Here is a 144,179-nt window from a genome sequence, read left to right as displayed (position 1 = left end):
GAGAGTAAAGCTGCAACAGACTGCGTTTGTGAGGTATGTGAAAAGCGAAAGCAGCGAGAGCGGAGGCTTTTCTGTTTACCTCAACAAGGAGCCTTTGAACTCCGGCAAGGCTTAATTGGCCTGGGAGCCAAGCCAGGGAGTTCGTGATTAATGGGCTGCCGAGATAATAAGTCTTTGAAGGCATAAAGACTTGGGCTCACGTAAAGACCTGAGATGGATCTTTTACAATCCTCAGAAGTAGCTCCGTGTCCACCGAAGCTAAATGGGCAGAATTATGAAACCTGGGCAAAATGGTGTGAGAGTTTGCTGCGTCAGTTTAGGGTGTGGCATACCGTGAGTGAGGCCCCCCCAGTTCCTCTGACAGAGAGATGGAAAGCCGATGATTCGAAGGCGATTGACGTAATAGTCTTATCCGTATCTCTTGAGGAAATTAAGACGCTGGCTGGCAACACCACTGCACGTGGAATGTGGTATGCTTTGATGAAAGCTCACAACTCAGTTGTCCCAGCCCAGAGTTTGACTGCATCGGAGGTCCAAGCTGTTTCCCAGAATGCGAGTGAATGCAGGGATGCTGAGGGCACCGGTTGCAAGCTGCAGGGGGAGCTGACCGTCACGTCATCCCAGGCAGCATTCCAGCCTCCAGAGGGAGCCAAGGAGTCGGCAGCTGAGAGCTCTGTTTCTCGTGAGAACCAAGGTCATCGCCTTTGCAGAGGCCGGAAAGGCAAAGGTAAACAGGCGTCTGCAGATGGCCAGGAGCGAAGGGAGGGTGAAGAGCCCGCGCCAGGGAAAAACAAAGCTATGTTAGCTGGCACAGCTTCACCAAAGGCTAAAGGCAAGTCTGCTGACCAGAAGCAGGGGGGCAAGCTGCAAAAGCCCACGCCAGTGGAAGACAAGGTTATGTCTGCTGGCACAGCTTCACCAAAGGCTAAAGGCACGTCTGCTGGCCAGGAGCAGCAGGGGGGCAAGCTGCAAAAGCCCAAGTCAGTGGAAAACAAGGGTTTGCTTGCTGTGAAGGCTGCTCCAACAGCCAAAGGCAGTTTTGTTGTTGATTCGGGCTGTACCCGCCACATCTCAAAGGATCGGCACCTCTTTATCTCCTTCAAGCCTCAGGAAGGTGAGATCCACCTGGCTGATGGAAGGACGTTGCAAATTGCAGGAGAAGGGACTGTGAAACTTGCAAGTTTGCATACAACCATCAGTAATGTTCTGTATGTTCCTGGAGCTGCAAGCAATTTATTGAGCGTCCCGCAGCTTACTGGACGTGGTTTTCAGATTTCCTTCAAGAGGAGCATCTGTGTCATCAGTAAAGGCAAAGAGGACTATTTGCATGCAAAGTTTATGGATGGTTTGTTCCATATAACTTATGAGGACACTGCTGTTGTATCTAATGCTGATTCTTGTTGTGTTGCACAAACTAACAAAGTTCTTCATGCAGGTTGCATTCATGAAGCGCATCGAAGGTTTGGTCACCTCTCTTGGAAGGCACTGGCCAAGATGCCAGAGGTGGTTGAGGGTTTGAACATCAAACCCTGTAAATATCACATGAAATGTGTATCTTGTGCTGAGAACAAGGTGAAGGTTGCTCCAAAAGGCAAAGAGTCTAGCAGGCAGGCTTCCAAGCCCTACCAGCTAGTGCACGCAGACCTGGTTGGGCCACTTACGCCCTCTTTAGGAGGAGCAAGGTTCTTCATGGTTCTAATTGATTCTTTTTCTAGGTACATTCATGTGTTTTTGCTCGAACAGAAATCGCAAGCGTTTCCGAAGTTTAAGGCATTCTGTGCTTGGTTGGAGAATGCTCACGGTAAACGTATTTCCTGTCTTTTTACCGATCGGGGCGGGGAATTCACTTCTCAGCAGTTTGAAGCTTTCCTGACTGAGAAGGGAATCCAGCATGACATGTCAACCCCCAGATCGCCATGGATGAATGGGCTTGCGGAGAGAGCAAATCAAACATTGCTGCAAGGAATGAAAACCTTGTTGCATGATGCCAATCTCCCTGATAAGTTTTGGGGGGAGGCTTTGGGGAATCTGGTTTACTCCGTTAATCGCAGATTGTCATCACCCATTGGTTGTACCCCCTATGAGAAGATGTTTGGCAAGAAACCCAACACCAAACACATGAGAATTTTTGGTTCTGACATGTGGGTACGCACCCCACAAACCAACAAGCTTGGGAAGCGTGGGGCACATGGTTTGTTCATGGGGTACGAAAAAGGTGCATACAGGGTATGGATGACTAACTCTAAATCCATAAAGTTCACAAGAAGTGTTGAGTACAATCCTAAGTGGGGGGAAAATGTGGGAATTTTCCAGAGTTACCCAGAGGAGGATGAAGGTGATGTCAAGCAAGCAGCTAAAACTGAGGAAGCTGCTGAGGATGATGATGATGGTGATGATGATGATGATGATGATGATGATGATCAGAGTTCGGACTCCAGTTCAGTGGGCGGTGCTGCTGCTGATGTCAGTGAGAGTGATGACACAGCAGACTACCAGAGCGCAAAGGCCTCAGTCAGACCATCTGATGCGTCTGACAATGAACTGGAAGAACCACTGTTCACCATTGGTCATTTTTCTCCTAAGAAAGAGGAGATGAGTCCAGAAGACTTGCGTCTAGTACGTAGGTCTGAAAGGGCGACCAAAGGCAGACCTCCTAAGAGATTTGCTGATGAGTTTGCTAAGACTGCAACTGCTGTTCTTAGTAGCTCAGAGAAGGTGTGGGAACCTTCAAGCTTCAAAGAGGTTCAGGAGTTAACCTCTAAAGATGCTGAGCCTTGGCTTAATGCCATGAAGGCTGAAGTTGATTCCTTGAACAGGAACCAAACTTGGGAACTGGTACCGATAGTCCCAGGTATGAGACTGGTTGGCAGCAAATGGGTCTTCAAGGCCAAGACAGACCAGAATGGCAAGGTTGTCAGACACAAAGCCAGATTGGTTGCCAGAGGTTTTTCACAGGTACCAGGACAGGATTACCACGAGACCTACTCTCCCACTGTCAAATATGAGAGCATTCGGCTGATGCTCAAGATCGCTGCGGAGGAGAAACTGCATGTTTCCCACCACGACATTAATACAGCTTTTTTGTACGGGATTTTGAACGAGGAGCTGTTCATGCTTCCACCTGACGGGATGCAGATACAGAAGGGAATGGTCTGTAAACTGCGGAAATCCTTATATGGTCTCAAGCAGAGTGCTAGGTGTTGGAACACAAAACTCACTGAAACGTTGCTTTCTCTAGGTTTTCACCAAGGCAAAGCTGATCCATGTGTGTTTGTCAAGGAGGAGGGGCAAAACAAACTGTATTGTTTATGTTTTGTTGATGATCTTCTGATGTTTTGGAAGAATCAGGCTTTCTATCAAAGCACCCTAGCTCAGCTGAAGGAGCACTTTGACATGAAGGATCTTGGTGAGGTATCCAACTATCTTTCTCTGCAGGTGGAGAAGGACCAAGCAGGTAATTTTCTGGTACACCAAACACAGAAAATTGCTGATGTATTAACCAGGTTGAATTTGGTTGATGCAAACCCAGCAGACACACCGATGGTGACAGGTTACCAGGTAGACAGTACTGCTGAAGCGTTTTCTGACACAACGCTATACAGATGCGTTCTAGGCAAGCTGAATTTCATTGCCAGATGTTCAAGACCTGACATATCTGTAAGCTGTAATCTGCTTAGCAGACATGCCAACAATCCTACGGTTCAGGATTGGAAAGCTCTGAAGCGCATAGCCCGCTATTTGAAAGGGACTATGCACTACAGGCTGAGGTTCACCAGTCAGAAGACTGGAGGTCTTGAAATCTTTGCAGATGCAAGTTTTGGAAGTGACACCACAGATGGTACAAGCACTTCTGGAGTATGCTACATGTACAACCACTGCCTGTTTGACTGGTTGTGCAAGAAGCAAACAACAGTGAGCCTAAGTTCCTGTGAAGCAGAACTCAATGCTCTGTCATTTTCACTCATGGATTGTGAATGGTTGATGCAACTGTTTAAGGACATCGGGGTTTCTGTGAAATGTCCTATACAAGTGTATCAAGACAATAGATCGTGTTTGGCTTTGCTGAACTCCGAGAGTTGCAAGCAAAGAACCAAGTACTTGCAGATTAAGCTACATCGTGCAAGAGAGTGTATTCAGAAAGGACTGATTCAGGTGTCCTACATGCCAGGAAATGAGATTCCTGCTGATCTGTTGTCTAAGGTTGTTAACAAAGAACAACTTAAGGTTTATGTACAAAGGTTGCAATTGAGTGAACCACAGGTACAACAGGTTACACGGAAAGGGGGAGGATGTTAGGATATTTCCGTTCCACCTTAAGAGAGAGCAGGCTTGTGAGTCACAGAGTCTGCGCATGTCCTAGTCACAGGATGTTTATGCTTGCTGTTTCCTTTCGATTTCAGTCGGTCAGAGACACTGACACAGAACGGTCATGTTTTCTCTTTGTTCTGTTCAACGCTAAATAAAATCTGTAAATTATGCTCTTCTTCGGTGCAAGCTTTCTGGCTGTGTTTTCTGCTGATAAAGAACAGTGTGCACAAGCCTGGAATGTGGCAATCTATTTCTGAGGCTTCGTGTCGCTAACTGCTGGATCTGCCTGGCTACGGGAGATCGATGGAAGTCCGGCAGCCGGCTTGGGGCCATGATGGACTATATCTCCCTGGCAGTTTCCCAACAGTAAGCCTGGTTGGAGCAGTCTGCGCATGTCCTTGGAAATTCAGACCAGATTTCCGCTGGGTACTTCTCCCGAACTCTTGAAAAATAACTTTCTAAAGTGCTTACACCAATACATTTGCTAAGGATCAAGCAGCAGACTGCAAGGTCATTGCAAAACATCGACTTGTACAGGCTGTCAGCTTGTCAGCCAGCAAGTTCCCTTCAGCCTGGATCTTTCAGGCTCCCCAATTCAGATGCCGCTCATTGATTAGAGCGCCTGCCTCAAGGGATTCGCCGTGTAAGCTTCCCTCTCCCTTGCGACTTCAGAAAATTGTATGTGCCTTATTAGGCAGCACATTACTTAGCAATCCTGCCACACATAGATTCATTATTATCCAAGAAGAATGTCTGCACAATGACTTCTTATCGCGTCCCAAAATGAATATGACTGAATCCCAGCCCGGGTGTCAATAAACCAGCATGCCAACAGGCGCCTGACAAAGGAGATCTGTTACAAAGCCTGCAGAACTGTGCAGATGTACACTTCAGGCATCTCTTCATGTGCAACGCAGTGGGGAAAGAAACTTTTAAGTGGCAGCCACGAAGGTAGTAAAGTAATTGCACAACTCCTTCCTCAATATGTAAATGTCTTCAAATACCTGCCAGTTTCGTGGCTGAATAACAATTAAACCAGACATCCCCGTGACATTGTCCCCATGATAATGTGTTTCTTGAGTTAGAACAGCCTTGCAAGGTAAGTAAACATTATTATCCAACCTGGACAGATCAGTTGGTTAGAGTGTGGTGCTGAGAATGCCAAGGCTGCAGGTTCGAGCCCCGTGTGGGATAGCTGAACATTCCTGCATTGCAGGGGGTTGGATTAGATGACTATGACTCTATGATTAGCTTGTGCTAGGCTGGTACCTTGCTGACAAAGGTCTGCATAGTTAAAGCTATGGTTTTCCCAGTAGTGGTGTATGGAAGTGAGAGCTGGACCATAAAGAAGGCTGATCCCAAAGAATTGATGCTTTTGAATTATGGTGCTGGAGGAGACTCTTGAGAGTCTGCAAGAAGATCAATCCTATCCATTCTGAAGGAAATCAGCCCTGAGTGCTCACTGGAAGGACAGATCCTGAAGCTGAGGCTCCAATACTTTGGCCACCTCATGAGAAGAGAAGACTCCCTGGAAAAGACCCTGATGTTGGGAAAGATGGAGGGCACAAGGAGAAGGGGATGACAGAGGACGAGATGGTTGGACAGTGTTCTTGAAGCTACCAGCATGAGTTTGACCAAACTGCGGGAGGCAGTGGAAGACAGGAGTGCCTGGCGTGCTCTGGTCCATGAGGTCACGAAGAGTCGGACATGACTAAATGACTAAACAGCAACAACAACAACAGGTTGGTAAAGGGGCAGCCCAGTGGGATGTTGGAACACTGGTCCTGAAAGCACTGCCCTGTGCAAAGCACAGTTCCCAGGATGGGGCCATAAGCAGAGACTGTTTAGCCATTAGCCAGAATGCTGTAGTTTTATCCTCTGTTGCAAATCCTGCATTGCGCAAGACAGTGGGGCTGCATGACCTCCAAGGCCCCTTATACAGTATGTAGCTGCTGAAGAAGAAAAAGAAGAAGAAGAGGAGGAGGAGGAGGAGTTTGGATTTGATATCCCGCTTTATCACTACCCAAAGGAGTCTCAAAGAGGCCAACATTCTCCTTTCCCTTCCTCCCCCACAACAAACACTCTGTGAGGTGAGTGGGGCTGAGAGACCTCAGAGAAGTGTGACTGGCCCAAGGTCACCCAGCAGCTGCATGTGGAGGAGCAGAGACACGAACCCAGTTCTCCAGATTACAAGTCTACTGCTCTTTACCACTACACCACACTGGCTCTCACGTGCTGGTAATGTGGGATCACACCTCTCACCATTTTTGTCCCTGGCATCCAGTTGTCTTGAGAGGCAATGGAGTGTGCCTCCGGGGGTGAAGTCAAACTGCTCCATTAGCAGCACAGAAGTGACCTCCTTTGGGCGCAAGTCTGGGCAGCGTGTATGGAGGTCTTGGGCTGCCCAAACGACAAGACAGCCCCCCACCCACCTTCAGCCCCGCTAACATGGCCCAAAGGAAAGCAGAGCAATTCTTTTGGCACCAGCGTGGCTATAGGAGTTACTAGAAGGAGGCGTAAAAGGTGGCATCCAGCAACCTTAGGGACTCCAGATTGGGGTAGGGTTTAGCCTTTTCTTCTGAAGATATCCCATAAGGCAGCAGAGGTTTAGGATCAGAGTTTTCCTTCTCCTACATGGGCTACCTTCCCAGGTTGACGAGCTCCATCACGTCCCTCTCCACTACAGCATGTGCAGAAGCTGCCTTCCTCACTGCTAGACCCACTAGGGGTCTCATCCACTCAATCCACCAGAGCCTGTCTTTATATGCAGGGGAAGTCCCTAACTCACTGAGGATTATTATTATTATTTTTTATAAAAAAAATTATTAAAGTTTCACAAGTTATTTTATAACATCCAATCAAAACAAAACAAAACAATACAATAAAAATAAACAACACAATAAAAACAAATAAAAAACAAGTATAATTTCGACCCTTATTTTCTTATGACTTACTTCCCCGACTTCCTCATACCTCCCCTTTCTGTATTCCAATTTCTCATTTATTATTCAGCAAATCCTTTCCTTATTTTTCACTTAATTTTTACCATTCTTTTCTTCTTGACTTATCCATTACCGCTATTAACCACATATGTTTATAATCCAGCGTCATTCTAACATTCATTAATTTTACAGTATTTCTTTAAATAGTCCTTAAATTTTTTCCAATCTTCTTCCGTTGTTTCTCTTCCCTGGTTTCGGATTCTGCCCGTCATTTCTGCCAATCCCATGTAGTCTATCACCTTCATCTGCCATTCTTCCAAGGTGGGTAGATCTTGTGTCTTCCAATACTTTGCGATAAGTATTCTTGCTGCTGTTGTGGCATACATAAAAAATGTTCTGTCCTTCTTTGTCACCCCTTGGCCGACAATACCCAAGAGAAAGGCCTCTGGTTTCTTCCTAACTCACTGAGGATTAGAGACCCATTGGCTACCCTCACCTCTCACCATTGCCCATTTGCTAACAGTTCTACAATGGTTTCTGTCTTGCAGTTTTTGGAAATAACTATAGAGCAGGAACGGAGAATTGGGTTTTTAAAAAGGGGAAACATATTAAGCTTTGTATTTTTCTCTATAAACCTTAATAAAGTTTATTTTATTTTCATTTTTTTAAAAAGAGAACTCTTGATTTTGTTGGACCCTAACCCCATGATTGGATTTGTAGTCCAGCAACATCTGGAGGAACGTGGGTGGCGCTGTGGGTTAAACCACAGAGCCTAGGACTTGATGATCAGAAGGTTGGCGGTTCAAATCCCCGCCACAGGGTGAGTTCCCGTTGCTTGGTCCCAGCTCCTGCCAACCTAGCAGTTCGAAAGCACTTCAAAGTGCAAGTAGATAAATACCTTCCAGCAGGAAGGTAAATGGCGTTTCCGTGCGCTGCTCTGTTTCGCCAGAAGCGGCTTAGTCATGCTGGCCACATGACCTGGAAGCTGTACGCTGGAAGCTCCCTTGGCCAATAAAGCGAGATGAGCGCCGCAACCCCAGAGTCGGTCACAACTGGACCTAATGGTCAGGGGTCTCTTTACCTTTTAACATCTGGAGGGACACAAATACCCCATCCCTGCTGTGGGTTTAAATTTTTTTTATGGAGTTCAAATTGTCAATTTCAAGATGCTTGCCAATTTAATCTTACTTCTTTTGTAATTTTGAAATTCAGACTCACCATAGACAGGTGTGTGTGTGTGTGTGTGTGTGTGTGTGTGTGTGTGTGTGTGTGTTGGGGAGGAGAATACTAGGATGCTGGCTGACAAGTCTTTTGTTAGACAGATTGCAGCTCAGTTGTCAAGGATGTTCCATTGATGTTTCATCAATGGAGTTAATGATTAGGAGAGGATCTCCTGCTAATTTGGGCTCTCTTTGTGTTTTTGAATGGCAGTGCACATCAGAGCTTGGAGAAGGCAGCAACCCTCCAGCCTGGCAGCAGAGGGTTTTTTTGGGTTTTTTGCTAAATATAATTGCAACTACAGATACAGTTTTGAAGGTGATGTCGGGGAAACCCCACTTGAGGTCTATTGCGCAGCTGAGTCACTTTATTTACCAGCAACAATGAGATACACCCAAGAATTCTCTAACAAGCGAAGTTTTGTTTTTTGCTCAAGCAGGAGAGGTTACAGCAAGAAATGAAGGAAAACCCATCAGAGACTGGAACCTCAATCTTTATTGACACACAGTTTATATAGGAAGACAAGTCTTATATGCAGACCTGCTGTTATAAGAAAAACTGCTCCCTTTCCCTTATGGGATATTCTGGAGCCCGTATAAAGTGGGTTCCCTATTGGTAGGAGGAATCAGAGGCCAGCCAGAGAATATTGAGAAGCAAAGTGGCTAGTAAGTCTGATCTTTTTTCAAGGAACTGTTGCAACCGGGTCCCCATTCACCAACTGCAGGAGGGAGGAGAACCCTGAACAATGGTGTGTAAGCCCTTATAAAGACTTTTGAAATTGCCCACCCTGTAGCCCAAGACCCCCCCCCCCAAAAAAATCATACATACATCACAGAAGGAGGCAGTCTACAGCATAGGAGGCGGTCTACAGCAGAAATCCTGCCTGCCAGGATACCTGATAACCGTCACTGGTTGCATTACCTGGGCAGTCTGGCCATTCTTTTGTGATGGTTAATACTTTAGTTTTTGAATCCAGGTCACAGGCTCACCCTATTCATACGCAAATACACCCTTATGACAGGATTTGCAAGCAAAATGACAAGGGGAAGGCTTTCCCCATTTGCCTCCCTGACTGCAGAGGAATAATTGAAATCATTGGGAAAGTCAAAATGGCTTCAGGATTGCTCTCCCATACTATTTCAGACACATGGTTCATATATTGAGATATGTGTGCATTTATGAATATTTATTCTGTATTTGAGACCTTAAGATTCTTATAACAGCAATATAAGTTAAAGACCTTTGCAGATGACTTAGCTACCAACAGTGTAGTGGAGGACAGAGGTGCCTGGCGTGTTCTGGTCCATGGGGTCACGAAGAGTCGGACACGACTAAACGACTAAACAACAACAACAACAACAGAAAAGCACTAGAAAGAACAGAACAATTCGGACAAGTAGCAGGTTTCAAATTAAATAAGAAAAAAAAGTTAGTGAAAAATATGAACCGAGATTTGATTGATACATTGCAGCATCAGAGTGGAATAGAGGTTGTTAAAAAAGTTAAATATCTAGGAATCTGGTTAACATAAAAAAATATACTATCCTTAATGAGTAGGATTTCAGTTGTTAAAATGAGTGTGCTACCGAAAATGTTGTTTTTATTTCAATCAATCCCAATAATTAACGGAGTTGGTATCTTTAGAGAGTGGCAAAAAGCAATTTCAAGATTTATCTGGCAAGGGAAGAAGCCAAGAACTAAATTTAAATTGTTAACAGATATAAAAGAAAGAGGAGGCTTCTCCCTACTAGATTTGAAATTGTATTATGAAGCATCATGCCTTTGTTAGTTAAGGGACTGGATATTGTTGGAGAATACTAATCTTTTAGACTTAAAAGGATTTGACAACAGATTCGGATGGCACGTATATCTATGGTATGGCAAAGTAAAAGTTCATAAAGGATTTGGAAACCATATCATAGAATAGAATCATAGAATCATAGAGTTGGAAGAGACCACAAGGGCCATCGAGTCCAACCCCCTGCCAAGCAGGAAACCTTTGAAAGTTATTGTATGAGGTGTGGGATAGACATAAAAATCTGTTAGAATGTAAGACACCATGGTGGCTCTCGCTGCTGTAAAAAAGTGTACCCCAAGGACCAGAGCACACCAGGCACTCCTGTCTTCCACTGCCTCCCGCAGTTTGGTCAAACTCCTGCTGGTAGCTTGGAGAACACTATCCAACCATCTCGTCCTCTGTCTTCCCCTTCTCCTTGTGCCCTCCATCTTTCCCAATACCAGTGTCTTTTCCAGGGAGTCTTCTCTTCTCATGAGGTGGCCAAAGTATTGGAGCCTCAGCTTCACGATCTGTCCTTCCAGTGAGCACTCAGGGCTGATTTCCTTAAGAATGGATAGGTCTGATCTTCTTGCAGTCCATGGGACTCTCAAAAGGCTCCTCCAGCACCATAATTCAAAAGCGTCAATTCTTTGGCGATCAGCCTTCTTGATGGTCCAGCTCTGCTCTTTTAAAGCCATTGGTCCAGTATATCTGAAGGAGCGTCTTCACCCCCATCATTCTACCTGGACACTGAGGTCTAGCACCAAGGGCCTTCTGGCGGTTCCCTCTCTGCGAGAAGCCAAGTTACAGGGAACCAGGCAGAGGGCCTTCTCGGTAGTGGCACCCACCCTGTGGAATGCCCTCCCACCAGATGTCAAAGAGAACAACAACTATCAAACTTTTAGAAGACATCTGAAGGCAGCTCTGTTTAGGAAAGCTTTTAATGTTTAATGCATTACAGTATTTTAATATTTTGTTGGAAGCCACCCAGAGTGGCTGGGGAAGCCCAGCCAGATGGGTGGGGTAGAAATAAATTATTATTATTATTATTATTATTATTATTATTATTATTATTATTATCATCCAAGTTGGTGGAACTTACTCCTCCAGGAGGCCATGATGTCCACCAACTTTGATGGCTTTTAAAGAGGACTAGACAAATTCATGGAGGAGTGGGCTTTCATAGAATCATAGGATTGTAGAGTTGGAAAGGGTACCCCAAGGGTCATCTAGTCCAGCCCCCCTGCAACGCAGGAATCTCAACTAAAGCATCCGTGACAGATGGCCATTTGACCCCTGCTTAAAAAACCTCCAGAAGTGAAATTACAGGGAACAAGGCAGAAGACCTTTCCAGTAGTTGCACCCACCCTTTGGAATGCTCTCCCAGCAGGTATCAAAGCATTAAACAACTATGTATGTAATTTTTCGTATGCATCTGAAAACAGCCCTGTTTCAGGAAGCTTTGTTTGTCCACCAACTTGGATGGCTTTTAAAGAGGACTAGACTGCCTCTCCTGGTATGTCCCACGGAGGATGTTACAGTCTTCAAACAAAAACATCTTGGAGGTCCCAGGCCACAGGGAGGTTAGACTGGCCTCAACCAGAGCCAGGGCTTTTTCGGCCGTGGCCCCGATCTGGGGGAATGCTCTGTCACAAGAGACTAGGGCCCTGTGGGACTTGACATCTTTCTGCAGGGCCTGCAAGACAGGGCTGTTCCACCAGGCCTTTGGCCAAGGCACAGCCTGACCCCCTCCTTTGGTAATCCTCATAGAACGCTAGCCCAATGGTTGCCAGTAATTTGATTCTGAATTGATTTTAGAATGAATTGATTTTTGAATGTATTTCAATTAATTGATTGTGATTTTATGTAAACTGTGTTACTTTTACTGTTGTTAGCCGCTCTGAGCCCTGCTTCAGCTGGGGAGGGCAGGATATAATTTTTTTTAAAAAAAATATTATTATTATTATTATTATTATTATTATTATTATTATTATTATTTGTTGTTGTTGTTTGCTCTGGTTTACCTGTATTTTTACTGGAAGCCACCAGGGCTGGGGTATATTACTATTACTACTACTACTACTACTACTACTACTACTACTACTACTAGATCCAGGACACCAATTATTAGGACTTGGGCATCATGCAGGCTAACCCCGCAAACTCACAACAATATCAAGCGGTTGATAAATGCTTTTCAATAAAAAATTAAATAAGGAACGCAGCCAAGATTTGAGCTGTGCTGTGCTCACTGAGGCAGGGGCTTTTGAAAGAATGGTTTGTACACGCCTGGCTTTTAGAGCTCAGCATGTCCACCCACAACCGTCCAATTGCTGCGTGGGATTTCCAGCACTCTGGTGCTTGCAAGAAAGACACTAATAGCATATTGCTTATAACTTTAATGTGAGGAAGGTGATTACTGAGCACTGCGAGCCGCTCTTCTAGACAGAGCTCATAGAAGCAGCCCATAATAAGATACGGCGGGAGAAATAACATCCCCCTCCCGCCCAACAGCCTAGTAATTCAGTAGCAACTGACCATGAAGAATAGACACTGTAGTTTTTGCCACTGGAGGGCACAATTTCTTTTATATTTAGGGTCAATCAAAACGTCAGGAAGTTGCTGTAAGATCTAGCTATTTATTTGCAAAAGCAAAACATTTTATAGTGCTTTTCAGCCCTAATAAGGGCCTCCGCCCTACATAAAGGTAAAAGTAAAGGACCCCTGACAGTTAAGTCCAGTCGCAGATGACTCTGGGGTTGCGGCACTCATCTCGCTTTACGGGCTGAGGGAGCCGGCGTTTGCCTGTAGACAGTTTTTCTGGGTCATGTGGCCAGCATGACTAAGCCGCTTCTGGCACAACGGAACACCGACACCAAAGCAGTGCACGGAAACGCCGTTTACCTTCCCGCCGGAGTGGTACCTATTTATCTACTTGCACTTTTGGCATGCTTTCGAACTGCTAGGTTGGCAGGAGCTGGGACAGAGCAACGGGACCTCACTCCGTCGCGGGGATTCGAACCCGCCAACCTTCTGATCGGCAAGCTCAAGAGGCTCAGTGGTTTAGGCCACAGCGCCACCCGCGTCCCTTCCCCTCTACATATACACAACTAAATTAATAAAATGAACCAGCAAATTAATTTTTAAAAATCAGCAGAGTTAAGAGGAAGATGAACTGGATAGTGTAGGATAAAACTTGCTTTGACACATGGAACCTCTGCACAAACCAATCAGCACAACTGCTCATTAAATAGCTAACCTCATCTAACCTCCTCGGAAAGCAAATTAGAATGAATGCTAATTAAATAGCCAACCTTATCTAATCTCCCTGCAGACAAATAAGCTCAATAAACAGGTTGTCTTGAAGCACCGTATATGTAACAATTTTAAAATGGAGTAAAGGAGGAGATCTACAGATCCATTGTGCGCATGTTTACGCAGAAATATGGCCTACTAAATTCAGCGGCACTTACTTCCAGGAAAGTATGCATGGAGTTGCACCCTTAGTTTAAATATCCAGTTTGGAGGGAAAGCTTTTTGGTTGGAAGTATTTAAAGTTGTTGGAAATGCTTTCAACTCAAAGTCATTTACCTCCCTCTGCTGGATGAGAGTCAAATCGCATCCAGCTCACAATCTGTTCCAAATTTGAGCCCCGTCTGCACTTACATTTAAAGCTGTATCATACCACTTTAAAGAGTCATAGCAGGCATAGGCAAACTCGGCCCTCCAGATGTTTTGGGAATACAACTCCCATCATCCCTAGCTAACAGGACCAGTGGTCAGGGATAATGGAAATTGTAGTCCTAAAACATCTGGAGGGCCAACTTAGCCTATGCCTGAGTCATAGCTTAGGGAAGAGGGACTGCTTGTTAAACCACACTGGGAACTGTATATCTGCTGAATAGGGGTCTCCTAACAATTATTAGGGGACGCAGGTGGCACTGTGGGTAAAAGCCTCAGCGCCTAGGGCTTGCCGATCGAAAGGTCGGCGGTTCGAATCCCCGCGGCGGGGTGCGCTCCCGTTGTTCGGTCCCAGCACCTGCCAACCTAGCAGTTCGAAAGCATCCCCGGGTGCAAGTAGATAAATAGGGACCGCTTACTGGCGGGAAGGTAAACGGCGTTTCCGTGTGCGGCTCTGGCTCGCCAGATGCAGCTTTGTCACGCTGGCCACGTGACCTGGAAGTGTCTCCGGACAGCGCTGGCCCCCGGCCTCTTGAGTGAGATGGGCACACAACCCTAGAGTCTGTCAAGACTGGCCCGTATGGGCAGGGGTACCTTTACCTTTACCTTTAACAATTATTAGCACTCTTAAACTGGAACAAACTGCAATTCCCATGATTCTTTGGGAAAAGCCATATAGTGATGGGACCACAGGTTTTAGAGCTGAACATAGCAGCCACTGCTTGCATTTAGGACATAGCTGTCAACCTTCCCTTTTTTGCGGGAAGTTCCCTTATTCCAGCGCCGTTTACCGCTGCTATCCCGGATTGTTAGATATCCTGTAGACTGTTCCTTGGAACAGGTGAGGCTGCTGATCCCTTATTTTCGAGGCTGCTGATCCCTTATTTTCAAATCTGAAAGTTGACAGCTATGATTTAGGGGTGTGTTTGTGTAAACACATTACAGTACCAGTCTTAAAAGATCAGCATTGGTTCCCAGTACATTTCCAAGCACAAGTTAAAGTGTTGGTGCTGACATTTAAAGCTCGAAATGGCCTCAACTCTGTATACCTGACGGAGCTTCTTCACCCAGATCGTCCAGCCCGGACACTGAGATCCAGCTCCAAAGGCCTTCTGGCAGTTCCCTCACTGTGAGAAGTAAGGTTACAGGGAACCAGGCAGAGGGCCTTCTCAGTGCTGGCACTCAACCTGAGGAATGTTGTCCCATCAGATGTTAAGGAGATAAATAACTATACAACTTTCCAAAGACATCTGAAGGTAGCCCTGTATTGAGAAGTTTTTAATGTTTGATGTTTTGTTGTGTTTTTGTTATGCTGAAAGTCACCCAGAGTGGCTAGAGAAACCCAGTCAGATAGGCTGGGTTCATGATAAGGAATGTATTATTATTATTATTATTATTATTATTATTATTATTGAATTCCTTTAAAGCATCCTATTGAAAGAAGAATTAGTGACCCAAGGTGTATATTTTTTATTTTAATAATGTTTTAATGTTTGCTTTTAATTGCATCTAACCACTTAGATAGAATAGATGGGGGGGGGGGGAGTTTGCTTTCTGTGCAAGGATCACGTGAGTCTGCATTTTACAACCCTATTTAGGCCATAAATAAGAAATCTGATCTAGCCCTGAGAACAGCACAGACAAATGGCCCTCCAGGATGTTATTCTAAGTCTATCATGAATTAGCTCTGGGGTGTTAATGAGAAATCCTTGAAGCTATCTGAGGCCCAGGAAGAGGAGATGGGAGAGGAATTTATGGTGCTCTCCCTTCTCCACTGAAGCCTTGGTTACCAGGGCAACGTGTGACATGCAAAACCTAAAATGGCCAAATGACTTCTGGTCACCACAAGGTGATTGCAGAGGTGAAGATAGTGATATGGACCCATGCGTGTTTTACTTCTCATGACTTGTAACCTTTCCTGACATATGTTTAAGAATGTTTCGATGTTTTATGACCCTTTGTTTGCTGTGTTTCAACTACCATATAAGCTTTTGTTCTGAAGCGCCTTTGGGCAGACCTTCTTAACTGGCACTTTGAGATGAGCATTCTCCTATTGCAGATATTCAAACTTGGCTGATATTCACAGTTTAGCTATGGTTTACCATGACGTGTGAATTGGCCCAAGTTGCTCTAGCACTGAGCTACAGCCCCTCTTCAAATCATTGCCCGAAACATGGGGTGCTATAATTATGATAAATGGGCTTCCTATGTTCAGATAGGAAGTTGACGTGAGCCAACAGTGTGACGCGGCAGCTAAAAAAGCCAATGCAATTCTGGGCTGCATCAATAGGAGTATAGCATCTAGATCAAGAGAAGTAATAGTGCTAGTGTATTCTGCTCTGGTCAGACCTCACCTGGAGTACTGTGTCCAGTTCTGGGCACCACAGTTCAAGAAGGACACTGACAAACTGGAACGTGTCCAGAGGAGGGGAACCAAAATGGTCAAAGGCCTGGAAACAATGCCTTATGAGGAACAGCTAAGGGAGCTGGGCATGTTTAGCCTGGAGAAGAGGAGGTTAAGGGGTGATATGATAGCCATGTTCAAATATATAAAAGGATGTCATATAGAGGAGGGAGAAAGGTTGTTTTCTGCTGCTCCAGAGAAGCGGACATGGAGCAATGGATCCAAACTCCAAGAAAGAAGATTCCACCTAAACATTAGGAAGAACTTCCTGACAGTGAGAGCTGTTCGACAGTGGAATTTGCTGCCAAGGAGTGTGGTGGAGTCTCCTTCTTTGGAGGTCTTTAAGCAGAGGCTTGACAACCATGTGTCAGGAGTGCTCTGATGGTGTTTCCTGCTTGGCAGGGGGTTGGACTCGATGGCCCTTGTGGTCTATTCCAACTCTATGATTCTATGATTCTACATCATGATTGATTGATTGATTGATTGCCCTTCACCATAATGTGCCATCAAGATAATGCTTGTCTACACTGACTGGAAGCAGCCCTCTGGGGTTTAAGGCAGGGGTATTTCCTAGCCCTACCTGGGATTTTAGTTGTGACCCTCGGCATACAAAAAGTGTGCTGTGCACCTCGACAGTGTTAAAATATCACACATGGGCCAGTGTGATCATCAAAGTAGGCACAGCAGAGCATCAGAGTCTTCTTGCTTACCAGTTGATGGTTACGAAACTCTTTGCCCACATAGTTCAATGTAAAGCGTTTAATGTCTCAAGACACCAGACAAGTTAAACACACTATAGACATAAACTTAAGAGATGTGGTGTATCCAAACTATTCTACTAAGTACAGTTCCCTAGTCTTAGAGGTTAAACTGTAGAGATCCAAATATGCAGAGAGATTAATCCAACTCAATATTATATACAATATCTGCAAGTTACAAGTAATGCAAGCTATGCAGCAATAAGTAAGCTGGCTAGATGCTGATGAATGCAGGCTTGGTTTTATATCCACCAATACATGTACACACTCTTGGTGGACGGCCAACTTCACCTTGAACAGGTCGTTTAATTCAGTGATAGCAAAGGATGGTTTGACAGACCAGACAAAGAACTGAGACTCTCGGAAGTGACGCAGAGTCTCTCCGCCCCACAGTAGGCAGAACGCACACTCTGAGCTGTTTAACCCTGTAAGCTCAGGTTCTCCTCACACACACATTGCTTGGAGAAAGGTAGGGTGGGTGAGCAATACCAGAACTGACAACCTACTGCAGCTGGTGTCCTAGCCTTAACAGAATCCAGATGTGGGGGATGGGCAACTCAAGACACAGATCAAGCAATTTTGCCTATATTCCCAAATTACACCAACCCCCCTGACCTATGGTCCTTACCCTCAGCATCATAACAACCCAAATGCTCCTTGAAAAGTTGCCTTTATTTTTGCAAAAGCCTTGGAATTCAATTAGAGTTGTACCTTGGATCCCAAACGCCTTGCATCTCAAACGTTTTGGCTCCCAAACGCTGCAAACCTGGAAGTGAGTGTTCCGGTTTGTGAACGTTCTTTGGAAGCCAAACGTCCAATGTGGTTTCCCCAGCTTCCTATTGGGTGCAGGAAGTTCCTACAGCCAATTGGAAGGCACGCCTTGGTTGTCAAACGTTTTCAGATGTCAAACGGTCTTCTGGAATGGATTCTGTTTGACAACCAAGGTATGACTGTATACCTTTCCAAGGAGCATTGTTGAGGATAGGAGGAAAGGACATGGGGCGGTGGCAGGAAGGAATCTACAAGTGTAGGATTGCTAAAATAAGCCGAGCCAGGACACCAGAGCCTTTAAACAATATCCTCTCCCATGACAGAAAATGAGGACCTAAGCCCTATAGTGGAATTCAATAAGCAAGGACTTTTGGTCCCTGTGCAGCCCCCTGTATTACCCCAGTATTACCAATGAAGCATCCCCATAAAGAGATAACCCCACCCCAATAGTATATTGTACAGGATTTAGGAGCCATTAATCAATTTGTAATACCCTGCCACCCAAATCTGCATACAACATTGTGCACTATTCCACCCAATACAAAAGTTTTCATGGTAATTGATTCATATTTCTCAATTCTGTTAATCCAGATAGTCAATATCTGATTACCTTTACCTGGGGTCCAGGACAATTAACATGGACAAAATTTTCCCCAACAATATGTAGAGTCCCCTGCAATATTTGCTTCAGTCTTGCATAAGGACCTGAAGGATGTACAGTGTTAGATTGGGAAAGGACTTTGTAGCCTTTGATGAAACAAAGAAGAGACATGGTAATGTAGCGTATTTTTCGCCCTATGGGACGTACTTTTTCCCCTCCAAAAATGAAGGGGAAATGTGTGTGCGTCCTATGGGGCGAATGCAGGCTTTCGCTGAAGCCTAGAGAGCGAGAGGCGTCGGTGCGCACCGACCCCTCTCGCTCTCCAGGCTTCAGGAAGCTATCCGCTGGGGAGCACGCCCCGTGCTTCAGGCAGATGTCCGCAAACCTTGTGCGCCCAGCGGGAGGTCCCGCCGGGCGCGCAAGGCTTGCGGGCGGCAGCCTGTTCTGGGGGCTGGGGTCGGGGGAAACTCGGGCTTCCCCCGCCCCAGCCCTGCACCGGGGGGGGGGGGGGGATAAAAATTTTCCTTTATCCCCCCCCCCAAACATCTACAGCGTCCTATGGGCCGGTGCGTCCTATAGGGTGAAAAATACGGTATATAAAACCTGAACTGGATCCAAAGCAGTTATTTAAAGAGGGGCAAGGAAGAATATTGATCATTCGGATAATAACATAAGGAGAAAAAAGATTGCTAATAGGCGTATACACACCAAATGAGGGGGGGGGGAACTGACTTTTATAAGAGACTTGAAGAAATTATATTTGAATGAATGAAAAGGTAATATTGATGGGAGATGTGAATGGTGTAGCTTCCCTGGAATGGGATAGGACAGGGGTCTGCAACCTTTAAGACAAAAAGAGCCACTTGGACCCGTTTCCGAAAAAACAACAACAACTGGGAGCCGCAAAACCATTGCAACATTTAAAACAAATATATCTCAGGAGCCGCGATCTGACAGCGGGTGGGAAGGTGACGTCGGGACGGTGCGTGACTAATGCACGCACCGCCTGCATGCGACATCACAGCCAGTACAGCGCCCGCCACAGTGAGGAGTGTCGGGGCGCACAATGCGCCTCCTCCCCTCGCTAGTATCCGCCCCGGAGCCGCGGCAAAGATGTAAAAGAGCCACATGCGGCTCCGGAGCCGCGGGTTGCAGACCCCTGGGATAGGACTATAAGAAAAAGTGATACAAAAGTAGGGAAGCTACCCAAGGCCTTTTTTCAGATGACAGACAATTTAAGTCTAATTGATAACAGGAGAGAAAAACACCCCACTGGAAAGACAATTCACATTTTATTCGAATGTGAATAACTCTGCAAGCAAAACTGACTCTGTATAGCTTTCTAGAGATTTATATATTAAGGTAAAGAAGATAGAAATTCTACCCCAGACATTATCAGATCACAACTCTATCATTGTGGATGTAAGAACAGGGCAAAATTTCCCAACGAGATGGAGATTAAATGAGAATTTATTAAATGATCAAGAAATATGAGAAAAGGAGGGGGATATTAAAGAATTATTTTCAAATTAATTTAAATCCGGAGACAAATTTAAAGGTAGCATGGGATGCGAGTAAGGCAGCTATGCTTGGGGGGAGGGCGGTATTCAGCAAAGCGCATAAAAAAAAGAGTTGAAAGGGCAATAAATTTTAAAAGAAAGAAAAAGAATCAATAAATTCCCCTTGAAAGGGGATAGCGAAACAGGATGTTAAAATATTGCAAACACAGTTTTCAATTATAATAAATCAAGAAATAGAGTGGAAAATTAAATATTTAAAACAGAAACAATTCAAACAGGCTAACAAACCAGGGAAATTATTAAGGTAACATATAAAGACAAGACAAGACAAGTAAAACCCTGTATAAATGAAATTAATAAAGGAAGTAGAGTTGTGGAAAACCCTAAAGAAGTAAGAGGTCAATTTGTGAGTTTCTATACAGCAGGCACATCCAACTTCCAAGCGACTGCGATCTACTCCCAGTATAAAAAAAACAGGCAGTGATCTACCCATTTTGGGGGGGGGGGGGATCGACCTGTGATCGACCAGTGGCACCCCGTGATCAACTGGTAGATCGTGATCGACCTGTTGGACATTCCTGCTATACAGAATTATATCAAGCTAAATGGAAAAATATAGATGAAATGCAAAAATATCTAGAGGATAGTGGATTATCTAAAATACCAAAAGATAAAATGTTAACCCTGACTGGACCAGTGACAATGATTGAATTACAGCAAGCAATCTCACAGGCAAAACTTGCGAAGGCTCCTGAACCTGACGGACTCTCAGCGATATATTATAATAAGATGCAAGATTACTAAATACAACCATTAAAGGTCATTATGAATATGACTTTAAGCACAGGCGAGCTGCCAGAATCTTGGAAGAATGCTTATATAACTTTGATTCCTAAACAAGATAGAGATCCTGAGCTGATAAAAAATTATCACTCTCTATCTGTTGAATAATAATTATAAGCTTTTTGCAGATATATTAGCAAATAGGCTGAAAATGGTATTAAAAGAGGTCATCCATTATGGCCGGATTTTTTCCAAGAAGACAAATTAAGGACAATATTAGAAATATAATTGATATATTAGAATTTTTACAAGTGAGTAATGAAAAACAAGCAGCTTTAATGATTTCAGATGCAGAGAAAGCATTTGATAACGTCTCCTGGGATTTTATGTTTAACGTTTTAGAATATATGAGTTGTGGAGACACTTTTATAAAAGGAGTTAGGGCAATATATACTGATTGTTTACTATCAATTTGTAAATCAATATATACTATGCCCTGACTGAGAATTACAAAATAACTAAAGGAATGAGACAAGGCTGCCCGTTGTCACCCTTGTTGTTTATATTAGTTTTAGAAAAATTGGCGCAAAGAATAAGATGTAACCAAGAAATTAAGGCTATAAGAGTGGAACAGAGACAATACAAATTAAAAGCATTTGCAGACAACCTGGTGAACTTCAGTTGAGCTTTGCACCAACCGTAGAGCAACCTCTGCTATAGTTTAGCCAGGCACTAACTGGGTGCCTGATATTTACTAGGTTGCTCCTAGTGGAACATATTGGGAATGTCATGGCTTAAAATTAGCCGCTGTTTCTTTAATACAAAAGGAACTGAGTCAGTGTTAGAAGATCTGCGATATCTCCTCTCCTCGGGAGAAACTGGCCACTCTCCAGGCACCTGGCATGATCTCCTGGTGACCTCCCTGTCTGCATTCCCGGCAGATGCAGGCAAGGTCTCGATCGGCGATCCTCCTCAAACGTGAGAAGAACACACCACTCTTCCCTGCCCTCCCCCAGGGAGGGGAAAGAGATAGACAGAAATGTATTTACATGCCTTTATTTCTGTCTTTGCAGCATTACAGAGAAACACGTCCTCTCTCATCAGACTCCATCAAGAGAGATTAAACTCCACCTCCTGTACTTCCTGTACAGGTCACTCTGAGCTATTTCCGGTGCTTTGCACTGAAATAAGACTCTCCCTCTGTTCCCACGGAACAGTTCCAACATTCCCATTATGTTTTGCTTTCAAGCCACCTGCTGCTCGCGGTTGCATTGCATCCATATCGTAACAGTCAGCATGAGTGAACGGCCTACAATGAATCGGCAAAGCCTGCATAACTCATGCAATCTTTCACCTACATATGCCTGTATATATAGAGTGGTCATTAATTGTGTGTGGTGTGGGTTGGTCAGATGGTGGAAAGCTGGTTGTGTTTGATATGTATAAAGCTGTCGGTCGTGGTTGGAGAAGACTTTTTTTACGAATAAAAGCAGCATTCGGCAAAGTACTCTTCCTCAAGGACTCTTTGTGCCGACTAGGGTCTGGGGACCAGGCAAAGGAGGTCAGAACCTTTTTCCTTTCCAAACACTGACAGGGAATGTGGTACTTATTCATGGTCCTGGTTGCCCCTGGGGTTGTGGAGTTGCTTCTACATGGGATTCCCTTGGGTAGCATATAGAAAATGGCGGACCTGGAAGGAGAGGTGGCATGCTCACAGCTGCAGGGATTATTGCTTGCACATAACCCTGCTGGTTGGCATAGTAGCCACAATGGAAAAAGTCAATAAATTTGCTGAAGTAATGCAAGAGGCATTGAATGCAACTGGTAGAGGCTTGGATATATTCAATGCTGCTCAGGGTAGGGTTTGTGCCTTCGTAAAGCAAGAGTCTTGCATATACATACTTTGTATTTTTGACGTTAACAGGAAAGTCCCAACCACAAAGCCTGCTACAGGATACAGAACCAGCTTTTTTCTAAGAATCAACAGCTTCTAGATAAGTAAGTCAGGTAGCTAACTGGGTGATGCTGTTTGCTACTAAGAACTACTGTAAATTAGCAGAAGCCAAGTCATCATGGCTGAACTCAAGTGGGTCTGTGGCCTAGGTCCAGGTCACACAAAGAGAACTGATGTGCACATGTGCCTTATTTTGATTTGTTACTTAGCTACAGAGATGTATAAAAGCTGTGGGGACCTTTGCTCGGGGCAGTGCCCTCCCTGCTTGTTCTGTGGGTGCTGTCCTACTGCGCAGTAGTAGATCAACTAGGGTGCCCACTGGGCACTTTATATTTCTTGGTCTTGTCTTTTATTCAGTATCCCTACCTGGGAAACGAACTGCTTGAATTGATTCTCATAACAGAATGGAAGAAGAAGAAGAAGAGGAGTTTGGATTTGATATCCCGCCTTTCACTCCCTTTAAGGAGTCTCAAAGCGGCTAACATTCTCCTTTCCCTTCCTCCCCCACAACAAACACTCTGTGAGGTGAGTGGGGCTGAGAGACTTCAAAGAAGTGTGACTAGCCCAAGGTCACCCAGCAGCTGCATGTGGAGGAGCGGAGACACGAACCTGGTTCACCAGATTACGAGACTACCGCTCTAAACCACTACACCACACTGGCTCTCTCACTGGAAGAGAGTTCCCAAGGGTACCGTAGTTCCCACTGCACTAAAGGCCCAGTTCTATGAGTTGAGCATATCATGAGACAATATTTTTAGTATTTTAGGCATCAGGCAAAAACGTTCCTCTTCAACCAGGCCTTTGGCCGATTGACATCATATATCCTTTTAAACATTTACAGATAGGTAGCCGTGTTGGTCTGCCATAGTCAAAACAAAAAAAAATTCCTTCCAGTAGCACCTTAAAGACCAACTAAGTTAGTTCTTGGTATGAGCTTTCGTGTGCATGCACACTTCTTCAGATACACTTCTGTTTCACTGTATCTGAAGAAGTATGCATGCACACGAAAGCTCATACCAAGAACTAACTTAGTTGGTCTTTAAGGTGCTACTGGAAGGAATTTTTTTTCCTTTTAAACATGTTTGTGGAAGGAGGCGGGGTGGGGTAGGGTTATTGTTCTGTTTTTGTTTGTGTTTTTGTGTTTTTATCTTGCATTTTTATGCTGTGAACCACCCTGAGAACTTTGGGCAGTATAAAAATATAATAAACTATATATATATATATATATATATATATCTCCTGGTCCCAAACTGCACAGGGCTGTGCACACCAGCTCCAGCAACTTGAATTTTCCTAATTCGCAGCCAGTTATAATTTAGTGTTAGTGCACTATGCAAGAAATTTTAATAATGCTTACTGTACATTGAAATGGGAGATATGTCTGTACTGTATACTGTAAAGCATGGTTGGAAATTTCCATGGAGTTGGAATAAAGCCTACTTGGTCAATCATTAATGGAACTGAGCTGGGGCTATACCTCTGTAGGCTTAGTCACAAGATAATCAGCTCCTTGGTCACATGACAGGAATTATATTTCAGGTGTATGCATATGTCAATTTGCAGGCATCTATGTTTGGTGCAGTGCTCTTTTTGTTCTATACTACTGAAGAGAATGGATGTGTTTATCTCCAGCTACATGGCCTGAGGCTAAAGAAGTTGCAAAGGGAAAGAGATGGAGCTCTGCTTTTCACTAAAAATGCTAGTTATTTCTTGTTTTTGTTGGGACCCGTGTAAGAAATATGCAACTAAATGAATGCAACTTTGCTTTTTTAAAGTTGTTTGAAGTTAAGTGCTGCAAGTAAAGCTTTTGGGCCATATTTTTGAACTAGATAATTTTTATTTCAAGAGTTTTGTTCATCTAGTGAGTTGCACCTGTGTAAAATTAATAACCTCAAGAACAAAGACCAGGAAGCCTCTCTCCGGGGTCTTCCTCATGCTCTGAAAGATGTTTAGAGGACAGGCTTTGCCTGGAATATAAATATTTTAAAATCACAGAACTGCAGGCCAGGAGGGAACCCCATGGGTCATGCAGTACAATGCTCCAATACAGTGGATGCTCAGGTTGCGAACGTGATACGTGTGGGATGCAAATTTGCAACCCGCAGTGTCCGCAAGCCACAGCAGCACATCTGCGTGGGTTGCAATTCGGCGCTTCTGTGCATGTGCAAAGCGTGATTTAGCGCTTCTGCGCATGTGCAACCACCGAAACCCGGAAGTAACCCGTTCCGGTACTTCCGGGTTTTGGCGGTCCACAACCCAAAAAAATGCAACCTGAAGCGGCTGTAACCCAAGGTATTGAAGGAGGTGAGGACAGGTGACCCCACCTAGGCCCGAAGTCACCCCCCCACTCAATAATCACACCAGGCCTCAAAACTGTCCAAAATTCCTTTTCTGTCTTCTAAAAATCTACAGCTACAGCTTTTCTGTGGATTCTCACAAGATGCTGGTACATAGGCAAAATGTTATTCTTTTATCAGTACGAGAAGGCTTCAAAAGACTAATGAGTAAACTCTGTTCAAAGCAAGCCTGAGAACTGACTTTTATCTCATTTGGTTGTAACACATCTTGAACAAATCTTGGAACGCAAGGCTTCTCTACCCCCTTTCCTAGGAAGAGTCCCAAGACAGGAGCTTTCTGTTCATGCTCAGAGAAACGCAGGACTCCTGAGGGAGGAGAAAGGGGAGGGAATATATGCTCTGTGCAAATGACTGTGAACCCGTGCTTGTTTTGTGAGTTATCACACTTGCTCCTTCTACCAGTTCATGGATGGTAGAAATAAAGCTTTTTCTCCGAAACTATTCCTTGAGTGTCTGTTGACTCCCATCTCCCTTTCCCGGGCGCAATATTTTTCCCACCCGAGGGCAAAGCCTCATAAGGCTACAGTATGACTGAACTATTATTATTTTTCAGTGGCATGTGACACAGAATCCAGATGAACACCATTTTCATTCATTTTGCCTTTTGAGATGTCCTGGTTTCAGAACATGGTACAAAATCCAGAGCTGCAGCTACGGGGGGAGGGGGGGCTAGCCAGTTTGTGGGTTTTTTGCACCATTGAAGCTCGCAGCCTGTGTGTGTACGCAAATATGTGTGTTTTAAGTGCCAAACTGGCTCGGGTGAAATAAAGCCTAATTTCACCCCTGCAAAATAAAGAGGACATAATAAATTGTACACCCATCCCACCCTCCAAAAAACCCATGAACGGAGATCTGGAAATTGAAATTTTCTTAGGTCACAAGGTCCTGTGTGAGTGTCTGGAGGCGGTTGGAGGATGGATGGCGGCTAACAGATTGAGGTTGAATCCTGACAAGACAGAAGTACTGTTTTTGGGGGACAGGAGGAGGGCAGGTGTGGAGGATTCCCTGGTCCTGAATGGGGTAACAGTGCCCCTGAAGGACCAGGTGCACAGCCTGGGAGTCATTTTGGACTCACAGCTGTCCATGGAGGCACAGGTCAAATCTGTATCCAGGGCAGCTGTTTACCAGCTCCATCTGGTACGTAGGCTGAGACCCTATCTGCCTGCAGACTGTCTCGCCAGAGTGGTGCATGCTCTGGTTATCTCCCGCTTGGACTACTGCAATGCGCTCTACGTGGGGCTACCTTTGAAGGTGACCCGGAAACTACAATTAATCCAGAATGCGGCAGCTAGACTGGTGACTGGGGGCGGCCGCCGAGACCATATAACACCGGTCTTGAAAGACCTACATTGGCTCCCAGTACGTTTCCGAGCACAATTCAAAGTGTTGGTGCTGAAGAAGAAGAAGAAGAAGAGTTTGAATTTGATATCCCGCTTTATCACTACCCGAAGGAGTCTCTGACCTTTAAAGCCCTAAACGGCCTCGGTCTAGTATATCTGAAGGAGCGTCTCCTCCCCCATCATTCTGCCCGGATACTGAGGTCCAGTTCCGAGAGCCTTCTGGCGGTTCCCTCACTGCAAGAAGTGAGGTTACAGGGAACCAGGCAGAGGGCCTTCTCGGTAGTGGCACCCGCCCTGTGGAACGCCTTCCCATCAGATGTCAAAGAGAAAAACAACTACCAGACTTTTAGAAGGCATCTGAAGGAAGCCCTGTTTAGGGAAGCTGTTAATGTTTGATGCATTACTGTATTTTAATATTTTGTTGGAAGCCGCCCAGAGTGGCTGGGGAAGTCCAGCCAGATGTGCGGGGTATAAATATATATATTATTATTATTATTATTATTATTATTATTATTATTATTATTATTATTATTATTATTAAAAAGACCTTTCCTCCCAACGCAAACCCCAACAATTAAAGGCCCGAGTTTAATCAGGCCGTAAATCGCTTCCGAGTTGAAACAAATAGCAACATGTGTGAGCTGAGCACATCACGAGGATCGATTTCCCGTCTTTTAGGCAGCCAGACAAAAAACGTTCCTCTTCAACCAGGCCTTGGGCTGATTTGACATCCTTTTAAACGTGTTCGTGGGAGGAGGGGGGTGTCATTGCTTTGTTACTGTTGGGGTTTCGTGTTTTTATCTTGTATTTTAATGTATATTTTATACACCCTGGTCCAGATAAAGACATAGCAACCAGGCGCCACCACGGGGCGAGCGTTACAATGGCCTGGTCCCAGAGGCCATTTTATCCACCGCCTTCCCCCCCTCAGGCAGCAGGAGGCGGGCGGGCTCGGCGCTCATAGGCCGCAGGACCCTCGCTGGGCGGGGACGGGCGTTTGGCGCGCTGCTTCGCCGGCCGGAGGGACGAGCGAGCGAGAGCCGAGAGAAAAGGGGCGTCCCTTTCGCGTCGCCGCGCTCCTCTCTTGCTCCTCCTCCTCCGGCGGCGCCGCCGCCATGTCCCGCCAAAGCTCCCTCCTCAGCTTCTTCCCCATGTCGGAGGCCAAGCGCGACGGCGACGGCGGCTGCAGCCCCCACAGCGATGCCGAGCCCGAGGGCGGGCGCATGCTGTCGCCCAGAGGGTCGGGCATCCGAGGGAGGACCAGGGCGCCCCCCACGGACTGGTAAGCCCCCGCGCTGAGGAAACGAAAAGGCGGCGGCGGTTGGCGGGCCAAGAGCGTGGAGCGCGCAGGCGCCGTCTCCATGAGGCGGCGGCGGCGGCGGGCCTCTCTCTCTCGCATACTAGGCCCGAAAGCGGCGGCTTCTCAGGCCGGGTAGACCCTGAGGGAGAAAGAGAGAGAGAGAGAGAAAGGGATGGCGCGCGCGATAGCGGAGGGTGGGTTGGCGAGGCGCGCAGGTGAGGTGGAGGGACGGGCCTCAGGTGAGGCGGGGAGAGGCAGCGCGGGAAAAGGGCAGGTTCGCGGGGAGGCCCCTCTTCAGGAGGCCGCGCGGGCTCCTGGGGCATCTCCGCGTGGCGGGAGGCGCCCCGCTCTTCCGAGCAGAAGCGGCAGGCTGCGCCGTGATGCTGGAAGGGTAGCTGGTGGCATCTGGCATCCTCCTCCTCCGCCTCTCAGATCTTTCCGAATCGGTGGCCCTCCAGATGGAGGAGAAAGCTCCCCGAAACTGCTTAAAGCTCCCCGATTTTGCAGCTTGGTATAAATGGGTTGGTGGCCTTTTGTGTTCTCTCTCTCTCCCCCCCCCCCCCAATTTGTGTTTCCTTCCCCTTTTCATATAGCAGCACACGGTATAGCCCAGTGCTTTGGCACACTTCAAGGAATGCCGGGTTGGGAATCTGCCCTGTGCCACGGTTTCACGGAATCGTAAATCACTGAATCCAGAACGGAAGGAACCGTGGAGGGCAGCTGTTGAATAAGGTCGTAGAGCTGGCAGGGACCCCTGAGGATTATCTAGTCCAGGCACCCCCAACCTTCGGCCCTCCAGATGTTTTGGACTACATTTCCCATCATCCCTGACCACTGGTCCTGTTAGCTAGGGATCCTGGGAGTTGTAGGCCAAAACATCTGGAGGGCCACAGGTTGAGGACGCCTGATAACCCCCTGCAATGAAGGAACCTCAACATGTGATCCCCTGTGCACACTGGATCCTGCTTCGCTTTACAAATGGACTAGGGAGTTTTGTTGCTGCATCATTCCCAAGTTAATGTGAAGGAGTGCTGAAAAATATCTATACTTAAGCATACATTAAGTTTGGGCTATACAAGAGGAGTTTAAAGATTCCTGGTTGGCTAGATTTACCACTTGCTGCAACGGGTTGTGACTGAGATAGAATGTACAACAAAACTGTCCACTTATACCACATTGCAGTCCTTTGTTGGGTTGAAATAAACGACAGACGAATGGCAAGTGTCATATGGGAGGCATCTCCCGAGCATGTCTCGGGGAGTCCCTTTTATTGAATATTACAGCATTGCCACATATGTGCTTGTTGCTAATTGGTTAACACAAATACAATGCAAGGGTTGCATATAAACATTAATCATCAATAGATTAAAGGTTGGGAAAGGGAGCACAGAATTGGACAGATATGAAAACCTCCCCATTAAACCACCACTAATGATTGACACAACAAAACCCAAAAGAGCACAACCACCACACTCCGTAGATGTGGCCAACCATGCATCAAGAACAAGTCAGGGTATGATGTTTCATGAACTCAATGTGAATAAACATTCTAGGGTGGGTGAGGAAGGAATGCTTCAGCTTAGAGCGATTTGCCAGAGTCATGTGCAGAAGCAAAACTTCCCATCAGTCCTTCACTGATTTTTCATGAAGGTAATTCTTGCATACACTTTTTAACAGTAAAGACCGAACTTCACTCAAAGCCCATATCTATTTGGCCTTCTTTTGGTGTCCGCAAACCCCTTTTAAAAATTCTCTATCGCTAGTGAGTGTTAAAATAAGAAAGTGTAGCTGGTTGTGTCTCAGGAAAAGGCCTCACTTGCAGACATGACTTTCTGCTTTCCACATAACGTGAAGACATCACTTAAATTGCTTGGTGGCGGTAGGGTGTGTGTGTGTTTTGTGGCATCTTACCAAGTAAAATGGAATGAATGTGCATAGGATCTAGGTGCAGGATCATTGTCTGAATGGATGAATGAATGCATGCTTGCTTGAGGGCAAGTGCCCTTGAATTCAGTGCAGTTTGTTTTTTCAGGCCCAGCTGCATAGATAAGCATGCAGAACTGCAATTTATGTATGTTTTGTTGTTGTTTAGTCGTGTCCGACTCTTCGTGACCCCATGGACCAGAGCACGCCAGGCACTCCTGTCTTCCACTGCCTCCCGCAGTTTGGTCAAACCCATGTTGGTAGCTTCGAGAACTCTGTCCAACCATCTGATCCTCTGTCATCCCCTTCTCCTTGTGCCCTCAATTTTTCCCAACATCAGGGTCGTTTCCAGGGAGTCTTCCCTTCTCATGAGGTGGCCAAAGTACTGGAGCCTCAGCTTCAGGATCTGTCCTTCCAGTAAGCACTCAGGGCTGATTTCCTTCAGAATGGATAGGTTTGATCTTCTTGCAGTCCATGGGACTTTCTCCTCCAGCAGCATAATTCGAAAGCATCAATTCTTCGGCAATCAGCCTTCTTTATGGTCCAGCTCTCACTTCCATACATCACTACTGGGAAAACCATAGCTTTAACTATACCGACCTTTGTCGGCAAGGTGATGTCTCTGCTTTTTCAGATGCTGTCTAGGTTTGTCATTGCTTTTCTCACAAGAAGCAGGTGTCTTTTAATTTCGTGACTGCTGTATGTTTGCTCAAATGTAAATTCTGTCTAAGAACATAAGAGACACCTACTGAATCAGGGTGATGGCCAATCTAATCCAGTATCCTGTTCTTACAGTGCCTGATCAGATGCCTGTGGGAAGCCTTCAAGGTGGGCACGAGGAAAAAAACCCATGAGCCCTTGGTCCAGTTGATGGCATACCCTGCAACATTTCTCCAGTGAAAATAGGGATGTCCTATTTAATAAAAGTAACAATAATACCATTATTTATACACCATACATCTGACTGGGTTGCCCCAGCCACTCTGGGCAGCTTCCAACATATATTAAAAACATATTAAAATATTAAACCTTAAAAAAGTTCCCTATACAGAGCTGCCTTCAGATGTCTTCTAAAGGTTGGCTTGGCTCCGGGGGTCACATAACTCCATACCCTCCAACATTTCGCTGATGAAAATAGGGCTATCCTAAGGAAAGGCAAGACATTCTGGGATCAAATCAGAAACCGGGATGGCTTCTGTAAATCCAGGACTGTCCCTGGAAAATAGGGACACTTGGAGGGGGCAAGCTGACTTTAAAAGAAATGAAACTAAAAGTTCCCCAAACCCTTCTCTCTGCCCTGCATAATAGGGTAGGGTACCTGAGCAAAGGATCATGACTGCTGCTTGTCATCTTGGCGGCATGATTCTCACATTACAATTTGGTGTAATGTGTGAACTGTTTCCAACAAGTTAGAAATACAAAAGGGAAGGTGCTTCAATCTCCTAGTGACACTGGTAATCAAAACTAGCACCGTGCTATGAAAATCACAGGCCTATAATAAACTGCACCAGCAATGTATTATGAAAACCATGGGCCCTAGAGCAGGACTCAAGTCTATTTCAGGCACGTCCAACTCCCAAGACACTGCGATCTACTCCCAGTATAAAAAAACGAACAGTGATCTACCCAGAGTTGTTGACTTTTTTTTTTTTTTTTTTGGAATGATGGACCAGAGTTGTTGAGTGATTGACTGGCTGGACATGCCTGGTCTGTTTGATAATCCAGACCTGGTTAAAGCATCCTGAGGGCAGAACAGGCCCTGCCTGACATTCTTCCTGTTAACCTGTGGCGAAGACTACCTTTTACGTACCAGGCTGCTGCTTCAGTGGTTAAAGGCGCTTTAGATTCCTATGGAATCAGTTGCCACATGCAGGCATGAGGGTCTGTACTCCCCCTCTGTATTAGCTGACAGAGTATTTATTGATGATTTTTAACATCAAGGAGAGTGAGGTATTTGCTCAGTGTAAGATATTAGCGGTGAAGCTGCAGGTTCAGGATAGCATGGTGAGCTAGCATGGTGAAGTGCTAGTGGATCTTTCTGTATACTTGTATTTTTACAAGGTTTACTTCTAAGGCCAGGAAAAGAAACCTGTATTACAGTAGATTAGTTCATGATGTAGCAGCATCTATTAAGGGTTAAAATAGCTAATGTGTTAATGCTTGTCTTGTGCTATGAGACATTAAACTTTCTATTCTAAACGGAACTGAGCGGGCAAGGAGTTTTCTTAATGGGAAGTCTGGAAAAGGCTCACTACTGTGAAGCAGGAAAACTGAATGTTCTGCTGGAAGATTACTGGAGCTCTGCATACTCTGCTGACCACAATGGCCGAAATGGGTCATATCAACAGATAGTGAGCCCAAATCTGAACAGGTTATGGGCCAACTGACTTCTACAAGTCTCACATCGGCAACTTTTTCTTTTTTCTCACTCAGCAAGTACTATTTTTAAAAAAATAGATTTTATTGATACATCAGAACAACAACAACAAAACAGAAAAAACAAAAACAATATGCAGCAATAAAAAGAAATTAAAAATTAGATAACGGCAATAAATTTACAACCAACGAAACTTAAACATTCACACCACATAAATATATATAACATAAAGTTTTGACTTCAAGTTGAACCTATTTTTAATGCATCCAAGTACACGTAGTCTCAACTATTCTGGAGACTGCGTAAAGGCTGTGGCCAGATTGGGATTTAGGTTTGGGGCTGCCTGGCAGTCAAAAGGCAACATCACAAGCTTGCAAAAAATAAAATAATTGAAACAGGAGGCTACCGTCTTAGCTCTTCCCTGCTCCTTCCTTCAGTTTTTTACTTTGCCTTGCAGAAAGCAATCGTTTCTTCCTGAGACTCTTGGTGTTCTCCTTTCAGATTTCTTTGTCTCTTCTACCTCTAGTTGAATTTCTCTCTGTGTTTAGCCTCATCATTAGTTCTCTTCCTTCCCGGCTCTGGTGTTTTTCCACTCATTTTTCGAAGTCTCTTCAGTTGTTGGCTGCCTTCCTTATCTACAGCCTCTTTAGAGACTGCATTGTCCTTGACTCTGCTGATTTCAGCCATAGTAGCCTCCAGATTTCCCCTCCCCCTCCGACTTCTTCCTCAGTGAAGCTAAAGCCTTTCAAAACCAGTCTAGGGGTGGGTGGGTGGGTGTTAGAGAGCTGCCCTGCATTTTTTGTTAGTGATTAACGACCTGCTATAATTCAGAGAGCTGCATTGTCTACACTTAAGTAGAAAGGCACAGGAGAAATCTACACCCGCCTGCAGTGAGTTGCAGCAGCAAAATCACAGCCTGTAAAGACAATAGAAAATTTTACAGCAAACTCTGCTTCTATTCAAGATTTAGTTCCAGTCCTCTGAGGGGCAGCACTTGTCACTTTCAACTGATATGGTAGATCTTCCCAGCTTTCCAGACTCTTGCCCGGTTGCTATTCAGAACATCTCAGAGCCAGATTTTTTAATGGGAGGGTGGACCCCCCTTCTTCTTGCATTCTTCTAACTATGGAGGATGGTTCAATGGAAGGTCAGCAGGGGGCTCTGCTTTGGCTAAGTAAGGAAGCGCAGAGAGGAGGAAAATGGAATCTCTCCCTGGTGAAGCAGATGGCAAGATCTTCCTCAGCTGAGCTCAAGAGGAATTTCTGCATCCCTTTGAAACCTCTCAGAGCAAACATATTCATGCAGCTCACCCTAGCATGAATGAAATGTTTTGACCTCATTACTCAACAGCAGAATCAGTCTCTGTTTCAGAATACAGCATTAATCCTGAATTTCGTCCATATACTGCACCTCCTAAAGGAAGCTCTACTAGTAGATCTGGCTGAGGAAGTAATTTGGCCCTCAGCTACCTCTCAATCGCCAAATGTTCTTCATCAACGGTATCTGCTTCCCCTGCTTCTCCCTCCATCTCCAGGAGGTAATCTAGAGCAGTGTTCCCCAACCTTGGGTCTCCAGCTGTTTTCGGACTACAATTCCCATCATCCTTGACCACTGGTCTTGCTAGCGAGGGATGATGGGAGTTGTAGTCCAAAAACAGCTGGAGACCCAAGGTTGGGGAACACTGATCTAGAGCACAAGCTTCATGCAGGGGTTCTCAGTCTTTACCCAGGCACTCTGTTTCTTCTGAAGACCTTGACGCAGCCTTAAGTGCTAGCGATCAGAGCCTCTGCCACAGCCCAGTCATTTGCAAAAGTGGCCCTTGCATGGGCAGTACTCCTCAAGACCTGAACCGGTCTCACATGTCCTTGTCAAAGATTTTCAACGCACCGGGAGGCTGATGTGCTGTCTTGCAACAACTTGGCCTCTGAACCTTTTGTAGGGGGTAAGCTCTTTGGCGAAGAGGCTTTAAAGGACAACCTAGTTGAGTCTATTGACAAGAAAAAAGAGATGACAAATCTTTCGCCACACTTATCGAAGCTCAAGGTCCTTCAGAGGCAGGGATTTTCAATCCTCCCAGCCTCCTGGAACAGGCAGTGCGATGGGTTGAAAGAAAATCAACAGTCCTATTCCTGCAGCACTCAACAGAACAAACCACATCTCTCTCGGCATTGTTGCTATTCCAGTGGGAGGAAAGCTGCCGCGATACACCCATAGTTGGCAGCAGACCATATCCGACAGATGGGTGCTGGACACTATCCGCAAATACTTACCGCCGTCAGTCTCATCAGACCCCTCCAAGAAAAAAGTCTGTTATACTTACCATTTTTCCAATAGTTACTCCATATTTTTTCTACCAGAGAGTCTCCGTGAATTTTTAAGGGCAGCCTTTCCCATTGAAAGCCATCTCCCATGCGATACTTGTATTGAATCTCTCTTTTTGGCTTGTTATTTAAAAACTGAAGAAGGAGCAGGGAGGAGCTAAGATGGCAGCTTCTTGTTTCAATTCTTTATTATTTTTCAAACTTGCAATGTTGCTTATTAACCACCAGGTGGCACCAAACCTAAATCCCAATCTGGCAGCAGCTTTCATGGGATCTAGAAATGCCTTCCATAGTAGGTATGACAGACTTTTCTCTTACATTTCCTTAGACCACCTGGCAGGCCTCCCTCAGGAGCCGTGGGGTGGCAGTGAGAGAAGCGAGGCTTTGCTTCCCCACCCAATCATGTAGAGGGGGTCCACCTTCTTTAGACCAGTTTGGGAGACAGCTTGCCGCCACAGTGTTGACAGAAATGGGAGAGGCAGGAAGGAGAACAGGAGGAGGAAAATGTGGCAGCAGCTGGAGTGTTCCTGCTGCCGCCTTGTGGGGCGAGATGGTTGTGGAGTTGTGCTAACACTGCGGTGCAGAACCCGCAGGAGCTGTTTAAGAAACAGAACGAGTAGCTCTGCATTTGCAGTACAGTGGAACCTCAGTTTTCGAACATAATCCATTTCGGAAGACAGTTCGACTTCCGACACTGATTTAGGTTCAAGACTCTGTTTATTAAGGCAAAGCTATTGTGTTGGGGGAAACTCCCTCATCCTCTTCCTCCCAATCAGTAGGACTTCTGCTTACATCCAGAGCCAACAAGCTTTACAGGGGGGAAAACACGGGCAAAACTTCAGACATACAGTATCATGCATCATTCTTTTACCATCCATTCCATCTTCATATCTTTTAAGATCATACCAGCTGTGCTGCGAACTGGATCTTGTAATACCTATCCTAACAGTGTTAGGATTCGTAGTCTTATTATTCTTTATCCTCTTTTATAATTCCAAGCTATGTTTCTTAATTGTCCCAGGTTTGGGGAACAGGCCTTGACAGTCAGCGAAAAACATAATGCTTTATATTTGGAGGTGGGGATTCTACTTTTAAAAATTAAATGAAAACTTGAGTATCCTTGGGTAAAGTATGAGCTAAATTCTAAGAGAATTGTGTCTGTAACCAATGTAGTCTTTTGACTTCATAGATTATCAGTAAAAGATCTGTTATAAAGGCTATCCTTTTCTTCTTTCTTTCTTTCTTTCTTTTTGGTCTTGCAGTGACTGTGAATTTTCACCCGGTGATCTGGTTTGGGCCAAACTCGAAGGTTACCCTTGGTGGCCATGCCTTGTGTACAAGCATCCAACAGAAGGATCACTTTTCAGAGGCAGAGGAAGATCCTCTCGCATCCATGTACAGTTCTTTGACGACGACCCATCAAGGGGTTGGGTTAGCATTAGATATATCCGACCATATACAGGTAAGAGTTGATAACTGAATGTAATAGGTGATAACAGAATATACTATATATAAATAAATGGGGGGGGGGGTGAAATTAAATGCAGGTCACATAGATATTATAAGCAATGCTGCATCCCTCTGTAAATTGACCACATACTGAGAGGCTTGGAAGCACTGTTCGGCTAAGATGCCCTTTCACCTTCATTTGAGTAGGATGCAGCTCTTCACTTTGACTTGACTTGGCAGTACAAGGGATTAAGGCTGTTCTATTTCACCTAACACACACCTGTCCTGTTATTGTAGGCAACTTGCAGCCCTATGCCACTCTTGGCAAAAGCCCCACCCGTATTGAGTGAGCAGCATTCGTTGCAGAGGGAACTATAGAGTGCCAAAGATGGTTCTTTATTCAGCCCCAACATTTGATATGCTATTTTGCATCAAAATAATCATGGTGGGATTCTGACTGTGCGAGTTACATCAATTTTTCCCCTTCCCGCTGCCCCCTGTATTCTAACAGCAGATTAGTAGTAGTTTATGTGGACTGATTTAAAAAGTCATGCAATTTAACATACATAGTAATTGAAGTAGTGGCAGTTCTAAATAATAGTTCTGAAGAGATATGGGATTAAATGCAGAATCTTTAATTTAGGATTGTTACTGTAAGGTTTCTGCATGTTAGATAATCAAAAACTAGGAGAGACCATGAGCGTGTTTTTGCCAAAATCTATTCTCTGACTGATTCCTTTTTATATTACAGGTTCTTCTGGGAGAGATACCAGTAGGGGAGGCATGTTCTACAGTTCAAGACCTGAAATTAGAAGAGCAATGGAATTGGCAGATGCTGCTTTGAAAAAAGAGAAGAGTGAGCGACTTGAGCTGGCAGTGTGTGACAAACCTTCAGAAAGCGAGGAAGAAGACGATGAGGAGATGGAGGTCACTCTTTATAATTCTTGTTTCCAGAAGCAATTAGAAAAACGGGAAGAGAGGGTGCTTATGATTTGTAGGACAGTTCTGTATATGTAGATAGTTGCCTTTCTCTTTATTGTTTTGGACCTGTAACAAGTATGTGTCTGAACTCACATGCATGTCCACACTCACATGTATCTGTACACACACTAACTAGAGGTTTGGGATCTTTTGGTAGAATTATAACATGTCCATTTTTGAATATGTGTTTGCCTCTGTTCCTGCCTAAATAAAACTCCAAACACCCAATACTTTTTGTTCTGGGCTGGCGATCATTACTACTACTACTACTACTACTACTATTGTTAGTAGTAGTAGTAATCTGTGCTATACTCATAGATCTCAGGGTGGTTCACAGCATAACAATCTCTTAATTGCCAGACGGGCGGCCCAGTAATTTTTAGAGGCAAACAAATAGCTTTACATTCAGATTCTTGAGGAACACATTAAAAAAACAAAGCTTGGTTTATCATATGACAGAATACATAAATGCTGTTTCAGACAGTAAAATTACAGTTCAGGCAGGTAGCAAATCCTACCATACACACACACCTTGATCTAAAGAGTGTAAGAATCCCTGCCTATTCTCAAAAGCCTGCAGAAGTGAGCGTGACCATTATGCTAGCAAGACTCACACTAATAGTAAGTTAAGAAATGGAGGAGGTGGGGAGAATACCTGCACAGAATGAAGATCCTTGGAGCTAGGAGAGCCACTGCCTACAGATTTTGGGGTTCCTTTATACCCTTTTCTTTGTGGAGAAAGGGAGGGGACTTTTCAGCTGGACAATTCCTATTGTTTCAGTTGCCTTTCATTGAGAGTTCCTACCCATTTCTCACTTCCCCCATGTTGCAGATTAAGAGTTTGAAAGACTCATCTTAGTGGGCTGTGACTGAACTAGTTATCTTGGTGCGTTCTCTGTGTTTAAGTTATAATAACATTATAGTAATTGTCTCCATCCAGGGCGTCAGTAGGCTGTACTTGGGAAATTTGCATGTGTTAACCTTCATGCAAAGTGTGAGGAGTTCAGGATGTTGTCTGAATGCCTTTCAGGGCATGCTTTTGATAAGGCTGGTACCTGGGTCAAGCAAGGCTCAATGTGGGAAATCTCGTGTTAAATTTTAAGTTATGTCACCCTTCTTACTGATGCTATAATGTACAGTAATAAACCACAGAATAAGTTCAGAATGACACACATCTATTCACAGCAGCACTTTCTTCTGTGGTTATGAGCCAACTTTCCCGGGGTAGAGCATGGTACTCTGTAAGGAAAGCTTGGAGGAGAACACACCCCATCCTTTATGCTTGTCACTTAATTCAAGGCTATGCAAGTGCATGTTTAATTTGCTGAAATGGATGACTTTCAGGTCGCCTCAGAGCAGAACATAAATTGGGAGTTGCCTGTAGGGGCTTTCCTTCACAATTGAAAAAGAAACCTCTTGGTTGCCCTCCTCTTTCAGGATCTTTAGAACTGATACCTGACTGCTGAAGAACTGTGTGTAGGCTTGAACAAAACGGAAGTATTGGAGACAACTTATTCCAGCATTTGATGCAATTGAGCCTATCTACTGCTCTGCCATAGAACTCCTAATTGCATACCCATTGTTGCGCTAGTCCAAGAGGAGAGGTTGAAACCTCTCACTCACCTATCACAAATCCGATGAGCAGAGGGAGATCACATCCCCATTGTTCACTGGTCATGATGGAGAAGTTGAAATCTCATATCTGCATGATAACGTGGCCCGACAACCTCACCTGCTGCTTAATTTAAAACAACAACGAGAAGAAGACAGCAGCCAAATTGTTGGGTCCCCCATCAGAAAGCTTGCCTTGTCAAAGTTGTAGCATTAGCCTGTCTTTAAAGCATCCGATTTTTTATACCACTTCTTTTTTGTCTTTGGCAGGTGAGTGATGAGGGTGATGATTTTGGCACATCTGAGGAAGTGAAACGTAGAAAAAGGCAAATTGCAAGAAAGCAACATGCTGAGAAATCCAAAAAGAGAAAGATCATGGATTCCGACAGTGAACGCGAGTATTCAGACATGGAGTTTAAACCTGATGAAGCTAGCAGTGATGAAAATAGCGTTGGAGTTGGTGACAGTGATGCTTCTGAATCGGAGGCTGACCCAGGAAAGAAAGTAAAGCGTCCCATTAAAGTCTCCCCTAAACCAGTGCTGGAAAAGATATCTAAACCTCCCCAGAATAATGTGTCTGTAACGCCCAGCAGAGAAACAAATCTTTCTGCTGAGATAAAGTATAAGTTATCATCTTTTGCAGCTCCTGAATGCTTTGATTTTCAGCCAAGCATTAACGGAGGAGGAGCAGGAGCAGGAGGAGGAGCAGGAGCAGATGGCAATCCGACCTCATGGGAACATGATAAAATTGACTGGCTCCAGGATGGTAAAAGGAAAGATGCTCGTAGGAGACGGCAAAATGATCCAGATTATGACCCAAATACTCTGTTTGTGCCAGAGGACTACCTTAGAAACTGCACTCCGTTAATGCGGAAGTGGTGGGAGATGAAGAGCCAGAATTTTGATAGCGTGCTTTTCTATAAAGTTGGGAAATTCTATGAGCTCTTCCACATGGATGCTGTTATTGGTGTTAACAAGATGGGCCTGTCGTTCATGAAAGGCACTTTTGCTCACTCTGGTTTCCCAGAGATAGCATTTGACAGATACTGCACTATATTAGTCCAGAAAGGTTACAAAGTGGTTCGTGTTGAGCAGATTGAGACTCCTGAGATGATGGAAGCACGCTGTAGAGCCTTGGCCCACCCGACCAAATACGACAGAGTTGTGCGCCGAGAAATATGCAGGGTTATTTCCAAGGGGACACAGACCTATGGTATTCTAGATAGTGACGATTTGGACAGCCACAACAAATACCTCCTCTGCGTGAAAGAAAAAGTTGACGATTCTGCTGGCCTTCAGCGTACCTATGGAGTATGCTTTGTTGACACGACAGTGGGGAAGTTCTACCTGGGTCAGTTCTCGGATGACCGCCATTGCTCAAGGTTTAGAACTCTCTTGGCTCATCATATTCCTGTGCAGATACTTTTTGAGCGAGGGAACCCCTCTGCAGAAACACAGAAGATATTCAAAGGCTTACTCCCCTCTACTGCGCAAGAAGGTTTGGTTGCTGGGTCTCAGTTCTGGGATGCATCCAAAACACTAAAAACATTGATTGAAAAAGGCTACTTCGGGGACAAAGAAAATCCAAGCAGTGAGCCCATCCTGCCGCCAGTAATCAAAGCTATGACTGCGGAAACTGACTCCCTGGGACTTACCCCTGGGGAAAACGCTGAGCTTGCGCTCTCGGCTCTTGGCTGCTGTGTCTTCTACCTTAAAAAATGCATTATTGACGAGGAACTCTTATCAATGGGGAAATTTGAAGAATACATTCCTGTGGATGTTGATATTGCAAAAGAACAAAACTCAAGCAGCCTGTTTGCGAAAACAAGCCAGAGGATGGTGTTGGATGGGGTCACCCTGACAAACCTAGAAATTCTGCAGAATGCAACCACTGGGTCAGAAGAAGGCACATTGCTGGAAAATATTGACACTTGTTGTACGCCCTTTGGAAGGAGACTCCTGAAACAGTGGCTCTGTGCACCGTTGTGTAATCCTTCCACCATCAATAACCGCCTGGATGCCGTTGAAGACCTCCTAGCTGAAGCTGCCAAAATGTCAGAAATCCGTGACCTTTTAAGGAAACTCCCAGACCTTGAAAGGCTTTTAAGCAAAATTCACAGTATTGGGTCATCCCTTAAGAACCAGGACCACCCTGGCAACAGGGCTATTTTATATGAGGAGGCCAGATACAGCAAGAAAAAAATTGTAGACTTTTTGTCCGCCCTGGAAGGTTTTAAAATAATTATGGAAATTATCTCAATTTTGGAAGATATTGCTGATGGTTTTACATCCAAAACACTAAGGCAGATAGCGATGGTCAAATCTAAGAATCCAGAAGGCCGCTTCCCAGACATTAAAGCAGAGCTTGAAAGGTGGGATGCAGCTTTCGATCATAACGTTGCACGAAAGACTGGTGTGGTTAACCCAAAAACTGGGTTTGACGCTCAATATGATAAAGCGCTAGAGGATATAAGCAGCATTGAGGAAGGCCTGCGTCAGTATTTGGAAAAGCAGCGCAAACGGCTTGGCATTAAAGCTGTGATGTATTGGGGAGCAGGCAAGAACCGCTACCAGATGGAGATTGCGGAGGGTTCGGTGCCTGCGAACCTGCCTGACGATTATGTGTTGAAATCTACCAGAAAGGGCTTTAAGCGCTACTGGACTAAAGACCTGGAGAAAATGCTGAACGAGATCATCAACGCTGAAGAACGGAGGGATACGGCACAGAAAGACTGTATGAAGAGGTTATTCTACAACTTTGATAAAAGCAGTGAAGACTGGCACACGGCAGTGGAATGCATCGCAGTTCTAGGTACGAAGACTTCTACCATAGTATATTCAAGTTGAAAGTGTACTATTAATTCGTTAGCATCTGGGCAGCTTGAAAGAGCTGGGGTTCTGTAATACGGAATATTGCCAGCTAATCCCTTGCAAAGAAACCAGTGTGGAGTGCCACTGTGTATATTAGGACTATTAGCCGGGGGTGGGGGCTAAATGTTAGTATACAGAAAAGGATTGTTTCCCTGCTTCTTGCGCAAGGAGTGACTCTTAGCAAAGGCAGTTGATAGCTCCGTGCAGTGATGAGCAAAGTGATGCATAATCTTGTAACCTGTGTGATTATTATTACAGTTGCAACAGCCGTCGCTGCACTTGCTCGGGGAGAAACTCTATGCACCTCATATCTCTTCAGACTGATGAGAAGGGTGTGTGTCCTGTCCTGGCATCCAATGAAATGTGTGCATGTCTAAGGAGGCATTTTCAGTAAAGGAGAGACTGAGCCAGGGCAGACAGGAACTGAGCAGGAAAAGCAAACAGCCTCTTGTGCATTTTGGGGGGGGAATATATACTGAGAGCTTCAGTGAGTGCCATAGGAGGAGATGCTAGTTGGGTACGCTGGTACCTGTGGGTGCCACACTGGCGTCCTCTGTCGTATCTTATGAGGTGGGCTGTGTCCCACAAAAGATGATGTGGTATAGTTTTTCAGAGCAAGCCTGCTTTAAGCAAGAGTACTCGCAATCTAAATCTATAGGTAAGGAGTCAGCCTGAGTTCTAGAGAAGCTGAGAGCTCAGCAAAGAGATATATTCAAAACTGAAAGTACCATATTTTTCCTTGTACAAGATGACCCCTACTTTTTTTGAACCCCAAATTAAGAAAACAAAACCCTAAAATAGATGGGTGGCAATGGAAGCCAAGCCAAGAAAGGTGGCGGTTTCAGGAGGAGGGGGGAAGGAAAGGGTGCTCTTACTCCAGTGGTCGTGCTGGTGGGGCTTCAGGATGCAAGCCAGTCACCAGCGTGCAGCCTGCAGTGGGAGGAAAGGGACAACAGCAGGAGGGACTGCCACAATCCTGGAAAAAACCTTGTCTTAAACATGGAAAAATAGGGTATTCCCAGGCTTTCTGTTTAAGATTGCCATCACCTTCTGCTCTTTTTTGTATAGTTTCAGTCTAATCTAATTAATGGAAACTATCCCTCAAATATTTTAAAATTAAACAAATTTCAGACTTCCATATTATTTATACTTTCCTAATAATTGCGCGTTAATTGAAATTTCTGTGTTGAATGTTAGCAGTACGTAGTGCATAAAAGCTTCTTGTTTGGTGGAGAAGATAGTGAAAGTTTTGTGACTGAAGTACTTTGAAGTAACTGATACAGTGGTACCTCGGGTTACAGACGCTTCAGGTTACAGAAATAGTACCTCGGGTTAAGAACTTTGCTTCAGGATGAGAACAGAAATCGCGCAGCGGCGGTGCAGCAGCAGCGGGAGGGTCCATTAGCTAAAGTGGTGCTTGAGGTTAAGAACAGTTTCAGGTTAAGAACGGACCTCCGGAACAAATTAAGTACATAACCAGAGGTACCACTGTACTTTAGTCACCTGTGATATAGCCCAGTGCTCTGAAGAAGGAATACAGGAAACGGGAAAACTGACTGGGATTTCCTCTTCCCCCACCCCAATAGATGTCCTAATGTGCTTTGCACACTATAGCCAGGGATGTGATGGACCCTTGTGCCGACCTGTAATTGTGCTTCCGGAGAGCAACACGCTGCCCTTTGTGGAGCTGAAGCATTCCCGCCACCCCTGCATTACAAAAACCTCTTCGGACGATGACTTCATCCCTAACGATATCCTCATAGGTGTACAGGATGAAAAGGCAAATCCGGAGAGCAGGACTTGCTGTGTTCTAGTGACTGGTCCAAACATGGGAGGAAAGTCCACACTCCTGAGACAGGTGATCATAGAAGAAGACACTTGGAAGCATGGTTTATCTGTGTAATTCCCCTCTTTTTTCCTTATCTTTACAGGCTAACTACCCCATTGGGATTGGTTAAGGGGTTTCTTCCCCCAATCGGTGCATGTTCTTTTCTGTCATTTGCAACATGCAGGCTAGGTATAGGGCGGTTTACAAATATAAATATCTATCTATCTATCTATCTATCTATAAAGTTCCCATTGCAATCTGGATTGTGTGAGAAGACTGGAGAGGGGCTGAAAGTTGGGTCAGGTAGGAAGTTGGGCTAGCTGGACTTTGGGACTCAGACATGTACTGTATAAATACATTGACATGTATAAATACATATGAATTCCTGTAGGAAAATAACATGCGCAGGACAAATCGTCCAAATGCTTTTAGCAAAGTAGCATTCATTTAAAACGAGGCTAAACCCAATGTTAGTAACGTTCCTGCTTACCTAGATCCTACTATTGAAATAATTAGGCAATTGTACTTTGTTCAGTTTTCTTTCATCACCTGTTTGATGTGGAAGTGGATAGTATGTAGAACAGCAGGATTCTGTTGGGGAGGGGGGAAAGAGGTGCACTTTCCATACGTTCAGTGTTTTTAATACCCTAGATTGCCCAGTCACAAGAGCTGTTGGCTGGAAGGCTACTCCTTGCCTAAATGTTTGCTCTTACAGAATGAGGATCGGATCATAACGGAGCATTGTGAGAGCACAAGTAGGAAGCGTTTGTAACCAAGATGGCAAAACAGCACAAATGCTTCCTGTCTTTCCTCTCTAAAACCAAGGGAACCAGTCGAACATACAGTGGTACCTCAGAAGTCGAACGGAATCCTTTCCGGGAGTCGGTTCGACTTCCAAATCGTTCGGAAACCAAAGCTTGGCTTCCGACTGGAGGCTGCGGAAGCTCCGTCGGACGTTTGGGTTCCAAAGAACGTTTGCAAACCGGAACACTCACTTCCGGGATTGCGGTGTTTGGGAGCCAAAACGTATGAGTACCAAGGCGCTTGGGATCCAAGGTACAATTGTATTTCCAAAATTTAGTTTTTCCAGAATTCCATTATCTGTTCAACTGATTTCCATTTCCACAGCAGCATTGGGGTGCTTAAGTATGTTTAAATCCCTGCTGACTGATATCCATTAGGGCTCTGTCAAGCGGTGTAGAAACTCTAAAATAAGATGGAATAATTCAGTATTAAACATCGGGTTGGTGTGGCATGCTCTTTTGCCAACTCTTATTTGTGGGAATAGATGGGGGTTTGAAGGTGTCAATTTGTACTGGGCAGTCCAAAGGCAGACAACTTCATTTTGGTGGAAATAGCATTGGAGGAGGTAATGAACTGAAGCATATCTTCCTTAGCAGCAGGACAAGCACGTGAAGCAAGTTCTCTAATGCCTGTTGGTTTCATTGCTTTGCAGACTGGCCTCGTGGTGATCATGGCCCAGTTGGGATGCTTTGTACCTGCCGAGTCTTGCAGGCTTACTCCTGTCGACAGAATATTCACCAGACTAGGGGCTTCAGATAGAATTATGTCAGGTGAGTTCTGTCAGTTTTGGGGTTTCCGAGAAAAAATTGCTAAAGCAAAACAGGCGACACGGAACTTTTTGTAAAGGAGAAGGGTGTGCCCACCTCAAAATACGTGTACAGTGGTACCTCGGGTTACAGATGCTTCAGGTTACAGACTCCACTAACCCAGAAATTGTACCTCGGGTTAAGAAATTTGCTTCAGGATGAGAACAGAAATTGCGTGGCGGCAGCGGGAGGCCCCATTAGCTAAAGTGGTACCTCAGGTTAAGAACAGTTTCAGGTTAAGAACGGACCTCCAGAACGAATTAAGTTCTTAACCTGAGGTACCACTGTATATGAAAATGGTTATATGGTGACAAGCGCTAGAAATACCAAGGGAGGGTGGGAATGGTCTGGCCTCTAGACTCTCCTCTCTCCTGCCTATCCATACTTACTTAAGACAGATGTACCCTGAGGAAGTGAGGAAGTCCAGACCAAGGAGCCCATGACCACCAGTTCTTGAAGGGACCATCAGTAGCCTAAGAAACCTGGCAGCTCTGACCCCTCCCTCCCCTGTAGCCCCTTAAGACCCACGTGCCCTGAGGGAAAGCAGCAGAGAAGAAGCCCGGGACGGGGGGTTGTGCCAGCAGGTCCTGAAGCTGGCCTGCGAAAGAATCACTTGGTTCCTACCCAAAACACTAGTTCTGGGTTAAGGCAGCAGGGGCATCAGTGAGGGACATGCCAAAGGTTCCTTAACTGGGGTGGGAAAGGAACTGCTCCATGAAGGAACATTTGAAGGGCTCAACTACCAAAAGCAGCTTCCACTGAGGCAAAAGCATCGTTTTCATATTGCTGAATGAACTGGGCGGAGCTCAAGTGGGCCACTTCACAGACTTCCTCTCAGAGTTGAAGTTAGGTTTTTAAGGCTGCAATCCTGTGCAGTTATTTAGGAGTAAACCCAGATTAAATTCTTATTTTGCTATGGCTGTATGCTAATGCAATAAAGGTTTGATTTGATTTGATTTGAAATTCAGTGGGGCTTGCTCCTGAGTAGACATTGCACAAGATGGTGCAATGGCTTGAAAGCTTAGTTTAGATATGGGAACCCCAGGTTCAAGTCTCCACCCTGTTGAAAGCTCCCCGAGTCATCTTGGGCCTGGTCTGAAGGCATGAGTCCACCACCTCACTGGAAGTTAAGCAGACCTGGTCAGTATCTGAAACGGATCCTTCCTGGGAATCACATGCATGGCATCTCGGTTTCACGACGAAAAGGTGGGGTATAAATGCAAGAATATACAAATTGACAGACTGTGATGCCGCACGTTTAGCTGCTGCCAAAATGCATGTAGTTCTTCCTGCCTCTGCTCTCATCACCACTCCTGCTCCACACTTCCGTGGAGGCCCCTTGCGTGATTTAGAAACCTGCAGTGACCAGGATGTTTTTTCCCTCCACCAGGGGAAAGTACATTCTTTGTTGAGCTGAGTGAGACTTCCAGCATACTACGACATGCAACAGAGCACTCTCTCGTTCTTATGGATGAACTAGGTATGTAACAACTTTTGCAATATCAGTCTCTTTTTTAAAAGACTTGTTTTTTGCCCACTTACAGGTATGTCAAGTTAACAGCCCGATTGGCAGGCTACAGCTGCCTGTACTCAGTCTGTGGCACTGCACTGTGTTGCAGAGCAAGAGCTTGGTTGCGTGACCTTGTATGTACCAGTGCCGTTTAAAGCAAGCCCTCAGCAACTATTGCCTGCAGCTATCGTGCCAGCACAGCTCCTGCCTGGGCTATAGACAGTGGCGTAGCGTGGGTTGTCAGCACCCGGGGCAAGGCAAGTAATTTGCACCCCCTAACCCGTGGATTTGCGCCCCCTAACCCTAACCTCCAGATGTTGCGCCCGGTGCGGCTGCCCCCCCCCCCCCCGCTACGCCACTGGCTATAGATGCTAGGTGTGCTAACAGGGCATATGAAACTGCCAAGAGCCCAATTTAAACAAGGCACTGGATGCTGGCAACACCATATGGGAAGTTCTTGCCCACACGAATCTTGTTTTTAATTGGACCCAAGATTCTTTTCGTTCTGGTTTCCAAGGCAGCTGAATGTGCCTGGGTTGGTCACAGTGGCTTTGCTTAAGCAAACTAAAGTGCACAAATACAGACATCCTGCTTCCACCCCAGGATCTTGACAATCCCATTTAGCATCATGCGAGAGATGCTCAAACCAGTCTGCCCGATAATCTCATTTGATGTGTGGATGGCTGGGAACAGTGTGTGTTGTGCCACCCTTCATTTCGAATCGAAAGGATCTTTTTCAGTAGCAGGCAAAGACCATTTTATTCAAGGCCTTCTAGTTTGCTTGAGATTCTCTGGCTGTCATAGTGGTTTTACAGTGGTACCTCACAAGACGGAAAACTCGCAAGACGAAAGGGTTTTTGGTTTTTTGAGTTGCTTCGCAAGACGAATTTCCCTATGGGCTTGCTTCGCAAGACGGAAACGTCTTGCAAGTTTGTTTCCTTTTTCTTAAAACCGCTAATACAGTTGCGACTTGACTTCAAGGAGCAACTCATAGCACGCAGTGTGGTAGCCTTTTTTGAGGTTTTTGAAGACTTTGGTGATTTTTGAAGCTTTTCCAAAACTTTTCCAAAACGGTGCTTCGCAAGACGAAAAAAATCGTGGAATGAATTAATTTCGTCTTGCGAGGCACCACTGTATTTTGAAGAAACTTGCCTAGTTGTTGTTTTTTACCCATGCTACTCATGTGCACTAGAAAGGGTATTATTTGAATGTTGCCACTTCCTCCCATACACTATCTTAAGCCATCTGTGATTGCAGCTGATGAGAGTCTTAACATACTTTTACAAATTTTCCTGGCCCTTCAATTTTTTTTTAACCAGATCAAAAGTTTTGGAGAACTCAAAAGCTTGCTTTTGTAACAATCTGATTTGCCTAAGAAGGATACCGTCCTGATACAGATTTTGGAATGAATATTTTTATTAGACTAAGTCATTGCTTGCTAAACAAAGTATCTCACAGCAAGCTCGTTTGAATTTCCCGAACAACTTTGCCCAATTCTAGTTCAGAATGTTGAGCCATGGCTGCAGTTTATATACATATAATGGAATGATCACACAAGAAACCTCCCATTATGGGAGAGGTCCTGATTATTCAAGTTTTGGAAGTTCTGTTCTTTTTATGAAAGGGGTCTTGTTTAGGGTCTCACCTGCATGTGATGGTGAAGACAGGATGGCTGAGCTACTTAGTCATCCTGCTTTAAAAGTGGTTCAAATTCTCAGTATGCTGTTGGTTGTTTCTTAGTTGTTTGGAGTTTTTTGGGAAAGAAGGGGAAAGATCCAGCCTAGTGCAAGGTTCAAAATGTATTTCAGCCGCTCTGGCAATGCCATGGAGTTTTAAACTCAGCTTTCTTTACTTTCCAGAAAAATAAATTATTATTATTATTAGAGATAAATAATTACCTGATATTCAGAAGACATCTTAAGGCAGCCCTGTTCAGGGAAGTTTTTAATATGTAACGCTGTACTGTTTTTAACACTGATTAGGAGCCGCCCAGAGTGGCTGGGGAAACTCAGCCAGATGGGCGGGGTATAAATAATAAATTATTATTATTATTATTATTATTATTATTATTATTATTATTATTATTATTATTATTATTCCAGGTCGAGGTACAGCTACCTTTGATGGAACTGCTATTGCTAGTGCAGTTGTCAAAGAACTTTCAGAGAACATCAAATGCCGCACCATGTTTTCAACACATTACCATTCTTTAGTAGAGGATTATTCTCACACCCCTTCTGTGCGGTTGGGACACATGGTATGTAACACTTCCTTTCCCTTCAAAAGTGGTCTCGCCTGCAGAGGGCTTACGGGCTGGGACTCCCTTTCTTCAACACAGCCATTCAGCTAATGAAATGAACCCCACTGTTCCATTACTTAGTGGTCAGTGGAAACTTGCTGGTAATCAAAGTAGACCATTAAAGGCCTAGATGAGCTGGTAGGATTTGAACCAAGGGCCATTGATCCACTTTTCTTTCTGCTGTTTTTTTCTTTTCAGGCATGTATGGTGGAAAATGAGACTGACGACCCTAGCCAAGAAACAATTACATTTCTCTACAAATTCATCAAAGGTGCTTGCCCTAAAAGCTATGGCTTTAATGCAGCAAGGCTTGCTAACATTCCCGAAGAAGTTATTCAGAAAGCTCAAGAAAAGGCAAAAGAGTTTGAGGCAACCACCCTCTCACTACGATTGTTCAGGTAAGATTTTTCACCATGTGCTTTCCTTGCAGGGCGGGGCAATGCTAGTGTCCTTAAACCTTGCTTGCTTGCTGCAGGAGATGGTTTAAACTACAGTGGTGCATCGCAAGACGAAAAGAATCCGTTCCGCGAGTCTCTTCGTCTTGCGGTTTTTTCGTCTTGTGAAGCAAGCCCATTAGCGCTATTAGCGGGCTTAGCGGATCAGCTGATAAGCTGCTTAGCGGCTTGGGAAAAGGGGGGGGGGGACCCTGCAGGAACTGACATTTTCGTCTTGCGAAGCAAGCCCATAGGAAATACGTTTAGCGAAGCACCTCCAAAACGGAAAACCCTTTCGTCTAGCGGGTTTTCCGTCTTGCGAGGCATTCGTCTTGCGGGGCACCACTGTAGCTTGCTGTGATTGCACAGCACTGTTATACATTGTATTGAGCCTAGCCGGAAGTGTAAGCAGCGTCTGAACAATACATTAAGCTTGGTATTATTGTAAAAAGTCTTTCCCCTAGTTTTAAACATGCATATGTTGATTGTGTGTTTTCCCAGGAAACAGTGCCAGATAGCTGAAGGAGCTCCACTAGCCAGAGATGAGCTTGACAAGCTAGCCGTGCTTCCTGTGTGAGACAACCTGTAATAAGTTTCTACAGCAGTTTTTGAAGGCATTATGCAAACAACAGTGATCTAATAAACTTTATTTTTTAAAAATGACCATTTTCCATTGTATTTCCTAGGAAATTAAACCCTTTTAATTCTTAGCTACCCCTCTACATAATGGTTATTGAATACTCCACAATATATTAAGTCTAGATGTTATGGTACATGCATACACTTTCAGGCTGTTGATTACCCACTGTCACCAATACACATAAATGGAAAAAAAAGCTATGAAACTGTATAGGGCTGTCTATATACTTTTGTCTCATCTTCATTAGAGGAGGAAATTGCAATTTTCAGCAGTTCATAAGAGTTAATGTCCAAGACTGTTCAATAAAACTGTGAACAGAGTAAATACAGGGTTGTTTTGAGGAGATGTTCTTACAACAGTGTACTTTAAAACATAGTAAAACCTCTTAACTGCAAACTGTCGCCTGCATACTTTGTTTTAATAGTGCATTATCTCCCAGGAAGCCTCATTAAAACATTGTTTCTCAAAGTGATGTGAAGACCATGGGGGGGCGGGGGAGGGGAAAAGGAGGGATATTCTAACTGCAAAGGATACCAGAAAAATTGCTGGATATAATTTAAGATTAGTGTTCTCTTTCATAGAAAGAACGTACATACTGGGACATGAGTACAGTTACAGCAAGTCTAGATGTGCTAACAAAACAGGACACATTCAAGTACAATAAGATTTGCTTGAAATTAAAAACTACATGAGATTAAAGCATTAAAATCATCTCAATCTGAATAAATGTTTTTTTAAAAAAATCAAAATAAATGCAGAAGTGCTAGCTCACATTTTTTTACCATATTACAAAAAGCAATTGGTACCCATGTCCATAAAGGCAGCAACAAAGACTGCTGCTAGTCTACAGAATAGTACTACTGCAAATGGGACTGTGTTTCAATGCTACTTGTAGAAACACCAGCCTTTTGGAAGTTGGTATCTGTACAATGATGCAGCTTATTTTCTTCACATCTGTCCCTTAGTCTTTGTTTTACACAGTAATGCTGAAACGCCCAGTTCTGTTATCCTGAGTCAACATATTGCCACTTTCTTTTTGGTAGGTTGAGCTCCATAGTGTCACCACTTTTACACATCCTTTTTTAAGTCTCCCTCTGCAGAAATGGGCAAGTATAACTTCCTCAAAAAACAAAATTAACAGTTACGATAGAATGGCAGGACTTTTTTCTTCCTTTCTGTCTCAAAAGTAATTCAGTTGTGCTGCAGCGTATTAGATTCTATAGGAGGAGCAGAGTCATATAGTGTATCTGTATCATGGGTCGGTTCTCCGGCTAATGTACATGGATTGGAGAGTGTTCCAGCACCACAGTCGCAGAAAAACCTGGAAGAGAGAAGTCTTTGAAATACCGGCAGGGGGAAAAGTGGCACTACGTTTTCAATCGAGGGTTAGTCAACATACCTATCATGCCTAATAAATTCCACATCGTGTCCTTGATGGCACTTCTTAATACAGTTTACGCATATGGCGTTGCGGTCTGTGGTGTTGCAAGTGTGACATCTAAAATGCAATGTTAACAATTTAAAACGGATCCATTTTTTTTAAACATGCAAACAACATTAAGCTGTGGGGAAAGTAGATCCCATACTTGCTTACCTATAGAAATCATGCATGGGGTAGCTGGTGTAACTTGATATTTTATATAAACATTGGCCTCTACTGACAGCTTTTTCTATGGCATCTTGATTGTTCATTATTTTGTTATCTGCAACAAAACAGTGATCAGATTTAACAGTTTACTGCGGCATAGTGAGCCATTCTATAGTGCATGAGCCATAGCTTGACTCTGAAAACCTCCGATTCAACAGCTGGATTTGATCTGAAATAAGATCCCTTTAGGATTTAAGCTTACGCACGATGAAGAGTTTTGCAGTACAGTCATACCGTACCTCAGAAGTCAAACGGAATCCCATTCGGGAAGTCCATTTGACTTCCAAAACGTTTGAAAACCAAATCACGGCTTCTGATTGGCCGCAGGAAGCTCCTGTGGCCAATCAGAAGCTGCGGAAGCCCCGTCGGATGTTCGGGTTCCAAAAGAACGTTTGCAAACTGGAACAATCACTTCTGGGTTTGGGAGCCAAAACATCCGAGTTCCAGGGTGTTCGGGATCCAGGGCACAACTGTACAAGTTTTAACACACTACTTACTCTTCACCAATATTGCTGCACCTGCTGTTCACACAAAACAAATACTAAGAAAATACATTGCCACTGCTAGGAAGTGTGTATGTCAGACACATTAATAGTTTTGCACGGAAGAGGTTTGTTTAAATTGAGCTACCAAAACGATCACAAATGGCTAATTTAGAAGCTGTCAAAGCAAGTTTCTAAACGTGAGGGTGCTTTTGGGGTTTCATTTTCACTGAGTATCCCTTATAAAGAGTTTCAGTAACTTACAAATTACAAATGAGCATAATTCAACATACCTTTCATTGTCACATTGACTCCAGAGGCTAGAAATAAACCTCCAAACCGGTTATTGAAAATCTGATTGCCTTCTAAAGTTGCAGTTGCATGATTTGTTATTTCAATACCTTAAATTAGAGGGGGAAAGGTTAGTTTAGCGGAAAATGAGATTTTACGTATTTAACTGTTGCAACTATTTTGACTCTTCTGGTACTATCCAAAGAGAAATAGTATAGTAGTTAATTAGCAGAAATTGCACTCTTAAAGTATTAAAATGCTATTTGCCTCAGTTACTTGCTACTTGAATGATGATAAAAGAATAATTCATAACAGCGCTTTGGAGTTTTCATCTAGAGCTGGCTGCATACTATTCAGCTAGATGGGAAAACCACCACCTAGGAACATCTCAGTCTTAGATGAAGCTTCAGTTTATTGGCCCTCAAGTCAATTACCACAGACCCTGTATGACCCCACACTCTGAAGTTTCATGCAGATATTTAATAGCATGGGGAACAGAATCAGTTCCCATACTGGAGAATTGGGGCCGAACACTCTCCTTTGAGGACCACATTCTGGAACTGGCTGTCCAAGTAGAATCAGAACCACTGCAATATGGTGCCCCCAATCTGCAACTCAGCCGGTTATTCCAGGAGGATTATAAAATCTGATGGTACTGAAAGATGCAAAGATCATTGCATTCTCTGTCTCTCCCAACATAAGTCATCATACAGGGTGGCGACCAAGGCAGTTTCTGAGCCAAAGGCAGGTCTGAATCTTGATTGAACTGGACTTAGAAAAATGAGTCTCCTTCAAAAGTACCTGGATCTGGTTGACAACCACCCTCTCAAGGAGACATCTGCCGCTGGCCTAAAACGTAAGTCAGGTTTCTTTAAGAATGGTCTTACCGCCACCTCTCAAAGCATGAATTATTAGCCTGGCCCTACCCACTGTCTCTTCCTTGCGTGATTTTATAGGCTAACAGTAGCTGCACAAACTGACAAAGCACCCTGTACATGTTCTCGGGCCAAAGCAACTGAAACCTACCCAACAACAGCAGACAAGAAAAGTGTTCCTTACACCTCTGTAGCACTTGCCCCAAAGGGGGAGTCCAGATCCAAGAAATTTTATGCTCATAACATCTCGCTAGAGCCTGTAAGTATAGGCCCATAGCTATTTGGAACAACTCCACTGAATGACAAACAGAGGAAGCAATGGAGGTGAAGTACGCTTTCTTCACTCAGATCTGGCAATGTTCCCATGTTTGACATTATTATTATTGTTATGCCACAGAGGGCTGTGCAAAGTGATGACCAGAAATGGGTCAAACAATAATTAATGAGAGTGCTTTGTAGAATAACACCTTGGGCAGATACTACAGTCCTATGAGAAATTACAGGCTGCCTTGAAGTCAATCCTTCCTAAAAATTCTGCTTTTCTATGGCCCTTAAAGGTAAAGGGACCCCTGACCATTAGGTCCAGTCGTGACCGACTCTGGGGTTGCAGCGCTCATCTCGCTTTATAGGCCGATGGAGCCGGTATTTGTCCGCAGACAGCTTCCGGGTCATGTGGCCAGCATGACTAAGCCGCTTCTGGCGAAACCAGAGCAGCACACGGAAACGCCGTTTACCTTCCCGCCGGAGCGGTACCTATTTATCTACTTGCACTTTGACATGCTTTTGAACTGCTAGGTTGGCAGGACCAGGGACCGAGCAATGGGAGCTCACCCAGTCGCGGGGATTCGAACCGCCAACCTTCTGATCGGCAAGTCCTAGGCTCCGTGGTTTAACCCACAGCACCACCCGCGTCCCTTCACCACTGGTAAAAAATAAATTATAATGCACAGTGAAAAAATGAAATGTAACTAACAAGGCCTATGCATTATTTACAAATGCTTGACATCACCTATGGTTTAAGGTGGGGGGGAGGAAGAAATACGCTAATGTATGAGAAGTTATAACTTTTAAAGAAAAACAGACACAAAACTTTACATTTTTATGAAAGTTTTGAAATATTAAGGGGGTTTCAAAATGATTTAAATAAAGTCTAAATCTCCAACAGTGAAAGAAAAGAGTTGCCTGTTAAATTACTAATTCATCAATTCACTTCTGGCAAAATGTGGCCTCTCTTCCTCCTATCCAAAATGTTGGCTATTTAAAACATGAGTGGCCTGGCTAACCAGTAGTTTTTAAGGGAGAAAAAAGAAAACCACCACTGATATTTTGGAATATCAGAATATTTGCAAATGACTGAAACACTCCTAGATCTGATGTCTTAACACTATTCTGAGATAAAGACAATATAAATTAAGTACAAACCAGCAGCAAATCCATCAAATATTCTATTTTTTCTTAACACAGGATGACTATTTGTGCTGATAAGGACCCCAGCTTGTGCATTCCTAAAGATATCATTCTCTTCAAGGAGACCTAAGACAGAACAAAAATAATCAGTTTGAAATTTGTTTTGTTTACAAGCACAGAAAATAAATAAATACTGAGTACAGTAATTGTTCGAGGTGATGGTAGATATATTGCTTTTTAACACGTGGAATATAGACATATTCAAATATTAACATAAATGTTTTCTGCAGAAAGTGGGAATTAGCTGAACTCCAACAGCTATTTGAATTACAAAAATGTAGCTTGGTTATATGAACAGGAAGAAAGGGTTTTACATATTCTTTCTTCAACCACAATTTGGAACTCTCAGAAAAGACCACAGTTTAGCTAGTGAAATTTTGATCCTGCAATGCAGACATATTCTTGGTGGCTAAATAGAGAATTACAGCTCTATTTTTATATTAAATATAAATATGACTAAACAACTTCCCAAAGGATCAAAATATGGTCACTGTGACAGTTGATTAAAGAGAACAGAGACTTCATTTTATTTTTAAAAGGCATCACTCTGGCTAAAAGTAAACATGATAAAAGTGAGTGGACTAGTACCTCTGCCCCCATTAAATATACAGATGCCTCCATCTCTTCCATCATGGATTTTGTTTCTTCTTAATGTGGGATTGCTGTCTGTCTTAATCCAAACTCCAGCCATTGCGTTATCAAAAATTTCATTGTCTTCTATAAAGCCGAGCCCTTTCAAACATAAAATAAAACATCAAGATTTTGCATTAGGGTGAAACAGGCTCATATTTTAAATTGTAAGAATGAAGTAGAGGAGAAGCTTACCAGAATTATAAACAAGAATCCCACCATTCTGGCCTCCCCAAATTTTGTTGCGCCTAATTTTGGGGTTGCTTCCAGTTCTGTACATAAGCAAACAAAGAGGTTACTCAGAAATAGCTTATTATTTTGTACAAGTGACATGAACTACATTTGATGATTTAAAAAGCATTATCAGCATTGTACAATCAAGAAAGATTTAAGTACCTGCATGATAAGCCTAGAGTACGCCAGGCACTCATACATTTCTTCCTATACCTGCCCCTCTCACCATGTATAGAAAACAATCCCTGAGACCACGAGATCCCTGTTTAGCTGAATGAAGAATCTCTCCTATGCTATGAACCAAATCCAGACTCACAAAGTAATGTTCTAGCAGATAAAGGTTCTGAAAGTATGTACATGGCTGCACCACATGTTCTCTTCTTTTTATTTTATTTTTTAAATACTGAAGGGGGAGCTTAAATTCTTAATTAAGCTGCAATTCTTTTGGCTAGCATTCCCACACCCTTATAATATTACCCACTCCTTTTCAATATTACTGGAAATAATTGTGAACACTCTCATCCCCACCCTTTTAGTCTCAGCCCTCGTGTACCTATCATCTGAAAACATCTAGTAGTATAAAGAACAATGGATATAATGGGGCTTATATGTCTACAATTAATTTTTTATGGCACCTCTCGTGTTCTAAAGTGACTCTATACCACACCCTGAAAAGCTGAGAAACTGAAGAGTATTTTTAGCTATGAAAAAAAATCTTTCAAGTATGCTCTATCATGAAAGTTAAGAAACTGCTTGTGTGCACGGAAGGACTTTGCCATTCTTTTTCATCAGCCTGCAATTCTTCACTGTGTTTAAAAGGGAAGGGAAAATATAATTCATATGGCACACTTGGTGAACTAAGTGTGTTTTAATTTTTTGATGAAAACCAAGAACTCTGTAAAATGAACTCCTATTTTGCAGATAGAAAAATGAAGATAAAAGACAGGGACTTACTCTGAGGCCATCCAATAAAGCTTTGACAAATGTTAGATCAGAACAGGGGTTGCTAACCTCCTTGGCTTGGGGTTACACTCACTCGTGGCCAGCTCTCTAGGTGTGACCACCCAACATTCATTCTCTCTTATATGCCCACAGAGGTAGCTTACCGTATTTTTCGCCCTATAGGACGCACTTTTCCCCCTCCAAAAATGAAGGGGAAATGTGTGTGCATCCTATGGGGCGAATACAGGCTTTCGCTGAAGCCTGGTGAGCGAGAGGGGTCGGTGCGCACCGACCCCTCTCACTCTCCAGGCTTCAGGAAGCTCTGTGCAACCCTCGGGAGCCTGGCGCGAAGCCACGCCAGGCTCCGGAGGGTTGCGCAGAGCTGCCTGCGCTCCCGGGCTTCCCGCAGCTCTGCGCAATCCTCGGGAGCCCGGCACCAAGCCACGCCAGGCTCCCAAAGGTTGCGCAGAGCTACCTGCATTCCGAAGCCTCGGGCGCGCTGAAGAGCGCGCCCAGGCTTCGCGCAGCTCTCCGCAAGCCTGGGGAGACCGGCGCAGCTCCCTAGGCTTGCGGATAGCAGGCTGTTCTCGGGGCTGGGGTCGGGGGAAGCTCGGGCTTCCCCCACGCCAGCCCCATGCCTGGGGGGGAAATAATTTTCCCCCCTTTATTTCTTCCCCCAAAAAACTAGGTGCGTCCTATAGGACGGTGCGTCCTATGGGGCGAAAAATACGCTAATTATCACACCATCCCTTCTCATCAAATGATTATTCTGATGACCAGGAACAGGGTGATTTGTATCCTCGCCAGGGCACTGGACTCTCTCCACTCCAGTGCTGGCATCTTAGGAGTTCAGAGGAAATTGCTTTTCCACTCCTGGAACAGAATCTGTCTCCCAGGCCAAATACAAAACTAGTCATTGAAAGACATGGGTCTGACGCTTCCAACAATTTCAAGCCCAAGATAAGAGCTGCTACCACATAATAATCTTGCCAGTGGACAGGAAAGGAAAACAGCCAAATCTAAAGTAACATATGTAGTGCAATTGTTAAGATGGTGAGAAAAGTTGACAATTCACTGACTTTAGACAACTGCTTTATATATGAAAAACATTTTGAAGCAAAACAAATGAAGATATACTTTACCTGATTTGAACCCCTGAGTACATATGGTTATAGATATCATTGTCCTCCAGCACTCCATGTCCATTGTCATAGAAATAAACACCAACCTGGAGCATTAAAGAGACATTGGGAAATGGTAAATTAATTTTTTTATCATGGCAATTTAAAGCCATGATTTAAACTGGGAAGAAAAGAGGTTGATTAAATCAAGTATCTCACTAATACTACTTCATGTATTTCCTGGACAATAGTGTAAATTTGACTACTAGTAAAACAGATAAAATAGTTTTATTTACACTTTTATTTTTATAACCAGGCCTCACTCTGTATTGTTACTCTGTATACATTTTGCATGCTTTCCCTTTTTTTAACCTGTAGAGAGATTGTACTTAAAATATTCCTATACAGGGTCTTTCATAATTATGACCAGCATCCCATACATGAGACTTGGTAAAGTTAAATATGGGAATATAGGAACCATCGCACTGGGATTTTTCTTTTCTTTTCTTGTTCCCAGCGTTGCTCCTTTCTGCTTATTGAGCAAACAAGAACCGTTTATTTTCATCAGGTAAAAATGAAATGCCTGTGTTTGGGAGGCATAGTGTAAATATTCATATCTGAGAAATGATCAAACTGGTTTTTCAATTAGAAAGAAAATCCTCATTCAACATGAATCTAATACAGACACCAATTCAGTTTAGATTGTGAATAACTGCAGAGCTAACATGCTTACATCCACATTACTTAACAGTGGCTTAAGAGAATACTGGGTTGTATTGTTATATCTATTCATATACTGCTGAATGCCAAAATGGTTTCTAAACCGTTTACAAAACAAAAATAACCTACTGCACAACACTGTTAAAATACAGAATTGAAAATACACCACATTTAAAATACACAAACAATGCCATTAAACAAAATAAATGTCCATGATTGAAATATGCAATGAAACAACCCCAAACAGCTGCATCTTCCGGAGCCAGAATGCCAACACAGATGGGGCCAGCCACATTTCAGCAGAGTGTGCACTCCATAACACTGCGGCCACCTGTGAAATAGCCCCCTCTGCGTCACCACAAGCCAATCACCAGGGTGCGTCAAGAATAGGAGGATTCCACACCTGTTGAATTTAATGTCCTTTCTGGGCAATGGAGGGGAAGCCAGCCTTTCTGGGTGACCTGGTTCAGAGTCTTTAAAGGTTTTATATCTAAGTAACAAGAGCTTAAAACTTGCTCAGTGGCTAATAGGCAGACAGGGCAAAGTCCCTTAGCACTGGCATGGTATGTACCTGGTAAGCAGTCCCACTCACCAGGTGGGCTGCAGCATCCTGCATCAGCTGCAGCCTCCACACCAGTTGTAAGAGAAGCTCCACACAGGGCATGACAGGAGTATAAATGTTAGGCTACCAGTTCATGAGTCACAGAGGCCAAGCTATCTATGTCTAGGAAAGGGCACAGTTGACATAGGTGTTCTTCACAATGGAGGCTGATGCAGAAGGTTCCAAGAGGCCTTCTAAACAGTGTGCCTGTTCTTTCAGAGGGAGTGCAAATATATCTAGAGCAGGTTAAGCCCCAATACTTGGACCTGGGAATCACTCACTCACAGTGTCTTTGTCTAATATCCAATTAAGTAAAACTCAAGACAAAAGTCCACCAAAACGAATGGACTTGACTAACTCAAGAACATTTATTTCAATGAGTCTGCTCTAAGTAGGACTTAAGTGGATGCAACCAATAGTATTTTCACTTTTTAAGAAACCATGCAATTTGGAATGCAAAAAATCCAAATGTTATTTCTTTAAATTTCACATTAAAAAAAAAAAAAAATCCAGCCATCTGGTAAAGAGTTTGAAATCAGTATTACTGCCAACCACATAGTAAGGTGGGACGTACCTGTTTACCACTATGTATTCTATTTCTTCTCAGCACTGGCGTGCTTCCTGTTGTCACCCAGACTCCAGCCAAGGTATTACTGTAAACTTCGTTTTCTTCAATCACACCTTGGCCTTTTTCATGCTGAAAGCAAAACAAAAACTGGTAAACAAAAGCAGGACCTGCAAAAAAAAGGTTTATTTTTAAATGTTCCTACCTCCTTTGTCAGCTGCAGCCCTGTTCCTTCAACTCTCTTTGTAGCCAGCTAATTTTTCTTTTCCAACTGTAACTCACCATCCGGTGGTTACTGAGCATGCTTAGTCCTCACTGAGGTGTTTGGGGATCACCCCTTAATTTTTTTAAAAGGTTTTTTTTTTTTTTTAACTTTTGCAATCCTCAAAGGTGGTTTGCATGCTAAGCATGCAGATATTTACCACTAGTTCCTTAACGACATGTTTTTGCCTACAATCTCGGCAGCACTCTGCATCTTAGTTAACTATTAGAAAGAGTGAATCTGCTTCAATGCTTTAATTTATCAAGATCACAGTTAGCCAATGTTGGGAAATATGAATGTAAGAACCACCCTGCTGGATCAGACCGAAAGCCCATCTGGTCCAGGATCCTGTTCTCACAGAAGCCAGCACTAGATGCTAGGTGAAGCCTGCAAGCAGGTCCCAAGTGCAACACTCTCTCCTCATCAGCACCTCCCAGCAACTGATATAGAGGCATATTGCCTCTGACAGTGGAGGTAGAATATAGCCTTACCCTCCATAAATTTTTAAAACCCTCTTTTAAATGCTTTCATATATAGCATAAGAAAGAAAAGTGTAATATCAACAATCTAACTTATGCAGGTTGACAATCAGGCCCTAACCTCAATTTGTGGCCTAATCATGACTTCTTTATTTTGGTGAGACTTAAAGTGTCCCAGTAACACAAGACAAGTTTTCAAATGTTTAGGGGTTAAAGATGCCAAACTGCCAACACTTTCAAGCAAACATTTTTTTTAAAAAACCCTACCAGATTAATATGTTTAACAAGCTTTCCCTTCCAGGTTCTTTCCCCAACCACATGTTTACATTCCACATTTTGAATGCCTGAAAAGGGCTCCAGCGAAAATATTTCTGAGTTCACATCAAAACCACACAGAGATGCTCACCACATAAATACCGCCATGTTGGCCATCATGAATCTTGTTGTGTCGAACAATGGGACAACTGTTAGTCCGAATCTGTATCCCCGCTAATGCATTTCCTGTTAAAAGAGGTTAAGAATGAATAAAAATGTGGCACAAGGACACAAGGAGTATCAAATGCAGCAAAGCAAATATTCATTTTTTTACCATATATGTCATTTCCTTCAATAAGGCCTCTTCCATCACCAAATATGTAGACTCCACCTTGATTCCCATTGAAAATTGCATTACCCCTAAGGTGCAAACGCCAGAGAAAACAGAAGTTGTCAAGCACCACATAATCTAAATGTACATACGCTGTACAGTATACACAGAACTGTGACTTCTAAATGGAAGACTAATTCATTTTTATTACACATAACACTGTTCTTCACTCTAACAGCTTAGAATGGTTTCTATGACGTTCCCAGGTAGTCCCCATCTAGAAAGCTTACGGGGCTGGACTTGCATGATAGCTTAGAAATCAGATGATCCTCAAATATCAGTGGCAACACACACTACAATGCCATCCATGTTTCCTTTGATGAGCCTCTGATATTTCCTCCGAATGCAGGACTTGCATTTGGTGCCTTCTAAATTTGATTCCAAATGCAGGACCTGCTGAATAGGGTCAGAACTCTCAAGTGGAGCCAATCCCTAGCAAAAAATAAGACTTGAATTCTTCTTTTGGCTGAAATCTTTGGTAGCCACAGCTTGAATTCAAGCTGGGGCTACAGAAGAAGAATCCAGAGCGCACTTAAAGAGTGCACTACTGATTCTTCAATTGAAGTTGAATTACCTGATGTCATATGATACCAGGTGACTGACAGGTGGTGACGCTACCCATTTGTCAAAAATGGACCACAGAGGGTGGGCCAGTCCCCACTTCTGTCCAAGGGCTTGAGAATCTAGGCCAAAATAAAGACAGGTACCTTATTGTTGGGTCACTGTTTGAAGTAATCCATACACCTGCAAAATTGTTTGCATAGATCTTATTTTCTATAAATTGTCCTCTTCCTTTTTCATGAACATAGATTCCTCCAGTTTGACCATGGTGGATTTCACAACGAACTACCGTAGGGTTGGCATAAGCTTTCACTTCAAAACCTGCTATTCTATTTCTATGTATGTTGCAGCTTTCAAAATAACCCTGAAAACAAGGAAGAAAATGGGGAGTGGTAAGGAAATATAATTGGTTGGGTGTCTTTCCTCCCGCTCCCAGCTACCTGACATTATAATAAAGATGGTACTGCGCAAAAATACATTTAGACTGTTCTATTATTTCTTTAAAACTGCAAGTGCTCATCTTGGCTTACAGAGTAATTTTTAAGAGTCAGGACTACATGCTCCATCTGAACAACTGTAAAAGCACTTCAAGTATTGCACTAGAAAACAGGCCTATTTCTTCGGTTGCAGAGTTGGACATAATACTAGCACATTGTTTAAGTGTAACATAACCACAAACTATGATTTAGCACAGACTTTTCCAACCTCATGTCCCCAGTTGTTGTTTTTTGTAGTACCCACCATGCCTGACCGTTGGCCATGTCAGCTGCGAACAGTGTGAGTTATATGGCTCACATGCTACCCTGTCTGTAACAACTATGGGATAAGAAGGTTTTAGACTGAAGTTGTGTGCTTTTCAAACCCTACACTGTGGTTAATCTTCCCTATAGTTACCGTATTTTTCGCTCTAAGACGCACCAGACCACAAGATGCACCTAGTTTTTGGAGGAGGAAAACAAGAAAAAAAATATTCTGAATCTCAGAAGCCAGTACAGCAAGAGGGATCGCTGCGCAGTGAAAGCAGCAATCCCTCTTGCTGTTCTGGCTTCTGGGATAGCTGCGCAGCCTGCATTCACTCCATAAGACGCACACACATTTCCCCTTACTTTTTAGGAGGGAAAAAGTGAGTCTTACAGAGCAAAAAATACGGTAATAAAAGCAAGCCAGTTTAATGAGCTGTGGCTTTAGATTGCCTTATTTCTACTAGCCATAGATTAACCAGAGAATCATAGAATTGTAGTTGGAAGGAGGATCACCTGAAGATCCTCTAGTCCAACCCCCTGCAATGCAGGAATATGCAGCTGCCCCATATGAGGACCAAACCTGCAGCCTTGGTGTTATCAGAATCACGCTCTAACCAGCTGAGCTATCCAGGTGTCTCTGGTCTTAGACCACACAGCAATAGGAGGTTAATCTAAAATGGAAGTGAAAGCTTTTGAATTATTGTGGTTGGTTTGAAGCAGGAGGGGGCGTTAAGACTCACCAAGGCTCATCCTCATAATCCGAAACTATGGCTGAGTGTTAAATCTGAACCAACCTAGAGTCTTGTAGAATTGTCAATGCCAAGGCCACATTCTCACATTAAAGTTCAATGTTACAAAGTCAACACCTGGTGATTTTGCCACATTGATGCCTCATGGCAAACATCTTCTTTCATATGGGGCAATTGCCATTGTGCACAGATCCGAGGCGGAGCTTTCTAAAACCTGTTTGTACAGGAAAGTGGCTGCTGAGTAACGACAATGCTGTAGTGACACATAAGAAGTCTTTTTGGCTCTGGTGGCAAAAAAAAAAAAAGCTGTAAATTGTAAGGGGAATTCAGAGGACTAAATTGAAACTCAGTTAGTGTAGCCATGGTGGTTCCTCTGTTATCGCCTCTGTGTTATATTTTATACTGTTTGTGATTGTATGGATTTGTCATGGCCTTTGGCTAGTAAAATAAACTTTAACAAAACTAAAAAAAAAATAATATGTCAAGTATATCCTGTAAATGTAAATCAGCCCTAACAAGTACTAACGCAAACACTGGAAAACAATAATTTCAGAACAAAGCAGCGGGTGAAGGGCAAGCTGAAAATAAAACATCAAGAATCTCTGCGTAATTGGAATTCTGTTCCCAGTTTTTGAAATATGTTGTGGAAAGGAGCTGAATGTAATGCACCAACCAAAGATTGAGGGAGGTCTCCAAAGAAAAATGATCTTGTGATTATCATTGTTGAAGATGTATGAAGAGACAAGTGATGGATAGAAAACACTTTTCCATATCAATCCTACACCTAACCTCCAAATCCAATTATAAAACCTAGCCTGTGGGGCGGGAATGTCAGAATTTCAGTGGCCTGCTTTTGAGGAGGTATTGTCCTTCTGCTTTAATACTTTAATTTTTTGGTACCTATTGTGCCAAGCGGCTGACATACTTGAAGCAGCTGAAACACCCATTCTAAACCCTGGTTTAAAAAGGAACGGTAGCCAGCACTTGTGAAGATGTAGCACTTCGCCAAAGATTATGCTAATAAGGCAATGGAGGCAGTCATTCACATGGGTGAGGGAACCTGCTGCACATTCCCAGCCTTCTAACCAGGCATTACTTCTGCTCTGGGTCTCAATACTCTCCAATGTACATTATTTACTTGAGGGCCATGCAAAAGAGAAACCATCAACACTGGAAACAGGTGGACAAAAACAATTTGCTTTAACACTCACAAAAACTCACTTTCCCCACAGAAATATGCACACCCCACCCACCCCATAAGCTCCCCTCAAAAGGAAAAGTATACATTACCATGCCGTGGTCAAATGTGAAAACACCAACATCGCGCCCATGGTGAATATGATTCCTTCTAATAATAGGGTTTCCGTGGTTTTTGACCCAAATCCCAGCTAATGCATTATTGGAGATCTCATTGTCCTCATATATTCCCTAAAATATCAGAAAATAGTGTAAATTGAAGATGGATCAGGCAATTTTATTTTTGCAAGGTGGAAAAAAATGGGAGGGGGGATGGGAAAGGGTGTTCACCTGTGCGTGATCTGTAATGTAGAGACCAACATTTTCACAATCACTGATGTTGCAATGCTTGATAGTGGGACAAGCTCCTTGACCACTAACACAGACTGCAGAACCAACTGAAGAGGAAACAACGTTTACATTTTAAAATTGGAATTAGATTTGCCTTCATAAGAGACCTACAACTTGCATCATCCACTAAAAATAATAAAAGAAAATGAAGTAACTTGGAAATACTGAATGAACTTGGCTAGCTAGCTTCTTGCCAATTATCTTGGCTTAACCTTTCAGGATAAACTAGACAGTAGGGGCATGAAATGGTTTCAGATGAATCCTGAGCCAAAGCAGAGGGCTTAGGATGGGTTGTGTGGCCAGTGCGTGCCCTTGCCCCAAGCCAGCTAATTCATTACCTCGCTTGCTCACAGATACACCATGTGAGCAGACCCACAGAGAAACAGGGAGTTGGGAGGGGGCTGAGTTTGCACCATCCTGATCCTTGCCTGGTTTGCTCTTCAAGTTAGCGAGAGTGTGTGTGTGTGTGTGTGTGTGTGTGTGTGTGAGAGAGAGAGAGAGCGAGAGAGAGAGCATTACAACAGCTGTTTGACCTGTGTATCATCTAGCTGCAGGTATGAGTGTCTGTGCAGATGCAGGTGTGGTCTAGGGACTGTGGAGTTCTTCCTTAATGGAAGAACAGGGGGAGAGGCAGGGGGAGGAGAGTAGCTAGGAGATTTAATGTCTACTTCTGATGGTGTGGGACATGTGTAGTACTGGGTCTTAGTTTACTATTCTGTGGTCCAATCCCCTAGCTGCATATTGGGTGAATGGTGGTGGGTTAATGATTCTGGGAGGGCAGGTAGAAGGGAGTGGTCGAGATGCCTCCCAATTCCAGCAGTGAAGGGCAGGAGAAGCCACGGCTGGATTGCTGATCACCATCCGGGACAGATGCCTAGTTGTTTGGTCTCCAGCCCTTGTGCATCTTGTACACCTGTTACTTCATGACAGTTTTAACAGAGAAATTACTAACCTGTACAAGTACTTCGAATAATACAATGGTCTATTATTGGGCTGCAGTTGACTGTAATCTCTAAGCAGTGGTGGGCATTGTGATGTTGTGCAGATTTATCATCAGGGTTAAACTGAAAGTAAATACAATAACACTCGTTACAAGCCATCCATTTCTTTCAACTCAAGTAATTTCAACTTAAGTGCTTGCTCCCATGTTTCTTACCCGGATTGTCATATAACCAACGTAAGCATCCTCAGATCCCTCCATGAAGACAAAGGTTGAATCTCTTGTGTTTTCTATAATGACCTTATCTGCCACTTTCCCAGGTGCTGGCGGGGGAAACAATAATAAAGCTGAAGGTTGAAAATGCACAGCATATTTCCAATACAACCTACAATTACGTTCTTCCAGCAATAAGCTTTATACTTCCATTGTGACTCAGGATAACAGCTCTGGCTCTTTAAGTACAGACAGTCAGTCTCAGATTCATTCAGTAGGTTCATTTTACAAGAAATAGAAGGATCTTTCTGTTAAGTTTTATCGAAGTCCAATTCTCAACAGACCAACTCCCAGGTTTTAGATGGAAACATTTCTTCAGTTAAAAGCTAATAGAATTAATAAAGTGTCAACTGTGATTTCTAGAATAATCATTATGTATTTGCTGAAGAATCTGCTTTAATGTTATACTTTAAATTAGACTCATAGAATTATGGAGTGGGAAGGGACCTTGGTGAGAGCACCAAATCCTGACCGCTAAACCAGGGGCCGGCTGCTTAAGGCCCATGGGCCACAAGCAGCCCACGGGGGTGGTTTAACTGGCCCACAAATCGAGCCACCCACTTGGCGAGTCCCCGCGTGCTGCAGTAAACTGGAATAGCACGGCGCAGGGACTTGCTTCCGCAGTGCCGGAAATTGCATCTGCGCATGCGCAGATGCCAGAAATCGTGGGAACGCGCGCTTACAATCCAGCCCTCAGAGGGATCTCCGCTGGAGTGAACCGGTCCAGGCGAGGTAAACCATGCCGACCCCTGCACTAGACCATCAGGGATGTGCAGAGAAGGGACCTTGGTGGTCATCTAGTCCAATCCCTGCTCAATGCAGAATACTACTAAAGCATCCCTCACAGACAACAGATCCCTGTTTCTATTTTTAACTATGAAGCTAAAACATTAGCTTTATTGAATAAATTGCAAGACATTTAATGGCTCTTTATTTCTCCAAAACCTTTTTACACACTTCTTCACTACTTTTTTTAAAGGCAGTTTACAACAAATGAACACCAACATTTACTAGTATCCAAATTAGTATAAACCAATATACAGTCGTACCGAGGTTGCTGAACGCCTCGGAACTCGTACATTTTGTCTCCCAAATGATCAAAAACCAGAAGTGAGTGTTCCTGATTTCAAATGATTTTCGGATGCCGAATGTTTGGCGTGGCTTCCGATTGGCTGCAGTCAAATGGACTTCCGGAATGCATTCTGTTCTAGAACCAAGGTACGACTGTATTGAGTTGGTTGAAGAAGTCAGGTGTTTTTTCAAGAACACGTGTGCTATTCTTAAGAAGCCAGCAGGGGGAGCAGAAAGCCACAATCCAACATTCTCATTTTGATGGCGGAAGTGCAAGTTTGCAACTTAAGTATCAGTCAGAATGAAAGGACCTACAAGCTAGATTCAGTATAGAAAATATTTATTTCACGCAGCTTTAGAATTTCTCCTCTTAATACTTGTAAGCAAAGTGGTAATAGTCAATCCAAACAAGATGTAAATACTGTTGATTGCCCCAGATGAATGGTATCCAATTTGTTTTGGAGGGGGCTGAAATTCCCCCAAGGGATCAGATTCGTAGACCAATTGTGCTCTTGCAGCCAGTATTGTTGCTGAAAGGGTATGTGGTCTCAAAGCACCTCGCAACATCTTAGGCTGACCTACCAACTGCATCTCGTAACAACTTGCCTGGCTTACTATGACTGCACTGCTTCTGAACATGGTCCAGAAAGTTCAGATTATCAGACACAGAGCAGCAAAGCTGGTCAATATGCTCATCTTACACAACTACTTCATCGTTTGCACTGGCTTCCAGTTCATTTCTGGGCCAAATACAAAGTTATGGGGTTACCTCTGCTCACAAATACCCTGCATAGACCCTAAGAAAGAACATCTTCAGAGGCCCTTGTTGAAGTGTCCCTGCTGATCAAGACAAGGCACATGGCTAGCAAAGAGAACTTTTCAGTGGAAGCTCACCCGACACCTAACAGTGTAGTCTTTTTGGTGTGCGGTGAAGACATTTTTATTTCGCTAGGCACCGTTTGAATGATTTTAGACCTTGAGCCCTACTAGCTTTATTCTGACATTGTTTTAATCAGCGATCGATTTTCTATTCATGTTACGATTATTTTTATTTTATGCATAGCTGTCAACTTTTCCCTTTTCTTGCAAGGAATCCTATTCGGAATAAGGGAATTTCCCTTTAAAAAAGGGGAACGTTGACAGCTATGTTTTATGGTTTAAAAATATTGTGCACACTTTCTAGAAAAATGCTGCAAATAAATAAAGCAGAACAAGCAAACTACTTTAAATAGCTGGTTAAAAGGGAATAGGCAAACACACCACACAGACACCAACTAATAGGAAAAAAGAAATCAAATACCATAGTTCTCTCTCAAGGAAGGAGCTCTTTAACTGACAAGCTGAGAGAGAAGTGAGCAAAGATACCTGCCATTCTCCACCTACCCCTTATTTCTGGGCAGCATGGTTGGGCTCCAGATTTGTGGAAAATCCCAGCCTTGCTGCCACAGTAGTTGGTTCCTGTACGCCTGCTGTCATCTAACTGAAAGAGTATTTTCTTTTGATTAACATTGTTTGTCTGCAAGTAATCGCTCTAGTAATTATATATCTTTCTACAGCATTAGACACACACCTTATGTATCATCACCACAGACAGAAGAACAAACACATTCATTAGCTGTAGATTGGCATTCATTCTGTTTGGGCGATTGTTCTGTAGTTTGTGACCTTTACCTAAGCAGAAACAAGTCAGCTGCACGATTCAGGGCTGAGAGCGAGTTTCCGCCATGATCTTTGGGGCTAAACAAGTTGGGGCTAACCTGCTGGGAGCCAGAAGGGCCCTGACTGGCTCCATAAAGGACTGTTGCTGCTGCTGCTTGATAGAGAGGGCTCCTTTTTAAAATGTTTTATTTTTTATGTCCTTTTAAATTGAATCCCCCCCCCCCAATTTGGTTGTGTACCTTTTGATGTGTTTTATTTATTGTTTATGACTTTTGTTATGTTGGTGATTACGTAAATCTTGTCATCTTGTAAGCCGCCTTGAGCATTGTTCTAACTATGGAAAGGCAGCATACAAATAAAATGATGATGATGAAGAAGAACTACAGCATGACATAAAGGAAGTCCCATAAGTTGATACGCAAAGTGATAGGCTGTATAATAATAATAATAATAATAATAATAATAATAATAATAATAATAATTTATTATTTAAACCCTGCCCATCTGGCTGGGTTTCCCCAGCCACTCTGGGGGGCTTCCAAGAAAATATTAAAATACCATAGTCTATTAAACATTAAAAGCCTCCCTAAACAGGGCTGCCTTCAGATGTCTTCTAAAAGTCTGGTAGTTGTTTTTCTCTTCGACATCTGGTGGGAGGGCATTCCACAGGGCGGATGCCACTACCGAGAAGGCCCTCTGCCTGGTTCCCTGTAACTTGCCTTCTCACAGCGAGGGAACCACCAGAAGGCCCTCGGCACTGGACCTCAAGTGTCCTGGCAGAATGATGGGGGTGGAGACGCTCCTTCAGGTATACTGGGCCAAGGCCGTTTAGGGCTTTAAAGGTCAGCACCAACACTTTGAATTGTGCTCGGAAACGTACTGGGAGCCAATGTAGGTCTTTCAAGACCGGTGTTATGTGGTCTCGGTGGCCGCTCCCAGTCCACAAGTCTAGGTGCCGCATTCTGGATTAGTTGTAGTTTCCAGGTCACCTTCAAAGGTAGCCCCACATAGAGCACATTGCAGTAGTCCAAGCGGGAGATAACTAGAGCATGCATCACTCTGGCGAGACAGTCTGCAGGCAGATAGGGTCTCAGCCTGCGTACCAGATGGAGCTGATACAGATGCCCTGGGCATAGAATTTACCTGTGCCTCCATGGACAGCTTTGAATCCAAAATGACTCCTGGGCTGCGCACCTGGTCCTTCAGGGCCACAGTTATCCCATTCAGGACCAGGGAGATCTAATACAGATCTTGGGAGATTATATCTTTTTATTCGGGCAGTAGGTAATTTGAAGATGCTCTTCCCCTCCCTCCAAAAAATCCAATAAAAAGTGCTCTGTGAAACAATGGAGTACAATGGAGTCACATCATCCATGCTTCCTTTTTTCCCCCTGCTATCCAGAAACATTCAAGAGAGAACAGAACTTTATCTACTGATACTGGGATGCCTTTCAAATTAAATACCTGCACCAATCATGGTGATTGGAGATTCAATGTATATCCACTCGTCCGTGTATATGCCAGAATGAACAAAGATAAGTCCATCAAAGTGAGCTTCTTGAACCCCACCTAATGCATCTTCAATTGTGTCATAATACTAGAAGAAAACAAGAAGTAGTTGTAAGACAAATAGCCACAGGAAAGGCATGTCAATATTCACTTGAAGTGATTCAGAAAAACTTACCAACATGTTTTCTCTTCCTTTATATCTTGCTGGGTTACTGTAGAAATGTTCAGCAAATCCTGGCTTTACATGAGCTCCTTTATACTGAAAATGGAGGGGGAAAGCATTTTGAGGTAAGCCTACAATGAAGCACGACCTATGGGTTACATTTTAAAAGAGAGACAGACAGCACACACAAGTGTAGCATTGCAAAGCTCCTCAAAAGAGTTCAGAGCACTGATATTAACCATGCTCAGTAGGTGGATCTGGAGTCCAAGATCTGTCGCTTGCTTCAGGTACAACTGAAAAAGCTGTACTTTTGCCAACAGAAGGGAAACTGAATCTTATTGAGGACTTTGCCTTCCAATCAAAACTGTAACCCTGAGCTAAGTTATTTTCCTCAGTTTCTACACCTCATTCCAGAAGATGACAAACGTCCAAGAACTACATTGCTAAAAAGCAGGATGGGGCATACACAACACAGCAAAAATGTAGATCCACCATGTTTTGTAGATTACAAGATTGCAGCAATCTTGGCACATCCTCATTTTCCTTCAGATACTTTGTTGTACTTGATTCAACACTCATCTCCTCATTCAGTGATTTAAATGACTTCTGTCCCTGAAATTATGCTTTCTGGTCTTGATTGTAATTATAGACAAACTTAGTTACAGTCTGTATTCTGTCTCACCTTCCCACAATGACTCTGGACAGTGGTGACAGTGTTCTACACTAAGTCTGAATCACTCATGGTACTAAGTCAGACTTCACAACAAGTCAACCTTTTGCTTGTTTCATCCACAGTACAGTTGCACCACGAGTGCCCCAGAAACTTTTGACCAGCATGCAATTCATTTACATAAAACCATAGTTTGTTTTTAAACTATGTTTACTATGACATGAGAATCAGGCCAATGCCTCGTTCATGAAGAGAAATCTTGCTAAAGACAGTTGCACTGCTGAAGCATGAGGAGTCTTATGGCAGAAGAAAAAAAAAGTGGAAGAACAAGGGAAGATGAATTTGTATGGGAGAATTAAGGTCAGATTAGAATGAGGAAGTATAGTTGGCACCGAGAGCTGGGGAACCTTAAATGTAAATCATTTGAGGTGCTGATTTTTAAGCTGAGACTGAACTGAGATCTCAGTGAAGACACTCTAACTGAAGTGGGAAAAGATTCCGAAAAAAAGGAGAAGTCCAAATGCTCACCAGGCCATAAGGAGGAAAAGGGGGAATTACCACATATCTCCCCCCCACCCCCTTCAGCATTTGAAACATTCTAAAACAACATGAAATACAATGAGGAAGCTTTTAAAAAGGCATTCATACCAGTTGCTGAAAGCTTTCCTTCCAGGGATTTGGGTGTTCGTACTCTTCTGGATTTATCTGATAAAATTTACCAGGTTCAGGGTGCATCATTGGACGTGTATATTCAAATACTTCCATGTAGAGTCGTTTCCTAAACAAATACACCCAGAATACAGAAGTGTGAATTGACTTTAACAGAACAAAGGTATAAACCGGATGGATCAAAAATTACGTTAAAAAAATTGGAAACTTGAAAGTGGCACTTCCAGCAATGTTCAAGCTGTCTATTTCCCATTGAACACAGCAGACAAGCAAAGAGAGTTGCCTATTTTAAACAAGTTTGGGAATTATCACTTAAGATAAAAACATAGTAATTAAGAGTAACAATGTTTCCAGATGTGCACTGTTATTTGGGTAAGTGTCTAGGTGTGAGCAAAGTTTTAAACATGCACTTAACAGCTAGAAGGATTTTGCTGAACAACGTCAAATTTAGCACCATTTCTCACTCTTTGCGACTTTTTAACAGGAATAACAACATCCTTATATAAAAACGAACGATGTGCTCCATCTGGCATTCTTAAATGTATCCAGAGATACTTGACCAAGCCATGTACTAGGGATGGGGCATCAGTGGCCCTCCAGATATAGTTTGACTCCAACTCCCATCAGCTTCAGCCAACATGGTCCATGGCTAAGGAAGATGGGAGCTGTAGTCCAGCAACATCTGGAGTGCCATAAGTTCCCCATCGCTACCATATATTAAGCACACATATAATGGTCTATGAAGGAGTGCGTTCTGCAAGAATAAATGCCTAGGCATGCTCCTTAGCTGCTATTTGGAAACTACCCGACTCCCACAATCAAGGTCTGAACAGCAGCCCCAACCGCACACCTTGGCATTCTATCCCACATGTGGCCTGGCTTGCTATGTGCTGGAATTCCTTAAGCTTGTAAGACTGGTGCCTTTCTTACCATTTTAGGTACAAGGTGAAATCTGTCTTATTACCCCAGGCTTTTAGAGGCCTCTGATCTACGTTTTAATCTGCTCACCATTTTTGTGTTTTGTTTTAATGGCCCCTGGTTTGTCAATTTTATCTTTATCCTGCCTGTTGCTGTTTTTATTATGCTGCTTTATTCAATTCTTAGTTACCTTGAACCATTCATAAATTGGAGGGTGTAAATCCTAAGACAAGTGTTTCTTTGATGAGATAAGCAGGCTTTGACTGTTGGGTGGGAGGTGTCCCATTTTTAGACTTTTCTATTCATCAACACGTCTCCATCAGTAAAGTCCAAATGCTAAAGAGATTGATGTATTTTAAATTTACTTGAACAAGCATGCCTGATTCTAGAGCTTTTAGAGGGAAGAAGTTGGCAAGGAGTTGCATGGTAGCGGTAAGAAACGTAAAGCATTTTATATGGCTGGTATTATTTACAAGGCTTGGAGCATAATTGGGGGTACTGAAAAACCTGAGCCAAGCAAAACAAACAAGCAAAAATCCACTTTGTGAATGGGAACATATGGCAAACAACAACTGCATATTTTTAAGTATATTTCAACAATTATGCAGGCACAAATCAATTGTGCCACCTGCAAGCAAGAGAAGACTTGCCTCCATTATGGGCCAAGTGAATTTCACCTGCTATTCTTCAACGGGTGAAGGGCAAGACCAAGGCTGATCAAGGGCAGGGGGCAGGGAATATCACCTTTATAATCCTGGCACCAGAGGGACACCACACTATTTCTGTTCCTGATGCCAGGCTTGAACTGTAACTTTTATTACATCTTTTGTAAGATGCTTTGAGAGCCTCTTCAGACTTTAATGTAGGATGTAAAGTATTCTAAATAAACAATTTTTTTTGTAAGATGGCAGATTGCAAGAAGAACCCTATATAACCAGAATGCAAACAGGAGGCACGAGCTACAGAAAAATAATAGTGCAACTTCAGGTGAGCGCAATAGAAATGTAATTCAAGTACCTGCTTTCATTCAAAATAATTAGAAAACATATTCATGAATTCAATTTTTCTATTGTGTATGGCATATATAACATACTTCAGGATAATCAAAAATACCTTTTCACTTACCACAAAATTGGATCATTAGCCAGCTCACTGAAGCGCTTACATACACAAGCTGCTCTACAAAGATCTTGCTCCAGCAAGTATGAGAAGATTTTCAGAACCACTTCATCGGGCAACTTCTCTTGAAGATATTGTTCTGCAGGTGCTGCTATTAAATATAAAACATGAATAACATGACTGATGTTCACAACCTGTCTGGGGGATTTCCACCAAAATAGATCATGGACTTTCTGTCTCTCAAAAATCAAGTGAATTACCTGAAACAGATTTACTTAGGCAGAGGTTTGACAAAAATCAATGTTATTCAAGTTTTCCATTTAAATACAGTGGTGCCTCGCAAGATGAAATTAATTTGTTCTGCAAGTTTTTCCCTCTTGCGAGGCATTTGTCTTGCGAGGCACCACTGTATACACATTTCATTTTCTAAAGAAAGTTAGATTTGCAAGCTTTAATCAGCAATAAAAGTCTAACAGCACATTTCTATCCTCTCATTACTGCAACTGGATAAAGATGTGCCAGAACATATCACTGCTATAGTAAGATTAACACTTGTATGGAGATATACTGCAGAATGCTATACTAACATATACAGGCAATGAATGATAAGCGTCTGACACATGACCGCTACATCACGTATCACAACGACCTGTAAGTGGCTGGCAAAGGGGGCAGAACAGGGCAGAACGGGGTGGAGCGGGCTTGTGTGCACTCAGCCAACGCATGTGGGGATCAGAAACATAACTCCCATGCAAACTGGTCATTGCCTGTACCTATGTCAGTGGAACACTGCTGCCGCAAGAGGCAAAAATAAGAAGCAGGATGAACGTGAAAATTTAAGAAGAGTCTGCTGGATCAGGTCAGTGGTCCAGCATCCTGTTCTCACAGTGGTCAATCATATGGCTATGGCTATGGGAAACCTGCCTAGTAGGACTCTCCCCTCCTGCAGTTTCCAGCAAATGGTATCAGTGGCTAGGAGCCACTGATAGCCCTTTCCTCCACAAATGTTGAATCCTCTTTTAAAGCCATCCTAGTTAGCTGCCATCAATGTTTCCTGTGTTAAGTGAATTCCACAGTTTAACTATGGGCTGTGCGGAAAAGTTTTTTGTTTGTCCTAAACCCTCCAATACTCAGCTTCATTGGATGCCCCTGTTTGGCATCTGTCCATCTTGGGAAGCAATGGGAGAGTGTACCTTTGGGGGTGACGTTCACACTTTATTTTAAGGATGGCTTCATTTCCTGACTTTGGATTAACATTTCCCCAGTAAAAAAACAAAACTGATTTAACTTTATGTACGCTGTACTGAGTCCAATTACAGATGCAAATTAGAATTCACGTTAGCTTTTCTACCCCTCAGTTCACTCCCTCTCAACATCTGCAAACAGGTCAAGAGACTGGGCTAGAAAGCAATGAGGATATGCTGTGATGTCTAGGCTGATATTTAGTGAGCCAAGATGAATGTAAAAAACTTAGCATGGGTCAAATCTGACCATTTTGCCTATTCAATTTTAAATATGTATGTGCAAAAGATTCAGAAACTACAAAGATGCAGAATGGAAGTGAAAGGGCAGTAGTGTGTATTTTGGCCTTACAATCTAGCTCAGGTTTCCTCAAACGTGGCCCTCCAGATGTTTTTGGCCTACAACTCCCATGATCCCTAGCTAGTGGTCAGGGATTATGGGAATTGTAGTCTCAAAACATCTGGATGGCCAAGTTTGAGGAAGCCTGCTCTAGTTACTCCCTGAAGTCTAGGATGAAGTCTCTCAACTGTGATCTCTCCCTCTTTTTTAAAAAAAGAATACATGTTAGCCTTCACAGTGGGATGTTTCCTGTCTCCATAGCAACTGAAGGTAGACAGGTTCTACAGCTTGAAGGATAGACTAAAGAACTATTCCTTATGAAGAACGTCACTTTTTTCTAACTACATATATTTACACGTAAACTCAAGGAAACGGAGTTTAAAAGAACTTATATAGATACAAGTAGGACCTATTGTTCCTATTATTTAATGAAAAGAATATGCTTTGCAGGAGGATTGCAAATTCTAATCATCACCATCCTAGTTAGCAATATGCTTTCAGGGAGTTCTTGGCATGGCTGTCAGGAATACACAATATTATGTACTTCTGAGGGTGGGAAAGAAAATCACAAATATGGCAAGAATTTGGTTATTCATAGAAGTACTCATTACAGGAGTGTGATTGAGATATAACTTTTAATAATTTACCTCCACTGTAGAATTCCACTTAATTTTTCAAATGCCATTTATTTTAGCTGAACACTAACTAATTCACACGTGTAGGAAAAGAATATCACTGTGTCCCTCTGCTATACTTGCAGCAGCAACCATCAGATCAGTGTTAGAAACTGAGATATGAAAGCTAGAAGCTAAATGGCACCTTAGACCCACCCCCCTAATATTCTTAAGAGAGTCTCTTCTCCAGTCTTCAGAGAGTGGCTGGAAGTGGGGAAACAGAAAAAGATCCTCCTTTCCTTCCACTCTGCAGACAAGCCCTGGATTCTCCCCATACACCTTCCCTTCATATAAATATATCTTTTTGGCACCACAATTAACATGTATTACAGGCCTAGACAACTGATGGCAGAGACACCTTGAGTGTCCAGTTCACAAACAAATTTTGGAGTGGGATCATTGAAGGCCACTGAAGCCTTCAGTGACCCCAATCCAAAATTTGTTTCGCTTTTAAGCATCACTGTGAGAGTCTGAGGTAGTTAACACTTTAACAAGCACTACTTAAACCATCGTAACTAACTGGCTAGTATATTTCAAATTAAAAGCACATCATACATTAAACAAGACAACTAAAACCTAAATAAAACATGTAGAGCTTAAAAGAATACAAAGAAAGTTTTCAGGTCCCCAATCCATGCAGAAACCCCATTGAACTCGGTTGGGATTTAATTCCAAGTAACAGGCAGATCCAGATCAGGGTTGAAAGCAACCATTTTTTCCTAAATGAAGCCCAAATAGCTTCTTTTGTGCTTATATATTGCATTATAGTTTGAATTTCTTAACATTGTAAAGCACAGTGCATTACAGTTGCTAAACAGACAGAAAAATCATTAAGTGGTCCACCAAGATGTGCAGCGGTTTTCAAATAGACTCTGGGTGGGAAGCTCTCCTTCCATATCCCACATTTGTGAAATTCCACCAAAGGTTTAAACTCTCCTTACCCAGCCCCTTATTGGAGCCTCCCCTTCTGCACTGAAGATGAGAGAGAAACGCAAAAACAAACAGGCTATCACACTGCATGCTCTCTCTCTCTGCAAGCAGTCACCGGATTTCTCCTCTTTTTCTTCTCCTCTCCTCTCCTCTCCATTGCAGTGTCCCTGACATTTTCAGAATTTGCTCCAGGAGCAGACAAGCCCATTCCTCCAGCAGTTTCAAGGAGGACTGACAGAGATGGGAGGGAGTGTTTCACAACTCACTTGAGGAAAGAGCCAGGCAAGGCAGTGTGAACTTTGCTCTCTGTCCGTTTTCAGTGGATGAGATGATGGTGGGAACGGGATGGAGGGAAAAGATAGCTGTATTCCTAGCCTAAGGGCAGCCAATCTGAGGGAAACGCTGCCTTTCTGCAAGGCCAGCTGAGAGGCAGCACCTAATAGCTTGCCGGATGCTGCAGCGATCTCTTGGAACTCTAGTGGGAAGGAATTTCTCCTCCCACACCCTCAGTGCCAGTTTTAATCTTAAATCTTAGGCGCAGTACTGCACTCAGAAACTGCTAGCACTAACGAAATTTCCTGTCACAAAACGTGCCTAGAACAAAGGGAGTTTCAAACGTTGCTTTAGATGTTCTGCAAGACTTATCCTTTCCCCAGGCTTTCTCTGACCAGCAAGGCCAGGTCCTGTTTTATATGCCAGAATCCCCCGAATCCCTGTTTTATTTGTTTTTATATGCCTTTATGCTGCTGTTTTATTGGATTTAGGTTGTGTTTTATTTTAAAAAAAAACATATATATTGTACACAGCTTACAGATTTTTAAATATTAAGCTGTTTATAAATGCTTTCAAATAAATAAAGATTATTACCACCTCAGATTGCAGAGGGAGTATCATGTTTGGTCACTCTGCTACATAAATCAACTCACTCACTACAAGTCAAAAGTAAGTATGTCAAGGCAGTGGCCGGACTAAAACATTTCACCTCAACACACTCGTTTTCCATGTGTAAGGATTTTCCTCACAAAGGAGTTCCCTGACAACCTGCAGTGTCAAACAGCACAGTTCACATTTATTTTAGTGTGACAGCCGCCTGAACTCAGGCCTCTTTCCTAACCCTGAGTTACATACTGAGTCAAGCTATGTAGTTTCACTTCCAAAACTAAGGCCAGCTGTGGGCAGATGGACATGGCTCGGGGAAAAACTGTCTTGCAGGTCAAATCAGGACCCCTGCCAGATCAAATAAGGCTACTGAGCCTGATATCCTATAGTTTATAAAGGTTTGCTGTTACACTCTCTGTTAGAGACAACTAAAGCAATTAAATATCATCAAACCTCTTAGCATAATCCAAAAGGTTTCTGATCATCCAAACAGGGACAAAGTTATTTGTGAAGGTGCAGTTGAATACAGTAACTGATCAAAGGACCATAGGTAAAATCACACATGCCAGCAACACTTGCAGAGGGACACCATGTAAAATAATGACTGAATGTCTGAGCAAAGATAGAAGAGCCGGAAAGCTCAGTCAGATGGGTGGGGTATAAATAATAAAATAATTAATTATTATCATCATCATCATCATCACCATCATCATTGTCTTTAAGGAACAAAATATAATGGTCATAACACAAATCTTGTATATTTCATTCATTCATTCATTCATTCATTCATTCATTCATTGCTTTTATAGTCCACCTTGAGCGCCTCAGAGAGAAATACAGCTCATATTGGAAGGGGTAATCTCTGAGTCACACAGTACAGGCTGTGGAAGGTTTTACAAGTCACCAGCCCCTTGAACCTTGTCCACCTACCCAGAAGTGTGCAGGCAGGAAAAGTAGCTACACAAAGACACCACTTTTAATGGTGTGTAGAAATGGGACTACCATTTTCCTATCTAGTTCAAAGTCATTGTTAGGTTTCTCCTGCCTACAGCTGGTGCCTCCCCTGATCTAGCCCCAGGTGTCAATTAAAAACCCCTCTCCTCTTCTGCAAGGTGAAATGGAAATAAGCCTGTACATACATCCGTACACCCACTGCCTACTCAAGTAGCACAACAACATGATGTATTCTTCATGGAAACCATTTCTGAGAAAAATCTTTTTGAGACCATAAAAATTCACTTAAACAAACAAAAAAAGACATTACCTGACAAATCCTGTGATTTTCCAGATACTCTAGCACGTTTTGCTCGATGACCAAAGTTCTCTGTAGCTGAAGTAGAGGCACCCTGAAAAGTTTTAGAAAAGTAAAATTAGATTACACAAAGTTCTTCTAATGCATATTGCACATGGTCAATCCTTACTCCTATCCGCTTGTGCTAACCCCACATAAAGAATCCTCCACGGCCACCACTGGCCTTCTCCCCATGAACTGTATTGTGCCTGTTGTGCTAGGCAATTACTTCAGAAGGGAAAGCATGATTATTAATTTTTAAATACCTCCATACTGCTCTTTGTAGGGCAAGCTGTTCTTTTAGGTAAAAGAGTTTTTCTGCGAAGTTGGTATGGACTATTTTGTGCACCAGGACCAGATTCTTCTGCAACCATATCTGCAGGTACATCATCATCTATCAAGAAACAAAAAAAGAAAAAACTGTTACAAGATTGCAACTGACACACACACAATTTCATTCAAGTCACATCAAGCCAAAAAGGCACAGTGAAAACTTTATATACATCTTGGTGAAATGTGCTATATAATTACATTGCTATATATTATTTTGTTGTCAGGATCATTTTTAATTTTCCCAAATTCTTATGTAAGTATGCTTTACACATTAACTGTGAAATGGTTCTCATAAATACAATGAAGATCATTTAGTAAAAAAAAGCAATCTCCAGAATTTATAAGTACTACATACTAGACTTGCCTTTTCCATCAAACTCAAGGTAATTGTGCAACATAAAAACACAAACCTTCCCCCCATGCTGTCTTTAAAATACTGACAGCAATATTTTGCAGCAAGTGCAGCAAAAGTCAAGAATAGCGACAAGATAGAGCCACTCTAATATATTGTACACAGTATGTGTTGCCAACATGGCACCTGCAGCTGCCATGGCACCCATGAGGACTGCCCCTGGTGTCAGTGAATTCTCTAAGCTCCCACCGTCTCATTTTCCCATTCTCTGTGAAGATAGTTACCGTTCCCCCCTTGAAAAGAACATACAGTGGTGCCTCGCAAGACGAAATTAATCCGTTCCGCGAGTCTCTTCGTCTTGCGGTTTTTCCGTCTTGCGAAGCACGGCTATTAACGGCTTAGCGGCTATTAGCGGCTTAGCGGCTTTAAGAAAAAGGAAACAAACTCGCAAGAACTCGCAAGACGTTTCGTCTTGCGAAGCAAGCCCATAGGGAAATTCGTCTTGCGGAACGACTCAAAAAACGGAAAACCCTTTCGTCTAGCGAGTTTTTCGTCTTGCGAGGCACCACTGTAATACTGAAGGAGTAAGCTGGAGCACTGATACTCTCCTGCACTTCGTCCAGATCTATGTCATTTTCAGAATTCAGATCAGCAGCTAAAAAGAAAGAGCAACTAAGAAGGAAAAGGGGGGGTGATATGGAAGGAGGAAAACAGATTGGCTAAGAGGGAGAAATTAGGGTGGGACAGGATCAGTGAAATGGAGAGGGATAATGGACTGTGATAGAGAAGGGAGGTGCACACACAGTTGGATCCAGTTCCAAGTGGATTGTCTTGAAACTGAATCATTTATTCACAGAATCCCCACCCTATAAACCCCATCAAATCACAGTTCCCACCTAAGTCCACTGAACTGACCATAAAATCATGATCTGGTACATTCCACAGTTGCTATGGAACAAAAGCATGGATGAAGGAAGGATATTTATGGACCTTTCTAGTTTTTATCACCATAAAATTATGGGTAATCTTTGTGTCCATGATGTGTTCTGTGAATTGTCAGTGGTTTTGTTGTCATTCTGTGTAGAAATTATGAAAATCCATGAAGATGTGTGTGCCAGGACAACATTTTTGTATTACTGGCAAGGACTGAAATCTAGGGTTGTGGTTTTTTACTGTGCCATCCGCCACTGTAAATTTTAAATTGATGGGGTTTTTTGGGAACCCCATGTAAAGTAATGCTAATTCAAATAATCCATTTTAATTCTACTGGATCAGAACTTTACCTAGACTTCCTAGAAAAGTGAAGCATGCATGTGTGAGAGAGAGGGCTCTTTGTTGGATGGGTGGGAGAGAGATTGATGAGGCGGGGGGGGGGGAGCAAACAGAGGACAATGCCCACAGACCTCCCCCCCAAAAAAATTTCAAGTGTTCCTACGGGCCCAAAAAAGTTGCTGACCCCTCCACTACTGAGCTGGCAAGCATGCAGGAGAACAAATCTTTATTGCTCACATCCACATGTGCTACAAGTCCCTGGTGTCTTTCGACATTTGTGGGGAACATACTACAATTTACTGCTTCTTCCTTAAAATTAAATAAGATTAATTTAAAGATAATAGGCCTTCTAGCTATTTGCACGACATACCTTCTCCCAAGAAAAGAATGAAAATGCGGGAAACAATTAACTTTTCTTGACGGTGAGATAAAGGTATCTACAGTTAGTTGCTATACTAAAGATCAATAGCTCTAGAATAGGTACAAATCTCTGAAAAAAACAACATAGCATTTGACTTAAAATTAGCAAGCTTCCCAACTGAAATGCTTTATCTAACAATCTTTCTATATTGAATTTCAGTACCTATTCTTTCGAGTACAAGTTTCATATGTGTACTCTTTTCTTAAAATCATAAAAACTATGAATCTATTTGTGCAGCAAGCTAATCATAATAAAATTAATACCTAATGAAGCTTTAACAGTCATTTATGCATCTTAAATGACTGAACAATATATTACTTTTCAGTAGTTATACCTGTTCTTCATGGCCTATTAAATCATCTAGGTTATCAATTATCAAGCTCTACACCCTTGTTCAATCTCCCACATACATTTACTTAGCAGCAAATGCATGTGTGTCACTAAATGCATGGCAGAACAACAGCCAATCTCAATGCCCACGTAGTGATTTAATTTTCCAGACGTGTTATCTGCATTCATATTTTGCATTAGATATATTATGTAAATATAATGCATTTCATAAGTACATATAAGAACTCTAGTATATTATGACTAAGTCCTTTGAGAAGGGGCCTGAACATTACACTAATGTACAGAAGGTAACAGAAGACTCACAGTCCAGGCAAGCACACAATCAACATTTCCAGCACTCTCCACTCCAGGACTGGGATGTGTGTAGGTGGGAAAATATCTCTGCTATCCTGAACTCATGTTTATCTATTTCTCTTAACAAGAACCAGTGCTGAAAAGAGCCAAGCTTCTAATTCTGAACTTTGAAGCTCAAAATCATGGAGTTCATAAAATAGAAGGTTTAAGTAAACTATAAAAAGCTTCTTAATTGTATGTATTTTCAAGCATTCATCAAATTTATTGTATTTAGCAAAGACAACAGAGGAATCCAGGGCAAATGAGAAGCAAGGATTTGGTGGGCTTGTCACCGCACTGGAGGATAAATATGCTTGGCATAATCCCAGATAACCCATGAAGATGGTCTGAAATCTGCAACATTTGGAAATACTTTTCTACCATCAAGCCCTAAGAGCGGGTCTTCTTTAGCAGTAACAAGCTAAATGTAGTAGCAATGCTATCATCACTAAAATTACTACCTTTGAATCTTTGTGAATTGGCATTAAGAATATTATTTTAAAACACTGTTTATTTTTAAAATGAAGCATTTCACATCATTTGAAAGAGAATATATTTATTAAGAGGTCTGTCACTTTCCCTCATAATTGCCCAATTTCCCTGCTATTTTTAAAGTTCTTTCTCACAAGTTAGCCTGGGGGAGAAATAGGGCATTCACATATCTATGTATGCTATAATAAACTTCCATTACATCATCCAGAACTGGCCATTGTACAAAGCCAGAAAATACTTTGGTGGAATGGGAAGGGTGGAGCAAGAGAGGATTCTTCTCTGTTAAGTTTTTCCAGATTCAGCAGAGGCATAACATGAAACACAGGCTAGCCAGAGTTCGCATTTAAAATCTGCTGTAAACCAGAGAGGAAAGGATTTGGGAGAAGACAGGCACTATGTCTAGACTAGAGCTAGGGGACCAGCTGAACACAGGATTCCCAATCCTGCAGGGTTGCCTGTAACATGAAAAGCAGAGGCTGGAATACATTTGCAAGGATGTATCTCTCATTGCTATTTTCCCTTTGAAATCTCTCATTTGGCTCCTTTCACCTATTAGCTGCAGAGAAAGGGTTGCAGAAGAAAACCAAAAGGCAGGAGAAGCAGCTAATACTACCTCCACAGTTCCCTACAGAAAATGTTCTGCTACACTGGAAGTTACCAGGTGACGAGGAATCCCAAGTTGTCTGCCAAACGTATCCTTCTGCCTTCATATCCCTCGCCCAGAGTCAAATAATTTTGTGCTGATAAGCCTTTTGATTAACCAGGTGCCTTAATGATTATGTGTGTTTTTAAAAATTAGTATTTTCATATTATAGGCACACATGACCTAACAGATTTGTGATTTTTAACCCTGCAGATAGGACAAAGTTGCCAGGTTAGGAGCCTTCAACGGTGCTTCAACGGTGTATTGGATTCAGTTTTAAGAGTGTTTAAGTATGTTGGTTCAAATCTTTTTTTAAAAAAATGTATGTTCACTATCATTCATTTTCTTTTAAACAGAATTAAATATATATACACACACACACACACACACACACACACACACACATGCACACTTTGTGTTTAGAACAGTTATCATTACCTGGTTATCAGCACTCCTTATAAGCATGCATTGAGGGATGGGGGGATATCAGTCTTTATTATTTTCATTTGAATACCACAGAGGTCTTAGCATGTTATCTAATATGCATACTAATATTCGTCCAGTTACCATGCGATGACTAGCTATCTTTTACATGTCCTGTGTTACATGTGGGTTACATGTGGGTGTGCTGCGGGTTGTGTTCTGGGTTTGTGACTTTAAGCCATGACCCAGTGTTGCTGCTATTTTATATTGGAGGGGATGTCTTCTACGTAAGCAAGGCCCATAAGAAGGAATTGTCATTGTACACGATGGGCTGTAGATGATTAAGAATACGTATGAGTGGTTTTCGCTAGGAGCTATAGGCAACATCAAGTAATGTTCTATCACTGGAACTCTGGTCTGTTCCATAACAGATTGCTTCTGAGCACCAGTCTGTCTTTGATAACATGCTGCTACACTTACACTGGGTACATATTTTAGTGTAAGAAATGGCTTGTACAAACCCTTAAGTTGTAAGTATGTCTGAAGCATTTGAACAGATGTGGTTGTATGACTTGATCAAAGACTGGGGATGAGGAACCTGTTGCCTTCCAGATATTGTTTGACTACATTCCCATCATTCCTGCCCACTGGCCATCCAGGCTAGAACTGATGGGAGTTGGGAGCCCAATAACCTCTGAAGGACTGCAGGTTCCCTATTCCTGTTATACGACAATGGATTTTGTGGTGTGTTCTCTATGAGAGCTGGAAACATGCAAGCTATCTGCAGGTGGTGCTTACATATCCATTTTGCAGCTGCATAGTCATCTCAAGAAAATGAACCTGCAGCATGGCCTGGTCTAGGCTCAGACTGATGGTGTGGTGAAAGTTACTGAAGTCCTGGTGGTAGTTTTAAGGAACCTCCATCCATGCATCCAGAGGATATGGGTATCATAAATGTATCTCAGGTAGAAGAGATTTAAGGGACAGACCCAGCAGAGCAACTCAGAATTGCAGAGGATTGTTTCTAATCTTCAAATTGAAGTTTAGGATAATATTCTGGCCCAATCTTGTTTCACTCCCTCCATCTCCCTTAAGGACAGCAACTAGAAGACACCTTGCAATAAATTAAGAGTATGCCTGCTGGAATACAGAAGTTTTGGAAGCACTCGGTACATGAGGTTCTCTTTCAAAAGAAGAGAAACATATATTTGAAGAGGAGAAAACAAGGTTTCCATGTTGTAAAATTTACTAAGTGTTACCTATAGCAACATGTGATATAGTGAATCAAAATGGAAGAAGCAAGCAATGCAGTAGGCCCCTAGGCCTCCTGTCTAAGTTTTAATTTTAACTGATTTCTAAAAGGAAGCTTCTCAGCGGCATTCTTAGAATAGGACAGAAAGAGGACAAGGCAGCTAGAACTATGACTCTACTTTCCAGGGTGCCAAGCTAAGCTGCCTATTGTGAGTGTGAATATGGCTTGTTATTTTTAACAGATAAGCAGAAGAAGAAATAGGGGGCCACTGTTGTCTTACAAGGTTTTGTGGTGTTTTGTTTTGAAGGGGGGAATGTTGCCTAGGCTGGTTATGTTTTTTTGAGAAGAGGAAGGAATGCCCATGACAGTTTCTTTAAGTTCAAAATGTGCCTATAGGGCCAAAAATGTTAGTGACACCTGAACTGGATATATGAAATTGGCTTTTAGCAACTTAGACCACTGGTTATTTAGCACTACCCATCCCAACTGTCAGCAGCTCCCAAGGTACACCCCAGAGCTCAAAATAATTTTAAAAACCCTTCCCTTCTCTTTTATGCATTAAATATTTTTTCCTATTTTTCTTTAGAGGTTTGATGCCTTTAAAAGCTGCATGATAGGTATAGATGACTTCCAATTAATTTGCATGGGAATTCCCACTTATATATTTAACTGTTTTATTACATTTTGTACATCTCCTTGATGTGTGGAAGGCAATTAAATAATAATAATGTTATTAATATTATTATGCTCCTAAAGGCTTATAAGATCTCTGTTTCTTGCCTTGCAGTAGACACTGTGGACTTTGAAAGATTCAAGGATATGGTATCAAGCAGCGCAGAAATATACTTGATAGAGGAGGTAAAAGTATACACGTTTGCTAGAGTAGAAAGACCCAACTAACCCTATGAGTGGTATATCCACTCAAATTAATGAGAGGGTATCTGCCCATCTAAGGGATGCGGGCGGCGCTGTGGGTTAAACCACAGAGCCTAGGACTTGCCGATCAGAAGGTCAGTGGTTCGAATCCCCGCAACGGGGTGAGCTCCCGTTGCTTGGTCCCTGCTCCTGCCAACCTAGCAGTTCGAAAGCACGTCAAAGTGCAAGTAGATAAATAGGTACCGCTCTGGTGGGAAGGTAAACGGCGTTTCCATGCGCTGCTCTGGTTCGCCAGAAGCGGCTTAGTCATGCTGGCCACATGACCTGGAAGCTGTCTGTGGAGAAACGCCGGCTCCCTCGGCCAGTAAAGCGAGATGAGCGCCGCAACCCCAGAGTCGGTCACGACTGGAGCTAATGGTCAGGGGTCCCTTTACATTTACCTATCTGCCCATCATACAGCTTTTAAAGGCATCAAGGTTCTGTAAAGGTCAAAAGTGATAAAATGGAGGCAAAGAGGGACCAAAAAAAATATGTAGCATAGACATTTAAAAACAGATTTTGCATGCACAACGTTACAGAAATCAAGGATGGAATTTTTACTCAGATTTATGGTAATCAGCAAATAGAAGTCAATGCTATAGAATCAATAAGTGCTTTGATTCCCCACAACTTATCTCCCTCTTCCCCTGCCTGGCTTTATATTATTTTAAACAATATTTTATATTTAGAATGACTGTTAAATGTGCTGGTACAGGTAAAAAATATTTTAATTATTGTCTGAGGTGGAATGTGTATTGTATTATATAGTAATATGTAGACCATGAATATACTTATTATTAGCTCTGCTAACCTTATAGTTTAATTAGTCACAAAATTCAGCACTGATAAATAATAATAAAGTATAGGCTAATGAATGAACAGTCTTAAAGTTATGAGTATGTAGGTGCTAAAGTTGAAAATAATATTTTACCTTTGAAAGCCCGTTTTCAAAGCCTAGATCTAACACTCCAGCCTTAAGGTCATTTAAACCCTAATGCTATACATATTTCTTCAGATATTAAGTCCTACAAGACAACAGGGTTTATTTCTAGGCACAAAGTTGCTGCCATACCTGGACATAAGTAAGTATCATGAAAATAAATAATAAATTTATTATTATCAATTTACGATGGGGTGGAAGGTTCGCAGGCTGGCAAGGACTTGCTCACAAATTTATTGACTACAGTAGTGCCCCGCAAGACGAATGCCTCGCAAGACGGAAAACCCGCTAGACGAAAGGGTTTTCCGTTTTGGAGGTGCTTTGCAAAACGAATTTCCTATGGGCTTGCTTTGCAAGACGAAAATGTCTTGCGAGTTCCTGCAGGGTTCCCCCCCCCTTTTCCCAAGCCACTAAGCCGCTTATCAGCTGATCCGCTAAGCCGCTTATCAGCTGATCCGCTAAGCCCGCTAAGCCGCTAATAGTGCTAATCCGCTAAGCCGCTAATGGGCTTGCTTCGCAAGACGAAAAAACCGCAAGACGAAGAGACTCGCGGAACGGATTCTTTTCGTCTTGCGAGGTGCCACTGTACTGCACAAATTATTACAGCTAGGAAGTGGAAGGGGCAAGGTGAATGTAAAATGGAAGAATGGTACAAAGAGGTGTGGGATATAGCTGTTAATGATAAATTAACACGTGCAATTAAGGTAGGACAGGGAATATGCAGGAGAAATGCTTTTGAGGAGATACAGAAGTATTTGTAGAATTTGTACTGTTAAAAAATGGAAAGGGGTCAAACCATTGCAAGAGGTGTTGAAATTTTGGGATTTTTTTTCAAAAAATTATTTATTATTACTAGTTTTTAAAATAAAAATTGGAAGAAAAAGCTTTTAGTAGTAAGATACCAAGCCAGCTCTTTTGTTGCCAAGAACACAGAGTAAGACCAGAACTGCTGCAAAGCAGTGCTCCAGAATCAAAATCTGTGCTCAATGGCATCAAAAGTTGCTGAGAGGTCAAGGAGAATTAACAGGGATGCATCTCTCCTGTCTCTCTCCTGACAAAGGTAATCATACACAGCAGCCAAAGCAGTTTCTGTGCCAAAACCAGTCCTAAGCCACAACTGAAATGGATCTAAAGAAATCAGTTTCCTCCAAGAGCACCTGGATCTGGTACTTTAAGGATGTCATCTGAACTGATGCGTTATCCCAGTACCAAAAAAATGCTTAGTGTACAGGTGTTTTTATTCCACTGAATCCTGTTTTAGAACTAGGCTTTCTGAGTTCAGAAATGAACAATTAACATTCTATGATCAATTCAAGAGCGAAAGAAAACCATAAGAGAATTACAGCCACTCTCACATTGGATTATTATTTATGAGATACCAATAACAAGCAGATAATAGAAACCACAATACAGTAAATACTTCTTTACATTTTATCCCATGCATAACCCAGCTTTCCTATTTCTGTTTTCCTATATCTGCTGTACATCAGGAGTACAAACTATCTGGGATGAGTATCAACCACCCTAGGCAACTACCCTAGCATGTGAAAAGCTCACAAGCAAGGTATGAGTTTACCTTAATCTACTATCAGAGGTCTACTGCCCCATTCCATTTTCAGCTACCTCTCCCCTCTCCCCGCAAGTTCTTCATTAAGCAGTCCTTCCAATCATGAACTTTGATATGAATCACATAGATATATTTAATATTAAATAAAAATGGCTGCAGAAAAACTCATTTCATTTACCATTGCGAACCTTTGTGTCTCTTTGACTGTGGTTTCATGCTCCTAGCTGCAGTGGCTTCCCAACTCTAGCCCAGAGCTTTCCAAACTTTTCATGTTGGTGACATGCTTTTTAGACATGCATCATTTCATGACACAATAATTTTTACTAGCAAACCAAAGGTTAAATTAACCCCTTCCAGGAGGAGGGTGGGGAGCATTCATGTGACACACTTACACACTGCAGCTGACACAGTAGCATGTCGCGACACAGTTTGAAAAGCTCTGCTCTAGCCCCTTCTCCTTCAACTATACCCTGCAAGGATTATCACTGATATTCATCTTCAGCACATGCAGTCAAGCACAGAACATACAACGATCACTTGAGACTCATTTATATCCTGAGAGGACTTCCAGTTTTTATATCTGGATCATATTTTCAAAAGATAAAACTCATTGTTTAGGAAATGCCTTTGAGGATCAGCAACACCAGGGATATCCTTGCAGAGAATGCAGCTACAAATTAAAAGAAGGCAGTTTCAGAATCCCAAATTTGGAATTATATTACTATGCCTACCTACTGTCAAGTACTAAATATTGGAAGCCCACTACTGGCCCCAATTTTCCAGTGTGGGCAACCCTAGAATATATGTACATAGCATATTCGGTTGGTTGGACCATAATAGGATCGAAGTATTTGAAATCTCAGGTGACTCTGGAAACAATTAAATCATTTAGAAGAACATGGAATATATTGGCTAATAAAAACAAATTTGATCCATTTTCACATACTAAACTTGCTCTGTGGGGAAACCCCATACTAAGAATTGCAAAAAAAGATGATGATATGGAAAAATGAGATAGAAACAGGTGTAGTGACATTAAAACAACTGATAGATGGGGAAGATGAATTTTATACTTTTGCTGTTTTAAGACAAAAATACCATCTATCAGATGCAGCCCAATGGCAATAACTTCAATTACAGCATCTCCTAAGAAGTGAGTTTGGGCCATCAGCCCTTTCAGCTTGCAAGATAACCGAGATATTTGAGCAATTGGACAACTCATTCAAAAATAAAAAGCCAGCAATTATTTTTTATAGATATCTATTAACAATACACAAGTTCAATATGCAGACGGTAAGAGATGATTGGAATAAAGAATTGGAACATTCAATATTCCCTAGACAGTGGGAAAATGTATTAGCTTCAATAGCTAAGGTGTCACTAGATTTAAAATTAAGACTAATACAACAGAAAATAATATTTAGAGTTTACTGGACTCATTTATGGTTGAATAAGAAAGGATCAGCTAAGATAGTTCAGTGTTGGAGATGTGGCAAGGACAATGCCCCTCTGAAACATATGTTTGTACAGTGTTCTTTACTTAACAAGTTTTGGGAGAAAGTGTTCGACAGTGTAACTATGACTCTGCAGAAAAGTTAAATCTTTCAGCGGAGAATATTTTATTGAACTTTAAACCTGCAGTATGGAAATTATCAACGGGATAACAGAAATGGATTTTCCAGGCCCTAATGGTGGCCAAGAGATTGATATTGAGCAACCGGAAAAATAAAGATACGATACTCTTCAATCAATGGACTGATATGACAACAATCACAATTTAGGAACAGACTGCTTACAGACATAGATTCTGCATGGATAAAAATGTTAACACTTGGAATGAGTTTATGCAAAATGTAGCAGGATATTAAAATTTACATAAGCACTAGGACAATAACACCATACCAATTTATACAAGACTGTATGGGAATATTGTATATTGCTCTCTTTTTTTGCATATTTTCGCTTTTCTATGTATCTTTGTTGCTGTTGTTTTTCTCCCTCTCATTTTTCCTTCTTTTTTCCTGTATTACTTTATTTCTTTTATCTAAAATCACCTTAATAAAATATTATTATTATTTTTTAAGTATCTCATCTGTTGCCCACTTACTCCCCAACTCTTTCCTTCTGGCAGCTTCAGGCAATTCAGAAACAGAAAAATGCTACTGCACTCATGCCCAGGTTGTGGTTTTCCCAGAGGCATCTGGTTAGTGCCTGTGAAAACAGAATACTGAACTACATGAATCTCTGGTTTGCTCCAGCAGAGCTCTTCCTATGTTCTTAATGGCAATTAACTGTTCTTAGCTGCTGACCACTTGTGGTTTAGGCATCACTGGCTCCCCCATACAGTGGTGCCCCGCAAGACGAACGCCTCGCAAGACGGAAAACCCGCTAGACGAAAGGGTTTTCCGTTTTGGAGGTGCTTCGCAAAACGAATTTCCCTATGGGCTTCCTTCGCAAGACGAAAGCCCATAGGGAAATCTCCGGGACAGCGGGGAAGCGCAGTGCGTCTTCCCCACTGTCCTCGGACCTCCTCCGAAGGCTGGCGGCGGGCGGAGAGACCTCCTCCCGCCGCCAGCCTTCGTTTCTCCGCTATCCCGGACGGCTTTTGAAGGCAGGCGGGGGGGAGCAAAGACTTTCGCCCCCCGCCCGCCTTCAGAAGAGGTCCCTGCCTGCCTTCCCGGGAGAGCGGAGAAACGCAGCGTGTTTCTCCGCTGTCCCGGACGGCTTTTGAAGGCAGGCGGGGGGGAGCATAGACATAGGCTTCGCTCCCGCCCGCCAGCATTTTAAGATTGCCCCGGACAGCGGAGAAGTCCCCCGCTGTCCCAGGGTTTTTTTAAAATGCTGGGGGTGGGAAGAAAAGCCCTTGGTCCGTCCCCCCCCCAGCCTTCAGAAGAGGTCCTATGGGAAACCGTGCTTCGCAAGACGGAAAAATCGCAAGACGACAAAACTTGCGGAACGAATTAATTTCGTCTTGCGAGGCACCACTGTATTATGTTTCTGGCCCTTTCATTCAGAGAAAGAAAATTGAGATTCTGAGCAAGGCTGCCCTCAGATTTAGTTTTGTAATGTTGACAAGTTTTGTGGCTAATGCGGGTTAGAAAAACCAAACAATGATAGTGGCCAACCGCATCTAGACTTTCCAAGCAATGTTCATAAAAGGGGCCCTAGTGCTACCTCTCTAATTTAGGGTGAACAGGCTTCAGGCTTGTGGGGTCAACTTTGGTTTTTACTAGAACCCCGATACCCAACACCCAGAGTAAAAGAAATACAGTTAGAATTAAAGAATTCTGAACAAAGTAATTTGTTCAAAGTACCAGAACTGAACTGAGCACACCGTCCTTCCACACAAAATCCACTCCTTTTCCTTCCTAGGCTTCATTAGTTTTGGCTGGTAAATCTTGCACTGTGGCGGTGGCAGGGGGGTTCTACTGCTATTATTAAACAATGGAGAGCAAAAAAACCTACACTGATCTACTGGAAGTCACACTAGAGCAGGGGTGTGATGAAGGTATATCAGCATCAATGAGTGGATTTGCTGCTTTGCTACCACAGTATGCTTTGCTACACGGTTCTGGACAAATTATTTGTAATGGTTTTTTTTTTTGAAAATATAGTTCTAAATACAACGTTATCCAGTTTCGAAATTTGTTCTTTCATTGCCTCAGTATCAAGCTGTGTTCGGCTGATTTTTATCTAGAACAAATGATGAAGTAAAAACTGAGAAAGAAAAGTTAAAGGCATGCTACTGCATTTTTGTTTATTTTGTCCTGGCTCACTTTAGATGGTACACGCAACACCAAGCTTAGCTCAGGGTCCCCTTCATTTCAACATGTGAGACAGGTGCCTACTCTACCACCCTTAAGGCCAGCCTTGATTCTGAGTGTATGAACAAATCTCTTAGCAGCACAAATATACCGTATTTTTCGCACGATTGGACGCACCGGACCATAGGACGCACCTAGTTTTTTGGGGGGGAAATAAAGGAAAAAAATTTTCCCTTTATTTCCCCCCCAAAAGCAGGTCAGGGAAACCGAACCAGGTCGAGGAACAGCGGGATAGTGGCGCTGCGCATCCCTGCTGTCCCCCGAGCTTGTGGGGCTGGCCGATGTCTGTCCGGCGGGCGGGGCGCTCTGCTTCAGGGCGCCCCACCCGCCAGGCAGCAGGCTGCTATCCGCAGCGTGGGGAGCCCTGTGGGGAACTCCTGCAAGGCTCCCCACTCTGCGGATGTCTGCCTGGCGCGAGGGGCGCTCTGCTTCAGGGCGCCCCACCCGCCAGGCAGCAGGCTGCTATCCGCAGCGTGGGGAGCTTTGTGGGGAACTCCTGCAAGGCTCCCCACTCTGCGGATGTATGCCTGGCGCGAGGGGCGCTCTGCTTCAGGGCGCCCCACCCGCCAGGCAGCAGGCTGCTATCCGCAGCGTGGGGAGCCCTGTGGGGAATTCCTGCAAGGCTCCCCACGCTGTGGATTTGTTCCCAAAGCGCCTGGAGCTCTGCTTTCAGGGCGCCCGACGCTCCGGGAAGCAGGCTGCTATCCGCAGCCTAGACACGGCTAGCGGAGCGCTAATCCCGAAGCTTGGGGCGTGCGGAACTCAGCGCGCCCCAAGCTTCTGGGCGCTAGCGGAGACCTTGCTGGCGCCCAGAAGCTTGGGGCGCGCTGAGCTCCGCACACCCCAAGCTTCGGGATTAGCCCGGCGCTTCGCTAGCCCTGGGAGAGCCACGCAACGTCGCGGGGCTCTCCCAGGGCTAGCGAGACCTTGCCGGCACCCAGAAGCTTGGGGCGCGCTGAGTTCCGCACGCCCCAAGCTTCGGGATTAATGCAGCGCTCCGCTAGCCGTGGGAGAGCTGGGTCTCCCACGGCTAGCGGATAGCTTCCTGAAGCCTGGAGAGCGAGAGGGGTCGGTGCGCACCGACCCCTCTCACTCTTCAGGCTTCAGCGAAAGCCTGCATTCGCTCCATAGGACGCACACACATTTTCCCTTGCTTTTTAGGAGGGAAAAAGTGCGTCCTATGGTGCGAAAAATACGGTACATTAAATGATTTGGAGCAGACATTCCATTATGAAATTAAGATTTAAAATCCCATCTTATATTTTAGAAAAGCAGCATAACAGTGCAATCCTAACTAGGCAAACCAATGTAAAATCACTATATAAGAACTTTAAATATGATTTTTCAGCTTTAATATGTAACCAAAATCAAGGGTCAGTCCCTAAAAACCACAGTTAAGGAAGCAGGCCATTGAACTATGCGCTTCCTGGCCACCGCCCTAAACCATGGTTAATAGTTATGTCTAGCATACAGTGGTACCTTGGGTTACAGACGCTTCAGGTTACAGACTCCACTAGTACCCAGAAATAGTACCTCGGGTTAAGAACTTTGCTTCAGGATGAGAACAGAAATTGTGCAGCAGCAGCGGGAGGTCCCATTAGCTAAAGTGGTACCTCAGGTTAAGAATAGTTTCAGGTTAAGAACGGACCTCCAGAATGAATTAAGTTCTTAACCCGAGGTACCACTGTATTGACAAACTGTCAATATTTTCATTGTCAAAAAATGGTCACACATTTTAAAGCATCAGCATTATGTAAACAAAGTTGATCAAATTGGTTTGCTATTATGAAACAACACTGACCCGAATGTGTGAGCAGGGTTCATATGTACCCCACCAATATTTGATCAGTCAATTAACCAGCATGATAATTCAAGTTATTTCTGCACCAATGTCAAGCACATTCACTTCTAAACTGGATTTGCAATTAGCTTGGGTGGCATTAAGGAAGCTGGTGTAATCCTTGATCAGGCATGCTTTTGCTACCCTTGTCATATTTCAGAAATAATGCTAAGTCCCCCCTCCCCTTTAACTTGTTATTTTATCTTACAATGGGTTTTGTTATGGTTTCTTTGGGAAGTGTAGAAAGCTTTACATGGAACTCCCAGATACAGTGGTACCTCTGGTTACGTACTTAATTCGTTCCGGAGGTCCGTTCTTAACCTGAAACTGTTCTTAACCTGAAGCACCACTTTAGCTAATGGGGCCTCCCGCTGCTACCGCGCCACCGGAGCACAATTTCTGTTCTCACCCTGAAGCAAAGTTCTTAACCCGAGGTACTATTTCTGGGTTAGCAGAGTCTGTAACCTGAAGCATCTGTAACCTGAAGTGTATGTAACCTGTTATCTCCAATATAGGCATGATTAGGCAAAGACATTGTTGGCTTTAACAGTACTGTATAATAATATCACTTGACCCCAGATGATTCTCTTTCCAGATCAACTGGGACAATTTCTACAATAAAAAGTTTATCCATTGAGAAGAGAAGATAATCTGGACTATACCAACTGTACAGTTTGCTGTAGCAGATTGCACAAACAACAACCAGCCTAGATGGATCCATTGTAGGCTATAAAGAAGCAATGTGGGAACAAGGATAGTTTCATTAAAGTCAGCTAGCAAGTAAATATTAGGAAGGGATTATCAGTTTAATGCATAGTAATTACTTAGAGGTGCTATGTCATTCTTAGTCAGTTTGGATACCTAGGCATCGGCAAAGGTCTACAGCACACCCTCAGAGGTAATACCAAGACAAAAAGAAATGTTTCTAGTGTTTTCTACCTATACCTGCGCACAGTGCTTTTTCTTCCTAAAAAAATGTTTAGGGGTACTCTCATTTTCCTACTCATATTGAAATACTGCCCCTCAATGAAGCCAAACTTAGATTCACAAAATGTTTAGGGGTATGCATACCTCTGCGTCGTCGTCGTCCCCCCCCCCAAGAAAAAAAATGCTGCCTGTGCACATGAATGACAAAAGATGCTTGAGTGGGAGGGAGGATTCCATTCCTTTAGGCCTCTGAAGCATATAATATGTGAATGATGCTACAATTTAGTAAATTTGGAAAGTTAGCGTTCATAAATTCAAACCTTAGGTATTATAAAACAGAAGTGACACGTTCCAATATTCAGAATTTCACAGCTGTGCTTTAACTTTTTATTGTTCAGTTTAGAAGTTTGATATAAAAATACCAATGCTTTATAACCATAAAACTGTAGCCAGACAGCCAAAAGAGGGAAGGCAATAATACAGAAATGAGGCAAAAATATAATTGATTCAACCCAATGTGTTTCAAATACACTCTTTGTTAGGGGCACTAGGAAAACTAAGTAACACTTTATTTTCTATGTGCTGTAGTACACAGTGATTCAAAGTGACATTGATAGAGTGGTACCTCAGGTTAAGAACTTAATTCGTTCTGGAGGTTCCGTTCTTAACCTGAAACTGTTCTTAAGGTACCACTTTAGCTAATGGGGCCTCCCGCTGCCGCCGCCACGCAATTTCTGTTCTCATCCTGCAGCAAAGTTCTTAACCTGAGGTACTATTTCTGGGTTAGCGGAGTCTGTAACCTGAAGCGTCTGTAACCTGAAGCATCTGTAACCCGAGGTACCACTGTACTGCACATGAAGGTTGGGTTGAATAAATTTTATTTTGGTGTATCTACAAGGTTCTCTCATCTCATTTCAGGTATTAGTCTAGACATGTATCTAATTAAGTTTCCACTAATACCACCATGCTCTTTATTTAAAATTATACTTTTACATGGGAACATATTTAACACTCTGCTCTTGTTTCTCTAATTGGCCGACCAGGCTCCTCTCCCCAGCACCACACCAGTAAAAATGCCTAACTCTGCTCAGACAGCAAGTGTTCCTTCTCCAGTCCTCAAGCAGAATAGCTGAAAACCAAGACTCCATCTACATTCCACATACAATTCAGTCTGTATGCTAATTCCTATACAGTACATGGGCAAGTCCAAAAGCTGTAGGTATGTAAATTAAAGGCTTTATGGCACAGCAGCATATACGTCATACTGAATCAACACCGGAGTAAGATTTAAACCACAAACTGTGTGTACAGGACATTAAAATATCATGTGTAAAAGTACACGCATGAGCTGGAATGAGGCGATTGAAGTTGACCCTCCCCTCATCTAGGAGGACTTCCTCAAAACTTAAGTTTCCTTTTTACAGAATAATGGCTTGTAATGAATGAACCAGAGATCACATTTTTAAAAACCTTTAATAAATTTGTTAAAACAAACTCTGTTTAGTTTAACAAACCTAGTTTTAAGCAGCTTGTTTTGAAACTGTCCAGAGACTCTTAAAAACCAAGGTCTCTGCATTCATAAGCCACGATTCTGTAAAAGCGAATCTTAACCCTAGTAAAATACTTTCCCTAGCCATGCTGAAAAGAGAATGAACCAGTGGTGACCATCTGAGCGCAACGCTTCACTCAGGATCATTCCAGTTCATGTATTTAGCACTAAACCATGGTACTTTAGCATTACTGTACATGCTAAGTGGACCAACTTGTCTTTAAGGGCCAAACCAGACACAAAAGTGTTTATTAAAAACAACACGCTCACTGGTTCAGCAATAAGAGGGGGTGGACACTCCTTTTAGGATTATAAATCAATCTTTGCACACCTACTTTATAGCTGAACCATCAAACACATGTTTTGACACCACACAAATGCACACCTTGTTTGGCCCTAACTTTTAATTCTAAGAGAGACTGCAGGAGCCTCCTCTAAAGCAGTAGAAGCATGAACAAAAACATACTTTGAAGGGATCTGTTAGCACATTCCAATATCCTCCATGGACAAAGCCAGACCACACTCACTGGATTAATACTAGATCAAACCTTTTTCACAGGAGTCAGGTGACATGATTCATTCAATGTCCCGTGTATAGCAATGCAAACACCCAACTGTGGAGGGGGGCGGGAGGCATAGTAACAGGGAAATCCATGACTAAAGCAGCACATGTAAGAGAAGGATGCAGTAAGAAGACACTGGATTATCTACAAAGTTTTTAGTTGCAAATTAATTTTAAAAACAATTGCACTTCAATAATTTTTATGTTTTTATAAGCCATCCTAGGCACTTTTTAGTGGAATGTAAGGAATGTTCTGAAAGCACTTAATTTAAGGCAAACTGAGGACTCTGCTATACAGCTGCAAATAAAACGTTTTATGTGTATGTAAAGTGCAATACAAATGTGACACTAGATGGCGATGGTGAACTATGGCAAATTCAATGTATATATATTTATATGTGTGTAGATTCCACCTAGGTCTGGTCCAGCCTGGATGGAAAATCACTTAGGATGCTTCTACAGTATATGCATGTGTGTGTGTTGTGCATGTGCATGCATGTATACTATACACACACTGTATTTGTATACGTTGCATATAAGAATTTCTTATTCCAGCCTCTGTCATACTTTACCCCAGATCAGGTAACAAATGCATAATGTAAATCTAATACTAGATCAAACCTCATCGTAATAAGCAAAAGGAGCAGATAAGTTAATTAATTTAAATGCTTCAGAACAACAAATACTGTTTATCGTACATCATACAATCTCAATAGGATACCAGGAAAATAAAATTCACAGAATCAAAGTTGGAAGGAGTCATAAGGATCATCTAGTCCATGCCCCCTGAATTGCAGGAATATGCAGCTGTCCGATACGGGAATCATACCTGCAATCTTGGTGTTATCAGCACCATGCTTTAACCACCTGAGCTATCCATGTTTTACCCTCAAAGGTTAACACTGTAGATGCCAGCCAAACCTCTGAGAGGAAGATACTCCACATTCAGGGCCCACCACTGAGAAAGCCAGTTCTCAAGTCATCACATAATGCGCTAGCCCTTAATGTAGGACACAGAATGACCTCTCCTTCAGATCTTAACACCCGTAACAACCTGACAGGACAATACTGGGAGAAAAGCTCCTGAATTGTGCAGCGTTTTATAAATCAACAGTAGCACATTGACTCTGGAGCCACTGAAAATCCCATACAATTGCAGTAATACAATTCCAGGTGTCTGACTCACCAAGATTGCCACTGTGTTGTTCACCAAAGCTTTCAAACCAAACTGTGGCCAGGTCTGACCTCAAGAACTGGAAGCTGTGCAACTTGGTTTACAGCAGTGGTTCCCAATTAGCTAATTACTGAGGACCCCCTATTTTTCAAAAGCCAAGTCACAGACCCCCTGCTTTTGAAAATTTTGATAACTCTATGGTAGTTACCTGTGCAAAGCAATTCTTTGAAGAAAACGTGGGGTGGCCCCTAATAAGCAAAGGATTTTAGGTATACTGTACTAAAAAACAAACCATAAAATTTGTGGTATTATCACAAATTGCCTATCTCCAGACAGTAGGAAAAACTTGTCTCCATTGCTCCACTACAACTGAATTTTAAAAAAAGAAATTGTGCCCCTAACTTCCAAGTGTTCTATATGCAGAAGGCTTTTTATATGAGAGAGTATTCAAACATGCTATTCCTTACTTGTAATCTGTTATAGTACATCTTAGCAAAGCTTTGCAGCATATGGTTCTGCTGAGGGATCTTGCACCTTCAAGACATAGGTGAAGGCTTGGTCAGGGCTTGTATTGGTGAAGACTGAATAGAAAACAGCTGGGATTTTGTGTTGTTTATAATAGTAGTAGTACTAGTAGTAGTAATTTATTATTATTTAGTCCTCCTGTGCCCAAGTTTAATTTTTGGCTTAAAGAGATTAGTAAAATACAATACATATTTGGAGTGAGGTTTTTATTTTTGCAGATTGCCCAATAGGAACAACCAACTTCTGAATTTGTTAGGATTCTGCCTTACATCTGTTTCCACCCACCCCAAAATGTATCCACATAGCTTCCCACAGAAAACAAGGTGGGGGGGCACACAGGCTGCCTTTTGCACTAAATAGGCCTGGGCGATTCCTCAAGTGAAACCATCACCACCCTTCTCTCTCTACAGCTGGTGCTGGTAGGAGAGGAAAGGGTGGATAAAAATCAATGGGTTTTTAAATAAATAAATAAATAAATAAATAAATAATAGGATTTTTATTAAAAAAATTAAATTGGATTTTAAAAATACAGTAAAATGCTTTTGGAAAAAAAAATCTTTCTAAAGATTGTTTTCTGTTTAAGTTACGTTATAGTCCAAAAGCTATTCATCAGGAAATAAGGTTTTGTTTTAAGTTTTCCATGTGTTCTAAGTTTTTTTTAATTGTTTCACCACATCAGTTAACGAACATGGATACATAGAGGAAAGTCAGCTCGCAGGAGCAAACTATAAATATACAATGTAATATAAAAATATATGTATTTGAAGTATATAAAACTAATAAAAATTGTATTAAAAAAACACAAACAAAGATGGATACATATGCTATGTTATTGTTTTAGTTAAATAAATTGTTTAAATTGTTATTAAGGAAATGATTAAAATACAGCAGAAAAGTTGCCCAAATATACACATTTAACTTATTAAACCTCACAATAATTTCATAATTATCGGTCTAATAGTATAACCAAATCAGTAATTTTTTATATAACTGTAAAAACTACTCTGAAAATTTATTATTCCAAAAATGAAACCTTCCTCTGGTTGTCAATATTAAGATTATACCAGCAAGAATGCGTCTTTCTGTTAAAAAATGATTTAAATCAATTCTTACTGACTAGTGATTTAAATCGATTTGATTTAAATCAAATCCACCCTGGCAGAGGGACTCAGGAGCAGCAGCAGTTTCGCCAGCGATCTACCGCTGAGTGAAGCCGCCATCCCACTCTGCCCTCATACCAGCAGAGGGAGAAACAAGCTGTATTGGCAAGGCGCTGATACAGCTTGTTCCTCCCTCCGCTTCTTTAAACTCCTTGGCTGAGGAGCGCATGGCTTCCCTTGCCTCAGCCAACCAGTTTTATGGAGCCCCTATAAGCTGGTGGCAGGGTGGAGGCTCCATGAAACTGCTCCGCTGAGGGGTGCACAGTTGCTGTTCCCCTCAACCAAGCAGTTAACGGAGCCCCCAGCCCGCTGCTGGCTTGTGTGAGCCGGTGGTGGGGTGGAGGCTCTGCTAAAGTGCTCCCACCTGCCCACCCCAGTTATAGGGAGCCCTGATGCTTCTCCTGCTCGTGTGCAAACCAGAGAAGCATTGGGGCTCCCTCAGCTGGAAAGCAGAGTGCCTTCTAAGGCATCAGAGCTGTTCAGCTGGGGCAGCGGAAGGCCTCTTTAACTCTCCTCCAGCTGAGCAATTCAGCGAAGCCCCACTTGAGCCTGAGAGGCATCAGGACTCACTGTGTAGGGCTGGGCCATATACTGGTATTTCGCTGCTGAGATATCACAATGTTGAAAACGAAGTATTGCCCAGCCCTAGCACTAAACTAAATCATCAGAGGGTGATCTGTTGTGCTAATCACAGTGGTTATTTGCTTAGCTATTTCCCCGTTGGACTTCCAAGATGAGACACGAATCCCAAACTCAAAGGCAAGATTCACTGAAAACCCTACCACAAGCAGTGGGAGAGTCCTCTTAACTTGATAGTCTTTGAAATCAATTAGAAGTTCTTTTCAGTTAAAAAGTAGAGGGCAAGGGAAAGGGACCCCTTACCATTTTTGTGAACCTGCCCCATGGAGCAAGCTGTTTGCACTCTGTCTCTGTGCCCCCTCTAATCATAGGAGCCCTAAGAAACTGTGTCAGAGGTTTTTGCCCAATCCCAGTTCACTTGCAATCCAGCAACTCTTTCACAAGTTTTGCCCCTGCCAGCAAGCAGGCCTTGGTCGCAAGCAGAGGATCATCTTTGTGGCTTTTACTGTGCAATTAACAAGATAAGTGAGTCTCTGGCAGGGGATGGTGCCACGGACCCCCTGGGTGTGTTCCATGGACCCCCAGGGGTCCCCGGACCCCTAATTGGGAACCAATGGTTTAAAGGTTTTACAAAGGATTTTGCATTCAAGCAGCATGATGTCTGAATTAAATGATAAACTGTTTAATCGTATCTGTCAAACTTATCTGTTTTTCATCTTATCCAACATGAGATGCATCTCAATCCTTGTATTAAGAAGAAAAAGTAGAGAAGTAAACCTCAAAGCAGCACATGAAGGAATGTTAACTGGTGCAACTACCTTGCCCAGTACAATTTTACAAGTCACCTTTAGGGACATTTACCAGTTCTTATTTCAGATTGTGCTTCCTCACAGTTCTAACTCACAGCCTCACACTCAAACTCTGCCAAGAAGGTGGAAGAAGCAAAAAGAGGGTCAATCTCTCTTGGACCTGATTCTCACTAACAGGGAGGAACTGATCAAGAAAGTGAAAGTACAGAAAGATTGGGAAGAAAAGATCATGTCCTCTTCGGTTTCACTATACACAGGCAAGGAAAAGCGGAGTGTAGTCAGACATGCTCTCTGGACTTTAAGAAGGCTGATTTAAAAACAGCTTAAGGAACTACTGGGTAGTTTTAACCCCTTCATGCATTAATTAGACTTATACATGTTGGTTATATGAGGCTGGTTATCCCACACATTTATGGAGTAAGAAGCATGTTCTACACCATGATGTCAACTTGAATAAAATATTGGGGGGCCAAGATTAAGCCCCAACCTGCATATTCGATCACAAGACATGGCACACACCCCCCCATTTGATTGGCAATGCTCATCAACTTTTTGGGGAAGCCCCCTCAAATATTTTATGGGGGGAAGAGATCTCAGCCCTAGGAGTTGGCTTCTACATTATATACAATGTGGATCAAGTGCAATGTGGTTCACTTTGCTGAATAAGTCTGCTGAGGCAAAAGTGGGGGGAAATGTTCAGTCAAAGGTTATGCTATTGGATAATTTGCAGTAAGATAACTGTCAACTTGAAACATTCCAAATTATGATCAGTGAAGTTTTCTGTCCAGGAAACTTCAGTATTACTGTTATGAGTATGGTTTCTATTATGAACAAATATTGGCTGGAACTCCAAAGGTTCTAATATTGTTTACTTGCTCTCCTCTCCTATTGCTTTAACCTCATCTACTGAAAATAATTCAAATAAAAATATTCTTAGAGCAATTCTGAAAAATGCTTAGGTTCAGCCTTTAAAAGGTAAAGGTAAAGGTACTCCTGCCCGTATGGGCCAGTCTTGACAGACTCTGGGGTTGTGCGCCCATCTCACCCAAGAGGCCGGGGGCCAGCGCTGTCCGGAGACACTTCCAGGTCACGTGGCCAGCATGACAAAGCTGCATCTGGCGAGCCAGCGCAGCACACAGAAACGCCGTTTACCTTCCCGCCAGTAAGCGGTCCCTGTTTATCTACTTGCACCCGGGGGTGCTTTCGAACTGCTAGGTTGGCAGGCGCTGGGACCAAGCAGCGGGAGCGCACCCCGTCGCGGGGATTTGAACCGCCGACCTTTCGATTGGCAAGCCCTAGCGCTGAGGCTTTTACCCACAGCGCCACCCGCGTCCCTGGTTCAGCCTTTGGTGACCATCAAAAACTTTGTTAACCACAAAGCAGCCACAGAAGACACCTCTCTACAGAATTATAAGTACTTAGGGTATGGTATTGTCAACACTGTTGACTCAACAGGATGCTCCTAATTTATCTTTTGAGGTCACAATGGAACATAGAGAGGTAGCAATTACTGTGATAAATAGGGCAAAAGGACTGAGCACACAAGACCAGTACACTGAACTCCACAAAAAGAACTTCACATGGCTGAACATTTCAAAATTGTAGGAACTGTGTAGCTTTGTAGCCTCTCTCATGCAAATGCATTGCCTGAACTGTCAATACTGTATTGCATTACTTTGCTTGGATTTAAGGAAGCAAATAGCCTGAATATCGTTGTCTATCCCAAACACCAACTGAACTACCAAACTAGCCCTTTGCCCCAAAATAAAATAAAAATCCCTTAGGTACTAGTTATGGTTTCTTCAAGTTTAGCTCTTATAAAAATCAAGAATAATCAGCTCTGACCAATCTTTTCACTGAAGGCTACAAAAGGCAATATTATGTGGTCTTTCCCACAGGACAGTCTAACAGATATATTCATTTTTTGCTAAATGCTGTGCATTAAATGTTTATGGAACTTCATATACATTAGAAACGGTATGTTGAAGAATTATCTAGAGCAGTGATTATCAACCAGTGTGCCGTGGCACCCTAGGGTGCCTTGAATGATAGGGGTGCCGCGGGTTCATGTTCACCTTTGACCAGTCTCTGCTGGGCTAATAAGAATGGGGGCATCCTCTTCCCAGGCCCCTGGGGGGGCAGTGTGAGCAGGCACCTCTCTTTGGGGCAGGGGGGTGGCTCAGAGATTGAGGTGGTGGCTGCAATGCCCTGAGGGCTCCCAAGAAGACAGGAGAGGAGAAGACGCTGAAGGAACACTCCACAAGGGAGGGGCATTTGAAAAGGGGTGAGAGGCTGCTGGCTCTGCAGGCAACGGGTGACATAACCAGGCTTCTGAGGCTTGGAGTGTGTTTCCCCACAAGGGAGCCACAGAAGGAACGTAGTTGGTCAAGGGAGCTATGGACTCAAAAAGGTTGAAAACTTCTGATCTAGAGATTCTAATTTAGACACTGAATATATACCACCACCATTATTATTATTATTATTATTATTATTATTATTAGTTATTTTTACCTGCCCATGTGGCTGGGTTTCCCTAGCCACTCTAGGCAGCTCCCAACAGAGGACTAAAAACAGAATAAAACTTCAAACATTAAAAGCTTTCCTGAACAGGGCTGCCTTCAGATGTCTCCATCAGTTATTATCCCAATTCTACCTAGAAACTCCTACTTTCATCTTAGGCACCAGGCAATTTTTTTACATAGTGCACACACACATTGTGATTCGCGATACAGTGGTACCTCGGGTTAAGTACTTAATTCGTTCTGGAGGTCCGTTCTTAACCTGAAACTGTTCTTAACCTGAAGCACCACTTTAGCTAATGGGGCTTCCTGCTGCTGCCGTGCCGCCGGAGTACGATTTCTCTTCTCATCCTGAAGCAAAGTTCTTAACCCGAGGTACTATTTCTGGGTTAGCGGAGTCTGAAACCTGAAGCGTATGTAACCTGAAGCGTATGTAACCCGAGGTACCACTGTATATTGCCACGTCGAATATTATGAAACCGTTACCATGAGGCTGCCCAGTTTTGGACAATGTATTGATACATCACCCAGCCCAATTATAAAGTCGAAGTTCCACACAAAACAGAACAAAAATCCATAATAATAATAATCAGCAAATACTAAATTGCAGTTCAAGATTGAAAGGAAGTTCTTCACTCTGAGTAAGGAACGGTCACACTGCTACCCACTCTTTTGCTATGCCACCTTAAGATGGTAACTGTAAAGGTGGAGTTAAATGCATTGATTAGAAAGGTTGGCCCACTACTGCCATATACTCCCCTGCTTCACAGATTTGTAATGCAATGCTTTCTGTGCATACACTGAGTTCTATGAAGCTTACTCCCATATAAGCAAGTATAAGACTGGAGTCTAATATGAAAATTTGAAACATGCAGTTAAGTGGCCATTTCTCAGCAACACAAAAAACACAGAAAAGTGACACCAAACAGCAAATCCTAAGTAGTACTAAGGAGTGTTAGAAACTGGGATAGAAAAGCCAGGAGCCAAGTGGCTTCTGGGACCTGGGTTGTGGGCGCCAAAACAAAATGTCTAGTCACCACGGGAGGTGAGGGGGCGGCAATACTTTTTATTTATTATTTTGATAAGCATTAATTAATACACAATTCACTCATGTGACACATTGTTAATATCACATTTTTAGCAGAAATTGATAATATGTTTAATTAGGTGTTTGTTTACAATAAAAATGTTGGTACTATACTTTAGTTTTCAAAACACTTTATTGTTAAACTCCTTAACATATTGTCTATCCTTAACGTATACTTTGAGGCATCAAAGAACATACATTCCAGGAATCCTTGAGTATCAACCAGGCACAAAAAATGGCACCCAGACTTTTTGAGGCGCTTGTGAATGGAGAATCTTTAGGCGAAAAATGTGCCTGGCGCCCTGCTAATTTTGAACTCTGAGTAGTACCATTCCTTCTCATGTTTCTGATGAATGCCCAAATACCAAAATGGATAATATACTACTGTCACCAGCCATGGACTCACGCATCCATTTTGCAGCATTTGTTCAAGTTAGCAAACCACAACTTCAAGTGTAAAAATGTTGTCCCCAACAAGTAATGCCCATGGTTACAAAACATCACTGCAAGTACTTCCAGAGTTCCTAAATGTAAGATGGTGCACATAAGCTATATTTTTATTTCAGAAAAGGGACACTTTCAAAATAAATCAAATAAAGGTTCCTAACAGGTTTATAAGAGATTTGAAGTAAGAAGAGATTGCTTAATTTTCTTTGTAAATTTGAAGCAGCCCAGGGAACTGCAGAGGCCACAACACACTCAATTGAGCTGGTTTCATGGGTTCTGATTTAAATAATGTTATTTTAAGCATTGTTTTTAACCTGCTGTGCATACCATTTTGCGATGCAATCATTTTTTGCCTGCCACAGAAAAACTACAAGTTTCTAAAAAGCATATGAAGAACAGACTTTCAAGTTCAGAATATAATCAATATACAAAAACAATCCAATTAGACCCCTCCCCCCAAAATAATCCTGTACAACCTATCAATCCCTGCAGCCAGGCACTGCCACAATTCCAACTGCATGTTCAGAGATACAAATATATTAACTACATAAACATTTGAGACCAAAAATATATGCTATGCAGAAGGCATCTCTCTCTTTGGTTAATACACTGAGGCTTTAGTCTGAAACACACTTACTGTTGTGTATTCCCCAGGCATACCCAACATGGTGCCCTCTAGATGTGTTGGACTCCAACCCCCATCAGTCTCAGCCAACACTGCCAATGGTAGATTATGGGAGAAGTAGTTCAAAACATCTGGAGGGATGCAGGTTCCCCAGTATACCCCACTGAACACAGCAGCCCTAACTCTGAAAAGTCAAGCATTGTTACTCTGCAAAACATTTTAACTAAGCATAATCTCTAGAATCTTCCTTCATAATTAAGGAGCACACTAGAATTATTTAAGGAAGTATATTGACAACCTTCTCTGTTTTTTGTTGCTCATACCTTCGTAAGTCATCCATCAATGCCCATTCACAAATGCTAAAACTTAACTGCATAGAAGTTTGTGTTTTTCCATGAACTGGAGAGTACATTTCCATGGACGTAATGGAACCAAATACCCATTATTAGAGATCTAGACGAATCAGTTCTCCGGGAAAAGAACTATGCAAAAATCATTACTTCTTTTACAATCTGAGCTTTAGGGAATCACACATTTGCCTCAGTAGGCAGTGAAAAGACAGTTTCCAGCAACATCGCCCATAATCAGTCCTTCTGAGACGGAACCCTACCATCACAGGAGTGTTACTAAAGTCATTTGCGATGCAATCCTTTTTTGCCTGCCACAGAAAAACTACAAGTTTCTAAAAAGCATATGAAGAACAGACTTTCAAGTTCAGAATATAATCAATATACAAAAACAATCCAATTAGACCCTCCCCCCAAAATAAAGACAGTTCAGTGATGCGATACATTGCCATAAAAAAATGTACTTTCATAGAAATCAGAGTCTGAGGGGGCTTTCTGACTATCTGTTGCAGCTTTCCCCAACAGAGGATCCCAGATACTGTTGCATTACAAGAACCATTGGCTAGGACTGACTGGGACACTGCAACCCAATACCATCAGTGCCCAAGACTGCGGAAACCTAGTCCTATTCCTGATAGAAGCAGGAAAACCAGAATTTCAGATGGACTTTTAAAAACCACGATGTCCAATTTATTCAGTAATTTACATGTCAATACTGAAAATAATGAAACTTTTCCAACTCTAAAGTATTAATTCTACGTTAGCATAAATCTGTTCACGTTTAACACATTTATATCCAATACAAAATTTGGGCAACAAAACTGTTCAAAGCTGTTCTATAAAACATTGCTCAAAGGCATAAGTCTACAACAGAATGAAAGACTATGAGAACATGCACTCCTGGGTGCTGCTGCCCAATGGACCTTCACTGTGCAACTGCAAAACAATCCCCATCCTTTCTCCAAACTTTGGAGTTGAAAGGCTCTTTATGTGCTTCCCACAGGCACCTGGTTGTCTACTGTGAGAACAGAATGCTGGATTAGATGGGCCACTGGCCTGATCCAGCAGGGCTCTTCTTAAGTTAATATGGCTGAATGACAGATTCAAAATATGCACTGAGTTTTTCCAGTCTCTGTTGACAAAAAAGTCTGTGCTCCTGGAAAGTAGCTCTTGAAGGGTAACCTCTCCCTACGAGAACACCATTTAGGGCAACGTGAGAGGTTACAGGTAGAAAAGGAAACCTAGAAACTCACCCTCCTCTGGTATAAGCACTTCCCACTTGTAAACAGAGTGGGGGAATACTTTGCCAACCCTATTCTTTGAGTTGAAATTGCTCAGTTAGAAGACAAGCCTGTTAAGTTTTAAATTTCTTGATAAAAATCAAAGCACTTTAAACAAGTTTCCATATTGATGCAGTCTGGTAAACTTAAACATGTAAAGGTTTCTAAACAGCTGAAATTAGCTGAAACTTGTGCAACAGTCTATACTCAAAAGGAACAAGCAACGCAACTACTATTAATGACTAGAGTATCTAATTGCTATGATTATATTGGCCACAGTCAGTCTTGCCCCATCTGAGCTACTAATTATGACAGATTTAATTCAACCAGTCATCGCCACTCTCTTAATATTCATCCGTATGCTACAATTCTATTGGTTACAATAAATCAGTGGCAAAAGGAGACTAAGTGAAGGGGATATTGATCTCAAGAATTGTCATTGTTAGATTACCTTGCTTGTCACTGTTGCAGTAACTAAAGTTTCCAAGGCCACATTTTGGCTTGGATAACAGCATGTTCATGGTTCCTCATGTTATGCTGCCTTGGAAGCAATACATGTTGAATCAACATAGCTAAGAACAATTAACAGTAATACAAGAAATCTCAAGCCATACATTTACTAACTCCTCCCAAGCCTCTCTTGGCATAGCACCAGTAGTTTCATGGTTACATTCCTGTAACCCAGTATTGATTTGTTAAGTACAATTTGGCTGCTTTACTCAGACCAACTAAGTCATGATTCCACTCACTATAATCATGAGTTATAACAAATCGTCACAGGCAGGGGAAGAGTAAGTATTTTCAATACCAAAAGCATGCATTTTTAAATTTGAAAATATATCAACTGCATTATTACATTTATATAGCTATAAGCCTCAATTACTACTTTCTTCTATCTCTATATTTTTAGCAGCTGCAAGTAACATCTATAACAGCTTAAAAAGATAATGTCAAATCAACCAAATCTACGAAAAGAAACATACAGCACTGCTCTGACACAATACACAGCACTGAAGGTTACTGGCTTCTTTAATTTATGTGCTGCTTCCATTATCATTCCAGCATTCAAGTCTGTACATGTGATATTGCACCCATGGCTCATGCATACTCCCCCACTGCACTTACAAACTTCTTAAACTGGAGTCTATGCATGTAACTCCCTATGTGAGTAGGCATTACAGTGGTACGTTGGTTTACAAACTTAATCCATTCCGGAAGTCCGTTCTTAAACCAAAGCATTCTGAAACCAAGGCGTGCTTTCCCAAAGCAGCGGCGGACTCAATTTACAAATAGAACACACTCAACAGGAAGCGAAACACATTCTTATTCCAAGGCAAAGTTCACAAACCAAAACACCTACTTCAGGTTTGCAGCGTTCTTAATCCAAGTTGTTCATAAACTAAGCTGTTCTTAAACCAAGGTACCACAATACTCATATGGTCCTCCACGTTTTCTCCACAATGGACAGAAAGGTCAAATAGGCTAGAGATTCTTAAGGAATTTGATCTTTGAATTTGATTCCAGCATGAATTGACCTAATCTGTACCTCTGAAGACTACTATGTAGTTCAGAACTTTGTTGTACATTGGCTTTCACACTTCCCAAATGTTCTGACTTAGTTTTCAATGCAAGGCATATCTTCAGAGAAAATAAGTGTAGAAATGCCTATTGAAGTAGATTTTTTCCTGCACACACAAGATGCAACAGACTTATGGGTGAACACTTATAAATGTGACACAGATCAGAAATCAGACTGCTTCATTCATTATTAAGTAGGGCTTATGTATAAAGTAATCTATGCATATAACTTCCAGTTCAAACTAATGTTTCCATGCCTAGTGTGGAAGACACACCTGAGGCTTGTTGTAACTGTGCAAAAAAAAAAATCAGTCCTCCACCAGCAAGGTAGGTTTGCCTACCTTCTCAACTAGAAGTAAATCACTCTACATCAATGACTGGTCCAAGATATTTTAGTGTTTAAAGTAGAGAATCCAAATGACACCACCCACATCCTGCTCAGTAACCTGAGACACAAGCCACCAAGAAATTACCTTGAGCAACTACAATTTGAATGGGGCTTAAGATAATTTCCTATTAAATTATGCCCCAAGGTTGGATCTGCTGACCTTTGCAGCACCAAAATCTGCTGCTTGATGAGGTGATTTTCACCATTCCTTTACGATAACCTAGTTCTGAATATCATAAAGATCCAAGATCTTCATTGTTAATTACTGTAGGGATGGATCATTGGAAGACAATGAACATCACATCAGAGGATGGGAAGGACTTTCCATCCCAACCCCAAAAAAACAACAACCCCGTATCACCAATCTGCTCTAGATTCCTCCAACCATTTGAAGCAGATTGTTTATTGCAAGCAGGGCATTTGCACTAGTGGAAGTATGTTACGAAGGCAGAACATTACAATAGGATATCACTATTGTACTTGAATGAGCTAAAATCATTCCAGTTATACCAACATGATTAAAATACGCTTTAATAACACAAAAAGCATCTACCATTTCATTTTATACTATGTTTTTATAGTACTATTAATGAAGTGCTGTATGTGACCAGTTTATGTTTATTTCTACTGTATATCAATATAATAACCTGTTGATTTCCCCCCTATTCCCTATTACAGCAAATTATCTACTTTTCCAGCACAATCCTACTCAACCTGTCTGTCATCCTGAGTACAGTACCTTTATATTGATGCTGGGCTAGTATTCTATTTGTTCATTTGTTCCCTCTGTGGTTCCCAGTGAGTTCTGTTGCTGCTTGGTTGCCATGTTTGTAGACCTGCTCTGACATCTTGCCATGGAAACAGTTCATAGGATGCAGACTCAGGCAGAGAGTTGCATCAGGGCATGGGGGTACTTTCTTCATAAGCATACAAAGGGATGTATTGAGGGGGGCAACTGTAGTCCGATTGTTTGTCTCTCACTCACACAAATTTTCTCATTCTCATTCTGTGTGTGTGTGTGTGTGTACACACACACGCGTGTGTACAGGCAAAGAAATGCAGTATGAGAAATTATTGTGGATTCAAGTTGACGTCCCAATCTTGGCCATAACTGCTAACATTGCCTCTACCAATGTCCCTCCCACACCATGTTCTATTTCAGCCTCTGCAAGATCTTTGTAGGTAGAACCTTACACAGGTGGTACAATCAGGGCTCAATAAGACACAGCCAAAAATGTTACACAATATAGAAATTCCAATGTGTTCAAAGCACATTTAGTATTGCAGCCAAAGTCTAACATATACAGAACTAGCAAAATGTATATGATGGTGAAACATCAAGCCTACTTCTGAAGGTAATTCTAAAAATGGTTCTTTCCTATTAAGCCTACATGCACTTGTTTTCCATATGGAAATCTCTAATCCTAGACTAATAATAATAATTATAATTATACCCTGCAGATCTGGCTGGGTTTCCCCAGCCACTCTGGGCAGCTTACAGCATATATAAAAATGTATTGTACTTTCTATACAAGTCTGAATTTTCAAAACATCTGATAAGCTGCTGGTAAAAATAAATAAAGAACTACTACACAAATGAAACCTGCATAATTACTTTCAAAGCATTGCACAAGAGCTAATCTTAACTGGCCACAAATTTGAAGTACCAGATTCATTCATGAGTGAGAGTCAAGAACCCTGTTTTCTTTTAAAACCTACACCTCATCTTGTTCACCGAGACACAAATAGACAAAAAACTTGTTTCTTAAAAACAAAACTTTTCAAAAAGATCTGCTTCCTAATTGGAAACCTTTCAATCAATCAAGCTCTAACTTTATCATTTTCTTTCTCTTTTTAACCAAGGTACAAACTTGCCCAGAATTTCAACTAAACAGAACAGTAGTTTTCAAATTATGTTCCAGGAAACCTTGGAGTTCCTTGGAAACTTTTCAGAGATCCTACCTACAAGATGATCCCTAGTGGTAGAAAAGCTTCCCTGAAAGACTGCCTAATACTGCTGCTATCTTTCTCTACAATGTGTAAATGCAGGAGTGTGTTTCTGAGCACACACTCAAGAGCAGTTTGTACACAGACCTAACCAGTAACCTAACTGAACTAAATGCACACCCAAGAATATGATAATAGTCAACAGGTGAAAACTCCCAAGAGGCAAAGTGTCTGGAATCTATTGGAGTAGAAGACTGCATCCCAAGACTAACAGAAGCTAGTTCAAGTGCTACAATTGCACATTACCATGTACTAGGAAAAACTGACCATATCAATGAATCCCAAAACCTGTCATCATAGTATCTTCCTGCAACTCCAATATACCATGATTTTAACATTGTATAAGCGCAATATAATATTCCACATCCTAAACTAAGTTAGTTTAGTCCAACCACTATTTGCTAGTTCAGCAAATATTGGAAACAGGCTGAAAGACTATAAAATATTAAAGATACATTCAAAAATATCTACCTAATGGAATCCAACACCCTTATATTGACAGCTTTACCTTTCAAAGTAATATACAAAATCCTGGTTCTGCTGATAAGGACATTTCAGCAGAAACTGGACTGCATCCCCAACCTTTAACTGTTCTGAATTCAAGTTTATCCTCTCGGTTCACATTTTTGCTCTATGCCACTGTATTTATTCATTGTTCCACCTGGTATGTTGGAAGTGCTCTTTAAAACATAACTATATTTTAAATTAAATGTGTGGTGAAAAAAAAAATTTTATACATAAATGCAGTTTGTCTACATATATTTGAGAATGATATGTGAGTACAAGCAGTATCACCGGGTTATATATTAAAGACATACCTCATAAAATCAAACAGAAAATGTCAATATTTGTTTCGAAAATAAGTAGTCTCTCACCATCAAGGACACAGGCAGCAAACTTCACAACTTTCCAGCTTTTCTGTAGCTAAAACTAAGCAGATATGACCACAGCTACTTTACAGAGGTCATCCCAGTTTATGAGATGCCATGATGTCACACAGCACAGTGTCAATCTATCAAACAAAATGGTCAGTGCTAGGAGACAAAAATATCTACAAACCAGCACATGCCACACATTGTATAGGCACACAAAAAAACAAGCAGTGAGCAGCAAAGTGGCCTCATAAATTTCCAACTCAGGATCAGGTATATAAAATTATCAGGATAGATATGGGATCTAGACCCATGTCAAATGCTTCAATTAGAGTCCATGGAGTTTCTTGAATGTGTGGAAGACATTTCCATAGGTGCAAATGTGGACCTCCTATATCTGCCAGTTCTCTCACACATCATTCTGGAGTGTCTCCGTAGGCTCAACTCTTTGGCAGGATTGAGCAGATGCAGTAGGAAGGGTGTAGGAATTTACAATACTTTGAATACAAACTTTCATTAATGCAGCTTTCTTAATTTAAAAATGTTTCCAAAGAAACATGAAAATCAGTATTATATTATGAGCAATAGAATGACATACCTAACATCTTGCTTTCCCAAGAAATAATTCCTTGAGAATAATTCATACATCTTACAAGTAACACATATGTGCATGTTAGTAGCCTATACACACACACTACTGTATATTCATTTGGCAGTTGGATGAAATACGCCTTAGTTTTAAGTCACATGTTGATTAGTTCTGCACAAGGCATGCTGCCTATAATAATTTTAAAAGTGCCAGTATTGTGTTTTTCACCTTTTTAAAAATGAAACATGTAGTCAATAAATCTGGTGGGATGAAGAGAGATTATCCAATTTAGCATGGGCAATACAGATATAGAAGCAGATTTCTGTGCTTAGTTCTTGGAAACACTGTTTGCAGGAGATTGTGAGGTTTTCTGGTAAAGTTTGGAAACCAAACAGAATTTGCCTTTACCTCCCCTGCAGTGACTGCAACAGAAGACCCAAGCTTTACATGCCAGTGGCTACTGGGAATCTGGATTCTTGCACACTTGCATACAAACGAGTGCTGTGTGTGGTCTCCTGTAGCTGGATCATAATAGCAGGACTCAACACACATCTGGTTCTAGCCACTGGATCAAGTCCACATGTATAGCACAAGATGGTCACCTTTTTTACAGTATGTGGAAGCATGTCTTCACCTAAACAGGTTATTGCTGCTGGGATAGCTCGGTTGGTACAGCATGAAACTCAATCTCAAGGTTGTGAGTTCAAGTCCCATGTTGGGCAAAAGATTCCTGCATTGCAGGGGGTTGGACAAGATGACCCTCGTGGTCCCTTCCAACTCTACAATTCTATGATTCTATTATAAAGGAGACAGCACTAACTAATATGATTAGTAAACTACCCTGCCATAAACAAGCAGCATTAAGCATGCATAGTGGAGAAGGTGTATCTAGCAATCTGGCACACAGTCTTAAGTAGACTTCAACTTCAAATACATTGTTGATGCCAGTATTCAGCACATGCCTTCTCATTAATTTACTCTGGATTCACGTCTAATGTGTGGTAAATGTAACACATATGAAAGGTAAGGATGAATATTTCTGACCTTCAGGAAAGTCCACCACATATCTGCACTATTTACAAATTAGTCAATTAGTCCACATGAACTCAACTATATAGTAGAAGCAACAGTGAACAAGGTGCATCAGGCCAGACTATCCCACATATCCTTACAAAACTAAAGACAATTAGCAAGTTACTGTTATATTGAGACATACAATTCATACAAATAGTTTGTGTTTTTTACTAGATCATTTGCTTAGTCGTCCAAAAGCAATTCTTGAAGTCTATACTCATTGTAAATAACATGTTTGATGGTATAATTACATAAGAATCAATTTTAAGAAATTAACCAGAGAAGTCAGATCACACAACTGTTTTTAAATCAATGTTAAAAGGACTAATTTAAAAATCAATCCATATTCTATTCCCAATATCACCCTAATTCAGCTGAACGGATCCATGTGTGGAAGCAAAACCCTAACCCTGAATGTATATTGCTTGCTGGATCAGGAACTATGAACACAAAAGTCCACAACAGAATATGCATCCAAAAGTCCACAACAGAATATGCATCCATCTATCCCCACTGCATTGCTTGCAATGTTGTTACATTCTTTTGTAACAAGTTATATATAAAAACTGCTTAAGTCACAAGTAGGTCTGAATTAGGTAGAATACATAGACTGGGGTTCAGCAGGTATCATTTGCCAATTTAAATTATTGTCATGGTAATGCTTTTACTATAAATCCCTAAAATGGAATTCTACAATATACTACAGGAGACAAAACTATGTACAGTGGTACCTCAGGTTAAGTACTTAATTCGTTCCGGAGGTCCGTACTTAACCTGAAACTGTTCTTAACCTGAAGCACCACTTTAGCTAATGGGGCCTCCTGCTGCCGCTGCACCGCCGCTGCACGATTTCTGTTCTCATCCTGAAGCAAAGTTCTTAACCTGAGGTACTATTTCTGGGTTAGCAGAGTATGTAACCCGAGGTACCACTGTATATTAACTTGAACATATTTCCAAGAGATAAAACATTTAGCATTCAGTCTAAGAGCCATATTTCTATGATAGCACTAGAAAGCACCATAGTCAGGATACAAATACACAGACAATACTGATGCCTAAATAACTGGGTCTGGTGACTAACACCTGGGTTATTGCACTAAGCAGTGAGTTTCTCTTCCAAACTGGCTCCTAAATTTTGCCCTCCCTCAAAAAAGAAGTTCATCTTGTAGTAAAACATTGTAGCACTCCAACTGGAAAGCCAGAACCTTTTTAGAAATATCATAAAACTAATTTGAAAATAACTCAGCTGAAGTGAATAGCACAGATAGATATAAATTCAGTACTGCACGATTCACTTCCTGTTTTGTACAGTACTGAGGATTGATTCACACAACTGCATTTTCCCAATACTTGTAGACTTTTCTTGTCTGCTCTGATTGCATGCTTACACGAATTTGTTCACCATGTGCACAAACCACTGGCATTTCTACAATGAACAGTGCATGTATAAGCACATCTCATCACAGAGATGCTTGGAAGCAGTGCTCTTGTTGAAGAAATACACATTACAATTTGAACATTCAAATCAAGCATGCAAAAAGTATACAGATCTTAAACAAGTCTAAATTTGTTATCATTATGACTTTTCCCTAGAATTCATATTTTTAAACCTAGAGTGCTATTATACTCATTGCCTCATCTAATAGGTCTCTACTGTACTTCTGTTTATCTTCCTAAAGTAATTCCTACTATCTTACATATGAAGGGACTTATTTTCTCAATTGTTTTATAAGGTTTCTTAGATACATACTGCAAAGAGCAGATATACCCTTGGTACCTTAAAGTCTTGTTTGCTTGATTGACCTGCCTTTGTGACCATGGAAGGCCAATGACTTTGGGTCTTCAATCTTAAACACTTAGAATTAATACTCTTCTCTTAGTGCCATTTACTTCTGAATAATCAGGCTTATTATCCCAATTTAAAAGATACTTGAATCTTAGAACACCCAGAAGAGATCCAAAATTAAGGAAGAACAGATGAATATATTTTTTTAAAATGGTCAATTTATTAAGATTACATTGAGGAAAGATATTACCACTGACCTTTAAAAGTCTGAGTAAAAAAACTCAAGCACACCTTCATAAATATACTTTCCTTGGTGTTTCACATGAGTAAAGAACTGGAGGAAATTTTCAGGCCCAAAAATCTGTCAGCCACCCTACAAATTCTTATATTTAATATGTAAACACGAAAGGGCTTATCATTTATTTGGCTGCAGAACATCTCCTGCTGAGATTAACTATATGTCTTCTTAGTTGTCAAGTGAATATTTATATTATGCACAAACATCTCAATCGTAAAATTTTGTATTAAAATGAATGATATCCAGAGGTAAGAAATTAGTACTAGCAGAATAATTAAGCCTGGTCTGGTGGTTAACACTGAGAACATTTATGTTATTTTCTTTTCATCTTTTACAATTATAAGCCACTTCTGATGGACATTGCCCCCAAAGCAGCCTAGAAATATTTTTAAATAAATAAAATAGTTAAAATGAAAACTTCCAGTTCAGTAATTAATAGAGGTATTCAACAGCAATCTTCCCTTTACATTTTCCTCATCTATCACAAAACCTTGCTCAACTATGTAGAAATTGTCAACACATAAGCTCATAATTAAAAAACCTCCATGCACATGTAACACAAGAGGGCAAAAATGTACAATACAGTACATACAAAAGGAGGAAGTGAACTCCTTAAAAAAAAAAAAGCATGATCAGTAATTATGTAAGTGATGTGAGAAAGATTTTTAATGGTTTACACAAAAGCCATAATTGGGCATAGGACATCACATCCTCTGAAAATACACAGCTATGTGGTTTGGGCAACATTCTTGTGTTGACCAATTGGGTGGGGGGAGGAAAGCCATGGAGGAAAGAAAGAATTAAAAGCGTTTCAGCAGGTTACTGTCCCTTTGTTTAATGAGTTAATGGAAGCCCGTTTTATCTTTTTTTAAAAAAACCAAAAACTCAATGCAATTCAATGTAAGACTACAACATTTTCTCCTCTAACGTATTATCCCCACACTCTCAAACAAAAGACAACAACGGCTATGGGTGTTTTTGTTAAACGTCTTAACCACCGTACCACAGGTCATTCTCCTTTTATCGTGCGATAGGTGCGACACCGGCGCATAAAAAATAAAAAAATCCAACCCACCAGATAATAAATGCAAAATGTCTCCTTCGATCCCACCCCTGTTCTTCTCCTTTAGAAAATAACCCTGCGACGACAGCACACCAACACAGGGAGAGAACCCCAGCCAATTAATATGGCAACAGTTATGCAGCTGAGCGAGCGATCACCCTCCCCGCCGCGGGCCGCCCAGTAATAGAAACCCCCAAGACCCTGTTTTTATTTATTTGCACGATGAACGTTTAAAGCCTCCATTACGGAAAAGGGAAGGAAAGGAAACGGGGGGGGGGGAGGAATAAGAAGAAGAGGAGGAGGAGGATTCCCTACCACGATTACATTCCCAGTTCTTTCAGACAATGGTGCTTCCCTGACTACCTCCAATCTGACAACATTTTTACACTAGGCCCAGGACCAGCACGCACAGGCAGGGAAGCGAAACCTTCGCACGCGCGAGAAAAGGAGAAGGCTCCTCGGCTGCCAGCCGCAGCAGCCTGACACCAGGAGCAAATATTTGTGGGTTTTTATTTAGGGCGGTGGGTGAACTGGGTGGCGGTGGTGGAGGGGAGAGAACAGGCGGAGGGGGGCGGGTGGAGGAGACAGGAGGCAGATAAATAAATGGCCGATGATCTACCCGGACAGAAAACGGTCTGCGATTCCTCTCCTCGGTGCTGTGCTACCCCACCGAACAACACCCCCTCCGCACACACACAAACCCTCCCGATCTCGCTCTCTCTCTCGCTCTTTTTCCTCCGGGCCCCGGGTAACCAAAGCCACACTGAATGCAAACTGCGCAGCAAAAACACTGGGGCAGGGCGAGGGAGGGAGGGAGAGGAAGAGGAGGGGGGGGGGGAGAAAGAGCAGTTCTTGTCTCCATGAGACACCATTACAAAAAGAGGGAGAGAAAAGAGGGGGAAAGAGGGAGGGAGGCAAGCAGGGGGTGGGGGCTGAGAGGAAGAGTTGGGAGGGGACGGAGAGAATAAAAGGAAAGGTGTCAACACAAGTTACTGGGATACACGCCGTGTCCCGGACACGGGGGGGGGGGTGGAAGGGAAGTGGTCTCCCCACCCTGTGGCCAAGAAAGAGAGAGAGAGAGAGATCCTGGGCCTCTCCCCCCTCCCTCAGAGGGGAACCGAATGGGGGCGCTATGCTCTCGGACCCCCCCTTCCCTACCTGAGAGGAACCCACAACGAGCTTATTTTTTTAAAAGGCACCCAGCCCACCCACAAACCCCCAATAGGGCCCGAGCCAAACAAAGCGCGGCCTGTACGCCTTGAAGGGAGAGGGAAGGGTGGGGGAAACAGCGTTGTCTCGCAGTTATATGAGGGGGGGACCCCCCTACCCGGTTCCCCCCCCCACACACACACCCGCTGCCCCCCCACCGTACCCACCCCCGGCCTCTTACCCCTTTCCCCAGCGGCGACGGCGGCGGCTGCGGCAGCAGCAGCGGCGGCGGCGTTGTTGTTCCTCTCCGGCGGTGGCGGCGGCGGCGGCGGCAGTTGCAGTGGCTGCTGCTGCTGCTGCTGAGGCGGCTGAGCGGGAGGAGGCGGCGGCGGAGGCGGCGGCGGCGGCTGCTGCACCGGGCGCGGCCTGGACACTCGCCTGGGTCTCCTGTTGGCGGCTCGGACCGAGTTCATTTGCCGGCTCGGGCGGGGGGAGGAGAGGGGGTCGCTCCTCCGGGCTCCGGTACTCGGGGTGGGTAGGGGGGGAGGAGAGGGGGTAGGAGGGGGGAGAGGAAAGGAAGGGACGAGGGAGCCCCCCCGCCGGCTGAGGGGAACCGGCCCGACTGAGAGCTCGCTCTCTCTCGGTGGAAAAGAAGGAGCCTCCTCCTTGCTTCTCCTCAGTCGCCGCTCAGGTCGCTCCTCCGCCGGCGGCGGTTAACGAGGTTGCGGGGGGGGGGGAGATGCTCGTGCCGCTGGTGACCCCCCCTTCTCCTCCTCCTTCCTCCTCCTCGTTCCCCTCACGAGCGCGCGCTTTCCCCTCCCTCCCCCTTCCCCCAAATATCGCCGCTTTCGTGCCCCCCCGTCTCTCTCTCTCTCGAGGGAGTCGCCCACAGCTCCCCCTGGCCCGGCTTCGGCTTAAGCCCGTCGCCGCTCCGTGGCAGGAGGAGCCATTGACACTGCCAGGGAGAGAGAGAGAGAGAGAGAGAGAGAAGGAGGGAGGGGGGAAAAAGGCAGGCAGGCAAGCAAGGCAAGGCAAACTCCCCCCCACCCTCAACCCCGGCGCGCGCGCGCCTTCCTCCTCTCTCCGCTCCCCCTCCCTTATTCCCTTCTCTCCTCACTCACCACACATTATACACACACACATACAACTCGCTCTCGCTACGGGCGAGGCGGGCCTCGTCGTCCTCCTCCTCCCACCCTCACCCAATCCTCGCCTCCCGCACGGAAGGAGCGGCGCGGCTCGGCCAATGGCGCCCTAGCTTGCATGTCGCGTCCGAGGGGCGGCGGGTCCTGAGGAGGTGGAGAAAGAGGGGCGGGGGGGGGGAAGGCTGCCGCTTGGTGGGAGGGGAGATGGCGGGGCGGGGTGGCTGGAGGAGGAGGCCGCATAAAGGGACGTATATATAGAGGGCCGAGGCTAGAAGGAGGGAGGATCAGCCGAGGGACAGGGAAGCGTTGGGAAGAAGAAAAGGGGGGGGGCGGGGGCGCTTGGCTCCAGTTTACCTCAGAGATTAAAGATTTGAAACGCGCCTGCCTTTGGGTTGTCAGTTGGCGGCGGTTTGACGGGGGGAGGGGGGGTCCATAAAGGATTTTCGAAAGTTATTAAACGCTCCTGTAAGGATTCGAGTTGCCTCACGTCGGAAGTGCCCAGCGTCTCTGAGGGAACAGGGGACTTGCTGGACTGATCCAGCCGGGCCCGCGTTCCTATGCAATTCGATAAAGGGCCTTTATCCCAGAGAAGGATTGGGGAGGGGGTTAAAAAGAAAGAGAGAGAAAGGTTTCTTCTCTTCTCCCCCCCGTCCCCGCTTAGGTAGGAGGGAAATTGAAGGAGAAGGGGTGAGAAACGGGGCGGGAATAATATTAGCATAAATTATTACGACCGGTGATCTCATGGAGAGAAAATGATTAATCTGTTCCTGGGGCGCGCGGGGGAGGGGGGGGCTGGCAGAAAGACACGGATCTAGGCAGGCACGCACGTGCGCCCCGCGGGTCAGTTCTGCAAAGGGAAGAGCAGACCTGACAGCTCGGCCCTTCTAAGGAGAGCCCGATTTTTGCTCCTCGTGCTGGCTGTGTGGCATGTGGGAGCGGAAACCTCTGGCTCGTGTGGGCACCAACCAACTGTGGAAGCAGCTGCAGAGTAGAAAGAAAACCTTGGTGGGAACCAGGCTGAAGAGCGCGCACGCAGGGCGCGCGGAAGGGTAGGTAGGTGTGGAGCCATTTTTGGAAGCGCATTGTTGCATTGCTCCAGATCCCTACATGTTGTGGTCGCCCCTGCTGCTCCTTACCCTTCGGTGCAGTTTCTCGCTCCTCTCTGTTGCCTCGCTGCTGTTTCAGAGTGAACAGGTGTGGGGTTCTTTTCTTGCTTCTGTGGAGGGAAATGCTATGCTTTCCTCTTTTGATGCTACACTCCATAGGGTTGTGGTGGTTTCTGTGATCAGCAGTGGTTCCTATGGTCTTAACAGCAGATACTGTTATCTCATAGAGTAATATATGGTGGCTGAATAGAGTAATATATTTTCAGGTGGCTGAAATCGAATCAAAACTTAAAACCTAGAGTATAATTGGAGGGGGGTATTCCTGAAACGTTCCCTAAATGACTCAAACTTACTCTGAAAGCCTTGTCCTGAAACAGGATTCAGTGGACTAAAACCACCTGTACATTCCAAGAATTTGTTCGTACTACGATGACACATCAGATGACATCCATGAAATTGCCTCATGTTTCTTGTGAGTATATACTATTTGTTGCTAAAACCCATTGTGGTTCCAAAGATCTGCTCTGGGGAATGAAATTATGTTGCATACCACTGGAACTAGCAGTTGTTGCACAAAATTAGGATCTGGCTCTTGAAAAAATGGCAGAATATTATTATTCTTATTGTTATTTTTTGCCTATCTGACTGGGTTGCCCCAACAAGTTACTATAATTTTATTGTTTCATAGTGATGTGGCCAGATACTTTCAAGTTACCTTTATTATGAGGACTAGAAACATTTCTGTAGTGAGAACTCAGATTCTTGGACAAAAGCTGGAAAAGAGCTGGAAACTAAAGTAAGTTTTCCATTGTCAATTAATATGCTTCCGGAACAAATTTGTATAGTCTTTGGCTTCAAGTGTCCAAAATTTTCCAGAAGCAAAGGGTAGTGTTTACTGTGTTTTCTATACGAGATGGAAAACAAATGTCCATGTTGCTTGGTTGATAGTCATAATATTGAAAACTTTACAGAGCTTGGGTAATTGGGATACATAAATCACCACATGAACTCCAAATAATGTTGTGTGATACACAATGGTATCTCCTGGATTTTAGCAGCTATGATGAAATACTAGTCCCTGGATCCAGGAAGAAGCATGCTTTAATAAATATAAGACATAACATGGTTATTTCCAGAAGGCCATATACTTCTTAGGACCAGGTTACTTGAGAGACCACTGTATTCCTTATACACCCAGTAGATCGCAATGGTCTGTAGGAGAGTTTCTCCTCCCAGTTTCCAAGATTTCAGAAGCGTACTCTGCAGTAACTCAAGAGCAAGGCTTTTAGTGTGGCTGCTCCTATTCTGCAGAATAGCATTCCTGTCAAGATAGGTAGGACAAGCACTATTTGTGCTTTCTGGGGAAAATTGAAAAAGACATTTTTGTTCTGATAGGCTTTCCCAGCTAGATAAATGGGTATTTATCCTGACTGCCCACTTGTTAAGAGATTTAGTCTTATTTTATTTATACTTGTTTTTGTGTTTCTTAACTGTTTTTAATTATGTATAAATTGAAACAGTGGTTTACAAGGTGATTATACTGATAATGCTAATAATCCTCTGTACACTACTTTGCTTGGTGTTTGTTTTTATTTCTGCTGACTGCTTATATGCTGCTCTGCTGTATCATGATGTAGGAATGTTTTTGTTTTAATAGTCTTACTGTAATTATTTAATCTTTCTGTAAGTTGCCCAGGTAAGCTGTTAAAGGATGGGGTGTAAATCAAATAAATGCAATGCAATACAATGTGCTTGTTTATTTTATTTTCTTCCTTCAGGGAGCTGATGGTTGTATACACAACCCCACATTTTCCCCCCTTAAAAAACCCTTATGTGATGGGTTTGGCTGAATGGTACTGATTTTCCCAAGGACATAGCCCATGCAACCCTATACCTAACCTACTACACCAGATCTGGAGATGTGGAAAGGGCACCAAATTGTAAACATGCTCAGCCTGGGAGGGGAGCAGTTTTTAAAGTCTTTCCCTTGCAGTAAAAGTCAACAGGAGGGAAATCCCTTACAGTGGGTCTGGGGGCTGGAGTAATGTTGCACCATCGCTGAAGGTTGGCCATAGCTTGAAGGGTATCAGATTTGTTATGTGTATGCTCTTCCCCTGTGCAGCCCACACCTCCACTCCATATCATCTGCTGGTGTATGGGAGGATTTTACCAGCTATCCGTCATACTGGCGGCATATCTCAAGTTCTGCCACTGTAACAGCTTCCTCTGATTCCTGTGGGCCATTCAGCAGATCTCAATAACATTGCTTATGGTGAGTTCCATGGCAGAGGTGATTGCTGAGCTTTCTGGTCAAAATCCTATACACTCTCCACCATAACATGGAGTGGTCTTGCACTGGTTATTTGTTTCAGCACATTGGCAGGGCCATTAGCATTGTTCTCTGTCCTCAAGGTTAACCCTACTGCAAGGGGTACACCTGTTCAGAGCTATTACAACATAAATAAAAATAAGAGAGAAACCTTCAAAGTAAATGGGGGGGGGGGAATGTCAGAATATTGCTGGGGTGGGGTATCTCATTCTTTTCCCATCACTACCTGAACCCTCCATGCTGAAAGATATATGTAGTAGAAAAGTGCTCAAAACTTCTAAAGTTGCTAAAAGAATAAGTTAATTAAAAAAAAACCAAAATGATGCAAGCAGAGGCTGTTGAATTGCTTACTACCAGTTGTGTCAGTAACACTTTACACAGAACTCCAAAGTGTAATAGGTCTTCCAGTTGTGAATGTGGACATGGAATTTACACTTTCTTAATGACAAAGTGCTGTGGCTTGATAAATGGGGCAGTGTGAGAATTCCTACAAAAGACCCTATCTTGAGATCTGGGTTCCCAGCAACAGGTGAGTAACCAATATGCACTTATTTTAGAATGTATTTATCTTTATTGTTAATCGCTTCAGGATGTTTCACAGGAAGTGATGCATAAATTAAATAGTAGGAGAAGCTGTAAAGCGCTTAATAAAAAGAACCCCTATGTAGCATGCATAAAAACAACGCAAAACAACTATCAGTAATATACACATTAAATCAGAAAGTTTTAAAAACCAAGTGCATAGTTAATTAGATTATGTCCTGGTAGACTTACCAGACCAATTAATTTTTTAACAGGCATCTGAAGCACTACAACAAGGGTGCCTGCCTCATGTTAATAGGCAGGGAGTTCCAAAGCACACTGGAAGTTCAACTCACAGCTGTGGAGTGAATATCATATGGCATTTGTAAAAAGCTCTAGTTAACAAGGGACGCGGGTGGCTCTGTGGGTAAAGCCTCAGCACCTAGGACTTGCCGATCGTCAGGTCGGCGGTTCGAATCCCCGCGGCGGGGTGCGCTCCCGCTGCTCGGTCCCAGCGCCTGCCAACCTAGCAGTTCGAAAGCACCCCCGGGTGCAAGTAGATAAATAGGGACCGCTTACTAGCGGGAAGGTAAACGGCGTTTCCGTGTGCTGCGCTGGCTCGCCAGATGCAGCTTTGTCACGCTGGCCACGTGACCCGGAAGTGTCTGCGGACAGCGCTGGCCCCTGGCCTATAGAGTGAGATGAGCGCACAACCCTAGAGTCTGGCAAGACTGGCCCGTACGGGCAGGGGTACCTTTACCTTTACTAGTTAACAAAGCTGGATCCAGGAGCACCCACACACTGAGTGTTAAGGTCAGAAGAAGGAACCCTCTTGGTAGTTCCACCACCCTCAGAGGTTTGGGGAATGGTAACGCAGGAGAGGTCATTCTCTGTGGCAGATCCAACATTGCCAAATTCCCTCCCCACAGAAGTAGTGTCCTGCACTTTCATTCTATGGCTTAGGCTGTAGCCCACCCTGGAACTTTCTGATAAAGAGTGGGTAACAAACAAACAAACGCCTTCAGAAAGGAGCACAGTCCCATCCAAGACTAGCAATTGGCCTGTTTGTTTGACACAAGAGCCAGTCACCCACTCCACTGGGATTTAAGCTCAGTTTAGTTGTCCTCATCTAGAAATGGTAAAAAAAAAAAAATCTAGAACAACCATGGTGTCCAGGCACTGGTGCATAGCCTACAGAGTCAGTGTAAGAGAATGCCATGGTCATTGCTATCAAAAGCTGAAGTGACACTGAAGGAGCAAGACTGCACTGTCCTTTTTCTGCTCTCGATACAGGTCATCCATAGGGTAACCAAGGCCAATTTGGTCCCATAGCAACGCCTGAACCCAGATAGGTTCTAGAAGGAATTTGTCTAGAATGATAACAAGTATCAGCAAAGCAAGTGGAATTTGTAACTGATTGGTAGGTGGTCCAAGCCAATGGGTGTAGGGCTGGCGTTTTTAGGACTGGCCACACCATTGCCTCTTTCAAGGTGGCAGAGACCAACAGGCATCAAGAGGGTATGTAGTCAATCAGAGAATAATGCATTTTATTTGTGTTCAGTGCATAAACTGAAAGGGATCCAGCAGGGCATTGCAAGAAATGGCATTAGGCACTTCAGTTGGAGCTGCAACAACTGTGGAGTCAAGGTCTCTCTCCAAAGCCGAGCAATTTTATCCTAAAAATATGCAGCTAGTTGGTTACAGCAGGTTCTTGAAGGCTCCAGGGGTCCCTCCTCCACAGCAACCTCTGAATACTCGAAAGAGCTTGGCTTGCTGGCTGCTAGAGGATGCAGCACAGGTTACAAAGTATGCTTCTTTTGCTGCCTATATTTTCACATGGCACACACAGTTATGTGCCCTAACCAGTGTTCAGCTGACCTTAGAACAGGCCTTGAGCTTTTTCTTGCAATTAATGAATATTGATCACTGGTATAATACAGTCTGGCAAACAGCCTTAATGGAAAAGTTGTACAAACTGAAGAGGGCAAGGGGAGAGAAAAAACAAGGTAATTTTACACAATTTTAGTATGATTTTATTAAATATACAAATGGAGCAACACATGGACGAGAAATACCTACAGCATATATTGCAATATGGCATAGATAAGCAGGCACTACTCATTAGCTCATTCCTATTCCTGTGTGTTTTCCAAATTGATTTATTGAAGAGTTCACTGGACTGGTATACTATAATCACCTCAGTAATATGTACTGTAAAATAATACGTTTAGTATTTTACACACCCCGTGACTCACTTTTTGTCAGTCGTGTCATGTCTTGTTATTTATGTGTGTACAATTTTGTAACAGAAATAAATATATTAGAACTATAGAACAAGACTTGATCTCTAGTCTACATCCATATTACTTCATAGTCCATAATTCCTCAAAATACCAGGGAGTTGGTTGAGCTCTGCAACACTGAAGAGGAAGCCCAGGAGCAATTGTGTCAACTACCTGCCTTATCTGAGCAATAATAATAATAATAATAATAATAATAATAATAATAATAATAATAAATTATGTTTAATACCCCGCCCATCTGGCTGGGTTGCCCCTGCCACTTTGGTTGGCTATGAAGCAGGGTGTCAAATTGGCTGGGAAAAGACCATGGCCTGTCTCAGTATAAGGCATCTTGTTACATGATTGCACACTAGATTATAATTTGGATTGTGTTGTTTTTCCACTGTTCCTTCAATGAGGTGAGGGTGATATATGTGGTTCTTCATGCGGTACTTTATCCCAACATTCCTGTGAGGTAAGTTAAGCCGAGATGTAGTTATAGCTCAAGATAACCCAATGAGCTTTATGACTGCCTGAGTAGAGATTTGAAACCAGCTCTCCCAAATCCAGCACTCCCAACTGCCATGCCATACTGACTCTCTGGCTCATATATTTAGCTGTTTGCTGGTATCCGCCTGTGTCTCCATGTTATGGGAGTGTGAACTAGTTACAAGCCAGTATTAACTGGATACACATATACATAGGTAGTAAAACATTAATTTCTCTGACTGTCATAGTCTTGCCATTCTCCGAATTCAGCAGATGTATACCTCTAACCAGCAGATACTGGGGATAAACGGGAACGGCTGCTGCACTTTTTGCCTGCGGTATTTGATTGGCCTCTATTGGAATAGCAGATGGAGAAAGACAGTTCCCCCCTAACCATATCACATTGGTGTGAGGATGAATGGGGAACATGGCTTGTGCATTGAACGTTGATGAAAGCACATTGATTCTTGACACAAACTATTGCTTTTGTAGCTCAAGAACTAAAAGAAGCAAAGGAATTCCTGTCCCCCTATGATATAAGAATGTTGTGGCTCGCATTCAACAAGAAAAAAAATTAGGACTTGTGAGTATTACTTCGTCAAGATGATTATCCTAGCCTGCATGGCCCAGCAAGTGGTGTGAAGGCGCTCCATGATAAAATTCAGCAACTAAATCTAAGAAAATGTAGCCCTGAGCAATGCCTGGAAGGGGAAACCACCTTGAATCTATATATAAGCTGCTCTGTGCTCCTGAGAGGAAATGTGTGTAAGTGTAAGTGTAAATGTAATCAATGCACTGTTTGTTGGGTTGATAGCCAATCGTATTGATAGCAACGCTTTTGAAATGTGGCCTCATCGTCTGAGGAAATCGAATTAGGCTCACCCATGATATAGTTGCTTCTCTCATTGCCACTAACAAAACGCCAAATTGTGGGATCCACTTTTTCTCTTTGGAATCAGTGTAATAGCTAGGAATGCTGGAAGAAGTTCACCAAATCCAAGTCTCTTGTCTGCCCCTTGAAACTGAGTTACCTCAAGGAGCTTAATCTGCTTTCCAGGGTGAATTTGGATTCTGTGTACCGGTACTTGTTTGTCCGGGGATCACTTGGTCCAAGTATAAAGCCATATTTTTAGCGGTACGTGTTCGGTTTTATGGGACGCAGGTGGTGCTGTGGGTTAAACCACAGAGCCTAGGACTTGCCAATCAGAAGGTCGGCGGTTCGAATCCCCATGACGGGGTGAGCTCCCGTTGCTCTGTCCCAGCTCCTGCCAACCTAGCAGTTCGAAAGCACGTCAAAGTGCAAGTAGATAAATAGGTACCGCTCCAGCGGGAAGGTAAATGGTGTTTCCGTGCGCTGCTCTGGTTCGCCTGAAGCGGCTTAGTCATGCTGGCCACATGACTGTACGCCGGCTCCCTCGGCCAGTAAAGCGAGATGAGCACCACAACCCCACAGTCGGTCACGACTGGACCTAATGGTCAGGGGTCCCTTTACCTTTATTCGGTTTTATGTTTATGTTACAGTGCTTTCTTATCTAGACACACATGACTTGCACAAAAAAAGAGACTCCCTTTTATTTGTTTCTACCTGCCTCATTTATATTTTCTGTGGGTAGCTTGCAGAAATAATTCTCTGTCACCAGTAGTAAGCAGCAGGGTGGGATGCAGACACTGACCTTGCCTCCTAGCAGGTGAGTCGATACTGCTTCCTGGGAGGGAGGGCGGTGTGATGCAAATATGAGGGACTGGATTGGTTCCACTGGAGCATTTTCATTGTAAAACAATGTGAAACTTTAAAACTGAATACAAGTAGTCTAAAAGACTTGGAGTTATTTAATTTATCTGTGTTAACATGTCCTGTGCCTCTGCAGATTTTTAAGGAGAAATCCTTTAGAACCTATGCAGAAACATCAAGGTAAAAAATAAACAATAAACTACCTTTGAGGCAGTGCTGCTTCTGTTCTTGTAAAAGCTACTTATTGCCTTTTTAAAAGTCCAAATATAGATCGTCCAGCTGCCCACAGCCTGGTGTGGCTACTGCACGAGACTCCTTGCTGCCACACAATTTGACTGCAAGATGGCAAGTCCCTTTGGTTGTGACAGGACTTGATGGGTATTCCATCACTTGCAGGGAGAATTTTATGGAAAAAACACAGCTGCCTTCATTTAAAAACTCGGGGCAACCTCATGAAGGGATCATTGGACTGCAGATTCTGAAATGGACGCATGATCTGATCTGATCCACTCAGATCAAATCAGGCAAGTTTGCTTTTGAATCCAAGTTTGACAGGTCCTTTTCTTATCCCTGCACAACATTTATCCCAGTCAGTGCCTTTGCTCTCATTGGCTAAAATACCGAAACGAGAACATTTGGGCAGAGATACCTTTAACATCCATAAGTAAAAAGGGTTATAGCCTTTTAAAATTTGTGATAATTCAGAATCCAGGGAGGAGTCTTATAGTATCTTTCAAAAGCATGATCCATTGTGAAACCCTCTTCACAATCTATCAATTAATTATAACTAGATGATTGTTAGCCTTTATGAATCAGAAATATACTTTGGTTGAGAAATTGGACTAATCACTAAGATGATGCATCTGTACCAGAGTGAATTGATTTAAATCATGTTTTTCATTGATTCTTATATTTCCTAAACAATGGTGCAAATCTGACCACTAATCCATGCTAATTCACAACTAAATAGAGTATTAGTTACATTGTCACAGTCTTATAATGAAGCATTGCATCTGTCAGACCATACAGTTTGCATGAGCTTCGCCCACCTTTTTCCCTGCTATAGAGGAAAAGTGCTTAAAATATTTCCAAATAGGTTAATTCTTATGACCAGCAACTATGATGGTATTACCACATTTGGGCACCATACTAACCACAGTTTAGTGTTGCATGAGCAAGCCGAAATGGACAGCAATGAGCCTCTTGCTTGTGCAAGCCTTCCCTTGGGAGGAGGAAGTCAGAAGATTTCACTTCGCCTTTTGTTTAACTGGTTTGTGATTTTGTCCCCACCAACCAACTATAGCTAGCATTAACTCATTTATTTCTAAGAAGCTAGCTTTAAAGCTGTAGTCTCTTTCCCTGGACAAGTCATATATCTGAGAATTAAGATTTTCCTTTCATGCGATCGTGAAATGCCAAGAGCACAGAACCAGCAAAGGAGTGTTATATAATTCCTGTGGGTCTTCCCACTCCTACAGAAGATGTTTTATGACCTATTACTCCCGTGACTCAATCTGGAAATCAGATCCTTTGCCTCCTCACTAAATTATTTCTACTTAGCTTTTTGGAGACCATGTGTGTTATTTTTGGGAGAAGCCTTTCATATACATATATCTTATTACTTCTGTGCATTAAACAAATGATGATTTATGCCTTAGCTTCTCCAAAGTCAGGAATTTTATCTAGAATTTTACAGTCTGCTAAATTTGTATTTAGATTTCTTCCATTTTGAAAAAAATCTGAATAAATTGCAAAACAATTAGCACATAAACCACCAGATTCCCCCCCCCCCCCCGTGTATAAGACTATCAAGGTAAAGGGACTTCTGACCATTAGGTCCAGTCGTGACCGACTCTGGGGTTGCGGCGCTCATCTCGCTTTATTGGCCGAGGGAGCCGGTGTACAGCTTCCAGGTCATGTGGCCAGCATGACTAAGCCACTTCTGACGAACCAAAGCAGCGCATGGAAACGCCGTTTACCTTCCCGCCGGAGCAGTACCTATTTATCTACTTGCACTTTGATGTGCTTTCAAACTGCTAGGTTGGCAGGAGCAGGGACCGAGCAACGGGAGCTCACCCCGCCGCGGGGATTCGAACCGCCAACCTTCTGATCGGCAAGTCCTAGGCTCTGTGGTTTAACCCACAGCGCCACCCGTGTCCCGTATAATTTCCCCCCAAATTTTTAAAGTTTAAAATTGGACGTCGTCTTATACATGGAATGTTGCAATTATTTATTTCTTAATTTTGGGCTCAAGAAATAAGGGTCGTCTTAAACATTTGTTGTTGTTTAGTCGTTTAGCCGTGTCTGACTCTTCATGACCCCATGGACCAGAGCACGCCAGGCACTCCTGTCTTCCACTGCCTCCCGCAGTTTGGTCAGACTCATGTCTTAAACATGGGGGTGTCTTATACACGGAAAAATACAGTAATTTTCATAAAGCGGGTAAAAATACTTAATGTTAAAATACCATCTTGTCACTCAATGCCAGTCAAAGTAAAAGAGACTTGCAATGTTTCCAGATTTCCAGTTAGAAAATGAGCATGTCTCTTGGGCAACAGAACTGTCACCTAGCAGTAAGAACCTCCCAGGCAATTTAAGTTGACTGTGCACACACCATACATGTGTCTAAATGCACCTTATTTGATTGTATCCTTACCGGTTCCTGGAAGAAATTGCTGTATATAAAAATGTGAAGTACTGGGTGTGTGTGCTTTTTTAATATTTTTAAATTTTATTTCTTAATAAATGATACAGAAAATGAAAATAAAATAAACAAATGCTGATTAAAAAAAAATACATATACCCCCTGCACTGTAAACATAGACCCTACATACCGGGGTGGGGTGTGTGCTTTATAATCAAATACAGAAAACAACTTCTTTACTAAATTTGTCAACTTCTAAAATAAATTTCCAAGCTGAAATTAATGTGGTTTCCTCCTAATCTTTAATTCCCCATTCTGCCACATTAGATCAAAGGTGTCTTAGAAGACACGAAAAAAATACAATCCTATAAATTTAATAACAATAACAAAAATAACCATTGTACATTGATGGTCCTATATAAATAGTCCATCTTCTTTTGCCATTCTTTAGCCTAAAACAATTAACGGTTTAGTGGACCCACAAGAATCTCAGTGAGACACTTAAACACAATTGCGGCAGATCTGTGCAAACGTTATAACTTCTTAGCAACGGTATCTGGAGAGGAGGACCTCAGACATATACTCAGATCCTAGAACTTCCTGAAATTGGGATTTGTTTGAGCTGGAGCTTAAAAGTCCCTTCCTTGGAAATATTAATTGGGAAGAATAATTGAGGGAACTAGACTACCTTAATTAACATGAATTCCCAAGCCAACGTTTACCCAGGTAACACCAATATTGCAGTTGACTTGGGCAGAGGGCATTTGCAGGTAAGAACTGGTGTTTCGGACAGGCTTGAGCACTCCACTCCTGTCTGTTGACTGTCCCCTGCAAGTATCCTTGCATTTGTGTACTTCTGTCCTAAGAGAGCAACTCTGAAACAATCAAATGGGAAGTTTCGGAACAGTTTAATTTCACTGATGGGTCAGTCATCTGATCCATAGTGGACAGTCATGCCTCTCAACTTCTACAGAATCCCCAAAGTTGTACACCATGTGGTAGCTCAACAGCGCAAAGTATTGAGATGCATCTCTAAGTAATAATAATAATAAAAGTATTCTTGCAACCTAACACCAGAGGAAGGGAGGGAAACATTCTATCTCTATGAGGATGTATAATCTAGAACAGGGGTAGGCAACCTAAGGCCTGTGGGCTGGATACGGCCCAATCGCCTTCTCAATCTGGCCCACGGACGGTCCAGGAATCAGCGTGTTTTTACATGAGTAGAATGTGTCCTTTTATTTAAAATGCATCTCCGGGTTAGTTGTGGGGCCTGCCTGGTGTTTTTACATGAGTAAAATGTGTGCTTTTATTTAAAATGCATGTTTTGGTTATTTGTGGGGCATAGGAATTTGTTCATTTCCCCAAAAAAACATAGTCTGGCCCACCACATGGTCTGAGGGACAGTGGACGGCTGAAAAAGGTTGCTAACCCCTGATCTAGAACACAGCCTATAGGGAGAGTTAACCCTTCCTTCTCCTGCCAGTATTCCTATTACGGTAATTCCCCCCTCCAGCAGTTGCTATTAGTTCTGAGAGGGAAGTGATATTAACTGGCAGCAGGGAAAAGCAATAATAATTGAGGCCACGACATTGGGGGGGGGGGGTGTTTAATCCCTCAACCACCACAGTCCTTATTCTAATCTTCCTAAGGGGTCCTCTGGGGTGGCTAACACCCCAGAGGACAGGATCACACTTCAAAACGACCTTGACAGATTAGGGAACTGGGCCAAAACAAACAAGATGAACTTTAACAGGGAGAAATGTAAAGTATTGCACTTGGGCAAAAAAATTAGAGGCACAAATACAAGATGGGTGACACCTGGCTTGAGAGCAGTACATGTGAAAAGGATCTAGGAGTCTTGGTTGACCACAAACTTGACATGAGCCAACAGTGTGACGCGGCAGCTAAAAAAGCCAATGCAATTCTGGGCTGCATCAATAGGAGTATAGCATCTAGATCAAGGGAAGTAATAGTGCCACTGTATTCTGCTCTGGTCAGACCTCACCTGGAGTACTGTGTCCAGTTCTGGGCACCACAGTTCAAGAAGGACACTGACAAACTGGAACGTGTCCAGAGGAGGGCAGCCAAAATGGTCAAAGGCCTGAAAACAATGCCTTATGAGGAACGGCTAAGGGAGCTGGGCATGTTTAGCCTGGAGAAGAGGAGGTTAAGGGGTGATATGATAGCCATGTTCAAATATATAAAAAGATGTCATATAGAGGAGGGAGAAAGGTTGTTTTCTGCTGCTCCAGAGAAGCGGACACGGAGCAATGGATCCAAACTACAAGAAAGAAGATTCCACCTAAACATTAGGAAGAACTTCCTGACAGTAAGAGCTGTTTGACAGTGGAATTTGCTGCCAAGGAGTGTGGTGGAGTCTCCATCTTTGGAGGTCTTTAAGCAGAGGCTTGACAACCATGTCAGGAGTGCTCGGATGGTGTTTCCTGCTTGGCAGGGGGTTGGACTCGATGGCCCTTGTGGTCTATTCCAACTATGATTCTATGATCTCTCCCCCTGTTACTTAAGATGTTAAAACTAGACAAAATGCAATCACACCCTTAACGTTTTATCTAGTTTGGCCCTTGCTCTGCTTTAAAAGAAAACAGCGGGGCTGCCCTTATGTTCTTCTAAGAGACAAGGAGATGTGCCTAGCTGTTGGGTATGAACAGGAAGAGTATTTTATTTGCCCCTGGTTTTTGCATGTGACATACCACTGTCCAGTGGCGTAGCGTGGGTTGTCAGCACCCAGGGCAAGGCAAGTAATTTGCACCCCCTAACCCGCACGCCTGGCACCCCCCCTCCACAGTGGGCAGCGACCCGGCAGCTCGGATCGGATTCGCACAGCCAGCACTGCAGTGAGAGAGAGAGAGTGAGCCAGGTAGGGGCAGAGAGCTGCGAGTGCGAGCGCGCCCCCCCCAGATGTTGCGCCCGGTGCGGCCGGCCCCCCCTGCACCCCCCACGCTACGCCACTGTCTGAATACCATGAGGTGATTTAAAATTGGCAGTTGGGGGGGGTCTTGTCTCAGGACGGAGGACTAAATTACATGAGCCATGCAGTCCAATCTTGTGCTTGTTTACATGGAAGAAAGTCCCACTGTATTCCCATTGTATTACTCTCAGACAAGTGTGCGCAGGATTGTCTTCATCTTTGCAGTGATATGCCTTAGGAGCCAGACATCCCAGCACTGTGCTCTCACGTTACGCAGAGCTTCATAAGTAATTTCCTGAGACACCCTCTGAATACCTCCTCTTTTTATTCCCTGCTTCCTTTTTCAGATGCAGACTGCAACATGGCTGCATTTAACTCTCCTGTTCCATTTTTGGCTGTGCAGAAGAAGCCGCTCTGCTCCTTGTCATCATTTTTTAATTCGTCAGGAAAGCGTGGGGAGCAGTGAGTAACTTCAAGATCATTCTGCACCTTTGATCTTAATTTCCAAATCCTGTAATTTCTTTAAAGTACACACACTTTTCTCCCTCTCGCCACCAAACACACAGACTTATTTGAGTGTTAAACAGGATTTTAATGAGTCCCGCAAGAGAGTGGGAAAAGCAGCTGTTCAAGTTAGTTTCTATAAATAATTCTATATGATCGTTGCTAAACTTTTAAGAGCCACTGCTGGAGCTCGCCTGTTTCCCCTCATATCCTTTGGAAAGCAGGAGTGTGCGACTTTTCGCCCAAGATCTTGCACATATATTCATCACAAGGAAAACGCTGTACTGTGTATCACACGATGCTCTCAATTTAATTATGTTAGACACAAAGTATTCCTGAGTGTGAATACCAACTAGGCATATCTGCATGGTGCTTAAAATATATATGTATTTTAGTGAAAAATGAGTATACAACAAAACACATCAATGCTGTATTCAAGACTGGACCTTCCTACGCCCAGTTCACTCTTTCAATAGATGATCGAGCCACAGTTATCCATTTTATTCATTAGATAATTTAGTAACACCCAAGCTAGACTGAAATGTCTTGTATATAAACCTGCCTCTGAAATGCAACCATAACTTCTATTGGTGCAGAATGGGATGGCCAGTTCATTAAATGTCAACACATTGAATGCAACTACAACACTACTCTGTGTTTAAAGCATTAATTATGCAGCTAAATGGGCACCCCTCCCATTTAACTCACAATTAGGGAGTTTGAGAGGCATGGGCGTAGCCTGGGGGGTGCAGGGGTGCAGCTGCTTCCCCCCCCCCACCGCCATCAAGTAAATATAAATACTTAACTGACCAATTATGTTGTAGAAAACTCGGTTCTGCCCCCCCCCCCCAAGTCTGGCTATGCCCACGTTCAGAGGTGGCTTTAGGGCAGCTGCACTGGTCAATTGAACTCAACAGCAGGGGGGGGGCAGATTTTTGCCTTGCACAGGGTGCCACTGAAAATTGAAAGACTAAAATCTGCCCTGGCAAGTTCCATAGTTGATCAAAGGCTCAAAAACCTGAGAAGTTCTCCTGCACAAGACCTGTTGAAATTAACTGGAGCCATGCAGGAGATGTTTCGATGGGATTTGTACAGTAGAAGTCTCATAGAGAGAAGATTATAAAAATGAAGAGCTTTCACACGTGGGCAAGGCCACATGGGTGCTTTGTGCAATGCATGTTTGTTCATTTAGGCCTGCGTTCTCCAACCTGGTGCTCTCCAGATGTTCAGCATAGACTGGTGGAGGGTACCAGATTGTGGGAAACTGATTACAGAATCTTAAAAAAAAAAGGTAAAGGACCCCTGACAGTTAAGTCCAGTCGCGAATGACTCTGGGGTTGCGGCGCTCATCTTGCTTTATTGGCCAAGGGAGCCGACGTTTGTTCACAGACAGTTTTTCCGGGTCATGTGGCCAGCATGACTAAGCCGCTTCTGGCGAAACCAGAGCAGCGCACGGAAATGCCGTTTACCTTCCCGCCGGAGCGGTACCTATTTATCTACTTGCACTTTGACGTGCTTTCGAACTGCTAGGTTGGCAGGAGCAGGGACCGAGCAGCGGGAGCTCACTCCGCTGTGGGGATTCGAACCGCCGACCTACCAATCGGCAAGCCCAAGCGGCACAGTGGTTTACACCACAGCGCCACCCACGTCCCCTTGATTACAGGATCTACTACAGTACTAAAAATGTTGTGAGCCAGAATATCAAGGGTCCATTCACCTGCCTGACTTCCCTTGTGATCATGATATACAGGGGAATTCCCACTGATATGTTCCGCCCCTGGCCTGTTACATTCCTGCTCTGTCCCCTTTTGGCACCAAAAAAGCACATATCTTTGCAAGAATATCATGGGGGTCTGTATCAAAAGCCTTCTTGTTAAAAGACAAAAACAAGAACCATTGTTCTAAAAGGTGATGCATGCCCGTTCTTCCTACTGTGCCCTTGGGTAATGAGAAAATTTTGTCCGTAATTATTACACATGCCTGATCATTTTCATATCGTTTATTTATCAAGTGTGCATATCACCCAGGATGTTATGGTACTCTGAATTATCTGCACAATGCGGGACCAGAGATTCTTAGAAGACTGGAGTAAATATACGAACCATTTGAAAAGTAATTGTAATGAACAGATTACGCTAGTAGGATTGCAAGAAGTTTTGTAAGGATGATTATTTGAAATATTGCAAGAAAGACTATGAGGAGAATTATTGGTTAATGATAACTAAGAGAAATTAAGAAATGCAGAATAAGTGATAAAGAATGGAAAATCCTCAGAGGTGTTGACGGAAGTCTAAAATATTGTATAAGATAAGAAGTTATGCTATATGATTGTTGGAAATGATATGTTAAAAAAACCAATGAAAATGTATAATAATCATAAAAAAAGATTATATCTGAAGATTATATCTGAAGATTATATCTGTGTATCTGAAGAAGTGTGCATGCACACGAAAGCTCATACCAAGAACTAACTTAGTTGGTCTTTAAGGTGCTACTGGAAGGAATTTTTTTTGGTCATAAAAAAAGAATTATCCTCATAGTGACTCTGCGTGGAAGGTTAGGCTGGAATGGCAGTCAGCTCACCCAAGTCTCCCCAGTGCTAGTCTAGCACTTTGTCCATTAAAACTGCACACTTCCCTTTACATATTTAATTGAACTTTTTTTTAAAAAAAAAGTCCCAGGGGCTCAGGCAACTGGCTTTGATAAATGGATCTCAAGATCAGGTCTGGCCCCAAGGGTCAGCAAGGTTGGGCACTGACTGAGGGTCCCAAGGCCTTGATTACACTGATTATAGCATTGGTAGGGACCGTGAGGGTCATCTAATCCAACCCCCTGCAATGCAGGAATCTCAACAAAGGCATCCATGACAGGTGGCCATCCAACCTGTGCTTAAAAACCTCCAAGGAAGGAGAGTCCACCACCTCCCGAGGCAGTCCGTTCCACTGACAAACAGCTCATACTGTCAGAAAGTTCCTCCTGGTGTTTAGTCGGAATGGGGTCTAGCCTCCAGAGCAGGAGAAAACAAGCTTGCTCCATCTCCCATGGGACAACCCTTGAAATATTTGAAGATGGCTATTGTATCTCCTCTCAATCTTCTCTTTTCTAGGCTAAGCATACCAAGCTCTCTCAATTCTTCCTCATAAGCCTTGGTTTCCAGATCCTTGATAGTCTTGAATGCCCTCCTTTGCACACTTTCTATCTTATCAATAGCCTTCTTAAATTGTGGTGCCCGGAACCTGACATAGTACTCCAGGTGTGGTCTGACCAAGGCAGAATAAAGTGGTACTATTTTACTTCCCTTGACCTTGACATTATCCTTCTGTTGATGCATCCTCAGCATTCTGTGAGGTAGGTCAGTTATTATAATACCCATACTGCACTGGGTCATTGCTGGGAACATACTGTGCTAGCTGTGATGGCCTGGGACTTGGGTTCGGGCTCGGAACCAGAGGAGTCTCAGTCTGCACCGGATCCTTTGCCTCAGGCATCATCTGAACCAAGTCTGGGGCCTGATCCTGAAGAATCCCAGTCTGCACAGGTTCCCCTGCAACAAACACCAGCTGGGCCGAGTCAGGGGCCTGAGCCTGCCCTGGCTCCAGATGCAGGGATTACCTTGTTGCCTTCAGCTGGGCCATCACTTACAGCTGCTCCACTACCGGTTGGGTCCAGGGAGGCTGAGGCCACCCCTGGGTCTAGTAACCCACCGACGTCTCCCGAGATGCAGAGACTAAGGTCTGAGAGAAGAAGAGACCTGAGTCCTCGCAGGAGGAGTGCTCGCCTTCGGGTGAAACAGGGAGGTGAGTCGCCGGGGGATCAGGACTGGCCGTTACCCCGACAAAGATAAAAGGCTATCGGACCCCGCCCCAGGTTGCGGGAGCAACATTGCTGTATGCCAGATCCTGTACCTGTCCTTTCCTGGTTTCCTGCCTCGTGTCCTGCCTTGGCCCTGTCGGACTGACTCCTAGCAGAACCTTCGGATTCTGAACCGGTCCTGGACTGCGTTTCACAGGCTACCCCCGGGCCCAAAACACTAGCTAAGCATATATCTATCATCTTCTTTGGCGATCACTCGTAGCCGAGTAAGATGAACACAGTCTTAACAGTGAGTCTGTAAGTGACTTCGGAGGCCAATTCTGGATCCACACGTCCTTCCACAGTGGGGACATAGGTTTCAGGGAGGGAGTTGATCACAGTGAGGTTTGCCAAATATGCCTTCCTCTTAGTTCGTGTTTTTCCTTTTCACCCTGAGTTTGTGCTTCTTCAAAGTCTATGACACTTTTGATAAAGGCTGTTCTACAGTTGGAGCACTCGCAGGCCAGTGTTTCCCAGTTATCAGTACTTACATTACATTTTTTAAAATTTGCCTTGTGAGCATCTTTAAACCTCTTTTGCTGTCCACTGGTATTTCACTTTCCATTCTTGAGTTGGGAATAGAGTAGTTGCTTTGGAAGACAATAATCAGGCATCCAAACAACACAACCAGTCCAACAAAGAATCATTGCTTCAACACTGGTGATCTTTGCTTCTTCCAGTACACTGACATATCTAGATCTAGATCATCATCTATCTATATGTTGGTGGGTATAATGTGACTTGGCGCAGGAGCTTCTCTGCTCAAACTCCGAAACAATATGTCCAATCAGCTCCCGCCTCCAGTAGATGGTTGAAATTTCCAAGGAGAGAACAAAAACATTGTGGGAAGGAAGTCCTCTGCCGGAAGATGTTCTGTATTCGAAGGAGGCCTCTATTGGAAGGGCCCTCCGGTAAAAGTCTAGTTTCAGACAGTAAACATCTTGATAGCAGGCAGAGCAGGCACACAAGCCTCCCTAATGAAGGTGATGTGCATTACCTTTCTATTTAAATTATAATCATTTCCAAATCATTATAATGAATAATGATGATGAACAAGAGTTCCTAAGTTTGCATCTGTACATGGAAAATTAACAGATGCGCATTTCATGCAGATCTTGAGCCCTTCTTTGGAGTGATGCACTGTCTCTTTTTCAGCAATGTGCTAAATGACTTCCCCACCACCTGTGCAGATGAACAGGGTGCAGCTTCCAAGACTGGCCTTGGCAACTGGAGCCTCGACTTGCGTTTACAAGCCTCTTTAAAGCAACTGCACAGAGACATCCAGTGGACAATTGAGAGCAGTGCTTGGCAAAAGGCAGGGGAAAGTTAACACAGGCCTGTCCTACAAAAAGAAAAAAGCTTGTGTTCCTCGCTTATCTAATGTCCTCTAAACCAGCTTTTGCCAACCTAGAGCCCTCTGCCAAGAGACCAAGGCCTCCTACCTGAGTTTTTGTTCCCTAGAAAGTGGGAGCCATCAACTCCACTAGCTTGCCAGTTCCCAAGGGTAATTAAAGCTAATACTTCGAGCACGATGGCTCTATAAATAAAAAGCACTGCTCAGGTCGGGCCATTAAAAGCAGGGTACATCCTCCTTATTTTAGCCTTTTACTGTAAACATAGTTTTCTTGTATATTAATAAAACAGGATGGATCAAACGCCAATAGTCCATACAAATATAATATTTTCTCTTCTCTCCTAACGTCCCAATATCGTAATATTAAAGCAGGCAGGCAGATAGCCATAGCACTGGGACATGTTCTCTGTCTTCGTCCAGTCTGATATCTTAAACCATTCTGTCTCTCTCCCCCACCCCACTTCATAGCTATGGACCTTGGTTACTTGGCTACTATCTCACTCAGGAACTCAAGCATTCCAGCAAGGCAAGGCTAAGCTGGTGGTTCTCACAACAGGTGCCAGGATATCACTTGAGCTTGGCAGCCTCCCCAACTTTCCCATAAGATCCGCATTGTTCACAGAGGGCACCAAAATTGCTTTTCCTCTGGACTGTCCTTGGAGACCTCAGTGCTCTGTTAAATGGCAGGATGCAAAGGTGGATAATAATCTGGGCCACCTGGGATCTGTCAGCCCTCCAGCTGTTTTGGACCACTGATCCTAACAGCTGGTGGGCACCAGGTTGGCAGAGGCAGGCTGATCTGCACCAGGAGCACCTGATGACATGTCTGTGCGTCAAAGAGCCTCATGTCCCTGGTTTTAGGGCCTACCGTTTAAGATGTGGATCCTTAATTATTTAATATTGATTTTTTAAAGCAAATATATTGAAGAAAAAAGGGGGAAGGGAGAAAAGGGGGGGAACAAGGGAGAAAAGACCAATAGTCAGCTTGTTAGCAGATGCCGTAACTCTCCAACAGTTTGACTTCCTCCCTGAAGGGTGCAATCTTCAATTTCCTCCCAAGACGGATGCCAACCTAATAAAGGTAAAGGGACCCCTGACCATCAGGTCCAGTCATGACCTACTCTGGGGTTGTGGCGCTCATCTCACTTTATTGGCCAAGGGAGACGGCGTACAGCTTCCGGGTCATGTGGCCAGCATGACTAAGCAGCTTCTGGCGAACCAGAGCAGCGCACGGAAACGCCGTTTACCTTCCCGTTGGAGCGGTACCTATTTAACTACTTGCACTTTGACGTGCTTTCGAACTGCTAACATAAATCCATCTTATTATACACATACAGATCAACATATGCTGTCCTAATAGGTAGCCAGGCAAAGTTTAAAAAGTACATACAAATACAACAAGGGCATTAAGGTCCTCTTCTAAATTACGTTCCAGGCTCCTTGGTGACATCAAGAGTGCTGATTTTTGCTTCCTCCTCTCCCAGACCCTGAGAGCAGTATGGCAAATGGGTTTTTGATTCTCCTCAAAGCCAAAGGTGTCAGTCTGCAGAATGGCAAAGCCCTCAACTGCAAGGGACTTTGCCCTAGTTCCATAGATGTTCCAAATGACTTCTAAACTACAGTACCTCTTAGGCTCTGCGTCAACTGCTTGATCTGGCAAGAGTTGTCAGACAACTGAAGATTTGGAGTCTCCAAACCCTCCTCCGCCTTATTCCCGGACAGCATGTCTCTGTGAATTTCCCTCCTTATATAAAACTATTTAAGAACTTTTGCCAGCTGGCAGCAGGCTCTTTTCCCACCCAAATCGGTAGTGCTTGATGCTTTTATGACTACTGCTCCAACAAGCAGTTAGATGTGCCTTGCAGGGAGATTTTAATTCCCATAGATTTTTAATTTCCAGTTTCCTTTTTTCCATCAGAACTGTTGCATAAGAAGAAGAAGAGGGTTTTGCCTCCCCCAAGCGGACTTTCAAGTCAATTGCATCTAGGAGCTGAATTGCAGTGTTTTGATTCTTTGTAAGCTGTTTTATCTTCTTTGTTTGAAATAATGAAAAAACTTTAAAGGAAAAAAAACCTCAATCTCCATTTTTTAAAAATCGACATGTTTCCCCCACAGACTGTTTTTATAATTAATTTTTTTAGTTAAGCACTAGTGTTTGGAAAAAGATAATGGAAAAGCTTATTATGTCAAAGAAGATAAAGGAAAAGCTTATTAAATATATTATATATATATTCAATGTTTTATTAGGAAGTTAAAATAACAATCCAGTAAGGAATATGAAGTAAAATAAATTTAAAAAGAAAGAAAGGAAAAGGGGGGAGGACCAAACAAACCAGGTTTCAAAGCCATTAACTCATAAAATGTTTGTTTGATAAATATGTATACCACTTGATAGGGGGGGAAACCCTCAAAGGGATTTACATAAAGGTAAACCAGAAAATCAGAAACAAACAAAGAAATACATAAAATAAAGTACATTCTCAACAGGCCCACAATGAATTAGATGTTACAACAGGAAACGTGACTCGATGCAGAAAGAGCACAAAACCAATTTTACTAATACCAAATAAAGCCAAATTTCATCAGGATTGCCTTCCCTGTGATTGGCCTGTCATACAAGCAACAAATGGCTGCCAGATGGGAAGGTGATGCTCCTTCAAAGACTTGTATCCCATGACTTGCTCAACTGGTACATTATCATATCATAACATATATTTATTTTTATTTATGACTCGCTTTACACAAGGCATCCCAAAGTTGTTTACAATACAACAAAAACCATACAAGTAACAACTGCACATAGACATAGGATAGATTTCTCAACACCACCTACATAAAATCAATTCAGATTCAGTACAAATACCAACTGGGATAAAGGTCTCCACTTGGAAGGTTGTGCAAATAAATATATTATGAAAGGCGCACAAAAACCTCTGATCTTTTCTCACAAGGTTTAGCAAAGCCTGCTACTGGAACTCTGTTACTGGAAAAAATGGGCAGCTTGAAACCCTGATATTCGCTTGGAATCAGTAGGGAAAGTTCTGCTGGACATGGTTCCTGCTCAAGGGGTTTGCAGTGGCATCTAGTTGGTGACCATGAGAACACGATTCTGGACTAGATGAGTCTTTGGGGTGGTCCAGCAGAGCTCAACTTCTTCTTCTTCTTTTTCCAGACCAAGTGTCCTTTGTTCATCTTTCCGCTAGATGGCAACCTCTTATTTAAGATGATTCGGAGTGTGTGGTTCTCTTTTTTTACTCCAGCCTTACGTCAGGGATAAGTGAATGTCCTCAGCCATTGTGCAGTGCATCGTACTGTCCGGCCTGCCAGCCACCAAGTACAGACTTTTGCCTTCTCAACCAGGCTGGTAGTCAACCCAGGGAGTGGACAGTCAGTTGAGTAATTTTGGAAGAAGTCCATGAGTGACAAGTTGTTGAGATGTGAAAGACAAAGCGCAGGGGCAGGTGCTTTGCAGGGGCAGGTAGCAGGTACCCCTGTGGCCGCATGAGGTCATTTGAGCCCTACTGAGCCGGTAGCTGCAATACCACCTTCTGTTGAGTCTGAGCAATGGTTCATCTAGTTCAGCCTTGTCTACACTGGCAACAACTCCTCATGGTTTCAGCTGTAGGACATTCCCAGCCCTACCTAAGACTCCTTCCAGATTACACAGGTCTCTCTTCAAAGGCAGAAGTGTGATTATTCAGTCCTAAGTGACATTGACTGGTTGAACGCAGAGGAATAGAGGGAGGAACCAGCTGGGGAACCACCAAGGGAAGAAGGCTTGGAGCCAGGGAGTGGTCGTGGGACAATGATGAGTGTTCAGAGGGAGAAGAGTGGGAGGAGAAGGTGTCGGAAGCTGAAGAAGCAACAGGACTTAGTGAGCTGGGGGAGTCTGTGGCAGAGAGAAGTGCAGAATCAGAGGCAGAAGCTGAAGCAGGTGAGTGAGGGGAGGGAGGTCAAGAGATAAGAGATAAGACAGGCTGGTGAAGACCCGTGGGTTTCTCCCCCTCCTGCTGCGACAGGATCCCCTCCCCCTCGGGCTCCCAGAACCAGGAGAGGAGCAAAGACAGGTTGCATGCAGGCTCCGGCTCCGATTGTCTGGGGAAAGCCCTAGAGAGGAGGAGACACAGATGGCTGCGGGGAGGCAGGGACCTTTAGTCTCGACAACTGCTTTCATGGTGTAAGACCCCTAGGGAATGAGCTGCTGCCCTCATTAGGCCTGAGCCTCAGCCAAGTCTGTGTAGATAGTGTTTTTGATAATAAATAGTTAACTCCAGTTTTGAACTGCATGTGGTTTACTAGCTGGTTCGCTCTGACACTAAAGGCCTTTGCTCACCCAACGCTTCAAGCAGCTCATTTGTTGAATGGTTGTATTTGTTTCTCAGTTAAGACAAGAGCGGGGAACTTTTTCCAGGCCAACGGCTGCATTCCCTCCTACAGGGTCTGCATGCCAGTGGTGGGTGAGACCAGAAGCAAAAGTGGATGGAGTCATTTCCAGCACCACCACCCCACTGCTATATCTTTGTCTCTTAGCATCTGCCTAGGTCATCTCACCTCCCACCTGCCACCCCAAAGCAGGCAGTGCCACCCACTTTGGGATCCACTAAAGCAACGATGGCGAACTTGCAGTTCTCCATATGTTGCTGGACTTCCATCAACTCCAGCCTGCATGTCTGATGGTGAGGGATGATGGGAGTTTGAGTCGAACAGTTGGAGAGCCACTGGTTCCCCATCCCTGATCTAAAGCTCCCTTAGAAGGATGCTGAAAGCTCCCTTAGAAGGATGCCGAATTGTGTCAAAGCAGTGTCAGCGTCACAGCGATTTCAAAGGTTCTGTGACTTAGTACTGTATTCCTAAAGCTCATGTCAACACTGAAATACACATTTTTTTCCAGCTAATGTTCAGAAGGGAGTTGTATAATTTTCTTTTCCCCACCCCACTTTTTTTTTTTTTTTTTGAGTGAGGCAGCAATTCTCATTCATAAAAAGAGCAATTTGCCTTTGATGATACTCTTCCAATGTTCTCTACAGGTTAATTACATGCTGATCGGGGGAAATGTTTTGCTTACATCCTGCGTCTTCCATGCTCTTCATTCCCGGCTACAAATCATAGTGTGAATCAGAATCCACAGCACACACCTCTGCATTGCCTCCATGCACACAGTATGCACAGCCACTGGAGGAGTGTGAGGTGGGCCACAGGGGCAGTTGCCCCGGGCACAAAATCCATCGCTTCCATCGCTGTGCTCCATTAAAACAGCTTTGCCATGTCAACCAGGAAGTGACCTCTTCAGACAACAGATCAACTCTTCTTCTTTTCTTATCTCGGTGGCTGCAGTCTCCTGGGTGACGCGGAATCCGTTAGGCAGTTGAATGCGCATGCGTACTCAGTCCATTTCCCTCCCTCCCTCCCACACACGTGG

The 144,179-nt window shown here is 43.1% G+C and overlaps 2 protein-coding genes and 1 long non-coding RNA gene across 8 annotated transcripts; 2 read left to right on the top strand and 1 right to left on the bottom strand.

Moving 5' to 3' along the window:
* Window positions 1-27,436: 27,436 nt before the first annotated feature.
* MSH6 (mutS homolog 6) lies at window positions 27,437-49,591 on the top strand. 2 transcript variants are annotated; one of them, XM_028725019.2, is made up of 10 exons: window positions 27,437-27,696; window positions 35,598-35,797; window positions 36,536-36,711; window positions 38,647-41,188; window positions 42,834-43,105; window positions 44,532-44,649; window positions 46,076-46,165; window positions 48,298-48,452; window positions 48,693-48,892; window positions 49,430-49,591. In XM_028725019.2, exons 1-10 carry the CDS (start codon window positions 27,530-27,532, stop codon window positions 49,503-49,505), a joined length of 3,996 nt encoding a protein of 1,331 aa, XP_028580852.2. In that variant the 5' UTR covers window positions 27,437-27,529; the 3' UTR covers window positions 49,506-49,591. The 2 variants fall into 2 exon arrangements, with proteins under 2 accessions (XP_028580852.2, XP_077782840.1); XM_077926714.1 differs by lacking the exons at window positions 27,437-27,696; window positions 35,598-35,797; window positions 36,536-36,711 and adding an exon at window positions 41,506-41,579 and having other exon boundaries at window positions 41,028-41,188.
* Window positions 49,559-117,358, bottom strand: FBXO11 (F-box protein 11). Of its 2 annotated transcripts, none has more exons than XM_028725020.2 (23): window positions 117,340-117,358; window positions 78,784-78,911; window positions 78,491-78,572; window positions 73,169-73,313; window positions 71,105-71,234; window positions 69,799-69,882; window positions 69,579-69,711; window positions 65,328-65,434; window positions 65,124-65,235; window positions 64,112-64,218; window positions 63,875-64,012; window positions 61,239-61,456; window positions 60,475-60,560; window positions 60,292-60,386; window positions 59,154-59,276; window positions 57,280-57,365; window positions 55,157-55,233; window positions 54,920-55,063; window positions 54,287-54,397; window positions 51,992-52,099; window positions 51,163-51,271; window positions 50,968-51,066; window positions 49,559-50,889 (listed from the first exon to the last, which is right to left on the bottom strand). In XM_028725020.2, the coding sequence occupies exons 2-23, from the start codon at window positions 78,889-78,891 to the stop codon at window positions 50,760-50,762; spliced, it is 2,532 nt and encodes an 843-aa protein (XP_028580853.1). In that variant the 5' UTR covers window positions 78,892-78,911; window positions 117,340-117,358; the 3' UTR covers window positions 49,559-50,759. The 2 variants fall into 2 exon arrangements, with proteins under 2 accessions (XP_028580853.1, XP_077782841.1); XM_077926715.1 differs by having other exon boundaries at window positions 73,169-73,310.
* A 758-nt stretch (window positions 117,359-118,116) lies between these two features.
* Window positions 118,117-134,053, top strand: LOC114594851 (uncharacterized). Of its 4 annotated transcripts, XR_013392451.1 has the most exons (4): window positions 118,117-120,592; window positions 121,899-122,392; window positions 126,235-126,325; window positions 133,398-134,053. It is a non-coding gene; the product is annotated as an uncharacterized LOC114594851 (long non-coding RNA). The 4 variants fall into 4 exon arrangements; XR_013392450.1 differs by lacking the exon at window positions 133,398-134,053 and having other exon boundaries at window positions 122,243-122,392; window positions 126,235-129,258; XR_013392449.1 differs by lacking the exon at window positions 133,398-134,053 and having other exon boundaries at window positions 126,235-129,258.
* Window positions 134,054-144,179: the final 10,126 nt, after the last annotated feature.

This window comes from Podarcis muralis, chromosome 3 (assembly GCF_964188315.1).
Source record: "Podarcis muralis chromosome 3, rPodMur119.hap1.1, whole genome shotgun sequence".
In the NCBI taxonomy this organism is placed as follows: Eukaryota; Metazoa; Chordata; class Lepidosauria; order Squamata; family Lacertidae; genus Podarcis; species Podarcis muralis.
This window is presented reverse-complemented; position numbering and strand designations above follow the sequence as displayed.

What these genes read in the sequence shown, in the direction of transcription:
- MSH6 (XM_028725019.2), top strand. Translation starts at nt 27,530, where the DNA reads ATGTCCCGCCAAAGCTCCCTCCTCAGCTTCTTCCCCATGTCGGAGGCC. An exon ending in AAGACGATGAGGAGATGGAG is followed by an intron (nt 36,712 to 38,646) that starts GTCACTCTTTAT and finishes TGTCTTTGGCAG; the next exon opens with GTGAGTGATGAGGGTGATGA. An exon ending in CGTTCTTATGGATGAACTAG is followed by an intron (nt 46,166 to 48,297) that starts GTATGTAACAAC and finishes TTATTATTCCAG; the next exon opens with GTCGAGGTACAGCTACCTTT.
- FBXO11 (XM_028725020.2), bottom strand. Translation starts at nt 78,891, where the DNA reads ATGGTTGCAGAAGAATCTGGTCCTGGTGCACAAAATAGTCCATACCAA. An exon ending in TGAAGGAAATGACATATATG is followed by an intron (nt 60,387 to 60,474) that starts GTAAAAAAATGA and finishes CTCTTTTAACAG; the next exon opens with GAAATGCATTAGCGGGGATA. An exon ending in AACATGGCGGTATTTATGTG is followed by an intron (nt 59,277 to 60,291) that starts GTGAGCATCTCT and finishes TTTTGCTTTCAG; the next exon opens with CATGAAAAAGGCCAAGGTGT.